Below are 142,875 nucleotides of genomic sequence, written 5' to 3' on the forward strand. Positions count from 1 at the left end.
AACAAGCAGATCCCTGTAAAACCAGCTGAAGTTGCCCTTCTCAGAATCACCAATTCCAAGAACACTAATTAACAAAATCTTTCCAGCAAGAGAAATTCCAGCAGGAATGGGAAGTAAGAAAACCATAATAAGCCACATTAGAACTCTTGCTTAGAATAAGCATTGACAGAACCTGCCTTTCTCTGTAAACTAATACATCCAGACTTTCGCAGCCCCAAAAGAACCCCCCAAAATCCCTCATTTGAGGATTTAGAGCAGAAACTGCAATTCTAGTTACAAGTGAGGACAGGCCACAAACCACCAGGAGATAACACTGCACAAGCTATCAGAACACAAAAGCGCTATATCTAGAATAAACCAGTCCGCCACAGAGGGACCAAAGTCCCTCATTTCAGCATTAATTTCAACACTGCCCTTAAATTTCTATGAAACACAAACTCTGTCTCAGAGGAAGGTTCTGTTAATCACAGACTATAAATTCAAAACCAGGCAGACAAGCACAAAGAAAACTAACGTATTTTAATTGCATAGGCCTAAGAAATGCAGTTCAACATAGAGTTAATTTTGGTGACAGGTATATTGAAACCAAAGGCTTTCTCTCTATACATGTATATAATTAATAATACATTTTTTATTTCTTAACACAAAGAATTTTACGGAATTAACAAGATGTATTACATTGAAAAGCATATCTGGCTGAATATTTGAAGTAGTAAGGAATATTTTAATTCATGGTTTAATTTTTGTTGTGACAGAGGTCGGCTTTTTTTCTTTACACTTTTCTGTTTTATATATTCAGAGTAGATAGATAGGAAATGCTATATATCAGTTTGACAAAGGATATCATTGCTAAGTTTTAGTTTAAAAAATCACAGCAATAGAAAATACAGAAACCAGATATTTAAATATAAATTGTTTTGAAAACCACTGAGCAAAATATAGAAAAGGAGGAGGTGCATTACAAAATATACATGTGTTTATTGAAACCTTTGCGATTCAATGCTCAGCTTTGGATGCCTGATGAAAAACTGAGATCAGTCAAGACAGTCCACATAGTAGTTCAAAGGCTAATTGGCATGAACAACTCTGCACTTTCCGTACTGCAGACATCCTCAAAATTGGAAAAGGATGACCTGCTCTCTTTCAGGCTAAGTACCAGCATAAGAAACAAGAAATGAGAGAAAGAATGTTATAAGAATAAATATATTTTTATAAGAAGAAAACTCTGAAGAAGAGCTACCATTGATAGTTATACAGTCAAATTTAAAGCTTTTCACAATGCATCATAAAACTAAATTTTCTTGCATATATTCCTTCATGCATTTTAGCTTCTAATTCCTTCTTATTTTAAAATAGGCCACTTTATTCTAATATCAAGTAAATGACGCCTTTTGGTATGGGGAACCTTTACTATTTCCAATGAAAAGGAATGAACAGCATTTATATTAAAAAAGTGGTTAGCATAGCTCAACAGACATTCTAAGAAATTTGCCGTGTATTATTCTGAAAGCATCTAAAATTTTCAGTCCCTGAAATCAGTTTAAGACACTAATTATGAAGTAATGCACATCAAGACTAAATTGTCCCTTATTTAGCTCACTCCTTGTTTAGAAAATGTTTCTTTTTCATTTTTGTCATTTTACACTCTAAATTCCCCAAGGGTTCCTTAAGATATTAACAAAATCATCATCATCCATGATTCCAATACTTAATCCTTCATAGTAATCTTCGAACTCAGAATAGGACACTTCACTGGGGTTGCTGCAGGACTCTCCTAATGTTTCTAGAAATGACGATTTAATTTCTTCTTCTGTAGCTTTACCTGTGAAAGTATATTTTTCCATTAAAAGCATTTCCAAGAACACTGGATATATAGCATTTCAGGCAAGAAACTTTCAAATTTTAGCCTGCAAATATTTTTTTGTTGAACAAATTCAATATTCTGATATCAGAATGAAGTCATTGGCTCACTTAATACCAGCTGCAGAAATCATCCTACTTTAATAGCACGATAGCATCAAATATCAACAGAAGTATGAAGCCACAGTCAATTTCAATGAACTATGAGATGAGGAAGATTTTTTTCTTCAAATGACTGCAAAAACTGAATAATGTATTGTCGTGGTTTAACCCCAGCCAGCAACTAAGCACCACGCAGTCGCTCGCTCACTCCCCACCCCCGGTGGGATGTGGGAGAGAATCAGAAGAGTAAAAGTGAGAAAACTCGTGGGTTGAGATAAGAACAGTTTAATAATTGAAATAAAGTAAAATAGTAGTAGTGGTAGTAATAATAATAACAACAACAACAACAACAACAACAACAACAACAATAATAATAATAATAATAATAATAATAATAATAATAATAATAATAATAATAATAATAATAATAATATACAAAGCAAGTGAAGCACAATGCAATTGCTCACCACCCATTGACTGATGCCCAGTTTGTATTTGCAACTAGTTTCTGGATCTGGTATCTCTGCTAACAAGATGACTTCAGTAGTTACAGACTTTAATTTTTTTTTTTTTTCATGTGAATTACCTGCCAATACTAGAGGATGTTTCTTTGCACAGTAACATTTTCTGATATCTACCATAGGCACACTCCCGGTTTTGCTGAAATCTAGTTTCATATAAGCCTATAAAGGGGAAAAAAAAGATACAAGCATATAAGGAAAAAGAAAAAAAAAAAGTGGAAAGATGCAAAGATCGAATATACTTAACTACCTAGCCCATATTTTTAGATCTTGTGCAATGGATTATGTCAACTTACCTGTTTTATGTAAGGCACTAGATACCAGAAAATTATTCTAGATCATGAAACTACACATTATTTTATCTCCACAGCTTTCACATCAAATGTGGTCCGCTCACCAACTCAAAAAAAAATTGTCTTCTCTTCAAAATTTCTAGCTCATCCTTAGAATCAGAAGTTAAGCTGCTTCCCTTCTGCCCCCTCCAATTACAAAGATTCCTGCATCATTCTGACAGGCCTCAACACAGCCTCTTCAGCACTGCTAACAGCAGCTTCATTTTCATTTCAGTTTACTCAAACACATACGCTTGATACATAAGGCTAGGAGAGTCAGATGCTCAATGATTAAAAGTAGGAGAGTACGTGTGATTTTTCTTGATCTTGATGTCCAGTCGCTACTGTATTGTCTGGTTTGTAATCAATGTTTCATACAGCAAACAGCTCCACATTACATTACAGACATATAACAAATGGCATTTCAAGTATAGGAAGTCTCACAAATATAACAACTCTAATTGTAGCTCTCAAAGAAGGCAAGTATTATTGCCTCTACTTCAGACACTGAGGAAAAAAAATCTGCACACAGATACAGGGATCTGCCAAAATAAGGAAACAGACTTCTGGAAGAGATAGTTTCAGGGTGCCAGATGCTTTATGCGCTGGACTGAACTGTAAGAACAGCGCAAATATGCATAAACTCAAAATAATACAGAAATTAATTCTAGAGTTCAAAATTAACTAATTCAACAATGGAACAGCATACAGTCTTCTAATTTATGTTTATTTTAATAAACTGATCTGTAACTTTAAAAAGTCAATTACCAGATGCACAAGTCAAGAAAAACAACGAAAAAAGCCAACAACAACAAAAAAACCAACAACCAGAACATGATGAATAACCAACTTCAAAGACAGACTGCAAAATATCTACACCTAGAATATCTGCAACAAAACTTACTTTTCTTACAAATGCTTTCCGATATTCATTCATTTCTCCAAATATGGCACGAGTAAATTCTCCATAGTCGACCTTATCACTCTTGGTATCATTAAGAATAAGCCATAAAGATTCAAAGTCCTGCAATTTAAAAATATTTTTCCAAAGTTCTTCACTATGTCCTAGAATGAAACAATTGCTATAATAGGAAATTATAGTATTCTCACAAAAAAATCAACTTCCAAATCAAAACTGACTCAAAGATCCATCAAAATAATACAAGCCATTATTGGTCACTGATGACGATAATTCACATTACTTGCAGTTTTGATAGCTGTGGGCTGTTTTTAAAATGTAATACATAAAACCAAGAAAAAAGATAAGTAAATAACATCATATAAATTATTTTATAATCTAAATATAATTTAAACATTGAAATATAATAATAAATATGTAAATATAATTTAAATTTGAAAAAGAAAAAATGTATTGCAATCCCACTTGCTTCTTCATGACATAAAAAGATTGCACATTTTAAAATTTATTAATTTTTTTTTATTCTTAAGAATTTCACATAGGACTGAATGCAGAAATGCCAATATACCACAACAGAAAAAAACCTTTGACAAAATAGCTATTAAACTATAGATTTAAACAAAGAAAGGAAGCAATTCCACAAAGTAAAGTAAAATAATACCTATGATTACAGTTTCAGCTACACTTACCCCTTCAGGTACTTCCAAATGGAATACTTTTAGAGCTTCTTTAAAGTCTGCCTGAGAGAGAAAACCATTTCTGTTCTTGTCTAAGTGTCGGAAGTACTTTCCTAAGCCTGTTATAACCCGAACTCCTCTTTTACTTAGTGTCTCTCTGAGTATACCTGAGGATTTAGAGAAATAAAGGACACAATGTTTACCTGAAGTTGGCCACATGCTATGGAGCTGATATAAAAGTAAACCACAACTACTTATGATACTGCTGGTTAAAATGACACATACATGCATCCAGGCTCCCTTATCTTTGATGAGAGAATGTCAGTTCAAAATGAAACTATCAGTTACTTAACATTTGGGTAGAAATCATATAGAGCAGCAGCCAACATCTAACAAAACATTTAAAGAGATCACAGAAGGAAAGGAAGAACGGATATCGCCCTTTATGTACTCAGATTATAAAACTGCTTACTTCTGCTAGAATTAATCACATACCATGATGCAACATACAAAGCAATTTAGGAACACCACTTTGGTAATACAAACATTCCATTATGGGACACACAGTTGCTCCTTCATTGTATGAACATGTTAAATACATGTGCAAACAAGAACAAATATTTGTAATTCTGCAAAATTGTTCCAAAATTATATAGAGAGAACTATTTCTATGGTAAAAATGACAACCTTATCAAAATCTCTAGGTAGCAGGTTAAGTTTAGGGATGTCTGCATTTCTCAGCATGCTCTGTTAACAGAACTCATCTGCTACTATCATATTATATCTTCAGATTACCTGTATCTACAACTATAAAGCAAAATAGGAGGGACGGTGAAAGAAGAAACTTTTTTCCAGTAAAGTTCTAATTCAGACATATGTTAAAAGATGTCTTGAAGTATATACACGTGACCTTCTTCCAAGCCACACCAGCAAACCTTAGATGTAGTCAGAGAAATCAATTTGTGTGTATTACATGACAGAAAACATGGAATAACTAGAAGATTAAAAAATATCCCTAATTTATTATTCCAACAATTTTTATAAACATAAATGTCCAAGCAGATTTTAGTGACCAAAGAGTGCCTACTTAAAACAGGTTTAGCGAATGACAGTAAATAGCTGAGATTCTACGAGCTGGAAGCTGTTTAGTTCAACCATTTTTGCTGACCACAAGTTACAAAGATAATACACAGCACTGCATAAGCATCTTTCCATAATTTTAAATGCAAAGCTATGCCTTTGTCCTAAAGTCTGTAGGTAGGAACCTGGTAAAATTTAATTACATATTCCAGAATAGACTACTCAATTATACTCACGTATTTTAATAAGCATAATATTAAAGACTATCAAAAACCAACTTAATGTATAGAAGTAATGGCCCAAAGAAGGATCTAGCACAAAATTAACTGAAGACATGAGATTGTGTTTGTACATTTTGGCAGTAAATGTTTAAATTGAATGCCAGTTTAACACAGGATCAGCGTTATGCTTCAGCATTTCTTCAGAGATTATGTTAACACAGAGATTAACATTTTATTGATTGCATTCACAATTATTCTGTACTGTCTTCACGATCTTTAGCCAGACTGTTTTTTTAAAGAAAGAGAGAGGAGAAAGTATTCTTATGATTTGATTTATTCTGGTATCAGATTCTAATAATATTCTGATAAATATCTAACTTCTGTTTAATTTCCTTTATATTATTATTGTTCTTTGCGTTGAGCTGTAAAGATAGAGATACAGAAACTAAAATTAAATGGATTCTTGTAGACACAAACCTTGAATCTTCTTGAAAACTTTGCTGTCATCAACCGCTTGCTTGGAATGCTCTTGCTTGAATTCCGTAGAAGCAGCTCTAAAATAATCAAAATTAATCTTGATTGGTGAAATTACATGTAATATTACTGAATTCAAAACAGCTGTAGAAAAAAACACATTGAACTTTATATTTAATTCTCATACTACCCTTATAAGCATAGTATCCAATTGCCTGAGTTTGAGATGGCACACACAAAAGTCTTCGCTGAACAGCTGCAGATATGCAGAAATTCCTTTCTGACAATATTCCATTAGCAGCTCCTCTACTAATTCATTAATCATGGATAATTCCTCCTGTGCATAAAATCTCCAGAAATTTATTTCAAGACAGTCCTAATCTTCAGCTTAGACCACTAGAAGGGTTTGTTTAAGCAACTACATTTAGTTACCAATAAGAAAATAACATGGAGCAGCTACAAACCCCTCTTTAGAAGAGAAATAGTAAGGGTGTAGACCAAAATCTGGATCATGATGTCTTAGCTATGATCTAGGAATTACGGTTAAATTTTGTGTTTTCTCTGGCAAGTGACTCCCTTCTGTGAAGAGCTTCCCGGAAACCCCCATCAGAAGTGATTATAGAAGTTGATAAAAGAAAAAATACTGTGGAAGAACCTACTGGAAGGAAAAAAAAGTCCAATAATTATTTTAATCAGAATAGGAAGGCAAATGCAAAAGCACTACTGTCAACTTTGAGCTGCTTGCCTACCAGTGCTTTGCCATGGGGTATTCCTCCTTCTGCTTTCTGAGGCAATAGACAGCAGAGGATTAAGTCTCTGAAGACTTTTCATCTCCACTTTGGGTACCTCCCATTATGAAGTCCCTAAAAGCTTGTCTGTAACAAACCAGCTAAACTGGAAAGTCAACAACCACCTACAGAGGACAGAGTATTATCTCTAAAACACACATAAAACACAAAAGATTCATGGCTTGTGACAGCAGGGCATAGCTGCTCCTGAAAACCTGCAACAGACCTTTTGGACTGTACGTGAGCAGGATTCTCTGTGAGTAGAGTAATGGGGGTAAGAGGACTCAATTAAAGAGTTTTGCACCAGAGAATAGAGAGTTCAATAACATCCCCATTCAGAAGAAAAAGACAGACTTCACAATCTGAAATTTAGTCACTAATGGAAAGAACACAGAGAGAGAGTGTAAAAAAGAAACAATCTGTTCCACCACAGGTAGCAGAAAATCCAAAATTATAACCTAGTGAGCAGGTCGTCGTTCTGGCGCCTTCAGAGATAACATTGGATCAACTCCAAATTTCACAGGTATAAGATTAGCAACAAATGAAAGAAAAAGCTGTTTACCAGAATGACAGGCTTCTGAGTTGTAAAATGTCTTACATAAACTATGTGAAATTAAACTACATTGTTTTTTATTTCATGGAAACCTTGCAGAGAGGGAACAATTAGCACTAAGCATCCTAAAGCTATACATTTCTTTAATGAATTACATTTGAATTTACTGTTTTATGTACTGTTAGCTCACTATGGCTCCTTTGCAAAGCTTTCAGCGTAAAGGGACCTTAAAGTGAATATTACCGTAACTGAGAACAAGCTTCATGTGTCTAAACATTTGCAGAAAGAAATATAATAGCCAGTTAAGTTGTTCTAACAAAAGTAGTCTTTAGATAGCGAATGTATTTAATTGAGATTCTGTTATTGCTGTTCCTAGTCAAGAAGGGATTGAAGCATCTGATATTTGAGGAGAGGCCAGGAGAGCTTGGACTGTTTAGCCTGGAGAAGAGAAGGCTAGAGGGATCTTAGCAGTGTGTACAAATACCCGACAGAAGGGAGTAAAGAAGATCGACCCAGGCTCTGCTGGGTGCAGCCCACTGACAGGACTAGAGGCAATGGGCACAAACTGAAACACAGGAGGTTCCCTCTGAACATCAGGAAACACTTTTGTACTGTGAGGGTGATTGAACACTGGAACAGCTTGCCCACAGAGGCTGCAGAGTCTCCATCCTTGGAGATACTAAAAAACCCAACTGGAGGCAGCCCTGAGCAACCTGCTTTAGTAAACCCTGCTCTAAGCAAGGGGGATGGACTAGAGACCCTCTTGAGGTCCCTTTCTATGATTCCATGATTTTATGAAAATTTGTACCTTGTAACATCTGCTATCAGCTAACGCTCCTCACCAAAATTTGAGTAACTGAACTTTGACTGTATTTCCAAGTACCTCCATGTTCAGGCAACACAGCAGTGCAATAAATTTTATACCAAGATTTTACTATTGCTAAGAACCAGTATACTCACAATAAAAGCCAGAAACCCCAGAGAAAGATGCTTCATTCCCTAGACACTTCTGTATAGATATTGAGATGAGAATATTACCTTCAAAATTAACGCATACTCAGAGGTTAAGCATTCACCTAACCATTTGAAAACATTCTAAGAAATTCCCATGTTTCAGACTATGGAAGAAAATAATTTACTAAAACCTATTTTGAAAGAATAGGTGCAGAAATCCTGTCCCAGTTCCTGAAGTCTTTGACATGTGGCAATACCTGGAAGAAGGAAGAATGAAGGGATAGGAAGAAATAAAAAGAAAATGAAAGAGAAAAAAACAGAGAGAGAAACCTCTAATTCTTCCCCTGACTGTGTTCAAACACTTGCATTATCAAGACTGATACAAGCTTTTAACATAAGCTTCACAAAAGATTCAATAATAATGTCGATTACAAAAAAAGGCATTTTTCCCCAAATGTAGTATTTTAGTTCATCACATAAGAAAAGTTTCAGTATATGATTTGTATATAAAACCATCTGAATTCAAACAGAGCAAATAAGACAGTTTTATAATTTAATTAATTCTTATTTTAAAATTATTCCTTATCATTCTAGAAAGTTACTGAATTACAGAACATCCACTAACATCTATTACTAATTTCTCCTAATAACAGCCTAAATACAGAATTCTTTTTAGCATAAGAAATAAGGTGTTAGCAGCTCTTATTAAAAAAATCTTTTTTGCTTAAAGAAGGAAAGGTAATTTGAAAAACAGCTGCACTTACTTTAGAAAATCCATAGCTGCTTCATCAATACTTATCACACGAAGAGTAAGAACTGAGCTCTGCTTAACACTTTCTGGAAGGTTATGATCAACAGTTCGGAAAGTTAGGTTAGCTCCCTGTTGGTAAAGCATATGACAATTTACAAATAGGTCATATATTTCGTAAAATACATTCTGCAAGACTTTCAAGAAGTATGATTGTTAAAAGCCTTGGTATGAAATGATGAAAAAGTGTAGCTAAGGTCAGTTAACCTTCTTAACTGAGCCTTTCTAGTGCTAAATAAAAACAGCTGCAGGCTCCAAGATGACATATTATCCTCTACATAGAGGTTTGTCTAGTAAGAGGGTCTGCTGTTGCCTAATCTACAGCTGAGAAACATGAGATTATAGATTGTTGTTCCCTTGGCCAGGCTCTACTTCTCAATTTTTCTTCTCCCTTCATCCTTATGGGATCCAAAACTCACTGGACGACAGAAGAGAGTCACAGGAGGTGCCACATTGATTCCATGAGAGCAAAGTTCTCTCAGACTAGAAGAAACCCTCCACAGTTATTTTCAGTAATCTAAAATCATACTTGAGATAAACAAACAACTAAAAAGTAGCCTTCCCAAAGTTCAAATAATTCCTGCAATGTTTAACTACAACGTTATTTTTTTAAATTGCTAGATTCCACTAATAAATATTGAATAAAAACATGTTATTAGTAGCCTAGAGTTCTATTACCCAGTATAATCTTTTCCCCTTCCCTCCAAGTTTGGGACTGAGGACACACCTCATGTATTCTGCAAAGTTAAAGATGCTTTTTGGTTTAGGAGAAGAGGGAAGGGGAGAGAAAGGAAAGCAGCAAATTAAAAGCAAGGAATGCTGAGAAGAATAAAAAAAAAGCAGTAGCTCTAACTGTAATATCCATGCAGGCTTCAGTTATAAAGCCTCCAAAACACATACATTAGGAAGGAGACAGAGACACTGCTATTATGCAAGTATTTCAACCATTTGGACTTTGTGAGAGATTTGTATGTCTTAATGTCAGCCCAGAAACCCAGTTTGCAGATACAGAGATTCACAGATATGACCTCATTCCAAAGAGCTATCAAACTTGGTAGCAGTATATTTTCTGGATGGCTTTAAGACACATTTTTATTCAGAACACATTTCTATCTGCAGGTTGCAAAGATACACATGAAAAAAAAAAAATCTCTAAAAAATAGCTTCAACCTCCATACCATAAAGAAAGCAATCTATTTCATCTTGGAAACTCTTATATTGTAGCCACATGTAAACAGTTAGGATTAGGCAGGTGATTAGACAAAACACTCTAAAAACCAGTGTTGTCTTCTTTTAATACTTCATTCAAACACGGGTTTTGCTCTAAACTCAAGATTTGCAGGAGGACGTGAAGAACTCAGTGAAAACACTCTGTTCTTGAAAAATTGCTCAAGTATTTGTAAACCAGGAACACTTAACCCAGTACAGAAGTACAGAAGATGCAATATGGTTTGTAGTCAGTCATCAGATTAGCTGGTAGATGAAGTTTACCATTGTTTCAAAAGCTCTCTCTAAACAGTTGGTAGTAAACACTTTCAAACTTTAGGTTAAAACCAATTAACCTGCAATTTCCTCATGTTTAAAAAAAATATTTAATCATTGTGTCGTGTCAAAAATGCCAGCAGACCATGAAAAGACTATTAATAAGTACTTTGGTATACTTCATCTTCAGCACTCTCCTTCCCGAGTTGTTCATTTTGCCTACAAAAAGATCCACACTGTCTGCAGTCTTGTGCCCTCTAGTGGGAAAACTACAAACTACAGCTTAATCTGAAGACAAAAATGGAATCTAAAATGTGGGACAGCAAAATAATCCAGACTACTGAAAATCCTTAATTCGAAAACGTTACTGAAGGGAAAGACTTTTGGTCTTCCCTGAAAGCTAGATCACAATTTTCAGCTCGAATATCTAAATATTACTTCCAAATCACCAACAAAATTGACATACGTTCAACAGAAGAATACTTACAATATAGAAGTCACTAAGGTCATAAGCTTTTCCCTTCTTTTGTCCACGTTGATGTTGATAAACTCCCTTCTGAATGAAAGGCAAGGCATTTGTTCTGTGAAATAATTAAAAACTGATATTAAAACAATTAAATTTATTTAAGTTTCTTAGATACAGCAGAAGATATTTTCTAAAACCTTTTTAAAAAGTAATTTATCCTACCTATTTTTTCCAAACTGTCGAAATTCATACACAGTAAGGGATCTGTCACATGCAAAAAAAAATCCAATCAACTCTCGACAAGCATCACGACCATTTCTAGAAGGAAAATTGAAAAGCACCTTCATGTTTTTGCATCCTTATAAATCCAGTTCAACCCAAACATAAACAACATTTCTATTTTGGAATATGCATTTTATTTTTAATGTTGCATATTGTACAATCTTTTTCTTTGAAATAGGTATTTGACTATTTTCTCTAAACCACCATGGAATTCAACTTCTGGATTTGGACACATATTTTAATGCAATATTCAATTCTCCACAACGTTAAAAACACCTTTCAAGGCTTCATGTTTTAGTATACCAATGTAATTTTCATTCATTAACTAAAGGATTACTTACACCAGGACTACTGCATTCATTATGCTATGTGGAGCTGTGGTATATGAAGCTATGTGGCTGAATCCTCAGCTATGTCTCACAATTATACAGCTCACTGCTTCAGAAAAGCATCACTTTCAGAGCTGAAGAATACGTTTATGTCACTGCTACTCAATTCAGAAGAGTTTCAAAGATGCCCTAAAACTGCAAGTTTAATACGCAAGGAGCTACAAACAAGACACAAAGCCATCCTTTCAACAGTGGTTGCCGCATACTAAGGCAAGTCTAAAATAAATTTTAATCAACTGAGGTGCAACAGCTAAGAGCACTATTTTACACAGCCCCTGTGCTAACTGTCCTGCACAGAACTACAGGTATGATGGTAATGTAATGTTACTTATGCATCTTAACACTGTACAATGGGACTGTAAAGCCACTATCCATCAGCCATGGCAAAATTTGTATTATACATGTAAATATATATATATCCACACAGCACATACTTTTTTTCTAAACATAGGGAACAGAAAGGTTCAGTGCAATTAATTATTTCAAGAAGGTAAAGGTCATCATTCATAAATTCATAGAATTGAAAAACTTCACAAAATTTGTGATTACCTCGATATAATCCTACTATCAAAGCGTAGCTTGTTAGAGAGCATGTTTTCAGTTAATCCTGATTTGGTCCTTATTCTGTGAAAATAATGCAGCATGTTCATGGTACCTATTTGCTCACAGAGAAATGTTACATAAAAACCAACTGTTTCAAAACAGCAAAAAATGTGAAATATGGTATCCTTGGCAACTGGCTGAGGAGATGATCCCTTGTAGTTGAATTAGAAAGAAACTCAGACTTGTAATGTGGAAGGTGTTCTGTAATTATGTAATATGACAGTACATTCACAGAAGGCACAGATATGAATGGGATATTTTGTTTACATACACTTATATCAAGAATTAAACCTCTACCACTCACCATACATCCACCAATCAATGTTCTTTCTTGCAAAAATACCCAGGTTGGGGCTTCTTTACCCACCTAGATATTTTATACTGGCCATATTACTAGTTCCAGAAATGGAGATTTGTCCATGTGATGGGTGTAAGAGATTGAGATTGTTTTTGTTGCCTTTTTTTTTTTTTTAAGAATACAAAGATGACATTTGTTGAGAAAGACTTTAAAGCAGGATGTTAAAATGTGTAAAAGCAGAGATGTTTGCCTGCATGTTAAGAAAGATTAACAGACAAAACTCGGACCTGCAAATTCATTTAATTTTACAGATCACAATGTCTTCTCAGGTTTTTTTAAGCCCTTGGAGTTCCTATTTCAATGCTCACAGGCCAGGAATGACACTTAAATGCCAATATGGTTAATTATTGCAGCAGAAATCAAAACATGAAAGAAAAGTATGATTATATTGTGAAGATCTACATTAGCATTTACAGATGCATATTTATGCAATTTTATACACCACAGGATAGGAATCTCTAAAAGGATATGACAAGATTGCAAGCATTCAACAGCTCAGAAAAGGCTGGCAAAACCCTGTGATGAACAGTATCAATATAAGCTTAAGAATGTTCTCCCAGGTTTTATAAATTCTATGAATCATTATACACAGAGAATCCACATAAAAAGGTCCCACTAGGCAATTGTAAGCATGGGGAGGCTACAAAAATGGCTTCACATGAAGCTGGTGGATCCAAGCCAGAAATAAAACATCTGGAAAGGCAAACAAACATTGCAGATCCCAAAATAATAAAAAATACAGCAGAAAATGTATTTCTAAAAAAATATGACCGCTAGAGAAAACTTACTTCGTTTCATGCAATGTTCTTTTTCTAAAACGCATTGGTGCTGTCCCAAGCCCCAGAGGTCCATGAGCATCCTTGTAAACATCCGCACATGTGGATTGCTCTGGGTCACTTATAACAGCTCTGACCAGAAAAAGCAGTGAGAAGCCCTGTGACTGTTAGTAAGTTTGAATTTCAGATTTTACATATTCTTACTCAGGAAAGAAAACACCCAAGAATAACATAGCAATAAAATCTTGTAGTTACCCATTAAGCTTGCATAAATTTGTGGGCTTATTTTTTTGTTTGTTTTTAAAAATTCTGAAGTGGATTACTCAAAATCGAATATATGCAATAGTATTCTGGCAGTGCATTACTATGTAGTAACTTTACACTTATATATGTTTTATTTAAAGTATATTTTATATTTGTATGTATATATGTATATATGTGTCTATAAATACACACACATATATTTTATATATGTATATATAAAATAAATCTTAGGATTACAAAGGGGTTTTTTTCCTCATTTCCACTATTTCTGTAAATATTCCATCAGTGATATTCTTTATCCAGGGCTCCCTCCAAAATCAGTGACAGCAGTTACTAGCACTGGTCAGTGACATCATCCAACAAAAACATTGGCACTTCCTCTCCCAAAGCACTGACTACACAGCCCACAGGATCTCAAAGTCCCATCAAGCAGACAAGAAATAGATGAACTGGTTTCTGAACACTTTGATATTCTCTGTATCAGTTTAACAAGTAAACAAAAGAAGAGACCCTTTAAAAATATACTAGATTCTTTTTATGTTATTGAAATGGTTCATAATCAGAAGGAAAAAATAATTTTGCAGGGCTAATATAGTTTTATAAACTTGCTCTCTGATCTATGCAGATCCATCTTTGCACACATCAGTTACACTGGTTTAACTGCAAGATTGGCTCTACTTGGGGGGGGGGGGGGGGGCGGGAATCAAAACACCTTTGTGTTTCCTTTAATAGATTTTTTTTCATGCAACAGTTTTGAACTAATCTTCCCCGATTAACATCCTGCTCTCTGATACCAATTTGTTTGGCAGTACTGGCACAGTTATATTTGGAACATAAACAGAGAGATTTTTTAAATTAAAAGTTCATCCTAATGCAGCTGCAGCATTACTGAATATTGTTTTGACACTGTCAACAGAAGGGTTCAGAGCAGGAGAAGGAATACATGGAAAAAATAAGGCAAAGCAACTGAAGGAAGTTAAGCACAGAGTGAACATCTATGACCTGAGATGCACAAACCTGTATGTTTAATCCAACATCAGTAGGATTGAAATACTTCAGCACAATCAGCGCATTTTTAAGATTATCTCTGTAATCATGTGCTTTACCTACATCTTTGTCGAGATATGACATGGGACAACCATTTCATTGAAAACTGAGGATTTCTGCACTGAACACTTCCGTATTTTTAATCCTGCTACAATGACACTTGGAATTTAACATTGTGTTTCAGTACAGTCTTGTTTCCTTCATGTAACTTTCTTGATAACTCAGCTTTTAAATAGTGCAAAGCATTAATGCACTTTTAAACAATATAGGTGATTTAAACTGCAGCTGTAAGGGAAACCAAGAAAAAATAAAATGGTGAAGCACAGCATTTCAATCTCAAAGTCTTAAGATCTGATGGGCTATAATATCAGTACAGATGACTATAGAGACTGTAAAGTAAGCACAGAATGCAACATACTGTAGAGCTACCCACAGATAATTTTTAGCAAGCGTAAGGTAACATGAAACTATATTGAACTAGCTTGCAGCATCCTATATTGTCATAACCAGTCAACTTGGATAAAGCCCTGAATTATTAAAGTATGCTTAAAAATGAGAACAAATTTATGGGAATAATAATAAGGAAAGGTGTTTTTACTATACTCATCTTTACCTGTAAGTTACTTTTTTTTCCTCTGAACATATAAAGGGATCTTTCTACATAGAAGCAAGGCTTTCTCAGAGCTAAAGGGATAGCAATGAAGTTAGGAGAGCCTTCCTGTACAACCTTGATCAACTTGATTCGTCATTGTGCCTTTTTTTCCTACCTGTCCAACATTGGTATAATACTCCTTTACTTCAGAGGGATGTTGTGTCAATATTAATAAAGGAATATTAATAAAACTAAGATTCTTAGAACAGAAAATAAATACTAAGGAAGTGTAATTTGTCACAGCGGGCACCCATATATTTTGCTGAGGTGCAAGAGGGTTATTTCTGAGAACTAATGCTATTGTAAAGCTCTTAAATTAGGTTCAAGTATAAAACTAAAAATTATTCTCAGAAAAAAATTACCTTACCCATAGCACTTTAAACTGATCTTTTAATTTGAATTAAAAAGACTTCTCATTTAAAGAATTTTTGCAAATAACACTACATAAGACTTAGAATGAGATGATCAAAACACCTCCTAGGCAAGAAAAGCCACACACTCACAGATCTAAATTCTTCTGTAGGGAAAACTGACATTTTACATTATAAATTCACTTACCTAGATAATTGATCCACCATCACTTGTTCTACTACAGCCTGTTTTCTCCTCTCAGCAGCAACATCCTCCTGCAATGAAAAACTGACTGAGAGAAAATGAAATATATAACACCAGACACTTCAAATAATAAATTACCCTTTAAGATAGCATTCAGAGGTCACAATCTTACCAATGTCAGAATTAATCTTTTTTATTCCATCTTTTTGAATAGTTTTATTTGCATATCAGAGACAAATAATATTCTCTGCTACACACTCAAATTGTCTATGCGTATTAGTTGTCAATAAATATGAGAATTCTAGTATTTCTGTTGACAGACAGCATCTCTATCTCTGTATTGTTTCCAATAAATTCTATAAGTACAGTAGAGCTTGAGGAAACTCACACTATTCCAGGTTTCATGGTTGAGACAGATTCCAATTCAGAGAATGAAACTTTACCTCCAGCAATATTTAGTCAAAAAAAATTATTTTAAGACTTAGTCTCACCACACAATTTTTATTTGCTGCATGCCACAATTTTCTGCTGAGACACGCCAATCTGAAAAACCTTTCAGGAAAGATCATCCTAAGGCCAAAGGGGATTTAACATGATCTTATTATTATTTTTATTAGAGTAACACTGAACCATAAACTTGTGCCATTCATTGTAAAGTGCTCAGGCGCTGATCATCATTTGTTTCACAGAAAGAGAAACCAAAGCACAAGAGGATGCCCCAGGACAGCATGGAGGCCACCGGCAACAACCAGGCCCCAGCATCTCTCTTCAGAAATCTGGAAGATAAAACGAACTTTTTCACTGCACTTAAATTCACCTTTTTTCCCAAAAACTTATTTTTATATATGAGAAAACAGAGATTATTGTTACTGAGAGGGTTTATGCAACCTTTTTGACAATTCTGTAGGTATTCTGAAACTGAAGAATTAAGATATTTTTCTTATTGGTTATTTTTTCCACAGAATTCTGGTGTGCAAACCATATTCTAGATAGATCAAGCCTTTCCATGGCTGAAGAAGAACCAAAAGGTGGTCCCCAGACACCAGGTAACTGGAAGGGATAATCCTTAATTCCACAGAGATTTTATGGGTATAATTCACAACCTTCAAGTAAATACTGATTGGCACTAGCAAAACAAACAAACAAACAAACAAACAAAAACCCCCACCAGCTCTGGGGTCCTCAGCACAGGAAGGGCATGGACCTGTTGGAGAGGGTCCAGAGGAGGGCCACAAAAATGATCAGAAGGATGGAACACCTCTCCTATGAGGAAGGCCTGAAAGAGCTGGGGTTGTTCAGCCTGGAGAAGAGAAGGCTGCGGGGAGACCTTATTGCAGCCTTTCAGTACTTCAAGGGGGCTTATAAGAAAGGTGGGGACAGATTTTTTGTAGGGCCAATAGCAATAGGATAAGGGGTAATGGTTTTAAACTAAAAGAGGGTAGATTCAGACTAGATTTAAGGAAAAAATGTTTTACAATGAGGGTGGTGAAACACTGGAACGGGTTGCCCAGAGAGGTGGTAGATGCCCCATCCTTGGAAACATTGAAGGACAGGCTGGATGGGGCTCTGAGCAACCTGATCTAGTTGAAGATGTCCCTGCTAATTGCAGGGGGGATGGACCAGATGGCCTTTAAAGGGCCCTTCCATCCCAAAGCATTCTGTGATTCAAACCAAAAAAACTAAAAAAAACCAAATAAACAATGTAACATCAAACCAGCTGGTGTTTATGCTGAACTGATTTTAAGCCTTAAAAGATTTCTGAATTATAGGAGGTAGGGGGCTTTTTAGTTTGCTTTCATACTTCATTTTTGCACCTATCAGAACTACAGGTGCTTTATTCCAAGTTACTTAATCTTTCCCCATTAACTGTCGCAACAGATGTAGTAAAAAGCATTATGTAAAGGAGGACACAGTGATAATACACAGCAGTGTTTGTTAAAACACAACATATTCCATGGACCCCATCTTATAGAGCCAAATCAGCTAGCATGCTGAAAACAACCTGATTTTAAAAAAAAGAAACCTTACACCTTGAATTTCAAAGAAAACCAACCTTCCTCCAAAAAAACCTTATTTTATTATATATAGCATCTATTGGCAATCACACGTGTACTATAATCTGTCTTGAATAAGGGAACTTTCATCCCAAACTACAGAAAAATTAAGAGAAATTCTACTTTAACATTAGAGTTTCTGGTAATGATTACAGTAAGAGGAAATTTTAACATTGTGTATTCTTAAGCAAATTTTTTAAACTCCTTAAAATCCAGTGCTTACAATTAAGGCAACGTATACCCAATGGAGTTAATATACATGCAGTTACTACTTCCAATTTTTTTCCATTATTCCTATCACTATCAGAAGCTTGAACCTGAGAGAACCTAAGAGATACTCCTAGAAAGAGGCAGCCAGTCTGTGCAACCATGAGTGCTAATCAATAACAAAAGTGCTTCTAAAGGTCCCCGTGCCACCTTGCTCAGATGTCTGCTGGCGTCCTTTTAAAGCATACCAGCTGCAGTGTACCAGTTGTTTTGTGGTCCTGCACTGCTCCCTTTCTCAGTGTTTTCAGCTTATTTGATTCAGCATTAAGTAGTTACTCTAATCATTCTTCAAAACTTTTTTCCATTATCTTCACTCTATAGTATAGATTTTTAAATTTATTCTAAAAATAACAAACACGAAGTCCTTCAAGTTGTTCACAAAAGTACTTTCTGAAAAGATTTTTTTATCATGAAAATGAATAGTGACCTCAGTGCAACATCCACATTCACTTTGACGAGACTAGAAATCAAGCAAATGTTCGCAATGATGCAAAATTCAGTGCATAGTGATGAGCAAACAAAATAAATTAAAATTATTATTTACTCTTACAATCTCATAAAATTTCTCATGGCTTAGTATTGCATGAGAAAGTTAGAATGCTAACTCTGTTCAACAATACCTTCAAAAACCAGTTCTGAAAGCCATCACTCTGCATATGCAAATACTGAATCATGCAATATCAAATCTCAAGGTTTTTCATCATTGTAACTAATCCTAAATTCAAGGCTTATCCTTAGATGGGCAAGACTCCTATTGTTCAGTTCTAAAAAGAGTAAAAATTATGTCTATGTAAGAAACTAAAGAAACATATTGGGTATGTCTGTATAAGAAAAGTTTTAATTCCTCTCTACGCATGCTAGTGAGGCCATGCTTGTTTTCAGTTTTCAGGGCTCCCTCCTTCCCAAGATCAATAGGGATGAGAGGAATCTGGAAAGGACCTAACAGGATCAGAGCCAAAGCAACTGAAAGGAGAGGCTAAGGGACCTTGGGTTTGTTTAGTTTGCAGAAGCAGCATCTATGAAGCATTCTGTAAACATCCTACAACCAAAGGGAAGTTACAAAGAAGACAGAACCAAACTTCTTTTGACAGTGGCCAACTGTGTAACAGGAGGCCAAGGTTACAAACTGAGCCTTGGGAGGCTTGGTATGGATAACAGGAAGAACTTTTTCACAAGGAGAGTAGCATATCACAGGAAGACATTGCCTAGAGATGCTGTAGAAGCTCCATCCTTGGAGCTTGAAGACTCAGCCAAAGCTGTGGCTGACCTGATCTAATACCCGCAGCAGAGCCCACACAGCTTACAAAGCCTGTTCTCATCACATACTCCGTTCCAGGAGTTAATGAGGGAAAACAGCCTGTTTACTCTAGAAACAAGTCAGACTAAGAGTTGAGGGAATCATGGAATCCATGGATAATGGAATACAGGCTCAAGTACAAGCTACTGACCAGAGGAAATATAACACTGAACTCAGGTTCACACAAGTCACTCAGTTAATTTTAGTTGTATGTATATATTTGTGCTTATCATTCATAATTTGCATTCTCATTTATATACATTACTACATAAAATACAAGCACTGCCGATAATATTAAACTGCTCACTGCATTGCTCAGGTCAGCTCTCCTTGAAACAAATGTTTGAACTCCCATGACCCCCAAGGGTGCAATTACATACTAGGACCAAATCATCAAAGGCTTAACTTCTGTTGAATATCTGGGAAGCCATTCTACGAGTCTAGACAGTTAACAGCATAATATCAGCCAAAATACTTACAGCTTCTGATTTCCTCATACTGTGCTGCATATTATAGGGCTTGCTTGTGTAGCATTGTTGCAGGAGAGCTTTCTCATCAAGAGCTGTAAGATCATTATGTCCATCTTCAAGCTGTGTACCCTATACAAAAATACATTATTTTCATAAATCAAATTTAATTAATTGTAAGAAAAACAAACAAACAAAACCCCACACAGCACATTTTCCTCAACAATTTATTTTAAAGTATTTTTCTTTATTTATTTTTAGTGTCTACGTCTTCCACTTCATGCTAATTAGAAAAAGTAATAAATTTTTTTAAGCCTAGCTTTCTACAGAAACTTAACTTACAAATCTTGCTCTTTAGCCTTTCCTTATAGCTTTTGAATACTTACCAGATTTCAACGATATTGAAATAATAAAAAAAAAAAATCTCAAAAATAATGTGTTCCCACAAGCTTTGTGAAATATCAGCAGCAAGTCAGATAAGGCAGACTGTTAGTACCTCTCTGAAGAAGACAAGACCTCATTCTTTCCCTGTTCTGCTCAAGAACAGCCAAAAGAAAGCGGCAGATTTGCCATTATGCACATAGCTCAAAGTTCACTGTTGCAGAGATGCTGCTTTTTGACCAAAGAAGTTAAATACAGTCTAGACAGAGAAAAGCCAAAGCATACTGCTGAACTGGGTCTAAAAGACTTGTAAATCAGTCCGAGGGTACTACAGAAATATCTCCTACATGGAGGATATAAAGAAAACTGACAAAGGAGACTCTGTTTACAGAAGTCAGGAACGAGGGAACATAGGAAAGAAATCAAAAGAGTAGGTTTTGTTAGCTATGCTCCTCTAGGAGGAGCTTGTTTTCAGAGAAGAAAAGTTACTACAAGTTCCACTAATCAGATAAAACAAATAAGTATCTTGAAACCTAAAGAAGTTTTGACTTATTAATTTAATCAGGTAGTGATAATATCTAACACAGAAAATTGTTCTGCTAGACTCTGTATTAAAATCTGTCATAAGAACTGACACACATAGCTTCTAGTGCTTAGCAAGTATCTTTCTGGAACCCAGAATCACCAGAATAAGCTAGTCCTGCTTTTTCTCTTCCAGTATACACTTGCCACCTATTTCTTCAGTTTCAGATTAACTTGGCTGCTCCTGTAAGTACCCTTTTGATGAGCTTGCAGTACAGCATATAAAGGAGTTACTTCTTGGAAAACAGATGACATGATGGTGTCAGACTGGTACATAAGAGTGGAATCATTAAAAAAAAAAAACAACAACAAACAACAACAAACAAAAACACCAAATAAAGCCAAGTAATACTACATCAAATCCCCAGAACTTACGATCTTAACTGCCACCAAATATAAAACTAAACCTAACAAAATAACAGAATTGTTTTTTTCACTCAACTCTTTTACTCACAGAATGTTTACTTATAGGTACTTGCAAGTCCTCCAAATTTTATCTGAACACTAGAAGTGTGAGTATAAGAGGAGAAAGCCCCTTTAAACAACAATATGTCTAAAATAATAACAATATGTGAAACATAACTTGTCTTATGTAAGACTTTCCCTTTTCATTCTACTGAACATTAAGCAAGTAAAATCAGTAAACTCATTGTTATTCATCGCAAACCTTTTCTCTGAAAAGCAATGAGCACAATATGTTCCCTCAACATCTGCATACTTAACTTTTCATTAAGATTCTTAAATGGTCATCTACCCTCAGCACAGTCTAGCATTTGACCAGTCCTCACAGCTGCAGATTACTTTTGTTTCCTCTTTCCTTACACCTACAGTGACGTATCTTGCTCTGTGCAACCACCCTTTTCCACCATCTCTTCCAGAACAATAGGAAAGTTGGGTTTTTTCACCCCTTTTTTTCCAGTTTCTCTCCACTGATCTTCCCTTGTTTGCATCTTAGTTTTAATTTAAAAACACAGAAGAAACCTGGCGGAATTAATACAGCTTGCAGTCCAACTTTGCAGTCCAACTGTACTGGATCTTATACAACGTCAAAGCAAAAACTACAGAAAACATCTTTCATTATTTTAATCCCATATTCCCTTCCATTTCCAGTGTTAATAGTTCTCTAAAGTACAGATTACATCTTTCACTTCTCCTTTTTTAAGTCCTATATACAGTCATAATTGAACAAAATAATAATTAATATACTTCTATATTTAAAAAATAATAAAGCTTGAATGCATTTCTATATTTGTAAATAACATTTTACCAAGATCTTCCCGCTGTCTCTCATCTTCTTAGGCTGCAAACTCTTCCTTATCAATCACACTAATCTTCATGCTCAGGCTAGAGGTGCACTATGAGGGCAAACGTTACATTGCTTTCCAGAGAATACAAGTATACTTAGATTATCAGATCACCTCAGTTTTTTGCTCTGGAACAACTGAAACAAGCTTCCTATGTTTTATTGCCTACTCAACATTAGATGCTGAAATTACACTTGTTTTTATTTCTTTACGACAAAAACATGGAAGAAATTAATTACACACACATGCGAACCTCTCCAAACACTGTAATGAAATACCAGCATACATTTGCTGTTTAAAAATGCAATTACTTCTTTGCCAGCTACCTTTATTGAAGCTTCTGGACACTGGAGGTGGTCTTTTTTCTTTTCTGCCATCCTCTGAGAATACTGCTTATATTCTTCCTTCATGTCTGCTTCATACTGGCGATACTTCAGTCTATATCTGTCTGTTGGGGATGGCAGATTTTCTGGTATTGTCTTCTGCTCCAAAACAGAATGCTAAAGCAAAGAGTAATCAATATAAAAGCCTCTGGTTGATCTATTGAATGAGAACAGCATTATTATAATTCCCATCCAGTATAACTTCTGAAACTTCTTGACGCTGTGCTTCACATTAAGAAAAAATGCAAATATGACTACATGTCCAGGCTTAATTTTCATTGAGTTCTTCATATTCTGCCTTTTTTTAATCTAAAAAGTAAACAGCCAAATAGTTTTACATCATTTTTAAAGAGAGACACCAAGATTCAGTGGTTCTGTCCTATAAGATAATGTTACAGATCACTAAAATGGGAATTCTGACATTTTATTCTGGATGGCTGAAAATGGGCTGATGGATTTTTACAATCAGAAGTTCTAATATTCTTGCATGGCAGAAGACTATTAGTACTGGGACTTTCTTTCCTAGAACAACATCAGCTGAAAAGCTTGTGAAGCCAGCTAAGTACCTTCCTAACTTTACGTCCATTTCAGTGCTCCACACAATGGAGGCTAGATCAGTAGAAACAGCAGACTGACAGAAGGCCAAGACTCCATTCTTCTTTCTCTCCCCGAGTAACTAACACCTTCAGTATTTAAGTGATATTTCTTCAACACTAACAAAACTAAGACGGCATTATCTAGCATCTCTACGTGACACATCTCATCTTGCAACACCACTGTAACAGTCCTGTTCTAGAAATCCATTTCTCAAAAACCCAGAAGATTTATGTTCTTGAAAGGGAAGCTTTTTCTTTCAAAAGAGGATCCACATCTCTTCACTGGTTAATTCCTGACTATATTTAAATTATTCTTCCAAAAGTGACCTATTTGGGGAAGATTTACTTACACAGTCTGTTATTGAAGAAGCTGGAATATATCTTGCTAAAGGAATGCTCAGTCAGGGCCCCAGAAGCAAGAAATGCAGAAATAAAGGCCGCTCAGAGGAATACATTAAAATATTTTAGAGCTGCTTGAAAATCTTCTCCACAAAAAAGAAGGAGAGGGGAGAAGTCAGGCAAAAAGAGAGAGAGAGAGCAAAAGAGGGTAAGTGAACAGGAGACACATTCCTGCACATTCAGCATGTCAGTATTTAAGACATAATGAAAGCAGAAAGGAAGCAACAAGAGATAAAGAAACGCAGAGAAGAAAGGGAGAAGGACCCTGAGAAACAGGCAAAGCCATACCTACCTTCTGTTAGCCTTCCTGCAGCTAGACAGAATTATATGTATGAACTTTATGTTAAAAAAAAAAAAAAAGGTAAAGCAAGCAGTGTAATGATGAGCATCCAGACCTAAAGAGTATGGCAACTCAAGTATGTTTGCACTGCACAATTACAATACAGTACAGAGGAAAATAACCTATATGTAGTTACACGTTTACAGTTACATCTTAAGACATGCATAAATACCTATGTTGGGCACATAGATTTTCTGAGAAGTAGTATATTCTTAATCCATTATTTAAAAAAAAAAAACAAACCACAAAACACTTAGCCATTTCAGTTTTTATTTAAATGCAATTTTTTTTTCCAAGTTGAGAAACTATTTGGTTATATAGGGAAACATACAGAATTATGATCTTGACAGATTCAACCTTGAGCTCCAGCCAGTTTGGAGTCCTGCCATACAAGTTGCTATATTACTCATTTCAAGGGGCACGAGTCATGTACAAATTAATTAATAATTGGTTTTCCCTCTAGCTATACTTCTGTTTTAAACATACTCATTAGAGTATTTCTTAGGTTTACATAAGTTAAATACTTTTGAAATAATGGATTTTTAAACAGTATATTTTCCAGTTCTTCCAAAAAGAGAGAACATATTAATAAGTTAGGATATTTCCTGCACCCTAACCAAATATAAAAACGTACTACTACTAGTAAGATTTTTACCATGATTATGTATGGTGCACAATTATGACAGAAAATAATCGTGTAGGTAGCATTCTTGAATTAGTTTAAAGCTCTAGATATCTAATCTCTCGAATATATAGGGACTACAAACAGAAGACTACTGTTTGCAGTACTTCAGCATTTTCCCTTTAATTATCACATTTGAAACACTCCAAATACTGATGAAATGACAGCAGATTAAAAATAGTCTCTCCAATAAGCTAGCTGCTGTCACACAAAAGAAGTTACAACAGACTACATTTTCAGACCATATACTATAGTACTCTGCTACTGAATTGCTAACGTTATTTTGTCAGTGTATATTTTTTCAGCTACTTTACCTCTATTTTCTTCTGACGAGATTTTCTAGACACCTGTTTAAACTAAAGGAAAAGAGAAATTAAATATGTACTAATGGTCAAATAAAAATTTGTCACATTCATTTTTTCAAATTTAATTCAGATATAAGAGTTCAAAGGAAAATTTTTCCTGTGTTCAGGGAACAACTGTAATAACTGAGTAATCAAATTAATTCTTAAACTTGTTATAGTGGATATTGGTCCTGAACAGTGCTGTACTGTACTACAAACCAGAATGTTAGCATCTGGACTACTGAATTTCCTTATAAAGCACCTAAGATTAGTGGTGATTAAGCTTCTTAGTCATCCAGGGGAAAAAAATGCTGATATATGATCAGGAAATTTTACAATAGAAGTGGCCCAACAAATTGAATGTAATTCTGAAGTTAACATCACAGTTCTGTTTTGAAGACAAGAGACTTGAGAAAAACCCTATGAAATGTCTGCATGTAACTCCAAAAGTCTCCTTTTCACCAAAAGTAACTATTCTTCCATACAAGTAATACTTACTGTTTGTAAACTTGTTTTTTTTTCTTCAATCAGATGCTAACTGACTACTATTGATCTTATCTTTATTATTTTTGTAAGTTCCACTTTGTTTAGAAATATAAACCAAAGTTACATGCTACCTCAAAAGTATTACATTTTTCAGTTGCTTTGACAAACTGTTAATAAAGCTAGCTATTAATATACTTCTTCAAAAATAAGTACAATGAAACGGATGAGAGTATCAACCAACAAAGAAGAGCTAAGGTATTTAAGAAAATACCATTTTTTAAATATTCTAGAGGTTTCTCAGGAAAAAGTACTTTGCCAAAAATATTTTGGACCAATAGCACTTTGGCATATGAGTTTAACCAAAAGAAATAAAGAGAACTTGTATAATAAAGATAAGTATGCTTTTCTAAATTACTGCTAAAGGGGCATATTTTAAAGATATTTGTAGTGACAGACTGACCTGTTGAGCCTGATGATGCTGTGCATATGGTGTTTGTAATGACGTCCTCGAATCTGAAAATGAATCTAGAGGGCATGTATGAGGATAATTTCCACTGTATGGTATGTAAGAGTTCCCATCCTAAAATTAGAGGAAAAAAAAAAAAAAAAGGACAAGCAATCGTAATTGTTTTATATTCAGAGTGATATTTTTATAAACTCCTGCAACACATGAATTCTAAAAACTATTCAGGACAGAATTAAGTTATAATTACCTCTTCATCAGAATCTTCCAGCCTCCCTAGATCTAGGCATGGCACCCTGTAGGAAGTTAAAACAATTTTAATAGCAACACGTTCTCTTATTTTTCAATTACAGTAAAAGCAAACTGCCTATTAGTTGGTATTATTATTAGCTCCTTCACAAAATTTTCCCTGCTATGAACAGTTTCACTACAACTGGAGATGGCCTACTGGGCAAATCCCTATTAGCCCCTCTTGCTTCAGCTCAGGAACTGGCCAGTGAGCTTTTCCTCTTCCCCAGTTGCAGAGTACTCTGGCAGCCAAAAAGGGCCCCTGCAAGGCCCTTCTGCACTCCCAGCATGGCCATCCTGGCTTCTCTTCACTCCCCAACAGGAGCTGCTGCAACAAGATCATCAATCAGGGATTCCTTATTCCTTATCCTGTCTTCCACAGCAGGTCTGTGGCAATATCCCTCTATAATCAGTCACCAGAGAGGCAACAGGGAAGCAACAGCTCCTTGGGATGCAAACCTTCCAAACTTTTTGGAAGCGATTAAGCAGAATGAAATATTGTAGTATAGTTGGCTTCCACTGTGCTAAAGAAATGAAAACATCTCCTAATTCATCAGAGCATCGCTGTGTCTTCTGACTTTACTCCAGGTATACTGTGGAATTATAACAAGATTACTTCTTGGAATAAGAGAGCTCCTTAATTTCCAGTCTTTTTTTATTAGAGAATGACTGACAGTACACAGAAATTGAAGTTCTTTTTGACTTCAGTATGAACAATCCAAGGCCATGGTCACACATACTTGTAAAATAACGTAGAGAGATACATTAGCTGTAAGGTATTTCAGTAAACAAAAAACCCTAAAATATCATACATGATCCTTGGAATAGCAGATGTTGCCTATCTGTCGAAGTCACTATAAGGTTTTAAATTTTATAGGCACTGTACAAAATTTCCCTTTGCTTGTAAAAACCCTTCACAACAGTTTCTCTCTAATTTTTACTGTAATTCTTGCAAAGAAGGCTAAGAATTAAAACAAAAAAAAAATGGTTTTGTCTTTTTCCAGACTACTATATTAAAAATACTCAAGAAAGACTAGGTATAAATATGAAAACCCTGAGTACAACTCTACCGTTAAGCTCAACCAAATGTAAATCAGCTTAATTCCAATGTAAATAATGCATCAAAAATTCTACTCTAAATATAAAACATAGAAAACAAACCTATGATGATAAATTTCATGGAACACCGAGTTGCATACAAATACAAATGCAAATGCATTGTGTTAATAATGCACAGTTACACAAACTGATCAGAAATAGAAGCAGACTTACTCTGGTGGGCGAGGACCGCGAGTAGCCCGTGTATCTGGTCTCCAGCCCTGGAAAGAATGACACATTATTACATACCTACAGGGATCAGGATTAAAATACACAGTTCTCTCAACTTCCCCTGGAGTATTTAAAAATCAATGTCTCAAAGTATCCATCTGACATATTTGACGGAGATGCTACTAACAAAAGGACAAAACAACAAATTTTCATTGAAAGTTGATTCTTAGAGATCATGAGACTAAAAGACTGAATATTCATCATGACAGAAAGATGTCCAGCGATTAAGAATCCAGAATCCAGATAGTATCCATGTCAGCTATTAATAATGCATTAAAAATAATCCACGTTCCTGAGACTTTGTACAATCACTGCTCACAAGGGTTTAGGTCACATGGTCCTTGTTTGTTGGGAACCCCTCAGCCAACCCTTAAACCAAAACCACAATACCGACAGTCAGCTGGCTCACATGCAGCAAGCTCAGACTCCAAAGCAGCCCTGATATTTGGTGTAACTGTATCATCTCAGCTTTATTATAGCAGCATGCGATGATGACTAGGCAGCTTGTGTACTCACACTTTATTTTGTATGGCCATATACCACACAAATCTCCAAACACAACTGAGTAAGAACATAGCAAGAAGAAAAGACTCGAGCCAAAGCTCCATTTACCCCACAATGGCTTTCTGAAAACAGCCAACAGCAGATCCGTAGGGAAGATGGTTTGACCGGGGCAAGCACATAGTAACAATTCCCCCATCTGGCCTCCCAATCTGGAAAAAAATGCGGTTCAGGGCCAGCATCTTTGTTTTCACACTCTTCAGCTCAGAGATCTCAGCATCACAGTCTGAACTGAACAGACATCCTATTTCTGTGGTGCCTGAACACCTTTAATGATTTGAGAGTAGTCACAAAACTGTAACTCTTTTCCTGCCACTCACTCTTGTAGCCTGCTCCCGAAAAAGAAGTTCACAGTTCAGCAACACTACCCTCTAGTGCCTTCAAAAAAGGGTATTCAGGGTTAGAAAAAGAAAAAAAGTTTCTCTCGAGGAAGGTCACACATAATAAACACCACCACCTTGTGGTCAAATATGTAAAAAAACGTTAAGAGTTCTAACACAATTTAGTCTTGTTCTTAAGACTAAATGTAATGTGTTGTCACAAGTATGTAATTTTTCTGTACCATTTCAACTGCGGTAAGATAAAGAACATAGCACATTCTAAATGCTAAAGTCTTAATGTAATTCCTTTTCCAGAAGTCATCGAAGAAAGCAAACAAAAATCATCCTGAAGACATTTACAGGGTGAAGCACATAGTTTCAACGTAATTTTAATCTATGTTTTATTTTTGCAAGCCACCAAGAATCAGATGGACTAGGGAGTCTAAATTTAGAAACTGAGGGGCACAAGAAAGACAAGAAAAAAAAGGGGTGAGAGATTAGAGAAAAATGGACATTTCTTTTCTTTTACAACCTACACTAAATGCCCCAAATGCTCTTGTTGTATACAGGTATTTAATTCTCAAAAGACTGGTTAAAAGGTAACATTACAAAATTGATGTGATGTCATTTACAAAAGGTTCTTTTTCATTCTAAATCAAACAAAAAAGGAAAACAGCAACTTGGCAGTCAAACTCCAAGAATTCCTCATGCAGTCATCCAACAAATAAGGAAGTTAAATGGGTGCTTGGGGGCTGAGGGAAGATTACCAATTAACTTTACATCATGGGCATAAAGTACGCCATATCTGTGAGAATCTTAGCTGTAATGAAAACAATGGCCCTCAGAATCCAAGATTGTATTTTTACTGATCAGGCTTTCAAAAGTTAGCCTGAAAGTGTCTGCTACAGTGACCTTGTAAGGGTTGCACACCTAATATCTCAAAACATAGACTATTAGGAATACCTGGAAAACAAAATTCCCCTTCATAATGAATGCAGACCACTGAGATTCATTTTACACATCAGTGTGAAATCATGCCTTTTGAAATTATGCTTTGGAAGTTGCTTTATTTTCTTGCTGTCTTGCAAAACAGAAAACATAGACGCACCTTTTACCAGTTTCACCAACAGCCTGGGACAGCACACAGAACAGGTTCAAGCCTCTGTTGCACTTAATTGCAAGCACTAGTTCCTGAGTTCTCCACGTCCTACCTAAGCACCCAGAACACATCAGTTATTTTAGGATAGCTCTTTTTATGGGAAATTCTCTCCTTCATTTGAGAAGCTAAACTATCTAAACTATCACTTTCTGACAAAAATAATTTCTTTAAAGGTTTCCTTCTCTACAGAATATATTATAACCTCAAACTAAAAACCTTCTTAAGTATGATTAAAATATTTGTAAAAACGTCAAAATAAGGAAGGAAAACAACCACAAGCCTTCCATTAACATACCTGAGATTTCTTTCCCATCGATGACAGCAGAGTCTGCCTTTGAGGAGATGCAGCAACTCCTTTAACTTCCAAATCCATGCAAATTCAATGACAGCCTTCAGAATAAACTGAAAACCAGAAAAAGCTATTAAGAAAATAATGTATTTTTTATATAAGTACTTATGTAAATAAATATTATTTAAGTTTTAAAGAGAAAAAATGTGTCTATCACCAACGATGTGGGTATTGTCTTCAGCAATCTGTGAAACATTGCTGGGTTCCCTTTTTCACTGCCTCTTAATTTCAATCTTTCCTTATTAATGCTTAACCAGATTCCTATTCAAATTTACCTCTTTGCCTTAACACCCTCTTTCCCTCATGCTTCTCTCAATACCTTCTCATACCGGCGTTACTGATTTGCTACCCGTCGATAACATCCAACGTTTTTCACTCTTCGCTTCCAGCTGCTGCCTGGCTCTCAGCTGCACCATGCCCTGGGAGGACATGTTTTCAGGAAGACGTCAGGGCCCTCCTGGCGCGCAGCCGGCCTCCGAGAGCTCCAGAGCGATGTTTTATCAGTATGCTGCCTCCTGCTCTGCTGGTTTCTCTTTCCACCCATCCAGTTTCGAACCAAAAGCCTAGCATTTATTTCCCAGAAACCAGACGCTCCATTTTCAAATCACCTTCCACAAAAGCTGACCCCGTTTGTACCTACTGAGCAGGTTTTAACTCCCGAGTACCCTTTCCTTTACCGAGCAGCAGCAGAGCTGCAGGGCCCTACTCGGCGATGGCCACACCGACAGGACAGCCTTCCAGCCGTACCCCCTTTCCCAGAGCAATTAGAATGAAGCGCCGCTGTCTTCGCAGGACCTCAAGGCTCCTACCGAAATGTAGCATCCTCCCAGTCGAAGGCGCAGGGGGACGAGAGTGTTGTTGCGTTTAACGGTTAACAGACTGAAATCACTTTATCACAAAAAGCAATGCTGTAAAAGGCGAAATAAACATTATGGGCTCAGACAGCCCCACGGAAAAGATCGGGAGAGGCGCGGGGCCCGGGTCTCACCAGAGCGCTCCCACCGCCGGGCCGCGCAGGGCTGAGGGAAGGGGCCCGCCCCCATGCGTCTCCATGGTAACCGCGCCCCGCCCCGCCCCGCGGGCCCGCTGCCAGGGCCGCCGCCGCCCGGGGGGCAGCAGCGGCTCCGCCCGCGCCTCACCTGCCCGCCGCCGGCCGCCCGCGCCCCGCCCCTGCCCCTGCCCCTGCCCCCGCCCGCCTTGCGGCCTTGCCTGACACAGCAGCGCGGAGGGGCCCATCTGAGCCAGGCTTCGCACGGGAGTTTCGCAAGACACCACCGCAACCGAGCGGGGAAGACGAGCTCCCCGTTCCTCCTGAGGCAATAGCCTGTTCGGGGTAACGCCTGCCCCGGCGCTCACCCGCCGGTCCGTCAGCGGGGGGGACGGGGCTGCTCCCCGCCACCCGGCCCCGGCGGACAGCCGGCAGGAAAGCGGGGCGCAGCCCTTGCCTGCCCCGGGCACTCAGGGACTGCACGGGTTTGTGTCCCCAGCTAACCCGTGCAGCTGAAACCACAGACTTCAAAATAGCAGCAGAAGGGCTCACGGTGAACGTTTGTAGCCCAGGGTCAGAAATACAGCAATTAGCCCAAAGCAGCTCAAAGCCTTACCGACAAAGGCTTCAAGTAGCGGCAGCATCCAAAGCCCAGCGAGCCCGAAAGCCGCAGCGGGTAAGCAGGTCACCAGCAACAGCGGCAGCAACGCGGACCTGCGCCCGCACCAGCTCTCACAGCAGAACCGGCCGTGGAGCCACAAAGAGCCAACGCCGCAGCGGCGCGGCTGGCCTGCTTCCCCTTCCTTCGTTCCTGCTGATCAAAGGCTTTGAAGTTAGTTTCCGTTCACTTGATCTCAGAGGATAGCCTCTATGCAATTACGATTTTTTTTAAACAGTTCCCACAAATGACCGGACCTACACCAGCTGTTTTTAAAAATCAAATTTTGGCCAAATACCAGTTCTGATTCATCTGTTCTGTCTTGGGGAAAAGAATCTGTCACCTCTTGAGAAACTCTGGCTTTTTGGTCAATCTGTTTTGCCAAAGTTAGGCAAAATCTCACTTATTGCAAAACTAATAATACACTGACGCTAAGGATGTATTTCTGGATGCTGCTACTTCCAAGCCTCTGTGATCCATTTTTAGAACCAAAGACGTACCATGTTTCTACACAAGAATGAACAATTCATTCTGTTTCAGTGAGCGACACAGTAAAATAGTTTTGGTCCCTTTAACTACAGTACATTTCCTCCATAAAAACAAATCCAAGTGTTATTTTCCTGTAAGAAAAAAGATGGCAGAAGAGTTCAGGCGTTATAACTGGCCTACTTAAAAGCTGTGCAATTATAAACCAGAAAATTTAACAGCATTGTACTGTCAGACCTACCTACTTCTTATGCAATTCCTGTCATTAAAGGGTGTCCATTTCATAGGCATGAGCATAAAGTGAACAAAAAATTAGTAGAAAATAAAGGTCTGGACAAAAATGATTGGGAGGAAAAAGGAAAGGAAAAAAATGCTTTTCTTAACACTGACCTAAAAAAGCCACTATTGAGTTGGCACAACGTATTGAAAAAAGAAACTCCCAAGCCCCACAGTTCTTGAATGATATGTAGCAATCCATCTGTTAATACTGCTGTAAGAAAAAGTGTATCACCAGGCCAGATTCTACAGCGTTAAAATATATATGAAGCAGGAATACTAGTACTAACGGGCACCAATCAATTATTAGGCTGCTGCTGAGTTTAACCAGGGACAGGTGGGGAAGAAATTAAGTGATCCAGTGTAATGCATTAAGGTTTAAATTGACGTACAAACCTATACATCATTCCTGAGGAGACAGCAAACTGAGACATAATTTTAAAATAGTGTCTGTGGCTAAATTTCTCTTTCCAAATAAAGAAACTTGTCCATGAATGCATCTCTAAGACTTAACCTGTACTGTTTTTCATTTCCTGCCCCTAGAGAAAAGTTTTCTGCAAAGAGCTAAACTCATCAGTGCATGCTCTTTAATGAACTCAAGAAAATCACAGTTCAAGTGGCACCATGCTTACTAGTTAGACATTCTTTATAGTCTTAATTACAAGATATACCAATATTTTAGTGAAGCATCAGATATAATTACAGTGCATTATATACAGAGTACAGAAATATTTTTATAGGAAAAAATAAATAGAAAAAATATGTAAACTTCCTGAGGGAAATTCTGCTGCCACTGAAGTCAGTTACAGAACCATCACAGATAGGAGCGCAGGCAGTATTTCACCCCTCTTTTAAAGCATATAGCAGTGCACATAAATTCATTCAAAACAGTTTAAAGTGCATACAACATTGTAAGAAAAAAATTCATAAGCTTTTGAAAGTTTTACGTATGCAGATTTCATTCATATCTATTACGTCTCCGCAATCCCATCTCTTCTGATTCAATGGCATCTTTGTGTATCATTTCTTGGTCTTCTATCACATCTGGCTCAAACTGATGTACTTCACATTCATCATATAATTCATGCTCTTCTATTTTGTAATCATTATCAACATCCTCAAGTGAATCTTCATTACTGTCATCTTCTCCGTCATCTATTTCTTTCTCTTGAGAATGTTCAGCAAATGACTGAATGAGATCTTCAAGCTTCTCATTACAAATGTGGCTGACATCTTGTAATTCACAAAAAAAAAAGTCAAAATGAAAGTCTGAATTACTAGAAAGGCTCCAAATTTCAGGGTCAGTTTAGAATATTTATTTTTTATTTGGTTTCTCTCTTTTATTAAGACTCAACTAACACAAAAATTCCCCAAATTTGTAGTGAACCATTCTTAACATTTCTCTTGGACTACTATGCACCTCTTGGAAGCCTCCAGTGGAAACTAATACACAATTTGCTGTTTAGTATATTATGCAAGCATTACCCACAGCCTCAGAAGTCCCTATCTGGGAATCCTGACTGAAGTTAGTCCAATACTAACAGACTGCTCAGGAACTCACATTCAAGAAGCCCGTTTCAACAAAGCAGAATGTGACTGTGTGGTCTATCCTAGTTCAATGTCTTTTAGCACCTATTCTTTAAAAAAAAAAAAAAAGTCACTATATATCAAAAGTTTGAAATTAGATACACCTCAAACAGGAAGAACGGTACTCCTCCAAGAATAAAATTAATTCCACACACATTACCTAAGATGCAGGAGCTGAACATTATTACAGTAAGATCTGTTTATTCTTTTAAAATATAAACTACTTAGTTATCTATCCTACTGGAAATCAAAGTACCTTTCATCTTGTTTTCTGATTTATCCAATCCACTTTCTTTCATCAGTCGTCTAATTGATTGGAGCTGGGCCATTATTTCATCTTTCTGCTCACAAGCTAAAGCATTAACACTAGAAAAAAAACATGGATGTCAACAGCTGAAAGACAACCTTGGAAGTGAGTGCTTGATAATAATGCACAAGACTGCAATAATTCCTTCAGTGGATAAATACCATAGTTAAGTTAGCAACACATTTAGGTCAAGCTTTTCTTTGAGAACTGCCCCTTGAGAAGTGGGGAGCCCATCACTTACACTTACTGAACAATCTAGTTGCTGAATTCTAACGTTGGAGCCCCAATGGCCAAGGTCGAGTAGTGACTACTGAACGAAACAATTATCCAAAGTAATTTTATTTTGAGGACAACAATGCCCAATACAGAACTTTACAGTTTAGGAGCTTTTCTCCTTTATTTCAGATTTTGTTTACTCTCTCTCCTCCCCATCACTGCTAGAAATTCTTTAGGCACATGGGTCAGTGAATTTGCTGCTTAATAGTTCCAGCACATATTAAGGTCAGAAGTACACTAAAGGAACAATCATGAAATTCTGCATGTTTTAAACTAGGTTTCATGAAGGATGTCAGTCTACACAAAATGAACTGTATGGATACTTTTATTTCCAGTAGATGGATAAGGCTCTAGCTTCTTAAAGAAAGAACATCTCTAAACCTACAAGGAGGTTATATTACTTATTCCTTTGCTTTACACTACAACAAAGAAGTTATGTTTCCCCAAAACACGCACAATCACTTAACAGGTTCCTTTCAAAACACAAAAATAAGCAGCTATACCTTAATAACTAGTTTTGTCTTCTAATGATATCAAAAGGAAGAAACTCATTCTACTACCAGAAACGTAATTCCCAGAAGGGCTTTCAAATGCTATTGAGCTTAAACATTTTTTCAGTATTGCTCTCCTTGGTTCATGTTAAAGTTTAAGTTGTTGAGCTCCAGTAACTTCATCCTAAGTCTGAGCTTTTACATTTATGTTTGGTGAACAAGACATGGGAGGCGTCTGTGAAAAGACTGCAAATGGTAGAAAAGGTGTTACCTGCAAAAGGCTACAGAAACAATAAGTAATTAAAGAAGGTTCTGAAACACTGTTCCCTACTTATACATAAGGAACATTTTAGGAACTCTTTGTTGACATTTTGGAGAATTTCAATTTACAGAAAACAATACTGAGATATTTTAGAAACACTCACCAGTTTGACAGTGGGTCCAGCTGAGTCAATAGAGAATTTAACATTTTCTCTGTCTGTGCTAGATGCTGCTCCAGTTCTAAAAGCTGATGCTCTAACAAAAACCAAAAGCAGATCATTATATCCTTTTTAAATATGCTATTAATTCTAAAGATTATTATACCCTATTTAAACTGAATACCCTATTCGACTGAAGAAAACCGAACAGGCCTTAAGTGAGAAAAACATGAGACATTAAAAGGTGGAGAATCATACTATATTACTATAGCTCTTTTAAAGGATATTACCACCTGGCGTTTCAAACAAACCTCTAACAAGTGTTTCAAATACACAGAATAACAAAGTGGTTTTTTTAAGTTCCTAACTGCACTTAAGTAAATTAAAAGACTGTTCTCATTTAGATAGACTGCATCAATGAAAATATGTAACTTTGTTCCAGCAGCAAACACGCATTTCTAGTGAACATATGCGTTCTGAATGGGTACCTTACCCGTTTCCTTTGCCTTGTCCTCTGTACTCTTCTCCTTTTTGGAGAGACTTTCTTCATGTGATTTCATCTTTAATAAAGACAATCATGTTAAAAGACTTCATCACTATTGGTATGTTAAATATAAAAATGCATTTAGAAATTTACTGAAAATAAATAGCAACCACAAAAATGTGCTCTATTAATGAAACTTTTTTTCTGCCATGCCTTTTTCCTATCTTAAACTAACACTTCTGATTTTAAGCAATGACAACATGACTGACAAGAAATGTAAAAGAAAGTAGTTGTTATTTCAGCTCCAGTTTTCAAAAATGAACAGAAGGAACCTTCTAGGTTACTGGATACAGTCTCCTACCATTAAGTAGGAGGTAAAACTTCTTTCTTAAAGTAATAAAGATGCTATTACAAAACTATTTACATTTCAATCCCACAAGCACAAGCGTAAAGAGTTATAACACCCCAATTATTGGTTTTATGATGTTTAAATCTTATTTACAACCTAATGACATTTATTTTTAAAACCAAACTGGTCAGCCTCTATGTTCATCTTGCTAAGCTGTTGTATTCTTCTCACATAGGAGATGATATGAAACTGACTATGGAAATAAAGATGCTGTCTCCTGTCCTGTTCAGGTTTAAGTTTTTTATACCCTGAAGGCAAGCAACAATGTTCCGGGTGCACTCTCAGCATTGCAAGTGCTGTAATATCCCTTACTATAAATAATACATATCAAGACTGATTAAAAAAAACCAACTGATCACGTGTTCTCCTTTGTTAATTTACTAACGGTAGAAAAAGTATCACATTTCATGGATAAAAGTCTACGTTGCAGCTGCATGACCAAATGAGAAGTCCAAATAAAAGGTCTAGACTACTCGCTGTTCTATCTAATTGCTAATCTAAGACTATTACTCTGCAGGAGTTTGTCCATCTCCTTCCCATACTCAATCTCATTCTGAAGAACGAAAAGGAAGTGAAATACTGATGAAGCTTAAGTTACAGCCTCAGGTAACAGCACTGTTTAGGTTCTCAGATTCTTATTTGAGGTCACAGGCAGGGGTAAGATTCTCACTTCTTTAAGTGTCTAAAAAAAGATAAGTCAGAAACCTTCGTAAGAAAGAATCAGATATGCTATAATTTTAACTTTGGAGCTCACATTCAAAGTCAAACTGAGGAAGATATGGCTTTTGGACAACCATATACATGGGCTCAGAACTGGGGAAAAAAAAAAACCTGTTACATTTCCTTCTAATTTCAATAATTTAATGCTTTTCTTATGGCTTACCTTAAGAAATTTGTAGGCTGCAAACACTCCCACTCCAAGAGCATACAATGGCATGAGGGTGAATGCTAACTCTCTACCATTTCCTCTTGTTCTCTCACTCTTTATCTCTTTTTCCATTGCATTTCTCATCTGCTGAACACTCTGATAAGTATTACTGTCAGAATTTCCTGGATTAAAGCGAACTTGATGAACTGTCTGAGGACTACCTTAAAAAATTAAATTGAGAGAAAGAAGACAAAGTTAGAAAGGAAATTAAGAGTCCAATTAGTTTCACAACTGGAATTAAATTGTTATCTTCTTGTGTGATCATCTTTGTTCATCACTATTCTAAGATGGTGTGGTCAGCCCTGCATCCAAATAATGTTACAAAAAAAAAAAAATTAAAAATCACTCTTTCATTAATAGAATGCCAAGTTAAATCTAGGTAGAAAAGACTCTCAAACTAAGTTTCTATGATTCTTTAAGATACAAGTTTTAAGTTTCTTCCTTCACAGCAACACTGGCAAACCCACAGCAAACCACAGAAAGGTAGATGGAACAAGAAACAACTTAAATCTTGAAATTAAAGCATACTCAGAGAAACTATTGATAATGCCGAGAAGAGCTGCAAACTAATATTTTTCCTCTGTAACAAAGGAAGGAGTTAAGTAGAAACTGAATTGTCTAGTCCCAGAAAAAAAAAGTTTTGCTGAAATACACATGTTGCTGCTTTCGTTATTTTGACAGTAAATTCAGTGTTATGTGGATATTCCCACAGGCTTAGAAGTGCTGTACCTCTGCAAATCAAATATTTAGCAGAAAAAGATAACACAGTAGCAAAGAGATGCAACCTTGGAAGTCTGAAATATTTTTGCATGTAATTTGCCTGCCAGAACAGACAGCAAATGAAAAAACAGCCAGTGTCATTGCTCAACTTAGGTTATTTGGTAGTTAAATCTGGGGTTCATGGGACATGCACATGAGAAACAGTGCTCTCAGCTAAAGAATGCAAGCAGAGGCAGAGAGCAGGTGATTGAGGGTGTGTAAAGTTTTACACTCATGTCTCAACTGACTGCCTAGACTTATACTTTCAAATCCCTTTGAACATTTAGTTTGTCATAATTTAATATGTCAGAACTGAGTATGGGTAAAACAAGATTCACATTCTATAAAAACTCCTAAACAAAAGACCGTTATGCAAATCACTCCTTGTCAATTAATACTGAAACAGTGGCATTTCAAGAATTTACAGTAACATAACTTGAGTGTGCAAGAGACGGCCACAATCAGGTAGAGAAAAAAAATTAACCTGTTACACCTCCCAGTGAAACAACTGTTTCGCTACAGCTTCTTCCAAATACAAGAGAAAAAGGAATCTAATTCTGCTAACCTAAGCTGGTACTTTGTGATAAGAGATCTCGAACAGCATTTTAGAACTGTCTAAAATGAGTTAGCCAGAAAAGTTTTCCAGACTTTCAGGGATGACCCTGACTGTAGTGACGTTTATTATCAGCTCTGCAGTCAAGTTGTGCTGGGCACTAGTTTTAAGTTTGCGCTAACTCTTTTTCCCTTACTTTCAGTTCTGTTTGTTTTTAATGTAAATGAGGAGATTTACTAAAATATCTCATAGCACAGATTAAAAGATTTCCACAGGTCATACAAATAAGAATGTGGTCAAGGGAAACAACACCTTCCTGGCAGAAAGGAGGGATGTTCAATCCTAACAGAGTCCAGCATCCCACACCAAGTTTATCCCACTGCAGAAACAGCAGAGTGACTTACCAGCGAAACAGGAGAAAAGAACCCAGGCACGTGAGAACAGCAGATCTGCCTGAAATTTATTTTATGCAGTGCTGGGCCCATACATCAGCAGAATCAGAGGCATGTGAAGTGTTGCCTTTTTTTAAGGTTTGGTTTTAAAAGAATTTGATCTATAGGAAATGACGGCTACCATGTAAATTAAAAGTAATCAAGCAAAACAGGCCACGCTAGAACTCATGAAGCACAGTAAGTTCGACATCAGCTAGGAAGAACACAGCAGCAGCTCACGCTTCACTTTTTCTGCCTCCCAGGGAAAAGTAGAGACACATAATTTGGAGGATTACAGCAACTATCTGCCTCTTGGTTTGCAATGCCTTGGAAAGCATCATCAGTGAATCACAGAGCTACCTCAAGAAAGCAGGCTTTTTGTTATTTTCCAAAACGAAAGTGGACCTTTGGACCTTGAGCTAAATCCTCAGCTGACATACACTGACATAGCTTAACATACATTTATACCACTCAAGCATTAACAAGCAGTAAGCTCTCTAGCCCATTCAGCGGTATCTTTTCTAAACAAGTATCTTGGACGCTTTCCAACACACTACCTGACAAATCTCATACGATTCTGTGCTGATGTTTACTAACAGTAACACTTGGCTTCCTTGTGGCAATTCTAACATGCGCAGTGAGGTTTTTTCCTCTCTGACACCTCACAGCTGCTCATCTGTTAGCATAACTGTGCCCCTGCAGGCGCTGCTCGTTAAACTGCCCCGATAAGATACGCTTCCAACAACAGGGTGCTACCTGCATCTAAAAGTAATTTTCTTAAGATAACACAGACGAAAATCAAACCAGTGATGAACTAGAAAAGCAGAACACAAAAGGCGGGAGGGGAGGTTAAGGGGAGGAGGTGAGGGCACACACGCCAGCTCGGAGCCCCTGACAAGGCCTTCCCCAACCCAGGCCGTGCAAAACACCCAGCACCTCCCGCCAGACGGCGGCGGGCCGAAGCACAGGCCTCTCCGTTCCCGGGGGCTGCCCTCAAGCCCGCCCGAGAGAGGGGCCGGCTCCGAGCAGCTCCCGCACGGAGCCCCCACCGCAGCGCGGCCTCGGGCACCGCCACGGCTCCTACCTCTGCGCTGCTGACGGGGATCGTAATGGCCGGGGCCGGCCTTGCCGCCCCGCGGAGACCGGCCGGCCCGGTCCCCTCCTCCCCCGAATATCCTGGGCATGACGACGAAGACGCAGAGCACCAGCACCACCGAGACCACCACCTGCTGCGCCGCCGACATCACCATGGCCGCCGCCGCCCTCCTGCCAACGAGCCGCCGCCCAGCGCGAAGGAGAGGCGCCCGCTCCCCTGCCGGCGACACAGCGCCCCCCGGCGGGCTCCTCGCTCCAGGCCGCCGCGGGGCTCGGCGGGCCGTTCCCCGGCGGAGAAGGTTCTGGAAGACGGCGGGGGCCCCTCACGCGAGGCCCCGGCGGTTGGGGCTATGAGGGCGTGGGCGGCGGTGCTGGCCTTGTGGCCGGTGGTGAGGGTTGCAGCCGGGCGGCTGCCCGCCTTACCGAGCATCACAGATAAGGCCTTCATGGAGGACTGCATGCGTCTGCACAACGACCTCCGCGCCGCAGTCCAGCCGGCCGCCAGCAACATGCGGTACGTGGTAGGGACAGGCCTGTGGGGGCACAGGTGGCTCCAGAGCCCCGCTCGGGGATGGGACAGCAGGCCAGGGGTTTCTTGGTGATCCCTGGGCAAGGCGACCGGGGTGGCATCGCTGCTTTGTATTCAAATATCATCACATTTTTTTGATAGGAAATGTTGTAGTGAGTTGAGTCAGTTGTAAGCAGGTGAGTCTAGAAACAACAGGCATGCAGTATGAGGATGCAATGACACAGGGCAGCTGAAGATGTTCACATTTCATCCCAAGGAATTTCTCTTTGGAAGAAGCAATGGTCCAGCAGCAGGACTGATCCAGAAGAGTTAGGCTCTCCATCAGAAGCAAGGGTATGAACTGCAATGCTGGGGCTGAAGATGATTTCTGGTGGCAAGGAAGAATCTTTCTTTTCAGTGCTCAGGAATAGGAAAACCAGGAAGAATTATGAATAAAGGTATGCATGTAGAAATATGGTTAGGAAAAACTAAAGGCTCTAGGGAGAAAATAATATCGGCAGCTGTGACGGATGCACTTGACCCCGTAACCAAACTAGTGGTAGTTTGATACAGGCTCCAAAGGAGGTCTAAGCCGTGAACGGGCCAAGAACTCCTTTAGTTTCAGTCTGTTCTCTGAAAACTCAAAAAGGAGCAGAGTGACACAGTGAGCATTGATGCATATGAGCTTGGAACACTGATCATGCGATTAACACAAGAATAGTGGGTGGCTTTTCCAAGACTCATTTATCAAGGAACAAAGAAAGTTGTGGGTACAAGGAGGCTCATGCATACCTTTCCCATCGCATGTAATTTGACTACAAGCAAACCACTTTATTCCATAAATATGACAGCCTAAGTGAGCCTTCTTTCAGCTCTCCCTGCTAAGCAGCTGGCTGCGTGGCGGTGATCTCCCCTTGAGATGGGACATGTCTCAAGGTTGTTCCTCAAGGCAGAGAGGCCTTTTAGCAACAGCGGATCTCTGGTAATAAACTGTTGCGGTTTAACCCCAGTTGGCAACTAAGCACCATACAGCCATTCGCTCACCTTCCCCCCTGCCCCCGATGGGATGGGGGAGAAAATCGGGGGAAAAAAGTGAAACCCATGGGTTGAGATAAAGACAGTTTAATAGGACAGCAGAGGAAGAGGAAATAATAATGATAAAAGAATACACAAAACAAGTGATGCACAATGCAACTGCTCACCACCTGCTGACCGATGCCCAGCCAGTCCCCGAGCAGCAATCACTGCCCCTCAGCCAACACCCCCTAGTTTGAGCGTGACGTCATACGGTATGGAATATCCCTTTGGCCAGTCTGGATCTGCTGTGCTCCCTCCCAGCTTCTTGTGCACCTGGCAGAGCATGGGAAGCTGAAAAGTCCTTGACTAGTGTAAGCACTGCTTAGCAACAACTAAACCATCAGTGTGTTATCAACATTATTCTCATACTAAATCCAAAACACAGCACTATACCAGCTACTAAGAAGAAAATTAACTCTATCCCAGCTGAAACCAGGACGGTGACTGATACAGTGCATAACCTTTTAGTATGGTAACTTTGATTTGTGACTTGGCAACTTTGATCTTGTCTTGGTAACTTCAATTTGTGTCTTGGTAACTTTGATTTGTGCCTTGGTAGTTTTTGAATCGTTGTTCAAATGATTGTGCTGTACAGTAATAGTGTGAACCTTGTCATCGACTTGTACAACATCGTATTAAAACCACTTTTGTTAATACCTTTGACGATGATTCTTTAAGCGATATAAATCACCCATTTGTGACAGCAGCCAGTAGAGTTATTGTAAGATCCACATAGAGACTAGGAGTGAACTGGAATGTACAAACACCACTAAACCTAGGCAATAAAACACAGGATCTTTTACACAAAACATAAAACTAGGTAGTTTAATGATAGAAGAAACTTCCTGAAAAACAATCACAACTGGAAGACAAATACCAAAGATAGTTCATGTTCAGCAATCAGAAGTTGTGTTAATGGTGACAGACTGCAAAGAAGTAAGAGGAAGCAGAATGAGTTACTGGCCAAACATTGGCATGCTTACCTCATGAAGCTGTCTTTGTAAAATGCTCCAGTGTGTCTTTAAAGCTTTACTGTACGAGGAGTAAGTATTTGTTTCCGGAGGCTCTCTTAAAAATACTTAAAATATTTATATATCTGAATCTACCATGGCTGTGCATTTTTACTGTGAATTAATTTTTATGTACCAAATAGAAATCCTCAATGACCTGTTCAACAAAAAAAAATACAAAAAAAAGTTTCATGATTAATTAACGTGACAGTAATTTCTTATCTGAAGGTAAAAGTGCATTTCAAACATCTTTTCAGTTGCTAGCAAGTGCTCTTACAAAGTTGATTTTCAACAAGGAAGGGGAAAAAATTGTCTAATGAAATTAGTTCATAATTCTGTGCTGCAACAGGAAAAGTCAATGAAAATAAAACACGAGTACTTGCCTAAATAAGGGAAAGTATTTCTTTATGAAACTCCAGCATATGATATTTATCTATACTTTACGGCCTGACTGGTTTTATCTGGTTGTTTAAGATTTGGTTGTAACTTAACATTGCACAACTATTTTACCTTTCATGTTTTGCAGACTTCGGATGCAGCTTTGGCAAGGACTGCAAGGGCATGGGCAAATAAATGCATTTTTGAACATAACGTATACTTAAGTAAGAAACATCAGTGCCATCCTAATTTCACATCTATTGGAGAGAATATTTGGGTTGGAAGTCCTCAAGCATTCTGTGTTGCTGATGCCATTAAATCGTGGTATGATGAGGTCAGATTCTGTACTTTTGCAGTGCAGAACTGTAGTAAGGTTTGCGGTCATTACAGTCAGGTAAGAGTTATCTTTGGTAAGATGTCCTGTATAGTGCCTACCAGATGAATCAGTAGGGGCTGTAAATAATACAGATTTGTATATGTGGTTTATAGTGACTGGCAGCTTACTGTCTTTTGTAATCTCAAACAATGGCCTGTACTGCCAGTTACCCCTGCACTGGTTCACCTCTTTGTCTTGTATAATCTTGTATAATAATAATCCATTCTTCTTGTCCACAATATTGACCTCACTGAAAGCCTCACTCCTCGTTTCATTTTATCAGTACTACATGAACTTTATAAAATAATCATTTCAAGTTCTCTAGCTGCAAAGCCACACAGTTCAGAATAATCACAGTAATTGCAGAATGTCTGTGGGAACTCCTTAGTAGAAATTTTAACAGAAGAAGAAAATCCAGCCAAAGTGACTTGTATTCTTTACAAATCTTGTAAAAAAGGAAGGGGAAAAAAAGAGCATATACAACAAAAAAGGCAATTTATGATATATTTCTGATTTCTCAGTGGTAATTCTGGCAAACTTAATTCTGCAGAGAAAGTAAAGCATTTCTTTGAATGCTTGTTATTTTAAATGGATTTATTCTTTCCCATGTTTAAAAAGTAAGCTTTGCAGTAGAATTAGTTTCATTTGCGACCAACCACATAATATTTCACTGATCTAAAACAGAAGATAATTTTAATGTCAAGTCAGATCTTATCTAGTAAAAGTGACTCTTTAATTTCTTACGTCAGTTTTCAAAGATGCTTAGACTGCTCTCTGAAAATTACAGATGAAAATACTGTGAAGTATACTTACAGTGAAACTGTTACCAGACACAGTGGTAGCTGTGAGGTTCTTTTTGAGTGGACTTTGGATTGTGAAATGAAAATACTTCAAGTTACCAGAATAATTTACAGAGCATTTTCTTTGTGGGACTTTTTGCACCTCTTTTTATGTCTTCTCTCACTTGTTTCTCCTCAAGTGTTAATCCTTGTTTCCTGCCCCTGGTTCTGCCTGTAACAAACTCAAAAGCAAGACTGGAGGATTTAAGTTTTGCTGTTTATAAGGCAATAAATCTTTAGAAGATTATAACTAGACAATATCTCAGGAAAGTATTTTTCATTTTTTCTCTGGCATAATGAATTATAAAAAGTTACATAACAAGGTAGTTCCTAACATCTTAAAAATTGCTGTTCAACCTTGTCTACATAGAATTCTGGAGGTTTTTTCACATTTGGAGTGATGTTTGCTTCTAAGCTTTCTTTCCCCTGATTAAGATGATTGCTTGCTTCTTTCTTGTTACACATAGTTAGGTCGTATCAAAATGTTCATGGATTTCAGGCAGGATTTCAGGCAGGATTACAGAAGAAACTAATCACTGGAAAAAACAAGCAGAGTACATGGGCTGAACACCAATGAGCATGTAAAAATATGTATTTCTTCAAAGTTGATAGGCAAAGCCCTGCATGATCCAGGAGCCATCATGGTCTTGAAGTCTCAGACACAAAATTGAAAAGGGGCAAAATTTAAAAATGGTCAGTGGATAGGCTGCGTAGACCTGCTTAGAGAACCATGGCACAGAAATCTCAAAATGGTGGAAATTTCCAAAAAACGCCTGGAACTGTTCCATAAAGCCCCCTGAAATGCTTAGTCCTTATTCGAGGATTTGGGCAACACCACATTAAACATTAAGATCCTTTTCTAAGAAAGGTTATGTCTTCTGAACATAACCACTTCTTGCAGTTATAGTTGAAGAGATGGAATTTGTGGGGATGTTCAAATAAGTTTGTCAGTCTGAGGCCTGTACTCTTTGTACTGGGGAGATACTGAGAGTAATCCACTGTCTTTAAATTTTCCAGATGTGGAATGTATGATCGTCCAGATGTTCTAGGTATATAGTTAAACATTTTTACCTGAATTCAGCACAGTTTGATTAGTCAGATGCAGAAAGTATAGGAAGAATCTCCAAGAAAAAGCAGAGGATGCTCAAACTGTGATAGTAAACTATCTTCTCTTAAATATGGCAGATAACACTGGTTAGTCTGAAAATGTGCAGTGCTTTCAGACTTAAGTTTACAGTAGTAATCAGCCAGACCACTTCTAGCACACAGGAGAAGCCCTCCTTCCTTCTGAGTTATGAATGTTGAAATTAACGAAAGGAGCTGTTGGGTAGTTGCCACTAATTTCCCTTTTGTTTCTTGGAATTTACCCCTGGATAATAAAGTCAGTGACTTATGAAGTTGTTCTGTAGAAGATTCTGGAAACTTGCAGCACAGGTCACTTCATCTTGAGAGGTGAATATTTAGAAGTTCATCTTAAAAAGCTCACCAGCAATTTTTTTAAACAAATAAACAGATAAGACGTTGCAAAATGAAAATAATACATAGGATCCCTGAAAATAACGGAAACTTTCTAGATATTAGACTAGGTAACTGTTGAGTGTAGTTCTTAATTTATTTTAAACCCATTTTTTTTTTAGGTTGTTTGGCACTATTCATATAAAATTGGCTGTGCTGTTACTCTTTGTAAGGAAGTTGCAGGAATACAAAATGCGGCAAATTTTATTTGCAACTATTCACCAGCGTAAGTTGCTAGTTTAAATGTTAAAAAAATGAAAGCAATTGTAATGACATTTAGCTGAAAGTAAATTGGGTTCTTTATTTATTGGTAGTCTTGTAAATGCAATCAGAGAAAACGATGGTCATCTAATTCAGTTACCACGAGAGCCATGAGCATTAGAACGTGTACTTGCTTGTTTTTTTAATCTGTTAACGTTACTGATAAATCTCATTCTGTGCCAGTCTTAAGCAAACAAACCCCAAACTTAGCTCATGCTCCGCTTCGTTGATTTCTTTTTGATATGAAACAGAAGAAATGAGAAAGTTGCTGCAGGCAACTGCTATCAGAGCTGGAATTACCTCTTGCAGTTTTGTCCACTTTTTTAATGCACGTTAGCTTTTTACACTGTGGTGGTTTTTTTTTTTTTTTTAATCTTTAGAAGTGATAGAAATAATAGCACAGTTGTTAGATCGGTTGCTTTTCCTTTCTGTGTAACTGAGTAAAATAAAATTACATTATCATTTCTTGCCCATTTAATAGCTGTGATTATACCAAATGTTCTTTAAGCGTTAGACAACAGCAAATGGTCAATGTAAGAAAAAGCTTACTGCAACATGTGGTTTTACGTTTAAATTGATATTCTGAAAAAACATAGGCAGCAGCCAGTGCTCTTCCTAAAGCAGGAGTTGGAAAACACAGAGACAGATAGTTTTAAAATAATATCTTTTCTCTCATAATAATGCACAGTCTATAATCGAGCACATGCATATGCAATCTGTTTGTCATTTTTAAAACATACATAGCTTGTGAGCTGGGATGACAACTGTCTTTTCCTTTTCTTCTAGCAAACCTGGGCCACTACTGGGGAGTTCAATTAGCCTGAACTAAAAATTTCCAGCTCTCTCCCTGTACCCCAAAACTGGGCTTGTACTTGAATTGTTATTTTGAAACTTGCTAGGGTATGGAAATTTGTTGTTTTCTTTTTAAAATGTGAACTAAAATATTTCCAGTTGCCAATTCAGAATAATGACTAATTCACATCAACAGTGGTCTGTAAATCCTTATCACTTGAGTCTTTTCTAATCTGTAAAAACATACCACGTTGGTTTGCTGTGCTGTTCTGCGCATCCTGGAGAGCTGGTAGCTAAGCTGAATAGCTAAGATGAGGTCTAACATGCCATTGTTCTTCTGTCCACTGCTTAACACCAAGAACGCTGATCTCTATGTCACCACAGGGACAAGTGGTGTTAGAGCAGACAGACCATCTTCTAACAGCCTTTTGCCTTCCTAAACTGTCCGGAAAAATAGGTAAACCTTAACCTTGCCACCAGCCATCTCCACACTCCAGATACTGGAACAGCCTTTTCCAGCTTGACCTTCATGACGCCTTCTTGAGGTTTGGACCCTTAGTGCTCAGTTACCCTGCTAGATGATAGCAGCTTCTTTTCAGAGTTGAGGATGCACCAATTTAAGGACCACCTTGCCAAAATTGCTTTATTCAGTGTAGCAGTTTTACAGTGTAGTCATTCTATAGACATTTTCTGAAGGTCTGCTGCTGGGACCATCCATGTCTGAGATGCCCAGAGTTTCCTTCCCCCTGTTTAAAGAGAAGCATACACTACTTTGGAACATGCCCTGTCCTGTCATTGTTCTCATACCCACAGTTAGCTGCCACGTCCTTGCTACCAGGCTCTGTTCATCATGCTGTTCTTCTCATCTCTTCTCCCTATCTTCCTCTTGGTAGATGAATCTTCATCTATTATGTCCAAGAAACCTGTGGCTCTAAGAGGAGCCTGAAGATGGTCCTTAGTATTCTGTTTGAAGGGTAGCAGAATCTTAGAAATGCCCTTGAAAGGGTCTAGTAGGATGTCAGATAGCTTACTGGACATTCTTCTCAACCATCCTAGAGAGCTTTCCTAACTAATGATTTTCTTTTATCTAGTTTTTTTCATTTACTTTTAGTTTCTTTTTGTATTTTAGCTCTTCAGTGTCTGCACCATAGGCAGAAAGTCCAAACTAGAAAAACTGAACTCTTTCTCACATCTCAGTCTCATTTCTGATAATCATGGCTAAAGGCAAGAAGTGCAAACAACCTGGTGACTCCTGAAGGAAAAACTAGCTAGATACTGTGGTGATTTATCACTTTACAAGATACTGCATCAGTTGCAACTGCCAAATTACTGTGTTGTGTGCATTATGTGAATACAGGGTGCTGTGACATTTACATGGTCAGAAAACTCCTGACATCTGACAGTTTCTGGAGCCTTCACAACACTGCTAGGTGAAGGCAAGCTATCAATCTGAATTGGATTCAGTGGATCCAGTGAAACACTGGTGTCTCAGGTTGGATGCTAGCATTGTTTTTTAGGTAGCAGGTATAGTTTGCACTCACCAGCTCCATGGAGACATACCAGAGGACCTCCATTTGAGAGTTCCAGCTTGTTCCGAAACTAATCAATATGTTCATGTATTTGTGATGCTCAAGTCATTTTGAAATCACACAGTTTCTACTTTATACTATGAAGGAAGTCTCTCTTGAGACACTTAAAAATGCCTTCCTAAGACACTAGCATGTGACAGCTCTGCTTCCTATTCCAAACACTTTCCTAATTATTTTCTTTTCATTTCATTTGTCTTTCACAGGAGCAGACAGTGATTAATTGTACATTGACTTCTAGGGAAACTAGTTTAATGCATGCAAATCAGATATCCCAGCTGAAAGTCATGAAGACTTCATGCTCAATTTTCTCTCACACATTTGGAAATTGTATATCAAAATTACCAGGAGGGCTATATTACAAGGTGGTTTGGAATACCAAATACCATCACAGATAGATTGACTATAGATGTCATTGAGAAGATTTATTCAGTTCAATTCAGACTGTTGCTCTTACTTGTGCTTCTATTTTACTGCTCTTTAGGAACTTTTGCCTTAAGTCTACTTTAGCGGAAGGGGAAACCTTTCCTGGTTTTGGAGCTGTAAGTTTCCACTTATGTTAGAGCAAAGGACTTTATAACTGCTTTCTATTGTGAGGTGGTGGTGACACGTTCCAATCTTACAGAATTAGAACGGCTGTTTTTACACTTTCAGATTAGGATTTGTAGTGGTTGAGGTTTTTCCCGACACTGTTAAAAAAAATAAGATGCTTTTAAACAGCAAGATACCTTCTTTCATATTCCTATCAGTCTGTCTTACAGGTAATATCTGTATTTTGTGAGTTTTCAGTGCTGTCAATCCAAATGCTGTCACTTCACCTTTTCACATCAAAGGAAGATTCCTTGAGGTCCTGGGTATTGGCAGGGATAGGATATCCCCATTTTCCTGTTTAGCAGATAATGGCATCCTCAGAACAAGAGGATGAAGAAGAACAGATGTGCCATGGCTTTCAACAGATGTGGAAAAACTACCTTCTTGTCCCAACTTCACTCAATTCCTCTCAGTTCTTCTGTTGTGAGGAAGAATTATAATCTGTGATACTTCTATGCTTTTGGGAATACAAATAACATCTCATTACCTTTTTGTTATTGTGCCTTTCCATCAATATGACCTTCTAGGTCTCTAGACCTCTTTAGGAAGGTAACTGACATCCAGTCCCTGATAGGTGGCTGTATCTGCCATTTTTAGGACTCAGTTTCTCCTGAAGAAGCTGTGGGAGTCACAATGTTAGAGGACCTCAGTGGCTGGTCAATAAAAGTGGTAAATGAAAATCACTGTGAGTAAATATGAAGTGATACACATGGGGGAAAAGGTGGTCACCTATAAATCCATGGAAAATGTCAGCTCAATACTCACTAGCTGTCAGAAGCAAATGAAACAGTAGTAATGAGAGCAAAACATAAACCACAATTATGTCACTTTTCATGGAGACAGCCTTTTAGTTTCTGTGGTCTAAACCAGCAAGACAACTGAAACTGAAGCCCATATGATAGTCTTCCGTGTATTTTATTTCATTTAAGTAACATAGGCTTCAGAAGCCACCTGAAGTTCCTTGTGAGAGTGACTTTTTTTTCTCTCTCCAGAAGTTAATTTGTGCCTTTTTTTTTTCATTCCTTACACCTTCTCAATGAGGCAGCACTCTAGGTGTTAACCAGTCAGTAGATAGATGGATAGATAGATAGATTTACTCATTTGTAATGACAAGATAGGGCCTCTCAGAGAAAAAGGCAAGGCCTTTCATCTCTCTGGATCTGTGGCTGAGTTCTATGAGTCTTCTCAAAGAGGATTTCACAGTGGATTATGAACTGTATGAAGTGATTGTGCAATTATCATTTACAGTGGAAGCCTTTGATACCAGGAAAGACTTGCTGAATTGCAGCTCAGGCAACATCTGTGGCTGCTTTGTATTGCATTCCTGTAATTGAAAAGTGCACAGTCACCAACTGGGTCTGCTTTCACACCCATGTGAGGCATTATGCTCTTGCCAGAGCTTCTAGAAGCAATGCTTTGTCCTTCAGTCTTTCTTATTCTGGATTCTGAGACCCTTTTTAAGATAACTGTATGGGCTACTGTTTGGAATCACCCATGCTATGAATGTATATATGGACAATCACCCCAAAGATATGTTATTTAACCTGTAACTTTTTGAGATATTTATATCTACATTATGTATATTCACAACTCTCTTTCCTGGTCTTCTCTGACAAGTTCAAAGCTTATGTTCAATTCTTGTGATCAGAAGATCCCCCTTCTCTTTTATTACTGCCTGGACTGCATGTTAGGGCATGTTGTTGCAATATGCCACTGTAGATCCTGCTGGGATAAAACTCAGGCCAACAGTATATCTGTATGCAAATGTATATAAAAGACATTTCAAAGAATAGTAGTAAGTAAGTTGCACGTAATCTTTTGGGGTGTTCTTCCTCCATCTTCTACAACAACATTATACCAAGTCTTACATCTGTATGTCTGGTGTGTAGCTCTTGTTTATAAATAAAGAATATGATATAGGGTGTAAATAGAGACTTAGAATCCTGAAAGAATTATCACAGATCTTGGTGTGAATTATCTCCTTTGAGGAAAAATCCCCACAGAGCCCGCTATAGAGGTGAGTAGAGTGACAAACAAAATTACTTATAATAGCCCACAGTCCTTTGGGGGGGACTAAATCTGCTCCTGTGTTCCCTGGATTAGGCTATAAACCATAGCATTGCTTCATCTTTTTGAATGGATGCAGCATAGACTGGATAATGTGTTTCCCATTACCTAGTAGTATACTATAGGCAGCCAGGATGATGGTATCTGCACTGTCATTCTCAGCAGTTTATATAAGGAGCCTTTCTGAGAATGTGCAGTGGTAAGTATTGCAGGCTGATCTTTATACTTAAGCACTGCTGCTCCACTTGGATGAGGTACTTAAGCATGTTAGGATCCCAGTGTCTTTACTAAGACTGCACACTTACTCTTGGACATTTGTGTTTTGTGGAATGAAGGTCTTGTTTCTCAAGGTTATAATTCAAGATTAAGTAGCTCAAAAGATGTCTTTTTTTTTTTTGCTAAATAGTTTGTTCTAAGCTATTTGGGAGTGTGTCAGCTTTAAAATTTTCCACTCTAAAATCCTCATTTTTCCTCAGTTAAAACCAAACTCCATCCAGAACATTCTGTTTTAGTAGTTCATATACCAATGTAAAATTTAAAGAAAAACCTGAGTATTTTGCCATAAGAAAAATAATAGCTTTTTAAGACTTTTCTTTCACAGGGACAGAACAATGAAAATGAAATGAAAGATTTCAAAATTATTCTGAGGTTTTTAATGAATTGTCAGCAATTCATTGTATTTTCAGTGTATTTACTTCAACAAATGATTTAAGAAATTTAACAAATCATTTAAAATTATTTATGAAACTTTTCTTTTTCCTTTGTAGTGGTAATTTTCTAAGACGACCATATATAGAAGGAAAATCATGCAGTAATTGTGCAAAAGGGGACACCTGTGAAAATAAACTGTGTAGTAAGTAAAAGCAAATGTAAAATACAGTAAGTAAAAGGAAAAAATAAACCACCTACTTGATAAAGAATATTACAAACTGTATTTTACTCCTTGATGGTGTTCTCTCACGTCCAATTCGTAAGTAATTTAAAACTATTCTTCAGGCCATTTACATTCAGGAAACAAATACATAGTTCATATATTACTGAATCTGGGCCTCAGTGATCATTATGAAGTCTCCGTTGGATTATAGACAGGTATAATTCATTATTGTAGTTAAATGTGTTATTGTTTCTATTGCACTCTGATATTCTGCTGACTTCATTAATCGTACCAAAAAAATCAGCATCTAGCTATGTACTTTTCAAAGTAGCGCTACTCTTGAGTAGTCTCATAGGCCTTCAGAGACTGCAAAGCTACTAATCAGTTGTATTTAGACTAAAATACTAAAATTGCAGTTACTGAGTCTGTTGTGACTGTTTTGTGCAGCCACAGCAAAATTACATTCAAACATCAGTATAGTTGATGCTTATACTCTCTGTAAGCAGTCACAGTAATGGGGGAAAGTCATTCTGGGTCTGTAATTCTTGTTAGAGTTGTAAAAGAAATTATTCTCAGAGGCACATTGCCTTTGTCACCTGGTTATGTCTGTGGGAAAAGGAACTCCATACTGATTTCATTCTCTAGCTATAAAGTATTTTCCCCATGGTGAATAGGATTCGTTCCTTAAACTGGGTAATTCTTTTAACTCTGTTCTTGTCAAGAAAATGAATTAGTGTCATGAATTTCTAAGTATGCATCATGTTTTGGTGGAGTGAAACATCAGGAGACAGTAGGTGATCTCTCAAGGAAGCTTTAGACCTCACAACTTCTGCCTATGGGGAAGTCACAAGCTAGAAGTTTCCTGTGGCTAAAGTTAGGACATAGGTTTTTAACTTTAATAAACGGAGAGTAAGGCTTGTGGTTTCTGTTTAACAGTTAATTGTTACCTTTCCTCAATATATATGTTAGTATAGCTTTAAAAACATTCAGCAGTCCTGTAGGTCTTAATTTTTAGATAGCAGACACCTCTGAAAAACAGATACAAGGAATACCAGGTTATACTTGATCTCAGGATTAGGCCCCACTTAGGAAACAGTCTGTCTCCCATTCTCATCCATAAAATTGTATTTAATAGCATTTACTAGTTCATGTGTATATTCTGAACATTAAACAGTATTTATTGTTTTGAGAAAGACAAAGGAGGGAGGGTTCAAACTGAAAATAAAGGGGCTGTATAGTATGTTCCTCTCCCCCATCCATGTCATTGTTATAAACAATAATAGCTTTATGGAGATGGTAATATGATGATGTATTGGTTTTAGTTTTTAACAAAACATTTTAGCCTTTGTTTTATTTATAAGGTTTATCAATGGGAATTCTCGGAGTTTTTCAAATTCTATTGACTGTAAATCTGATGAGTTTGTTTTAGCTAGCTAGTAAAAATTTAAGGAGAGAGAAATCATGGCTGGCTGGTAAAACTGTTTATTTTTTCCCCTTTTTCCAGGAAATCCAGAACGTGATAAAATTATCTGTATGTATTACAATTTTACACCGCTACTTATATTCCTCAGTTACTTTAAATATATGTACTTCCAATAAATCTTATATGCTTATTTATAGATTATTCAAGATGGCATCCCCCTTGGGAGTTCAGAATTGTATGTGATGAGGCTTGTATCACTCTTGTCGTTTTGAGAGCATCGCTGATGTTTCTTGCTTTTGTAGCTGTTTATTTTATCAAAAAACATTTTACAAACATGCATATGTCCACCTAACTGGATTTGAAATACATACTATCTTGTGAAGGTACACACTTCAATAAATTAAGCAAAAAAGTCATACTGACATGACTTTAAAGACAGCTTTCTTTGACAATAATTTTGTTGCCATTATTTTATGCTCCTTAGGGAAAGCTAGCATGCCAAAAAAAGTTAAATTATATGTGGATAAAACCCATATTGGGAAATTATTAAGCTAAAGATGGTATCTGGTAAGGTACGGAGCCTTATTTTTAAATACCAAATTTCCCAAAACTGTGACATACTCTATTCCTGGAATTCAAGGAGAAAAGTGTGTCAATTAAACAACTGTTACAATTCATACTAAGCCAATATTTGAAATGACGATTGCTTAATTTAGATGCTGAGAGAAAGCTAGCGTAATTTTACGTACTCAGTCTTGTTTCCTAGAGTGACAGAATGTTCTGAATAGAACTTATAAAGTAAGAAGATTTTATAGAAAGATGGTTCTTTAGAAGTTTTGATGTTTGTGAAGTTAGCACAACTTGAAATTTACAAGATAATGCATTTATTGTTCCTCATTCAAAATGTGAAGCTTCAGATTTATTATTATTTTGTTCCTAACTCCCTCTAAACCTTGTGCTTAATTTTAATTTTTTCCATTCCTTGTTTTAATGTGTACCATTACATACGCATAGCGTATTTCCTGTTTTGTAAGTGTTCTAAAGTTTTAATAATAAATTTTCTTCATCTTCAAACTTGCTCAAGTCCATTTAATCAACACAGATTTTACTCTTCTGTATCCAAGATGTCAAGTCTTTCATTAATATGCTTTAATTTCACTTTCTCTGAAAGACAGATCAAATTTATACAAGAATATGAAGCCCTTTTTCTTACCAGTAGAGCAAACTAGATTTTTTCCTGATTGTATCTTAGTCTTGTCCAGTGAATGCCAATATGACTGTATGGAAGTTCATTATTAGGTAATGTTTCACCATTATTGTAAAATGAACAAATAAAAAAACCCCACATAGTCAAATTATGCTATTTTCTTAATGTTCAGAACTTAAATTGCGCTTAAAGGAAGCTTCTATGAGTTCAACTTTAGGAACTAATTTGTCTTATACTTTCTGTCTCTGTGTGTGATTGACAATTTAGGTCTAAAACATTGTAATTTATTATCTAAATCTATACTGATAATTCCATTGATTATATTAAAAATACTTATTATAACAGTCTCAAAGAAAATAAGCTAGACTTTTATTGTAGATTAATTTAAAATTAGGCATGTACTAGCTATTTCTTCTGTAAGTTTTCTATCTTAAAATTACTAAAATACAGAACAGACTTTTCAAATACAAGTTTTATTATTTAAAACTTGGATTACATTCTCAGTTCTGGAAGCCTAATGTTATATACCTAAAACCATAAATAGGTGGCTCCTACATGCAAAATTGTGCGGTATTAAAGTTCCTGAGCAGCAGCTGTTCCCATGTGCTTACCTGGAAGGTGCTGATAGTCACTATCTCTGAAGATAAAATAATTATTTAGATGCTGTATTAGGGTTGAAATGCTTACTTCAGAGCTAAATTTCAGACGATTAAGTTTCCTTAGTACCCAAAATACAAAATTTGGTACTACAATAAAGCTCTTTCAAGTTTTAAAGTGTTAATATTGCATAGTTTTAAGATGCTGCCTTTTTACCAACAACCCCTCCCATTTACATTCAATTATTAAAACATAAGTTTTCCTTCTTTGAGCTGTGAGATAGCCTGGAAGAAATACATATCTAACACAGTAATCCCTGTCCCTGAGACTAACTGTCCTTCTTGTCATTTAGCAACTCCATTACAGTTAGGACTGTGACAATCAGAGTATGTCTTGGAGGTCTTGAGAAAGACCTCTGCAGTCTCCCAAAGCTTTAGAAAAACCTTGGTTCCTACTGGCCATATTTATGCCAGGCTGATAGTAGGTCTTTCATCTGAGACATAGTTTTAGTGCTTTTGCTGAGCTAAGCAGCGTGGAATTTGCAACACTGAATGATGTGCAGGTAGTGATGCCATCAGATCCTTTTTCCATAAATCAAGTAGTTTTCCATCCATTAAAATATTTTTTCATTCTGCTTTCCTGAATTTGGGATACAAGGTTTCTGACCTCTGTGCTGTTTCTTGTTGCGCCCCCACAAAATACATATAGTTTGCCCTTTTCCCCAATTTGGTATCTTTGGGACAAAATCTATGAATGGCTGAGAAGATAGTTCATTCCAGATCCCCTTTTTAAAGCATGGATATGGACTGTAATGGCTTTCTGTATCTTCCCTCAGGAGATTCCTGAGTATTATTCTGTAATATTCCAATAGTATTGTAGTGGTTCTTGAACTTTCACACTTCCATACTGCTGCCATGCACCAGCCATTTCTGGTGTTATCAGGTGAAAAGAGGCTTACAATGGACAGCAGAAAAACCTTCTTATTTTTCAAATGCCTTGAATTTAAAAAGAAAGAAACAAATGTGACAAATTATAGTAATTTAAGTTCAAGAAGTTTAAATCATGTATGAAGTGCAAGGAAGATAACCAGAGATCCTGTCCAGCTAGTCATATACTTGTACTCTATAACAAGCTTCCTGTACCTGTGTTGTTGAAATCATGCTAAATCCTTCATCCTGCACAACCTGCTGAAGCTTTGGCTTCATCAAGGAATCACAGAATGGTTGAGGTTGGAAGGGACCTCTGGAGGTCATCTGGTCTAACATCCCTGCTCAATCAGGAACAGCTAGACCTGGTTGCACAGGACCATGTCCAGACGGCTTTTGAATATCTCCAAGAATGGAGACTCCACAACCTCCCTGGGCAACCTGTACCAGCGCTCAGTCACCCTCACGGTAAAAAAGTGTTTCCTGATGTTCAGAGGGAACCTCCTGTGTTTCAGTTTGTGCCCATTGCCTCTGGTCCTGTCACTGGGCACCACTGGAAAGAGCCCGGCTCTTGTCTTCTGTACACCTTCCCTTCAGGTATTTATATGGTTCAAGAGACCGCTGTCTTCCACAGCATTATCACTGCCTATCCATCGTCCCTTCACAATCTTCAGCAGAGCTATGACCAAAGGGAAGAGCCAGCCTTCGGTGAGTGCTTCACACTTACCTTATCCTTTGGTTGAGAGGAGGGAGTGAAACAGGCTGTCCTCGAGGGGCAAAGTAGATATGATAAGGGGCCATCTTGACTGGCAGGAGGTAGGCACCACAGGGGAAAGCACCACTACCAACCTCTTGTGCTTTGATGCGTGTGACATCCCAGTACTTTGTTCAGAGAATGCAGCAAGCAATGCGTTGTGATTTTGCTCAGTTAGGCCAAGGGGCAGAGCTGCAGTAAGCAGCAATGTACAAATTCCCCTAACCAAAACTACAGTAAAACTACCTGCAGTCCAACCACATACTGGTGGCCTTCCCTGTTAATTGTGAGCCTGTTTACAGCTTCATTATTACAAAATAATTGAAAGATTTTTTTTAATTTTAATGAACAATTCCAAAATACATTATTACAAAATAATTCCTGTGGAAATCCAGTACCACCACCATTCTTTGAATTAATCTGTTTTCTGCCCTGAGGTGAAATTGTGTAATAGAAGTAGCAATGTATGTCAGAGTATTACGTTATGCACAGGTCTGGAAGGCCAAGTGATCTTGCAGCTTCCTAATCCTGTGGACAGAACAAGAAAATCCAGCAGATCCACCCCTGTTTGTTCAGCTGAACCTAGTAAGTCAAGGACAAGCAGATTCTCTCCCAACACAAATAGCCGTACTCTGTGGGGAAGCTGATTATTTGAGAACAAAATTAAATGTAATTTTACAGATTCCCAGTCATGGATTTCTGTAATAGTCTGTAATCCACCAGCCATTAGTCCTCTGACTGAATCGTACATTAGGGGAAAACTAAGAATCTTAGGTCTTATGTTTCCAGCCATTTTAAACTGAAAACAAGTGAGGTGTGAGAAAGGGAGATGTAAACATGAGGATTTTTTTCAAAACCCGTGGGCCGCACAGCTTGCTGCCCATACCCAGCTCATTGTGCTAAATTTCACGTGAGATCTGTCCAGGGACAGGCAATGCTTGTATTGTCCAGGGAAATATAATGTGATATCCAAATCCCAAAGCTTAATTTTCACCTGGTTTACACGATCCACTGATTAATGTTGGCAAAGGTTTATAACTCTCTTTTTGTGAAAAAAATGGTTGTAGATGCTTGAGGGCAGGCTGGACTTGTGCTGTGATTCTAGATAGAATCACTAGATGGAGCCAGAGTCATCTCTGCAGGGGAGTCTTTTATAACCTGGACTATCCTGGAGATGTCAAAATTTCCTACTTCATAAAAGTCTCAATTGAGTTTCCAAGCACAGAATTTCAACTGTATGCATATATAACTGCCAGCTCACTGCATTGCTAAATTAATGGTGCAGTTTTAGTGTGATGATAATTTTTGTGCAAATGTCATGCAGTTGTAATATAATCATGGTTTTACATTAAGTCTAGCTGACCAAAGGCTTTAGTTTCTCATAGATTGCATGGGCATTATTAGAAAATAAAAAGGAAGAGAAAATATACTTATTGTCTAGTTTCAAGGTAATATTCAGCTGGAGAAGGGTAGTAACTAGTGGTAAACTGAACTCAGTTGGCCTTGGTTTAGAAAAGAGGCCAGATGTCTTTCAAAGGAAGCAAAGCAGTGGACAAGCCTTCTATGTTCAGTTTAGAAGCAGGGGAGGGGGCCACTCACCATAATGATCTAAACTGTCGTAATTTGATCTAAGGATCTCTCCATTACCTGCTCCACACACACCCCATACTGCCAGTGGCACCTGGATGGTACCTTGTGGGCTTCGGGAGTGCACATGGTGGAGTGGAAGGTCCTTGTAGCCCAGAAGCTGGCAGCTGACAGGAGAGATCAACCTCTGTCCTCTGTCCTCTGGTAGGACAGAAGGTAATGGCACCCACAGGAAGAAACCTCCCTCCCAAGATCCCTTTCACCATCCCAGCCTGACCAGCAGTCACCAATGCCAGCAAGAGGCCATCCTCTTGTACATTTTAAAATGCCCCACGACAGCTGAGGGCCCTATCACCTTTGCCAATAGCCACACACAGTTTCTGGGATAAAGCATGACAGCAGAAGAGAACAGAAACTACATCTGCTAGACAAGGGACTAGCAGTGGTAGTACTAGTAGTGGTGTACCACTGTTAGTGGTACACCAGGAGGCAGAGTCAGCAGGTGGATCTAGTAAATGTAGGCGAGGTCATGACCATCACATACACGTTCTGGAGGCAGATGGAGCCACAGCCAACCACTGATAGAGGAACAGGAAAAGCGATTAGAGCTAAAAGCCAATGGCTGGGCTGCAAGTGTGGCTACTGCCTTGGACTGGGGTTGTGTCAGGGTGGCTGCTTCTCCTGCTTCCCTTTGCTTGCCATGGGAGATGAGAGTTTGAGACAACTGGTAGTGCCTCATGCATCTTTTCATCAAGGACATGACAAGATCAAAAGCGTCTTGCACCCAGCTTGCTGTGCCCACGGAGGAAGAGAAAGTGGAAGTGACCAGTCTCCTCCCACTGAACACTTCGGCTTGGTCTTTTTCAAACAAGTAATTTATTAGAGAAAAAATTGTGATCTTACTGTGAGAGTTTCAAAGCACAGGAAACTATTGTGAAAGAAAAGGAGAAGAAAAAGTAACACTTGTTCAGTTCCCTCTCTGTCCAGATCCCTCTCTGTCCAGATCTCTTGTGCCTCTAAGGGCTGTTTGTTGGTAAGGGCTGTGTTAAGCCTGTCCAACAAGAATAACTGGAGACCCCCTTTTTGTTTCTTTCCCAAAAGATCCAAAACACCAGAAGGTCCCCCCCCAACTTTGTTGCCTTCTACAGCTGCCCCTACCTTCTTGAAATCGGTCAACAAATCATGGCAGGGCTAAGAGGAGGGTGTGGAGAGTTAATAATGCATGGACATCCATGAACACATGCACACGGAGATATATTTAATTATATGCCTCCTGTTAATAGCCTAGATAAGTATAGCTGTGATGGTGTTGGAGGGCCACAGCTCCTTCGGCTTATCTGAATTAGGTGTACAGATTGGTACAAGACTCTGAAGCAAATCAAGGGTATTATTTAAGAGGGAAAAGCCATCATGAAAACAGAGAAGGCAACACCAGAATGGTAATTTCCACAAGTGTTCAGCAGGATAAGGCCTGACCTGCAAAACTGAGCAGGGAATCAGACCCATGAACGTTGTTTACAATCTACAACATATTTTCTCTGTAAACCTACCTAAATGTGAGTTACAAGACCTTAGCTCTTAAAACATATGGTTGTCCTTATACTCTTGCATACTTTTGTTACACACCAAACCAGGTTAGAAGGTCTGTTCTGCAGCAAGCTGCTGTTCAGGAACTTTTATTTTTCTTGTGGCGAGGTCAAATTTCAATATATGCATTTTCCCTAATTCTGTTTATTCCTAGAGTAATTCTGAAATGGAAGCAAGGTCCTGCAAAATAATTGTAATTTAGCTGGTATGACTAAGCTATACTGTAGGAAAATCAGCTGAACAGCAGATCTGTATTTTCTCAAAGCTACGATTTTTATGGTTGATGGAGGTTTTAGGAAAGCTGTTCTGCAGCGTCTCTTCAGATAAGACCTACAATCACAGAATGGTTTGGCAGTCAACCAGAATGGAGCACACTCAAAGAAAAGGCAGAATTAGACCTGGGGTGTTGCTCCTTGCTAATATGCATGGCAGATGCCTGTTTCATGGTTTACCCTTTGACAGCCGGCTATGATCTCAGATAGAGCTGTACCTTATGAAGCAATTTAGCTTCCTGTTACTTTGACACTTTGAAGTGCTGCCACACGCAGACAACAACCGCTGAAGAACTGCTTGCCAGTATTATCTCCACCTAAGAGATTTTTCTTTTAAAAACTTAAAAAAAAATACTGAAAGCATTGAAGAATTATGAAAATCACATTTTTCTTTGCTGCGTTGTTCTTACTGGACCTCTTCGCTTGCTGTCATGCTGATCCACAATATCCCTTGCCTGACATAGAAGATGAAAAGTTCATTGAAGACTGTGTGAGAGCTCACAACGAGTTTCGATCCAAAGTGAATCCACCGGCCAGCAATATGCTTCGCATGGTAAGGAGGCATTCGTGATCTGTTTGAAAATTAATATAGATTGTGCTGCTGATTTAGCCCAGCTTATTATTCATTTGCTTTGTGCTTTTTTTCCCCTTTCTGTCAATGATTTCTGTACTATATATGTTAGTTCTTCATAGGAAATAGAAAAGACATTCCTTTTTACAGTATTGTTCAGTTTTAATCATTTGAAGTGAATTCCTTGTTTAGGGACAGATTGCTACTCTAAACTTCAGCCAGAGCAAAGGGCTGTATTGCAAAAAAGAGCATTCAGTTCTCAGTGTTTCATTTACCTCTTTCTAAGAAAGATAGTGATCTATTTTATGGTAGTCCAGGTTTCATACAGGGAAGCTGTTTGGTACTCAAAAGCTCCTGAATAGGCAATCTGCACAGCAGGATTTGTTGAAAATCTGTCATCGACCCTTGTTTCTTCCAATCTAGAACATGTGTTGAAGAAAGGGATTTGCAGGGCATCCATTTAGATACCTGATCTTCATTTGCTGTAGTAGGGTTTGTTGAGTAGGGATGCTGATATCTGGGCTGGTAAGCAGAGCTTCCTATAAATATAATGGATATCAGAACAGGACATGGATAGGTCTCAACTTGCTTGGTGGAATACATAAGGAAAAAGGCAGGTAGATAGCTGAGGGAGGTAACCCCAGTCAGTTCATGTCATTACTCTCAGCCCTCCAGCAGTGCAGCATAGCTGGAAAGTAAGTTAAATGCGTAACTGCATGCAGTATGAATCATTTCTATGAAAGGAAGTTCGTGGTAAAGCGGTGAAATTCAGACTACTCATGATGATTGTAATTTCTTGCCATTTTAGAAAACAATGTTTAATTTAAAATGCTAGCTCACAAGAGCTAACTTAGCTGCTGAGACCAAAGATCCTGCAAACCTGGAATAAGAGCAGGACAAATATACAGAAATCTCTTGAATCAAAGGCGTTGCATTGTATTTAAAAGCTCTTGATGGATTTTTCTTGCATGATTTTTTTTCAGCCTTGAGCTCATGCAAGTTTTTATCGTCCCCAGCATTGTGTAGCAAGAGCTGCACAGCCTAACTATAAGTCGTGTGAAAGTATCTCCTTGCGTTTGATTTGGACCTGTTAATTCCTAGCTTTGTTTGATAGTCTCTGGTCTCTGCATTGGAAGGAGCAAGTAATTATTGCTTATTTACCTACTTCACAGAAGATGTCCAGCTGCCTCTGATTAAAGCTGCAGAGCACTCTCTTGCTTTATGAAAGCCCTCCATACTTGAGGATGATCATCCTTCTCCATGTTCTCTCTGCCCTTTTCAGTTCTAGTGTCCCCTTCTTAAGGTGGGGTGCTGCACACAGCATTTAACAGGACTTCTACAGTGGTGTAATTATATATATATGGTGATATTCTCCATTCCTTCTCAAGGAATTTCTAACACTTTATTTAATTTTTAGACTACTACTAAACATTGATTTACAAGGGGTAATAGCCAGCACCAGACCTGTCATTATGAACACAAAGTCAAAATTGTTTGTTTTTTTTTTCACATCCCTTAACTTACATTTCTCTGTACTGAATTTTACCTGCCATTTTATTGCCTGGTCATTCAGTGGCATGAAATCTTTCTGCAAGTCTTGCAGACTGGTTTCTCAAATTATCGCTTGTGCCACTCAGGATGGGAATGGTTCCTCCTCAGCCCAGCCGAGATGAGTGAGCCTTTTATTTGTTTTGGCCACATGCTGAGGAGGGAGAAGGGCAAAGAGGCAGAAGGGGCTGAGGAAGGGAGCAGTTGTGACTCCTTCTCTCCATCCTGGCCAGCAGAACAGAATTCTGGTCTGGTCTAGTGATAATTGTAAAGTGCAAATCCCTGGACAGCCGACAGCTCCAAGACGTGAAGTCCCTCAAGGCCTGCTAAAGCTGGGGCTTTCACCCAGTTACCTCTTCTCAGGCCTAGCAGCTTAAAGACTGCAATCCAGCTCTAAATATTTTAACAAGTCGGATACCACAGGACAGTGGATAGGTACTACGTGTCCTGCAATATCTAAGGGAAAAAGAAGAAAAAACATTTGCTGTGAGAGTAGAAATGTCAAGTCAGAGAAAGAAACTGAATGCAGGGATGGGAAGCAGGAAACGGGAAAAGAATCCTTACAAGTTTCTGTTTAAAAATGTTTTAATTCAGCTAAGTCACTGCAGTGCAGGTTATATTATGTTTCCTTCCTTTTCTACAGTCCTGGGATGCTGCTTTAGCTAAGACTGCCAAAGCATGGGCGAAGAAGTGCAAGTTTATGCACAATATCTACCTTAAAATACCAGGGAAGGTGCACCCCACCTTTACTCCTCTTGGAGAAAACATCTGGACTGGCACAGCCACTGTCTTCTCTGTGGACGCAGCTCTCCGTGACTGGTATAATGAAGTCAGGAGCTATGACTTCAACACTGATAGATGTAGTGGCATCTGTGGTCACTACACTCAGGTGAGTCTTACATACCCAATGGTTTATAATGTAATGGCTTCACAGAAAATCCAAGTACAGGCTTGGAACAGACCGCTTCGGAGCAGGAATTACAGCAGGGGTTTTCACCCCCTGGTTTATTGCTGCATGAGATTGGAAATAAATATTCCGAGCCTCAGGGATGTCCGAGTCCCATTTTCAGTAATGGTGGAAAGGGATTATCCCCCGAGAATTTCATGTTTCCAGGGGAGCCAGATAATAATTGCAAAAACATCTGTCAATCAGTCGTTTGTCTAAGCTGCCCTTTGCGTTGTCAATGTTGCTCCTGTGTCGGCTGTTTTAAACTTCCACAAGGTCCTTCCCTTTGCCTTCCTCCCTTAATGCTGTTGCTTTTTCAGTCTTTGAGCACATGCATACATATTTCCCTTTGCCCTTCAGGTTGTTTGGGCAGAGAGTTACAAAGTTGGCTGCGCAGTTCACTTCTGCAACACAGTTGAATATTTTCCAGATGTCTTCAGAGCAGCACATTTTGTTTGCAACTATGGGCCAGCGTAAGTTAATCATGGCATTTGGGGGTTAGGTTTTTTATTTTTTTAAATATCCTATAACTGACCTGGTTATCAGATGCCAACAATGGGAGCAGTTGTAACAAATTTCAGAAGAAGCTATGTCCACATGTCACCGGTCCAAGGGAAACGTCCCCCAGCCATTGAGAGCAGAAGATGCTGGACATAGTTGGAGGTGCAGAAAATCCCTTCCTAAAGAAGCAGGCAAGCAGATCCTAGCTGAGAGCACTCGCCATAACCAAGAGTGGTGGAATAAGATCTGTTTTGACTTCAGTCTCTGCAGGAAAAGTGCAGAAGGTGCAAGCTTTCTGCTTGAGGAAGATTACATCTTTCTGTGGCCCCACCCAAACTTCAAACAAGACATTTTTACTGAAGAAATAAAAGAAAGACAGTCCCCTAGTTTATCTCATACCTTGCTATTTCTGGACTTACCTTTTACAGATTTACAGATTTTTTTACCTTTTACATATTTTACAGATTTTTTAGAATACAGGTGGGTAATGAGGGACTAGAGGCAGATTGTTGTATGCTTACACTGAATAATACAGTATTGCCTGAGAAGTCTCATTAATTTCAAATGGCGAGAGTCACCAGGTAGCTGCTCCCCATGCCAGTGAGAGCTTTAATCTGATCTAAAAGGAATTTCAAACAATTGCAATGATCAGGTCTTGGATAAAAGGATTTCTCCCCCCCGCCCCATCATAGTTTTTCATGATAAATTATTCTAACAATATCTGATGAAACCATGTATGTAAATAGCTTTTCAAACGACTGAGCTAACAAAATACTGTTCTGCTTTGCAGGGGGAATTACCCAAGAAAACCATATAAAAGAGGACATCCATGCAGTGGATGCAGTAATGAGAAATGTGTAGATAAGCTCTGTGGTAAGACCAAAGAGATCAACTAAGAAAATTGCATAGAAATAAAAATGACATAATTATCAGTGGAAATATAACAGTAAGTCAGTTTGCACTAAGTACATTGTAGGTCTGCAGCCCATCACACAGCAACAGTACCAAACCCTGGTAAGAATAGTATAAGAAGGAATTAATTGAAATACTTTGCTGTTGAAGGCTCGGAGGTAGAAGCCAGGGTTTCTGATGAAGAGAAGTGTCAGTTAGACCACTTTCCGCCTTTTATCCGATCCGGATGTGAAATCTAAAACTTTAGCCTCAACAAATATTCCCTGTCTGGTTCTTCTTTCCTAGCAGAAATGGTATATTTAACTTCTGCTTTCTTGCTTGTTTAGTATGTTCTATCACATTTTCCAGAAAACTATAGTTCTGAACCAATAATAAGACCATCCCGAAAAGCACACTTATCGCTAACTTCTGCAATTTTCTGAAATATAGCCATGAGAGCTTGTTTTTCCACAGCAGTTTGCGGCTGTGGACCTTTATGTCATTACACCTAGACCCAAATTAGTCAGAAATAGTGTTTTAAATAAACAGAGACTGAAGGACATGCAACAATGTCTTAAATCAAATATGAATTTTATACAGAGGTTTAATGGGGATGGTCTCTACTGGCCAGGCTCTAGATGGCTTCAGCTGTAGAAATAATTGAACATTTGGTATTCTTATTTCCTTCTGCGATATCCTGGCAGACTCATCTTGAAGTCTCAGACTGATTCATCACAGAAAAAACAGAAACATCTCAAAGAATAGGGGGAGGGAGAGGAGGAAGAGAGCTTTTAAAAATTAAGTGCTAGATCCTACAACCCATTTTACCATATTCTCCTATAGGGCAAATCAGCAATTCCAGTAGGATGCACGTAGGTAATCCTACAAATACATCAAAGCTCTTAGTAAAGGTGTACTGCTGTGATAAATTTAGTAGTTATATTTGTCTGTCTGTAACTACTTAAATTTGGTTTGTGTATCAATTTTAAATAAATTCCAGATTTTGTTTTTATTTGCTATTCCCTCCTCCCCATGACATAAATTCTTCCTAATACAGCTGCTTCTTTTCTGCTTGTCTTTCAATTCAATAAAAATATGAGCCCCATGCCAGCTGGGAACCCTGCTCTTGTTGGCCTGCTTCCCCCTTGCAGGATGTTTTAGGCACTGACAGGTATCCTCAGTGCAATCAGCCAGGCAGCAGCAATGGCTTACCTCTTTATATTAAGAACCTCCACTCACATTTATTTCCTTTTCTGATCTCTCTACAGAAAATCCAGAACGTGAGAAGCTGATAAGTACGTATCAAATTTTTCTTAATTGCTTTCCTATAAGTATGGCTAAGTTTGATGGGTCTTAACAGCTGTTTCTTCACCGTTTTTTAGATTATGCCTACTGGTATCCAGACTGGGATACACAGCCCCAGCCACCGCGGCCCCGTCCCCCCAGGCCTCCCACGCCGCCGCACGTCCCACCTGCTGAGCATCCACATACCTCTTGTGACCAGTACTGTCTTAGTGTTTCAATTTTAAGGCCACTGGTTTTGGTACTGAGTACTGGTGCTGTTCTTCTAGTACAAAAGCGGTTTCCACACACATTTTTTAATGAGTAATGACCAATTAAGATGCTGATAGTGATCCTACCACTATATTACTCTCAGAGAATTGCACACATCATTGGCAAAAACACTCGGTCATCTCTCCATTATCCTTGTGATGTAGCATAGGAAAGGCTTCTTCACTCAAGGCAAGATATAAGTGGCTGTGCATAGAGTTAGTGTAATTTTTTGGCAGTAGCTGCAACACACCTGCAACATCTGCATGAGCCTCTTAGCTCTGGCTCGGCAGTAGATTGCTAGGGGGACCACGTAGACTATATATTACTATACATGCTAACAAGCCTCCTGGAAACCTGGAGCATCACAAAGAGGTGTGTGAAGCAGCATAGTGGATCCAAAAGAAGCAATAACTCATCCTCATTAACCTTCAATTATCCCAGACATCACTTTCCCCAGATAACTGAGATTTAACTGTATGTATTATTTTTAAGAACAGAAAAAATAAAGCTTGTCCTTTATTTAGCCTATGTATGTGTATCAGTCTCCACTAAAGTTAGTCTATTGTCAGTTGTACTATTCTGTTCTTCTCCTCTCAGAGTTAAGCTTTGTCCTCCATAGCTAGTAGAATACCAGGAAAAGTTGGTAGAGGAAGGATTAACATGGAATGTCAATAGGGAGAGCTTAATTTTAGGATGTGAGAAGGTGACAAAATCTGAAATGCAGAGTAGATGTCAGCCAGCCTGAGCTTGCAGGCAGGGGAAGGTGGGGGTAAGCAGGGAGGGAAAACAGAAGAGGGAAGATGAAATGGGCCCAGGACAGATTCTGTTTTGGAAATGGAAGATCTCAGCCTCATTAAAAAAGCCCAAACTGTTGATCAATTCAGTTCGTTTTTAGAGACATTCAGCCCCCGACTCCTATTGTTCCTATATACATTTGTTAGTAAGGGAAACAAACCCATCTTTCAAGCTAAGAGATACTGGCTGATATTAGGAATGCAAAACTGTGCTATCAATATTTAAAGCTGCTTCTTCTCATTTATCTTAGTCCTAATGTTTTGAGAACACAGTCACTCAGATTCTGAGCCACATTGCAACTCTGAAGGAGCATGGCATCCCACAGAATAAAACTGAGCCCCAAATGTTTGGGCTCTTGTAATATGCTACAAAATGTCGCCATGTAAGAAGATACATATTTAATTTCACAATTGTCAGTTCTTGTCTGCTGCCACCTTTCATATCTAGCAACAGCAAGTAGGCTGGGGACAAGTTGTTGGGAAGAGGACACAGCTGACCCAAACTGACCAAAGGGATATTCTATACCATATAACATTGTGTTCAGCAAAAAAAAAACTGGGGTAGAAGAAGAAGAAAGATGGGGGGCTGGCTTCCAGGGTAGCCACTGCTCGGACACTCTCTGGGCATCAGTCTGCCATTGGGGGTGGTGGGTGATTGTCTTTGCATCACTTGGGGTTTTTGTTTGTTTGTTCCCCACACACACACTGTGTCTTAAGCTGTCTTTATCCTGACCCATGAGTTTTCTCACTTTTCTTCTTCCTGTTTTCTCCCCCCATCCTGCTGGGGAAGGGGCAGTGAGCGAGCAGCTGTGTGGGTGCTTGGCTGCTGGCAGGGGTCAACCCACCACATTATTCTGCTCTAAAAAGTGGTCTGTAGGGGAGCTGTGAGCACAGTGTTTCTCATCCACGATTCCCTCAGAGGCCTTTTTCACCTGTAAGCAGTCTCCCCATGAATAGCTGGAGATGTGCAACCCACAGGACCTAACGTGTGCTGGTGGGGCTGCTGTTGCAGGCTCACAGTGTGACCCCGGACCACCACGCTGAACATGGTCTTGCCACCAGCCCCAACACCTACAGGACTGCATGCACAGAAGTGATAACTGGGACCTACACCCAGCTGTTCAAAGGATGCAGATTCCTAAAACAAAATCTGGAGTGGGAAGAAACCCAACTTCATTCCCACAGAGATTTCCAGATTGGGACTGTGGGAAAGTGCCTGAGCTTGATGGACAGGTGATAGTTAAGGGCAGTGTGAGTAAGAGGGTAGTGATGGTGGTGGGTTTGAGCAGGGAGTGTTGGGCACCCGAGGCAACATGCATGGGATATCAGCTCCCAACTCCTGGCTGTGAAACCCAGTGTGGGTGCTGGACACCTGGCACGAGACAGCACCGACCTTCATAGCACCCGACTCTGCTGGGGGCTTGGGTTGCAGGGAATGAATTACACATTGCTAAAGCTTGGGAGGAGAAATTGATTGCAACACATACCACAAGCGTGTGATCACAGGAGAAACCCATCAATAACTGCAGCATATTTAAATTGCAGTTCTCAGCCAAACTTACCCCTCCAATAACTCGATGTACAACCAAAGTGACTATTCATACTGTAGTAAAAGTCATAGTTCAAATCAATTATTTCTCAGAGCATTTTTGCTCAGAGTAACAGCAATGCTATTTTCATGAAAAGCAGAAAATTTATCCAAAACTTTACTGCAATCCATAGTGATTGGTATGGATGGGATGGTGGGGGCCAAAGAAAGAAAAACAAAGAAGCCCAAAGGACAGGAGAGAAGAAGCTTGCCCACCGCAATTAAAGGAGGAAGAAAAAAAGAGAGAGACAAAGCTGCCACAGCTCTGATGTGAACTTGTAGCTTAATTTCCTTATTGTCATAGCAACGCTGCTGAAATATGACTCGTTTCCTGTGACCAACGCCACATTCAATTACCATGGCTAAGTCCACCCCACAAGCTTTCCAAGCAAAACGCTGCTGGTGGAGCTAAAAGCTCGTACAGCTGAAACACTCTGCTCTTAAAGCTGGAAGACCAGAGGCTGAGAATCATGACAAGCAGATTTTCTGCTTGTGTGCTGGCTTTACTGCACTTCTGTTGTTCCTCTGACTCCTATGAACCACCGACATTGCCTGATGTTGGAGATCCAAAGTTTATTGAGCAATGTGTGCAAACCCATAACAGATTCCGGTCTGGAGTGAATCCACCAGCCAGCAACATGCTCTACATGGTAAGGGGATCTTCACAACTTATGTGCAAGTGTGTAGCATTGTGATGGTGTTTACGATTCTCAAAGATTGTTTTTGTGACCAAATGCAAAAAAAAGAAAAAACCCTCAGCCTCCTGGGGTCATAAGAGCTACTTATTTTTAAAGCAGAGAAAAATGCTCTGGTTATCAGATGACTTTATACGACTGGGTACGTGTATAGTTTTGCCTGGCTTAATTTCCTCATTTGAAACCCAAGATTTCAATCCTCAACCTAATGCTGTTGTTTTGTGCTGTGAAAAGCCTCCTCGTTCCAAGGCACCGTAGCTCAACAGCCCAGGGTGTAATTTATTTGCAGACTTAAGCACAACCTTTCATACTTGAGTTGGCAAGGGCAGAGACCGTTGCCAAACAACGTTGGAGAGCTTTCTCTGAGATTTCTTTACAAGGCTCTCACGGGCTGAGCCAACAGAGCAGATGTTCCTAGGTGCTGGGGCTGCAGGGGAAGCCAAAAAGCAACAAGTGCAGCAGGAGCAAGTGCCGGAGGCATCATGTCCCGTGCTGCAGTGCCCCGCTGCCTTCTCCCTGGCCACATCAGGGGGGCAGTGTCTGCAGCCACCATGCAAAAGACAGCCTGTCGTGATTCAAAATATACCCAAAAATGGCCACCCTTCATTTCAGATGGAAAACCCAGCAAGGAGGAAGCTGTAAATGTATGCACAAAGGTTGGGTTATGGCTGAGAAACCCATCTCTGATTTGTGAGGTGTTCAATTCCAGTAGCTTGGGAGCTGTCTCTTGCAACATCCATCACCTTTTGTGCTTTGACTGGGTAATACTTGAGATATTGTGTTTCTTCTTGGGATAATCTCCACTGATCTCTCAGATGGACCATAGAGATTGTCCTAATTCTGATCTCTTTCTGTTTGCTCCTCTTCCTTACTATCTCGCATGGTCACCACCAGAAAAGGACATAACCATGTCTGTAATTAGCAACACCCCAACCAAAAGTTCAAAAAAAAAAAAAAAAAGCGTATTTTCCATTTCTGGTTGTCAAACAACAAAAAAGAAGTGGCCATTAGGGAGGGGTAAGTGAGCAGCAAGCAAGCTTGAGTTGCAAGCCTGACAGGAAACAATTTAGTTTCTCTTCTAGATGTGTCTTTTACTTCAGCTTTCTTCAGCTAGGCATCCTGAATTTCCAGTACATATTGCTCCAGATTCTGTTTTCTAGGTTGCTTTACTGGCCCTACACTAACAAAATCTTGGTATGATGTATTAAAAGAGCAGTATTCATCTTTTTAAATTGTGCCTAATTCTTCCTTTTGAAAAACTGAAGAAGAACTGAAATCTGAAAAAAAAAAATGGCTTAAGAAACAAACAAACAAATAAAGATTATTACAAATGAGAACTAAATCATTATAAGTTTCTTTTAAAATACTGCAAAAAACCTAGTCTTAAGTATGACCTCTTCCAGGAATAATTTTGCGTGGAGAAAGCAGTACAATACATGATAAATTGTATTATGAAATTAAAAACGTTGGAATTGAAAACAGCATATTTCTTCATTTTTGAATGGCCTTTAGCACTTCAAAAATGAGGAAAAGAAGATGACTTCTCTATTTCACAGGGAACATAAAAATGAAGACTATGAACTCAGGGCATTTCCACCTTTTGGAAAAACAGTTTTTAAAAGAAAATACAGGACAGAAACTCCTTTAACTGCAAGTAACAAAGCCCAACCATCTATATTTGTAATACATTTATTACAAAATAAGAATGCTGATCTAACTTTTTTTTTACCTCACAAACGTGAGCCCTTTCCCATTCACCCAAAGCATTGCTTAGGTCTGTTCCAAGGCTCTTCACAACCAGCAGAAAGAGTCTCACCAGCTTCATCAGGGCTTCACAACAGTCTTCCTTGACTTACTGCTGCCTCGCATCACTTTTCACTTATCATGCGTTCAGTTTTCCCTCCCTAAATCAGCAAGCAACTCATCTGAGAAATAGTTCATGGGAAAAAAAATTGTAATTAATATTTTCTGAAACAGCAATGATATCTATAGGCAAACCTCTCTGTCCCGTGCATTTTTTCCCATGCAGTTTAATCCAATCTTTTAGCATAAAAGCAGTTTCATAAGCAAGTAAGGAGTATAACTATAGTTAAACTAAAAATCATTCTGAACTATCAGTTTCTGCACATTGCTTTTTCAACTGTCAGCCAGTTTAAGCATTCACACAAAAAAAGGAAAGTACATTGTCGTGGTACTTGTGGTACTGCATTTTCCAGGAGGTACAATGCTGTATTTGCTCAATCAAGTTGTGTGCACAAGAAAACGCAGCAAAAACAGACGCCACCTCCAGGGCAAATAGAAGACATTTATGTAACTAACTCAATTGCTTAAATAACCACTTTCTGTAGGACTGAACAGCAGGTGAATGAGTGATTCCACAAATATGAATTCAGCACTAACATTTGAAGCCACCAAACACAAAGATGCAAACCAAGGGGCTGAGTTTAAACTTGTGAACTGACCTGCAAGCAGCAGCCTTAATGCATGAGGCTGCACTCCAGTCTGATTGGTACAGTAAGCATACCCCCTAATCCCCAGAATTCCTGGAAATTCACTGTTTAAATTAAATTAACATTCTCTCATGGCTGGCACAGCCTGGAAATGCACATTGCGCCCCAAACACTGTATTTGACTGATGTACAGCTCTTGGTGTCCAACAGCCCAGTCAGCCAAGATCACCCACCACCCCAAAAACTTCTTCAAGTTTAATGAGTGACTACATTCAAATCAGAAATGAACCTACAAGCCAATTCACTGTGTATCTCTGTAAGTCTCAGCAGAAACAAAAACCAAATGAACATGAAGCATATATGCTACTGAGACCTAGCTTTTCCAGAAAGTTGCTCTGAATTACTGCACCAAAGTGATTTTTAGTTGTCTTTGTTTTGCAGAGTTGGGATCCAGATTTGGCAAAGACTGCGAAAGCTTGGGCAAAGAGATGCCTGTTTAAACATAATACGTACCTGAAAGATCCAGGGCAGGCTCACCCCAAATTTACCCCCGTTGGAGAAAACCTCTGGACTGGATCACTTTCTATGTTTACTGTGCAAGGAGCTATCACCTCTTGGTACAAAGAGGTCAGCGCCTACAATTATGCCACCAATAACTGCAGAGGAGTCTGTGGCCACTATACGCAGGTAGGCATTGAGTTTCTTCATCTAAACCATGAACCAGTGTTGCCATTTTGACACAGAAACTCTAGCTTTCTGTTGAAGATTCAATGAACTGTTTTCCAAGTGTTGTAGTCTTATTTTCTGTCTGTGTGCACAAGATGTTCTCCTGTCCTCATTTTAGGGAGGAAAAGAGTCACTGCATTTGTTTTTAAATATGCCAGTTGTATTTTGTTTCCAGGAGGAAAACAGGACAGCCACCAAGCAGTCAGATTTAACCAAGCAGTGTCCAAAAACCAGGCAATGCCAACGGCTGTGGGCTGCAGTGCATGGTGGGGTGAGGTCCCAGCTCTGGCAGGCAGCCTCCGCATGGCACCGCAAGCCATGCCAAGGGCTGGGGAAATACTGGCACATAAAGAGGTGTCTGCAGCTCTGCAAGCATCACGTGCGTGTTTTTCCCAGCCACAATTCCCAAAGAACTAACCATAGCTATGGGACAGCAGGACAGCTTGTAACAGTGGCTCTAGGGATTAGATTTTGACCTGAAGCTATTTAATACTTTCTGCGGAGATATACATATGCATTTAGGACTTGAAGGGATGAGCTGAAGCTGGTGGGGTATTTGAATGACATGCACAGGTTCTTGCTTGCGGAGAAAATATTTGGATGCAGGAGCCATGAGAGGTGACAGCGTGTTGCTTTTTGACCTTGCTGGTAAGGACATGGCAAGTGTCAGCATCTGGAAACTGTGGTGAAATGCACCTTACCTGGCACTGAGGCGCAGTGCTGTTTACCACATTGTTTGTAAAGGAGCAGCCCAGACGGTTGCATGGGAAAGAATGAGAAAATAAGATTATTCTCACTTGGAGTCAGCGGTGATAGTGACTGTAGCTAGAAGCTACATGTCCGCCCAGCTTTGGGAGGCACCCTTGAGTCTGCACCTTTGGGCAACCTCTTGTTTCTCTTCCTCCTTCCCAGCTCTGGAGAAGGAGTTTCCTCTGGGTACAATTACTACAGCTACCACAACCACATCCTCAGTGTGTGCCTCAGCCAGTGGCTGCCCAGGATGGGCACGGTCCTGTGATTTGGTCCTTCACTGTCCTTGGGGATGCAGTTGTCTATAGATGCCATTGGGAACAGCCTCTGCTCTGCCACTGCACTGAGAACACCCTCAGGAGCCCAAGCAGTGGGTCCTTGTGGTGGTTTAACCCCAGTCAGCCGGCAACTAAACACCACCCAGCTGCTCGCTCACTCCCTCCTGGTGGAATGGCGGAGAGGATCAGAAGGGTAAAAGTGAGAAAACTTATGGGTTGAGATAAAGACAGTTCAATAGGTAAAGCAAAAGCTGTGCGCACAAGCAAAGTAAAACAAGGAATTCATTCACTACTTCCCATCAGCAGGCAGGTGTTCAGCCATCTCCAGGAAAGTAGGGCTCCCTCACGCATAATGGTTACTTGGTAAGACAAACACCATCACTCTGAATGTCCCCCCCCTTCCTTCTTCTTTCCCCAGCTTTATATGCTGAGCATGACGTCATATGGTATGGAATAGCCCTTTGGTCAGTTGGGGTCAGCTGTCCCAGCTGTGTCCCTTCCCAGCTTCTTGTGCCCCCCAGCCTCCTCGCTGGTGTGGTGGGGTGAGAAGCAGAAAAGGCCTTGACTCTGTGTAAGCACTGCTCAGCAGTAACAAAAACATCCCTGAATTATCAACACTGTTTCCAGCACAAATCCAAATCATAGCCCCATACTGTGAAGAAAATTAACTCTGTCCCAGCCACAGCCAGCACAGTCCTCTTCCCTGAGCAGGCACCAAACAGCCACAAACAGAAAGGGCCAGGCCTCCCCTTTGAGCCGGCAGAGGCACGACTGTGTTTCTTCATCTCCTGTGCTGCCGGCATCTCTCCACATCTCTCACGTAGTCAGCCATCGCTGCTCTTGTACAACCCTCAGGCACCACTGTACTCTCGCCTCCCCTCTGCTTCTGTCACAGGGTTTTTTTTTCCAGGACTGAAGCATTTGGCTGCTCTGTAATCTTTGAGCTGGATATAGGATGCTGGATCAAACTGAACAGCTTTTAGTAGACAGAGGATCATTAGATGATGTAATGTTCTTGCCTGTAGATTATCTTAGTCATGGCTGTGATGCTAAAAGGCAGGACCACAGCCCGGACATGCTCTTTCTTCCTGCTCTTCCCGTAACACCAGTGCCTTCCAGCAATTTGCCTACACGTTCCCTCTGGATTTAGTATGGGGGCAATCAGCCCTCGTAGGAGCTGTAGCAAAGCTAATGGATTGCCATGAAGCAAAGGAGACGAACTTCACCTTCTCCTTTGCAAGAGAGGAAAGCTACCTGTTACAGCCAGTTAGTCTTTCTTTCAGTTGTTTTAATGAACACCTGGTGAATTGTGCAAAACAATAAGGCATTTTTCAGAATAAACTATGATTTTGAGAACCATCACTGCTGCTTTCCCCCATGAAGCCTGCCCAAGGACTGCTCCTCAGCCAATTTGTTGTCATGAAACAGAGGAGGGCAGGTCTTCTCCATAAGGCTTCAGATGCTGAAGCAAAGCCTTTGTCACTGGTGGACCGCTCTGTCTTTGCAGGTTGTTTGGGCTACAAGCTACAAGGTTGGCTGTGCTGTCCATTTCTGTCCCACGGTGGCGTACTCCCCCATAACCAATGCAGCACACTTCGTCTGCAACTACGGGCCAGCGTAAGGTTTTTCATTACAGATATTTCACAGGGTTTGGGGTCCTGCCCCTTCTCTCTCACAACGTGCAGCTTTATTATATCAGTCCATCCATTCATCTGTTTTGTGGGAGGAAATGGTCCCCAAAATAGAGAAGGAGGTACACCTCTGTCCAACCAGCTTTTTTTGGCTAGATGAAGGCTATGTATTGTAGCCAAAAAGCAGCGGCACTGGTAGAAAGCGTAAATTTTAAGATACTGAAATGAAAATACTAAAGTGATCATTTGAAAACTAATCCCTTGCTCCTGAGTGCCAAGATGGCCCCAGGCGGCTGGCAAGGTGCAAGCCCAAAGCCTGAAAATATTTACATGTGCCTGCAGAATTAAGCCTCTAGGTCAATGGTTTGGGTAAATATTAAAGTGTGCAATGCTTGCAGCTGCAGTCTTAGCTTTAGCATGAGAGTTTGGGGCTGAGGGCTGCTCATGAGGCTGGGGCTCCTCAAGGCAAAAGTTTATCTGGAGGTCCTTCATCTGCATTGTCACTAGGATATTTGTTGCATTTAGGATGGATGGGGCTTTACCCTTCCCCAGCTAATTAATGCCACTACAGTTTACATACAGCTTTAAATGCTTTACGTGCATACCATGTTGGGCCAAGGCCATGCCAGCCCATGAACTCAAACAAGTTTGGCATTCCTGTTGTCCATGCTTCATCCTTTAAGAATATGTACCTTGACCAGATACCTTGAAATGACACAGCTGCTGCTGTACCAAAGCAACAAAACCACTCTCCGCAGAAGCCCCACTCCCAAACGGGCTGAGGGACCATTGCCTCTGCTGGTTCTTGAACCAAAAGCCACTGATCACCCAGGGCAGCCTCTCCTTTCCCTTCTCAGCACTTGCTATGCACCCAACCATGCTAGATGGTGCAGAAACCCAGTGCACAGGCAAGCAGGCCCCCAGCGCTGCCAGGAGGTGCTCTCTGTCCCTCCAGCCGCACGCCTGGATCTCCCAAAAACATGCCAAGCCAAGCCTTCCTCCTGCCCCTTAGCCAATATCTGTATCATGCAGAGGACTGAAATCATGCTGGATTGCTTGCCCTGTGTCGGCAGGGATCCCACAGGGAAGAGGAGGGGTGCCCTCAACCCTCGACAGCACCCAGCAGAGCAGGCAGGGTGCTCTCTGGGGAGGCAAGGGGCTCTAGAGAGGGCTTTAAAGCTGGGCCCTTCCCTGCTGGGTGAGGACACTGCAAACAGGCTGTTGCATACTAAGAAGTGGGGTAATGTCATGTCCAGCTGTTGCTTTTGAGAAGCAGCAACTTAAGTTCTTTATTTATCTAATCTTTAACTGTTTTCAACTCTGCCAAGGGCCAAAGCAAGATGCATGCACAATTTCAATTCCTAAAGTGAATATACTCCAAAGGATTTTCTTCAGCTTAGACCAAGCAATGAAAGCCTCACCTTGCTGAAAGTAATGAGGTTTTACCGCAAAGTTTAGCATTGCGGAGATTGCATGCATATAAAATCCCTCTCAGTGTGTTTATGGGCAGTTTGAGGCACGCAGTAAATCTTGCTTTGTCCATGCTCCAAGCAAAGCAGAAGCACTGAGCTGCATTTGGTGCAGTATCAGAGGTGGGTGGGTAATACCGAGCCAAGAGCCAAGAGCCCAGGCGGTTTGAGAGCAGCGTTACTTTCCTTTGCAGTGGGAATTACCCCAGGCACCCATACAAAACAGGAGCAGCGTGCAGCGACTGCAATGGCGAGCAGTGTGCCAGCCAGCTGTGTCGTAAGTACAAGACAACCAGCCCTCCTCCCCAAGCACACGTAGAAATGGAAAGAGCACACAAAAGATAAAGGCAGGAGGCAGGCACAGCGCTCTCCTGTTCCTAAACATAGGCTGAAAAACTGCAGTCAGAAGCCAAGTGAGCAGTGATGCCCAAAGAGAGGGGAGGAGGGTGGAAAGAGCCTGTTTTCTGCCCCAGGAAGTGACAGGATGGGATCTGCTCTTCAGATGCTGGAGGGTATGATACGGGACATGCAGTGTCTGCAATTTAAGGTGTTATTACCTCCACCAGAAGTTACTGCTTGCAGAAATGGGAAGCACAGAGGGGATACACATCCCCTCCCGGGGGCTCCAGGTTATTACCTGGTGCATGAGCTGCAGCTTGAGCTGGTGCAGGTCCGAGTGAGCCTTGCCCTGCTGTGCCGCTGCTGGGGGGAGCGCTGCCACGGCACTGCCAAAGCTGCTCACTCCACTGAACGTCAGCCAGGCCATCTGCTTTCCCCTAAGCACTGGGAGGGAGCCAGGCCAACAAGCACACGTGCAGGTGTGAGAGGCCTTCACAAGGACGTGGTGCTCAGCCCGAGCCCTTGGCAGCCCACCCGATTCACCTGCCCTTGGCTTTGCGATGGCTGGACAGAGTCAGGTGGAGAGAAGACCTTCTGCAATTCCCGTAAGAAGGACAAGGCTCTGTGCTGTGGACATCTGCCTGGGGTGCTGAGGGAGCTGAGGGTACGGTCACACTTTTCCCCAGCAAACAAATGGAGCAGGCAGGTGGTGTTAAAACACCAGCGCTGCAGGAAGGAGAGGGATTCCCTGACTCACAGGACTGTTTAACGTTAGTTACAGGCTGAGGACCTTAAATGCAAGGCGTGGGGCAAGACCCAAAGGGATCTTGTGAAACGCACTGGGGGGAGTGAGTCCTCTCTATGCCAGCCACTGGCGGCGGCAGAAGTCCACAGGGTGTGATCAAGCACTCCTCAGCAAAGCCCCGAGAGTCGCTGCAGGGCTCTCCCAAAGTCAGCGGGTCTTTGGGTCTTTGCTTCTTCCTAGAAAGAAACACAGCTCCCATAGCTACATTTGTGAGCCCATCGTGAGGCTCACATTTCATTCCCTTTTGCTTAGACTCAAATTGTTTATAATGTGTAAGTCTGCTGACGTTCACTTCTTTTGTCTCCCCAGAAAATGCAGAGCGTGACAAAGTCATTAGTAAGTACCACCAGAATTTACTGCTTCCATTTCTTGCCCTTCATGCAGTTATACTTGAAAATAAGTAATTTGTTTTGTTCATAGGTGATTCCAGGTGGTATCCAGACTGGGACAGACCTGCATGTGACGAGTACTGCATCACTGTTATTGCTTTAAGGCCATTACTCCTTATACTGACAATTCTGGCCACCTGGTTCCTACCAAAATACTGGTCTATAGCACCCGCCAGTGAGTGACACACATGCAGAAGACCATGGGAGCGCTTAGGTCAACTCATCCCTTCCCTGCACATAAGTTACTGGCAGCACAAAGATCAGTAGAGACATTGTTTGCATCCACAGGTGATTTAGAAGCACAGAAATACCGTCTTCGTTGCAGGCAGCAGCTAGGAGAGCTGACGAGCAGCTTTCGCATTGCTCAGAGCCAGTAACTGGTTTTAAATTACCCATGTATTTTTTCAAAGTGGAGCAGTGTGAGCAGGATCTAGTGGGTACGGGAGCACGCTCCCCAGGCAACGCACTGAGGTGCAGGCAGCTGCCCAAAACACTTTCTTAGGAAGGGCTGGAGGGTGACCAGCCCCCAAGCCCACCCCAGGCCCCAGGCCCCTCTCTCGTTCCTATTGTGCTCTTTCCTTGGACACTCTTCCAGCAAGATGCAGAGAAGCCTGGAGAGGTTTTTCATTTAAATGTTTTCCTAATAATTTTTGGACCCATGTGAGCTCTGGCATTTGCACCCTGGGGCAGGCAGTGCATTTCCAAGTCTCACAGTGGTGCCACTGGTACTTCTCTTTGCTTAGAATTTGTTTTTAAACACGCATCATCTGTGCCAAGACATAGTTTCACCTGTGGTTACACATGATTATATATCACTGCAATCTTTCCTGGTTTTTTTTGTCTTTTTTTTCTGAGCAGAGGGGGTTTGACTGCTATTTCAAACAATAAATCATTTCCTGCTTCCCATGTACGGCAATCATGTATTTGCAACATGACCTAAAGCTTAACTGTTGGAGCACAAAACCCCCCCACATTTGGCTCCAACCTGCACAATGCTGAGAAACACAATGCTGGGAAAGATGGCATAAACTTCCAAATAAAATCATGCTGTGCCTGTAGTTATGCCTTTGGCTCAACAGCTGCCACGGGATGAGTCTCCTGGAAGCCGCACATCTGGAGTAGGCAGAAAGCAGCGGGGGCAGCTGCTGGGTGCAGCTGGGCATCTCGTCTACCGACCGCAGTGGCTCAGCTCGAGCGGAGGCTGGAAGGAGCAGAGCCGCACAAGCACACAGCTGGACCGTAGCGATCTGTATCTATTCGGAGGCGGGTTTAGATGCCTCTGCACCATGCCCCCCTGCAGAGCACAGACACGCACTGCTGTAAAGGAAGCTGGGAAGTTCCCCTCGTCACTTCGTTTCTGCGGTCTCTCTTCGTCTCTGCAGTACCCGGCAGTGTTTCTGCATACCCACTCTCAACCCCACTGCTGGAGTAGTTCTTAACTGAAAACACTGGAACTGGGACCCAAAGTTTCTCACGTTACTCTTCCAGGTAGTTAACTGCTTGCACTAGAATCATCTTAGCATCACAGCATTCCCCAAATAAATCATTTTTCAAAATGCAAATATGGCTGGGGATAAAATTCTGAATTTTGCCCTTGATATATACCAGAGCCTCTGTAGCCAAGACATCACTCGCAGACAGGAGATGAGCAGTTTCTTTTCCACACCCCAGTGACCAGGGTCCCAGTACCTATGCTGGTCTACTTGTGAGAGAGCCAAGCTCAGTTCTGTCTTCCCATTAGGCAGATTAGAGTGCTCAAAAAAATAATCCCCATTGCAAAAGCAAGGCCATGGGCCTATCTGTTAAAAAGAGCAGCTATTTTCCTCCTCACTTGTCTTTTTGCCACTCTCTTTTGTGCAAGACTAAAGCCTCAGGCTTCATGTACTGCAAAGTCCCACCTGAAAACAGGACAGCAAGCGGCACGCGGGCAGCAGGACTTACTCTGTGTGCGCTCTCTCGCACAGGGCTCCCACACCAGCACGGAGCCTGGCACAGCATCTGCCCCGCTGAAGCCACGCGCCAGCAGATCCTACTACTGCAAAGAGAAACGCAGGAGAGGGAAGAGCATACGCCACTGTGTCCAGGGAGCAAAAATGAGCTCAGGAGGAATTCTCCCCTGCTTAGTTTAATCTGCGCTTGGTCTCCAGGAGAGTAAACAGAACACAGAGCCCTTAAAGTTCAGAACATTCACAGCACTGTCATTTAACTATATACTTCAGCAGCTCTAAAGAAATACCATAGAAAAAGCTTCATTAAAAACTCTGTAAATCACTGGGGCTTAGGCAAAAAAAATACCCTAAACTTTATAACATGGTATCTTTCAAACAAAAAAAGCCTGAAAGTCAAAAAGTCAAAGCTAAACAAGTACTGCATCTCATTTTAAGGACATCCAAAAATCCAGATATTTAACTCCTGATGATCAAACCACTTTGAGTTGTCCACTTTTATCTTACATCATATGCCCGTGAACACCATATGATAAATGCAAAACAGTGATATATAAATACAGGTTTTGGCTACTTTTTTGCAAGTCTATAAACTCTAAAATCAGTTTAAGGAAATAATTTGCAATAGTTCAAGCTGCTCTGAAAATACCAAAAAAACTCTTTCACCCTTCCAAATCCACTTTGTTTTCTATTCTTTACTTTTTATACAAGCGTTAGAACTACATAGCCATATTCTGAAAAAACAGGTGCAAAAAGCACCAACAGTGAGCCCATGCAGCCAGTTACCATTGAGATATGGACTCTAAGCAGACAAATCCTTTGGTTTAACTTGCCTACAGGAATATGAGTAGGCTTTCTTGATTTTCTAGTTTAAGCAAATAAATGTCCAACCAACAATCCTTGAGACTTGTCAACCATAACAACTTAAAAAGATTAAACACAACGCGAAGGCTTTTCACTCCGTAACCGCAGGACAAGATTCCCTGAAGTCTGTTGAGTTTTACTGTGGATAGGGCTTTGCTGCAAAAGCTATGTAGATGCCTCAGCTGTGGGTCCTAAATTAAAAAAGCACAATGGAAATACACATAATTTAAGGCCAGGCTGCCAGCAAACTGAGCTATGTTTTCCTGCACTACAACTAAGGCAAGCAGGTAGTTAGGTGATACAGCCGGAAAACACTTTTTTGTAGGGTGCTTTCAGCTAGATCAGGTTCCTGAAATGAAATGCAAGCCTGCAAGGCCCACCTAGAGCAACCAGCCCTACACTGGATTTTAACTTTTTAAATAACAAACAGGGGAACACCTGTGCCAGTCCTCTGCAGTGAAAGGGCCCTCATCCAGTCTAGCTTAGAACCAAGGACTCTCCCTCCCCTAATACCATCATACTCCTTTCCTGGCTACAGTCGGACTCCTCCTTACTGGCTTCTAGCTCTGCAGACTCTTCTGTTGAAGCACTCACTCACGGGATCACACTGTGAGAACAGGCATTTAAACTCAAGTATTGCAGGGCCCCCTGTTGAAATTAGTCCTTTCGCTGTATGAGAGGTCTGAACTACCTGACTGGCACTGAACTTAGGTCACCCCTGTACACCGCCAGCTGCTGAACATCAGTTGGTGTTTCTAGAAAGCTTTTCATACTGCTAGTATCACTAAACGCACCAGCTCACTAGTTTTTAAGATGGGTGTTTGTGACTTATAGATCATATTCTCAGTGAAGTATCTGTTGAGGTAGCATTTTCCTCATTGATTTGTGAACAATGCAGTCCCTAAAAGGATTAAGAGTGTTTTTGCCTTAACAATTTAGTGCCAAGAAGTGATCACATACCTGAAAGGCACACTAAGGCTAATGTCGTCCCCTACCCTGAAGGGGAAGCATCTTAGCTATTTCTCAACGCGCATGTACTGGCTATTTAAGCCCATATATTCTAAATTCTTATATATGCAAAAAAGAAAATGGCTGTGTTTTCACTTACTAGTTTCAAATAAAAGATCACTAACCTAAAAGCAGCGAGTTGCAATGTTCTAGCATAATCATTTCCACTGCATGCACAGGTGATCAAAATTCCAAACCCTGGCAAAAACACTCCAACACAATCATGAAATTGGTGTGGCTCTACCACCTCCTAATCATTACGTTTGCTTCTTCCATCTCAGTTGTATGAAATAAACAACATCTGCTCTTCCAGTGAACTTTATTTCCATGTTCAGGAAACTAAAAACCTCTAGACTTCCTTTAAAAAAGGGTAAGGGCCTACAAAAAAAAAAAAAAAAAAGAAAAAAACCGGAAAAAGTAAAGAAGAAAAAAGGGAAAAAAAAGAAAATAGAAAAAAACAGAGGAACACAATTTCTTAGACTTTCTTGCAAGCAAGAAATAAATTAAGAATATATTTAAAGAAAGGTAACAAGACTTTAAACTTTCCCTGCAGTACATTCCATGTGGAAAGACACTTGCTTTGTGCCACATTCTGTCTAACAACCTCCAGGATAATGCTAATAAATGACAGTTTATGAATGGCATTCAATTAAGATTATGGTTTGTCTAATTCTCACATGAAGCTGTGAGCTTGTTTCCTCGAAAACACCACGTAGGTCGTGCAGTAGATGACTAATTAAAGGATTTAAGAACAATGTATTAAAATAGTTTATTAACACCGAGACAAGACACACAAAAGTAATCAGCTTTTACAGAAACAAAAGCATAGTATAGTAATAAATCTTGCCTGTTTTGCACAAGTTATCACCATAACTGAGGCTGCATATAGTCTGCTAGTCTTTCACACAAGAATTACCTTAAACTCCACTGAGTTCTCTGACCCTAAAGTTTAACACCCTGCATCAAACTCCTAAATGTTTCTATTCTGAAACCTTCCCTTTAGGCAGACGGATATTATCCAAATATACTCTCTTACTTTCTCAAACAACACAGCAGCACAGATTTTCTTCACCAACCTTGGCAATTTTGGACAGCTGCTTTGGGTCCACTAATTAAAGCGTACTTATGAACAGAGAACGCTCTTTCTACCTACTCTTTTCTTGTCCACATTATACTGACAGCAAGAAGTCTCAAATCTTCCAAGTGTGAAAATGTTCATTAATGTGGGAGAAAAGTGAGCATCTCAGGTGGTGAATTACTTCTTTTTCTTTTTTTTCTTTTCATCTGCTGCCATTTTTAACTTGACTTCTTCCACAGGAAGTGCTCCTAATTTCTTCTTCTTTGCATTCTTTACCTTTTCTTTGATGGCTTCAATATCAATTTTTTTCTCAGTGGAGGCTACATAGTAAAAACACAAAGACAACAGACATGAATTTTATTTTTTCTAAATTTTAACAGTCTACAAGATGACTTCATATGTAAATGCAGTAAGCTGCATCCTGTGGCATTGGTTAGGACTCATTTTATGTTCACTAATGATTTTATAAACTATTCTAATAATAATTTTTTTTGAAACTAGTATTATCCACAAACCTCTTTCAGCAGAATTCAAAGGAGAACATTCATATAAAAAAATCCTACACAACTGCATTTGAACACAGATGCCACACTCCGCACACATACAAACTATTATCACCCACTCCTCAGACCACAGATGTACTCCTCCGAAATTAATACATACGCACTTTCTTAGACATAGGCCTATTGGCATGCTTGGTCTCATATAAGAGGAGAAGAAATTAATTATTGAGTTCATATACCCGGAGAAGCTTTCCTGGTATTTTGTCTTTCTGCAACTACCTAAGGTGGTAAGATCCCAAACACATCTGTCTCATCCTTACACTCTCTCCCTGGCCATCCATTAACAGCCGCTGTTGGAAACAGGATGGGGAAGGGTGGGCTGGGGGAGCATAACACAGATCTTTCACCCCTGCATTAAGACCTTTGTAAAAGACTTCTACAAGGAGTGCCAGACTACTTAAGTTAAACACTTAACACTGAGCAACATGAATAACCTACTTTTATGTTCATCTAGGTGATGGTGTTTTCTCTTTTGGGCATGAGTTTGGATCTAACTCTCCTGTCTCACACAGTTAATTCCAACGTGTAACAGTGGGTACCAGCTGTCCTCTTTGGATCTCATTTCTTCTCTACATACAAACTATTCCTGTCATTTATTCTTGGAAGACTGAAGGATTTCAGGTCAAAACACACAGCAGCTAGAAAAGCGCAGTATTTGAGATATAGTACAGTCAATAGCGGGATTATTGAAAATTTACTGCCATCACAAAAGAAGTACTGTATCAATGCTGCAGAACACATACACTTTGAGAAACATGAACTTTTCAGTTCATAAGAAACTGTGCAGTATATAGTGCAATAATATGTAGGCAGTATATCTAATACAAAATGTACATAGTACATCTAATGCAATGAATGAATATGTAGTATAATCAATGAATCCAAGAAAACAGAAGACTTGTTTCTCTAGTGCATAAAAAACAGATCATCTGAGAACACAAGTTCTTACCCTGCATATAGTGTGGTTTCACTTTAACTTTTAGAAAAGCTATTTATCCTACCTTATACCAATATCTACTTGTGGCATAAGTTTCCAAGTATTGCTTTTGGGCTTCTTTTTCTTAACAGAAAAGCCATTCGAGTGAAAAAGTTATGGCAGCTTCACTACCAGCCTGAAAGCCAAAAATTGATGTAGCCAGAATAACCAATTGAGATGGCTGTCCTAGTATCTGCATCAGGAAAATATTCTACAGAGAATTGTCATTTTATAGGTACAGAATTATGGGCTGCATGATCTTTCTACTGTCCCTGGCAACTCCAGGCATGGATTTAACCATTAGGATTTTTTTTGCATGGCCCTTCTTATTTCCTGCAGCTGTACCTCTGCAAAATCACTCAGCCTAGGAATCAACAGCGAAACGTTTTAGAGCATGAAAAAATAAATGCTTACCTTTCTTTGTTTTCACAACTGGCTTTTCCTTTGGTGGGATAAAAGCTTTATTTCTTTCTTCTTGTCTTTTCTTGACTGCATCTGCTTGCTTTGCCTACAGTTACCAATAAAAAGGTCAAGTATCAGTAGAGCAGGGCACAAGGGACAAAAAAAAAAAAAATCCAAGTCAGCAGTCAAATGTTTTTTAACTGAACAGTGGGTTAGAACAACTTTACCTTTATCTCTTCCTCTCGCTTTCGTTTCTTCTGTCTTTCTTTCAAGAAGTATTCACCACTTGCCAATTCTTTATCAATCTGCGTAAGACAAGTACCAAGAAGCTTTAGATAATTATGCAGCATAAGCCAGATGTATAGTATCAGGCAATCAGAACTTGACAGAAAAGGCCTCCCAACCTCTTGTTAGCAAGAACAAGATTTCAAGTCATGCTATATTCCTGCATAACAAAATACAGTTTCAGCTGACCTGGCTTTCTGGCTGTGGCGGTGGGAACGGTGTGTACTCCTTCTTAGTATTTTTCTTCTTTGGCTCCTTGCGTTTTTTCAAGTTCTTCCGCTTGAACTTAGGCAAAAATCTTTCCCAACTTTGTGACCTCAGTTCAGGATCTTTTGATAATTCCCTTTTAATCATCAAAGTCTTCAGTAGTTTTAGAATGTCACAAAAAAGTTAAAAAAATAGTATTACAGCAGTAGCCAAGAGCTCCAAACTACAAATTTTACTAAACTTTCTAACAGTGAATATGCTACATGCGAACCTTCCATCTCTCACTTCAGTAAGAGCAGAGGGGTTTAATTACAAACAGCAGAATCAGAAAGATAGACATGTCTCAAAATTGGGACAGAATGCACTGGAGAAGGTGCCTCAGTTTAAATGAGCAAGTACCAAGCAAAAAATCAAAGAGAGGAAAGTTTAGACACACTTTTGCTTCGACATTTTCTCAGATACTGTTAATGATATTATGGCAATGTATCCTGGTAAAATGGAGGATATCAAAGGTTTTTTTTAAAGAAACACACTACAGAAATTCTCAAAAATAGATTATCACACAGAAACATGTAAATTAATAACATACAGCTCTCTGAGAAGAAATAGTACTTTCTTGTAAATAAAGATACACAGTGGACCATGCTAACCTTAATGTTATATATGGGATGTATATTCTTCATTGTGTCCAGAACAACTTTTCTAACCTGTATTTAATTAAAAAAAAAGAACAGAAAACTCAGCAAGTATTTCATATTATAATCAATTAAAATACCAGGTATATAAATCATGCTTCCTCTCCCTGTCCCTGCTCCCCAAAGTAGGTAGATTTAAAAAGCTAACACACATGGCTAAGTGGATGGCACAGCACTTCAGAAATATCAATAACATTGTCACATTTCTAATACGCTCCAGCATGCCCCACAAACATTACTTTCATGTTACCATGGATTTTATGGTGTCATGAGAAACCCTTGCTTTTAACAAGCATTCTTCTCCTACATAGTTACTAAAAACATATTAGATGTTCCTTAAGGTCATACATCCTTAACTCTGCAGTATTTTCACTCTTACACCTCTTACCCCAAACTACAAAAATTCTTGCTAAAAAAACCCAACAGTATTTCACAAATACTTTTTACTTCCAACACAGAAAGATCTCAGAGTCTAAACAAAATTGAGCAGCTAAGACGCTAAGATTATGGACATTCATGTAAATGTAGCCTACTAACACACAGCTGAAAAGTCAGTGAGATACTCTTCAGGTTGCCAGATTTTGCCTCTTGTCTGCCCTCGAGCTGGGCGCAGAAATATACTACACAAACTGCTCATCTGCCTCCCCTTACCTCTTTTAGTCCACTAAAGGGTCCAAGAGCTGAAACAGTGTTGCCTTGCACCATAATATAACAGTTTGTTAACAGTTCCAGGGCCTACACAAAAAAAAAGAAATGAAGTAAGCGTAAACTGAAGACCTGACAAAAACTTGGGTCTAAGAATTTTCTGGTTACTACACCTATTGGAAATACCTTCAGAGTAGATCCTTTTGGCCCAAGAAGTCGTCCTCTTCTTTTTATAAAAGTGTCTCTCTTCCTCACCAGAGAGCCTATTTTAATGATATCACATGCAACATCATCCTGAAGGATACGAACTGCCTAAAAAGAAAAGCAGCAGGCAATATCATCTGAACACAAACATATTATTCAGAAGAGTCAAGAAAATACTGCAGTATATTCTTCTCACTTCACTTTCAGATATATTTAGTTTATATAAATATTTTATTACCCTTGACTCACTTGAAAATCCCACATTTTAAAAACGTGCTTTTTTTTATAAGTATTATGGTAGAATTTGATACAAACTTCCAGGATTTACTACAGACCTGTTCAAATGGAACACTTCTTGCGAGAAGTTTTATTAAATCTCTAGCCCTGATGATTGCATATGGATCAAAAGTCTTCTTAGTGGTAGTGACAGTCATGCTTCCTTCAATTAGATCCAGTGTTGCATTCACATACTACAATATTTAAAAAGAAATAGCGAATCAATCTCTAAATAAGAGCCTCAAAATTCATCTTTGGCAGTAAGAAGTTAGCAAACAGAACACTACATACTGAATGCAGATGCATTTTCCAAATTTCCTAACGTGACTTTCAGCTTTAGGGAACTCGCGCACAGACACACACACAAAAAAGACGGAATATGTGTGTCACAAGGCCTGGAACACCACTTCCCTCATCTCCTTGAATTCAGGCACAACAAAGTTGTCAGCGTCTGGATGAGGAGACACTTGCTGCTGCAAAGAGCTTTGCTGACAACATCTGTAAAGAACTGCAAGTCTGGCTACAGAGACCTTCACTGATTTCAATGTAATAAAAAAAAAAAATGACACTACCAATTTTAAATGCAAGCACAGTAGAAATATATAGAAATACGGTATCAGAAAAGCAACTTGCACTGATTTATAAGCTTAAGCGACCCCTGTATCTTCCAAAAGACAACACATAGTATCACGATTAGTAAGCATGCATACGTGTTCACCCAAGGCTTTCTGGACGAGTGGCCAGCACTCTTTCAAGTACGCTTCTCTGTACTTAGGGAATAACGTTGCAAAACTGCTTTCTTCCAGCAGGCCTTTGGGATTATCTTCTCTTGTAAAGGCTGGCTCTTTCCATCCATCTGGTACAGTGAGAAGTTCAGATTCATCAACTGCTATGGGTATTTTAAAAAAAAAAAAAAAGTTGTTTTTTCCTCCTCTTTCATCAGTGACTATTACTTCTCCCCGTTTAACTACAAAAGATACAATAACTGAGAGCAGGGACACAATGTTTCATTTAACACTCTGCTGAACGGGTTTTTCATCTCTTCTGACCTTAAAAAAGTTACTCCTTTAAGCTATTTATTTAAAAAAAAATAAATAAAATCCACGACTGAGATATGCGTCGTGGAAGGGATACAACACAGGAACAAGACACAACGCGCTGAGGCGAGCAACCAGAGCGCTGTGAGGAGGGCCGCACCACAACAGGCCGCCCCGCAGCCGGCAGCCGCCTCTATCCCACCCCAGCGCCGCAGGCCGGGAAGCGGCCTGCCCTCCCCGCGCTGCCTCTCCGCTTACACGAAATCGCGGCCAAACTCCTCAGCCCCCGGTTGCTTTAGGGAACCGGAGGGACCGCCGGCGCCGGGATGGGCAGCAAGGCCACGAGAGGACCCTCAGCCCGAGGGCTGCCCGGCGAGCCGGCTGCCAGCCCCGCGCGGACCCTCACCCCGCCCCCACCTGTCGCCGCTTTCTTTTTGTTTTTGTTTTTTTGTTTTTCTTTTGGCTTCGCCTGGGCCTCGGCCGCCTCGGCGGAATCCGCCATGGCTGCCCGCGCGCCGCCACCGCTCACCGGCGCCGGAAGTGCCGAGCGCCGGAAGGGGCGGGGCCGGGGCGCGGTGCACGCCGGGAGCGGTAGTGCGGGCGGGCGGAGGGCCTGAGGGGAGCGGGCGGCTGAGCGGTGGCTGCTAGGGCTTTGAGAGCGGCTTTATCGCTTGTATTCAGAACAATACGCGTTTCCCAACTGGGTTGTCCTTCCCTGGGAGCAAAAAAGTGAAAATAGGAGCGGCACGAACAGGCGGGGGTGGCTGCTCTGCCTCCCAGCGAGGGGCAGTGCCGGCCTCTGCGGTGCGGGTGAATGCACTGAGGCGTCAGGTGTTGCAGGCCGCCTCTCAGATCAAAACATCTCCTTGCTGCCTGGGAACACAAAAGATTCCCACGGCTCCCCATCAGGGTTCCTTTACCTCGAGGAGTGTCTGCACCTGGGCGACGGTGGCTGCTGTGAATGCAGCGTGGTCCCTCGCCAGCCGACACGGGGCTGGTGGGTGGTTATGCTGCTGGGGACCTCGCTCGCTTCCCCCCGGGGGCTCTGCAGCCCCTTTTGGGCTCCATGCCTCTACTCTGACTACAGGCACGGGCTCCAATAACGCTGTGGTTGAAGTGAGATGCATACGCCAAGTGTCGTCTTTCCTTCTCTTTCATGCGAAACAGCTTTTCCAGTCACGCTCTTCAGCTTTGAATTTTCTATCACGATTGTGTAACGCAAAGGAAAAAAGAGCCATCATCATCAAAATGTAAACTGAAGTACATTGATAAATACTTGAAGTACTTCAGCGCTTATAACTAGAGAAAACATGTTCCTGATGAGACCTAATTATTCAGTTGTATAACATAATTTAAGGTTCTTTGGGGGATGTTCTGCATCCTCCTCCCTCGCCTTTTCTGTACCTGTAACTGAGCATTTTCTTCAGTAAGAAAGCAGGAATGTGCCTCCTTCACTCTCTTTTATGGGGACCGTTAAAAGCCAATGGAGTGAAGAACTGGAAGAGGCCTTTCAAGAGCAAGAACACCTGTGTCTCTGCGGCAGGACGGCGTTGTCCTTGGCAGGTGTTCATCAGACCTGTTCATAAGAGCCTGCACTCTGCAGCGTTTACCATCATGATGAGAAAGATACTGCTATCATCTGATCTACACATAAATAAAATATTAATTAAAAAATCAGTTTTGACCCCCAAAAACTTTTCTTTGAACCTGGCTGCTGTCATTCCTAGCCTGCTCCATCTCCCAGCCCTCCACCAGCCTCATCTCCCGCAACAAGCAGGACACCGAGATCCCTTCTCCCTGCAAGTTTGTTGTTGAGTTGTTGCATGTTTTTAGCCATTTAGTTTAAAACTTTCTGTCTGACCACGTCCTTCAAATGGGGAGGCTGCCGCGGGAGCGCTCGCGGGCCTGCGAAGGGCGGAGTGTCCCTCCGCAGGGCTGCGAGGGGCTTGGCGGGGCGCCCCGCCTCTGCTCCGAAAAGGCACATCGAGTATTCACCTTCTGCTCTGAGGGTAAAAGGGGGGAAAAAAAGCGGGAAGGGAAAAGGGGGGAAAAAAAGCGGGGTGCTGGAGGGCCCCTCCTGCCCTTCGGGGTGGTTGGTTATCCATCCCCGGTCCCGCTAGATGGCAGTGACCGCTGCGCGAAGCGGGGCATCCCAAGCCGAGCTGCCGTCCACCCTGTGCTGTCTGCTGGAGGGAGGAGATGGGGAGAGATGGAGGAGATGGGGAGAGATGGAGGCAATGGGGAACCTGCTCGCCGCTGCCTGCGCAGCCCTGCCTTGCGTGGGGAGGCTGGGGTCCTGCTCCTGACTCGCCGGGCGCTGGGCTCTGGATGCCGTATGCCGTTGACAGAAAGGTGCAGTGCCCCTGAGCGAGCATAGGAAGGCAAATTTGCTTCTCTCAGTTCTTGGGCACAGAAATCTCCTGGGGCTGCTTGCTGGGTTGGTGCCCCTCTGCGCTGCACAGCCTGCGAGCGTGGGGTGAGGGCCCAGCCCAGACGTAGACACCAGGTCATGGAATCATAGAATGTCCTGAGTTGGAAGGGACCCACAAGGATCATCGGGTCCAACTCCTGTCCCTCCATAGGACAACCCCAAAATTCACGCCGTATGTCTGAGGGCATTGTCCAAATGCCTCTTAAATATTGTCAGGCTTGGCACCGTGACTGCCTCCCTGGGGAGCCTGTTCCAGTGCTCCACCACCCTCTGGGTGAAGAACCTTTTCCTAATGTCCAACCTAAACCTCCCCTGGCATATCTTCCTGCCGTTCCCTTGGGTTCTATCATTGGTCGTCAGGGAGAAGAGATCAGCGCCTGCCCCTCCTCTTCCCCCTGTGAGGAAGCTGTAGACTGCGATGAGGTCTCCCCTCGGTCTCCTCTTCTCCAGGCTGAACAGACCAAGTGACTTCAGCCGCTCCTCATACGGCTTCCCCTCTAAACCGTTCACCATCTTCGTGGCTCTCCTCTGGACACTCTCCAGTAGCTTCGTATCCTTTTTATACTGTGGCACCCAAAACTGCACACAGCACTCAAGATGAGTACTGTGAGGTCGATGCGAAGGCAAGGCTGGGTGGCCCAGGGAGGCGTTTCCTTGGGGAGGCAGCGCATGAAGTGCACAGTGCATGTCTCGCCTGAAAACTGGCCAGGTGTTGTGGAAGCGCAGCAAAGCAGATTTAGGAAGAGTTTCAAGGAGGATAATTAAATAGGTTCAGCACTTATTTATATCCTATGCGTAGGATGCAACCCACCAAAGAATCCCAGGAGTGGGCTGTGGAAGGGGCGTGCTGGCAGCACTCAGTAGTGGGAATCAGCTTCCTGACCAGGGATGAGAGGGGAGAGGTAGAGAGGCAGCAGACCATGGAGTGGTGAGAGCGCAAAGGCAAATTACAGGCTGCGGTGAGGGAGAACAGAGAGCCCAAGGGAGAGGCACAGAGGGGGAGGCGGCATGGCCAAGGCAGTGGGTGAGGCAGAGGATCTTTGTGGCAGCAATCTGTGGTTATGAGCAGTTTTGAAGGTCAGAGGAAAGGTCTCTGGTGAGATGCACCTTCTTTTTCTCCAACGAGCAGACCTCTTGGGCAGTGCGCCTGCGCTGGGTATACATCTCACACCTGTGCTGTGGCAGAAAAAGCCCACTCGTGTGCCCGCTCCTCTCCTGCATCCCAGCCCTTGCGCTGGCTGCTGCTGCATGGGGGTCACCGAGCCCCCCAAGCCTGTGAGCCGGAGAAGGAGAAAGGTGGATGGTGTAAGGGGGCAAGAGACTGGGGCCTCGTGGTACCCAGCGTCTCCGATTCAAAGGATGGGCAACGCTCCCTGGTGCAGCGCCACACCGAAGCGTGTCTTTGCCCAATTGAGACAAGTCCAGTAAAAATAATAGAAAGCAGAAGCAGTCGTGCTAACAGGCTTGGAAGCTGTGATTCAAGAAGGTCCCTCGTGTCCCCTCCTGTCTGATTCTTTGAAGGAGACAGTAATTTCTCATCTTTCCTCTTACCTCGGGGTCTGTGGTCTGGTCGGATACAGGGAAGCCACTTCCCTAATTCCTGGTGGGGACAAGATGCTCCCACAGACCCACTCCACTCCTCCAGGCAGCCTTCTCAGGCTCCAGACAACAGCATGTTTATATCATTTTTATTAGTCACCACTCAAATGCAATAACCAGCCACCACTCGTCTGGCAGGGTTAGGAGGGTGAGGACAGCTAGCTGGGGACACAGTGGCTGCTGAGGGGACAGGGGACTGAAGGCTGGTGCCCAGGTGACTCCGACTGGGCTGTGCCATGGTGGGCATGCTGCAGCCCCGCAGGAGTGGGGTCCCCCACACGCTGGCTTGGCAGCTGAGCTCCCAGGCAGAAGGGGCAGTGTGAGTGCCAGCGTGGCAGTGAGGCACAGCTACCCGATGGCCAGCGGGATGCAGCGCCGCTGCGATTCTCTGCCCTCAGCCACCCCAGCCCCAGGGGTCTGCTCACCCTCCCAGCTCTGCTAGCACCAAGGGGCAATGTGTTTTCTGAAAGCAGCTTTTGCTGGCAGCACGTGCCATGTTCATGTTACAGCAGCCCAGTGTGGGATGGAGAGACCCAGGTGTGAAGGGCTGCTTTGAAGACCTTTGTCTGAAGAATACAGATCCCAGCCTAGCAAGACCCCTGTGCCTGCTGAACCCATTGCTGGGCTTTGGGGGGACCTGGATCAGCTCTGTGTGTATGTATACATGCAAGCGTTTTTTCCTCTTAAAATCAAAGCAAGGGAGTGAAACAGCACAGCCGCACAGCCTCCCTTACATGAATTTCAGGCTCTGTGATAAAAAGGGCAGAGCACTGCTATTAGAATGAAGGTGCCTCTTTATTATGCAGCAAAGTAATTATTTCCCAGTCAGTAGATAGGACTCCAGCCACTTGGCACTTTCTTACGTGCCATTTTCCAATCCAAAAGAGCAACTTGGGATTTTGTGATAATTCAAGCAATCAGATGAGCTCATGCACATGGCATTCATTCACTAGAAACGCCACACAGATCCCATTCAGCCTCAGCACTCGTAAATCCATGTGACACTTTTATCTATTTATAAACTTTTAACAGCAGGTTATGATTGTTATGCAAGCCATTTTCCAGGGATTAATAAGCAGCTTGTGTTGATGGCAGCGAGAAGGGCCATTAACTGCTCTGGGACAGTCATTAATCTGTAGTAAATGCTCAGCATCTGGATCATTTCTACGTAATTAAATAATCAATACTGCCTTTTGATTCAAATAACTGGAGAATTGTATTTCAAATTTATCTTGGCTTAGGGTGTTCTTAATTCTTTTAGTTTACAACAGGGCAGGAAACAGGCATCTGGGCAAGCGAGAGCTTCTCTTGGTGTGACTGGCTCCTAAATTATCAGCTATTTCATACAAAACATCTCAAGTGATCAAAATGTAGTTCAAACTGCCCACTAAAACCTATTAATTGGACTGGATGGAGAAAAAAAATCAGAAATGTGCTGTCGTTTTTCTTGTTAATACGGAGATCTTTCGTTACTGGAACAAAATTACATCTCTGAGTGACCCAACACTGAGAGGTGGCCTGGCAGGATTAAAATAATCAAACAGAAACTCCCCCTGCCCAGCCACCTCCAGAAGAGTCCCTTTTGATTCATTCCCCATCTGGCTAACATGACCTCTGTGCCCTCAGGCGGATGGGGTTGTGGTCTTCATTTCTCTTTCCCCTCTCCCCCTCCCTCTCCCTTTCTCTCTCTGGGCAGTGCTATAAGTCACTGCGCTGGTTTTGTTTTGTTCTCGTCTTTGCTGTCGAATCCAGTGATCTGCAGAGGTGCTGGTAGATGAAGGTAACGATGCCCATCGCAAACCCAGACAGGCAAGAACCACACCGCAGTGGTGCTGCTGCCTTCTCCGTGGAGAGCTGGGGAAATGCTCAAGCAGGCAGAGTTCGTCATAGGTGAGAGCAGGCAAGTGGGAGTCGAAAACATGAATTTCAAAAGAAAGAGAGAGATTTACTGTGTCGTTACAGGATCATATACTAATTCCCATCCTTTTGAGCTATCTTTTTACCAGATAACAAATCTGCATCTTACCACAAGGATATGATGGACAAATAACAACTCACCTTCACTGTTAGTGGAGTTAAAACCTACAAAAAAAGCAAACACTCAAACAGTCAGATATCTATTCATATTTTGAGGCTTGAAAGACAGGAGGAAGATTTTGCAAGAAATAGAGAGGAATATCACTGACTCAATAGCAAAGCTTTCACATGTAGCTACCAAGAAGGCACTTGTGAAGTTAGGCATGAAAAGATAAAGAAGAGGGAACAGTGGCCATCATAAATTCAGCTCAGCTAAGGGACAGCTGAGTTTGTGAGAGCAAGGGCTTCCCTTTGAAAGAGAGCAGAGAGGAGAGCATGTGCTGAACCCTACAAGGAACAAGGAGCTGGGAAATGAGAGGACTGCAAACCGTAAAAGCATCTGAAAGGGCTGGCTGGAAAAGCAAAGCAAAGATAATTTGTGGCAGAAGGAAGAACCCAGGATAAGAAGGAAGAATCAATGGGTAAAAAAGACGATAGCTTTGGGGACAGACTTGCTTGCAATAAGATTGCTCAGTTTGGGGACAAGAAAGGGATGAGAGCCAAACTGGGAAAGGAATTTAGTATCATTACGAAATCAAAGCAGCAGGTTTAGATCAAAAGGTCTTTGGAGCAGGGGATGTGCCTAATCATGTATTCATACAGCGACTGACAGAATGAGGCTTTTGTTTTGACTTGAGCCTCTGGGAGTTGTCAGAAAGCAAACACCACACCATGGCAAGCTGCGCCAGGACCTCCGAGATATACACAGGAGAATAAAAATGGGAGGTGAAGGTGAGTGCTGGTCAGGGGTAGGTGTATCGGAAGCCAGGGAGGAGGAAGGCAGAGGACTAAGGAAGGCGGTGGGAGGAAATGCCTAAATCAGAATATTGGTCCAAAGCCTCAGAGGGGAAGAGAGTCAAGCGGGGATTAGAAAGCGATCGCTCCCGTCTGCTTTAGAAAGTCTCCCACATAGCGTGGAGAGCAATCACACGTTCCCAAAGGCCCAGCAGGGACGGCTAACAGATTTCTCCAGCTGTCTCAGTATCCATCCTATTTAGGTAATGCCTAACACAGGCTGTGCCTGCCAGGGCAGAGCTGATCTAAAGGCTCTCAGCTCCCCAAAGGAGGAGGTGTCCCTTGTCACCCGTGGATCGCTGTGGCAGGAGAGCACCACGTGGGGACCGAGTGCCTGGAGGTTCAGGTCTGCGGCAGCACTGCGGGGTGCCCTCTGCCAGTGCCTCTCCGAGCCCCTCCGCAGTGCCTGGGGAGCCACAGGGAAAGGGGCTGCTCCTCTCTGAATCAGGGCAAGAGAAGTGCCCCCAAGCCCCCGTCCTCCCTGATACAGCCCTGTGCCAGGGCCATGCCAGAGCAACAGAAGGGGATCTGCTGTGCTGCTCCCTATAAATTTGCAAAGAGCAGACCCTTTCTCAAAGGTGTATGGCACCGCAGGGCTGTCGATTGAAGCTGGAATTTCCAAAAAAAGATTGTTAAAATAATTTTAAAGTCATACCTGAGCAACCAGAGTTTGAGCACGGCTTTTCTTTAGGAATTCGCAACAATGCTCGTGTGCGTTATTCTGAAAGACACAGATAAAACACTCCCTCGGTCTATTTTTCTCTTGTACTAGAATCCGGATGTTATTATGCAGATTTCCACTATAGCAATATTACGGCAGAATAAATAGCTCTGCTATACACGAAGGGGAATCCTATTACATCTTCAGTAACTCTCAATAAGCATCATCGCTATTATACCAATTGAAGAGACAGAAAACAATTTTTAATTAAAAATATTTATAGCAGGCATAATACCAACTGCCAGTTTCACTATCCAGTGAATACATTTTGCAGCTGGTACTAATTCTCTCTTATTTCCACAAGGTTAGCCAATATCAGCTGTTCATTAAGCAGAGGACATTTCAGGAGTATCCATATTATATGCTGTAACTAACTGAGAAGTTCTTCCTTTGACAGATTTTAGGAAATCAATATTGCTTTGCTATGTTATTCTGGGACTTCATAATAGAGAGGTCATTTCCCAGTGATCTGAGTGGGCTGCATCATCAGTTTTATTCAAATCAATCCTACAAACTGCTTTCCGGCAGATAAGAACATTTTAATTAGCAATATATCTTTTGTCTTCTGTCTGCAGTGGAGTAGGGGGTGGGAAATTGGTTTCAGCACACCCTTTATTTTACTGGGAGAGGAGCATAATCAGAAGGTGTCAGCAGAACCACAGGCAAATTAATTTCGAGATACAGAGCTTCGTACAGCCGACCTCACGGCTGCTTCTCGTGCTGAGTCTGGCCGGGCTGCGTGGGTGAGCTCACTGCTTCTGCTGGTTCCAGGAGCTGCAGGGGGCAAAGTCTGATAAGGGTCTCTTGGGTGAAGGGCGTGATAGCAATCAGCTGGCTCACCCTGAAACACTCTCACACTTTCTGTGCCAGAGAGCATGTAAGACCTCAGTTCTTGTCCTGGTTAGATGTATGTATCAGTAAATGTGCTTATGCGTAGCTCTAGGTGACAGCCAGCTGGCCCTAGGAGCGGTAGGAGCAGCTATACACCTGCAGCTCAGAGGAAACCAGCAGGCAGAGGATGGGGCACAGAGGAGCCCTATTCCCACATATCTCCCTTCCTCCTACCTCTCTGTGCCAGAGGACACGTGTCGGAAATCTGGAGCTGGAACAGTGTCTCCACCAGTTTTGTGCCCACAGGGAGCCCTATCCCCATAAACCCAGGGATTCAGCAGAGTCAGTTTGTCCTTGGTTCACATTGATGCGGCTCAGAGGGGAATCAGCATGCTGAAGGCTCCAGCCCATAAAATCTAATACAAAACTTCTTGTTCGCTGTATTCGCACTGGGATAGCCGGCAGCCCAGCCAGTGAGGAAATCCCCTGGTGATTTATCGAAGTAACAGCTGGGAACTGACAAACTGAATGGCTCATCATAACCTGGCTTGTGACTTGCTAAATCCCATATGGTTATTGTTTTTCACTTTAAAATATTAGCAGTGAGTTTCAAAACCCAGAATTTAGCAAGCTGTGTTTCATAATTGGAAAGATCAAACCCCATTTGAGCCTGTGAAGTCATTTACAACATGCTTATCCTTCTATCCACAATAGATTTTACAGCAATTTCCCCTGGCCCGGATCCCCAGTGGCAGCAGAGGAGCCCAGGGGACCCAGCTGGAAAGGCAAGCAATGTGAAATGGTGGAGAGGGGCATCCACGAGGGGAGCAGAGGCTCTCCCAGGAGGTGATTCAGAACAAGAGTTTAATGTAGGGAGGTGCTCTGAGTCGCACGCACGGGAGCTTGCCTCTCTCCGCTGCCTGCAGACTGACCTGTGAAGAGCAGCTGCTGTTGCTTAATTAGCCTTTGTGAATATTCTGCTTTAATCCATCTTTAAAGCTTGTGAAAGCCTAGCATGTCCATGTGCTGATCTTGCTGTAGGCAAACATTGTGCCAGTCATCAACAGCTTCAAGAAGCCGAGCTCCACCAGCTCCTTATAGGAATGTCCAAGCTGTTACATCCATTTTCTTTTATCTACAGGGAAATAAGTCTTTCAGTCACCCAAGGAGCGAACCCTTTCTTCTTGCACAGATGGCAAGAAAGGCTTCCAGAGCACTTTGGACTGAGCTTATGACAGACAATCACCGCAGCAGTCCCAGATCTAACTTTCTGAGTAGTCATGATGTCCTAGGCTAGCTCTGATTTTAGCTCTTCCCGTTGGTATTTTGTGTAGGTGCGCAGTGTGCGTTTGAGTGATGTTCTGTTTATTTCCTAATGGTAGCAAGCAAAGTTGCAGTGAAAAAAATGGTATCGGTTGACTCTCTGGAAAGGCAGTCTCTGAACAAGTGGAGCAGCAGAGCATGAAGCATTCTTTTTCCTGCTACTCATCTTTTTGGTCAGCTGTTCATGAAATGACATGTGGAAAAGAAAACTGTTATTTCCCCCAAATGTTTTATCTGGGTTTCAGTAGAGTTCATAGGTTGAATAATAGTGAATTTGCACCAGCCCTGGCAAAGGGGGCTTAGACAGTGTAGTCAGCTTTACGGTGAGCTCAAGGACCTGGGTATCCATTACCAGAGCTGCTACTAAGCTTGACAAACCGCTTTCCTTGTCTAAACTGTAAATTTTCAAGGGCAGGAACTTTCTCTAAGTATACGTTTGTACAGGAGGGCAATTTGAGATGATCTTGTGTGAGGTAGAGCTGCAACGCAGACTGCTGGCTGCTGAACATTGAGTTTGTCGTAAAGCCTTAGCCGATGTGGAAGGAAATACAACAGAGCTGGTGGGTGGCAAAGTAGCTGTTAAAACAACCATTTTGGATAAAATGTCATAGACTGAAGTTTGATTGATAAAATTTCATTTTTGCATGCCACCGGGAGGAAGAAAAGAGCCCATCTGTTCTCCAGGCATTGCACATTGTTAAGCAAACTGCTCGCAGCTTGGCAGATCAGAACATTAGAAGAAAAAAAAAAATTAAAAAAGCCAACCATAGATGAGCATGAATACAAGATAAGTCATTGAAGTTTACCCAAAAGCAACATAAAAATTATGGTTCTTGCCAGGAAGTTATGCCAGGGTATTCTCACAGGCTTGGCTCGCCAGGACAGGCGGGCAGAGAGAGAAAGCGGCGGGGAATAGGGATGCATTCTTCCGCCGCCGAGGCTGGCGAGGGCCGCTTGGCTGCTCGCTGCGGGGAGAATGCATGTGTTTGTCTTAGCAGACAAGGGGCACCATTATCACATACCTCAGCAGGGTTGTAGATGTCAACCAAATAATTGGTTTTATTTAGAATATGACGTCCAAATGGTGAATGAAGCATTTTGGGTGTCCTGGAAAGATTTTATATACAAACCAGCTGGAATCCCATTGACAGGAACAGCCTCTTCCTTTCCCTTACCCCCCTCCCCATTACTTTCAGTCTGACAGAGCTGGAAGTGGCTGAGAGGAGCTCCAAGAAGCCTGTGCCTTTGAGCAGTAAAGTCTACTGGTGCTAAACATCTGACACTTGTTCATTAAGAGAGACCCGAGCAAGCATTTCATCATTGAGATGAGTATTTAATACATGAATGGGTAGCAAGAAAACATATTTGTGGCCATTTCAAAAGGCTGTCATACAAGGAGACTCCAAGTCTGAGCAGGTTGGAAAAGCTGCAGGGCACTTTGGAAATCTCTCAAATGAACTCACACTTGTAAAGCACAAAGTTGCTGTTGCAGCTTCCAAAGAAAAGTGAGCAGTAAAGTGAGCGGGCGGGCGCGGGGCAGGCAGCGGGTGCCGGGCTCCAGCTTTCCTTTAGCACAACCGCTAGGTTATAGGGAAGGGGGAACCTTACACAGCTTCCCGTGCAGAGCATCACAGCTGCACCCACCCCAAAAAAATACAACTTTAGTCCCATCACCGCATAGCTGCATGAGTCGTGCTAGGATTTTCCAGAAACTCAGAGAAGGACAGCCCGTCCTGGCAGCTCTAGTACATCTCATGGCCAATGCAGGATAGATGCGTGTTCTTACTGTGGGAATCTACCATTTGTTCAAGGAAAATTATTAAATGTAAATATATTCAAAACAGGAACTGAGAATGAGTGAGGACCTCCAATAACTCATTTGAAACAAATGAGACAAAAAAGGGCAGAAACATTCAGTAAAGTGCTTTTTCTCTGCTTTTGGAAGATGCAGGATGCTGGCTCCTGTAACAGGAGCAGAGTGCATCTTGTGCATCCCAAGTGTCCCAAAAGAGCTGGCTGAGCAGGGAATGATTTTTCAGTAGCTTCTTAAGTACCAGGGAAACTACAGAAAATTTAAAGCAAGATAATGATGTGCTAATTGAACAGGACAAGTAGGAGGTCACTGGTTGAAAGCTATAGACTGGCTGGCTGATTTCTGTCCTAGGTGAAACTACGGAGAAGACTGATGTGCAATCAAGAAGATGTACATTTAATCACTGACACCAATGTTTTATAAGAACAAACTGGCATTATTTAACGTATCTTTCACTTTTCCAGTTTTCACGTTTGGCTGATAGAAGGCAATTGTGGACACATGACAGACTTCTAACCCATACTCTTTGTAACAGGCTAGCTGGCTGTTATCTCAAAAAATCCCCACCAACATCAACAAAAAATCCCCACTACATAATACAGGACACAGCCAGTGGATTAAGACCTTGCTGATTAACAATGAGGAACAGTCATGAAATGAACTGCCAATTTCTGACTCAATCAGTGTAGGACCAAAGCAGTGTTTTTGCTGAGCACCTGAAAGCAATTACAAGAAGACTGCAAAGTTAGTGTGTGGAAGATGCCCAGGTTGCAAAGGAAATATGCTATGATACGGCAGTCATGCGGAGTGAGCTGGGGCACTTGCTCAGCTCAAGTCACCCAAACAAGAAGTATTTTAACACAAGGCAATGCAAAGCCACACATCTAGGAAGGAGGAGTGCTGGCTGGACCCGCACAGTGGGAAATAGGACCCTAGAAAGACACAACTCTGTGTAGCATTTGGGAATTAAAAGAGAACAAGCAGTACAACTGAAGTGCTCAGAACAAAAAAATAGATATATGACAAAAAAAAGTGTGACCAAAAAAAAGATATATGTGATACACACAAAAAAGACAAGAAAATAGTGAGCAACACAGTGACACAAATGCTTATATACAACATTGGTGAGGTGATCCTGGAAACCTGTGTCAAGTTAGCAACTACATTTCTTACAGAATAAAATTACCTTGCAGATGAGACCCACCAAATAATTGGAAGACAGGAAAATTGCCAGAAGCTCTGAGAAAAATGTCATTTGCTTGTCAAAATCTGTGGAGAATGCTTCTACAGGGTTTCAGAATACCTAGTATTAAGAAGGTATTAATTCAGATACAGGTTTTGGTGGTAATATTCAAATTATCAATACATAATAATTATCAATTTTAGGTAGCAGTAATAAGAAATGCAATTTTTACACAAATACATTTTTCAGAAAGAAGAATGATTATCAAAGGATTGAGATATAAATTCTCCACTTCTTGATGGCATCAGATGAAGATTTGGTGCCTTTCTGGATGATATGCTTTAGTCTAACACAAGTTATTTAGTTCAATATATGGACATTCAAACAAAATGTAATGATCTGTTCCCTGCAGGCAACTGTGCTACATCTAAAGGTCCTTTCTTGCCTTCAGATCTGTGACCCTCCCAGTTCTTTCCCCACATTGCGCTGTACATTAAGGCTTGCGCCGTGGAAACCACAAATGCAGTAGAAAATATCCCTGTAAATCACTGTGGTTAAGCAGCACTTCTTATTTAGGATTTGAGACCATTTTCAAATCAGGAGAGTGGAAACAAAGGGAGTCACCAGGAAAGATAAGACATGCCAATAGCAAGCACTGGGATTATTAGGGCCGTGGGCACCGAGCAGGCTCATGGGGACGGAAGGACACTGCCAATCTCATGGGTCAGATGGCCCCATTTCAGCATGTGCTGGACTGAGACATCCCGCCTAAGTGGCTTCAAAGCCTTCTACTGTAGGTTTGGGCTGTGTGCTGATCCTGTTATCAGGTTTAAGAGCAGGAACTGTGGTCCTGCCAAAATTAGATAAGGGTTAAAAAAAAAAGGGCACCAGCAGACACTGCTATCAAACAGAGTGCTTGCTTGTGCTCTTACACTGTTGGAAATCATCAGCAAATTAGGTATAAAAGGAACAGGCAGGCAGCATGTTCCCAGCTGAACTGCTATAAATGTCACAGCATTTGTATTGACACCACAGGCTGCTTCATCACAAAAAAAAAAAAAAAAAAAAAAAGAAAGAAAAAAGAGGAAGATAATATTGCAAAGAGGATTGTTTTTCAAATGAGAAAAGTCAAACATACTAGCAAAATCTACCCTGCAGGAATCTAATAATCAGACTATAATTGGATGATGGTCCAAAGATGATCGGAGCTGAATGGCTAAATAGTAACTCTGCATCACTGATAAAAAATACTGAAAACATGTAAAATGTCTTATACCAAAAAGTAAATGGGAATGGGATAAAGATGTGAAAGAGTTCATTAATTTAGATCAGACAATCCTTAGAACTGGGTGAAGGATGGGCAAAAAAAAAATTATAGTGCAGGGAAAAGTACTGTATTGCTTTAGGGTTGATGCTCTTCCATTATCTTAAAGATCTCCTTATTCACTGTTAGCAAACAAGCAACACATCCCATAAAGTCACAAAACCCAGCAGTTTCTCTCTTGCTGCTTCCTCAGTATCCAAAGGAGCAGTTCAGCAGGAGCTGTAAGTGACAACTATTTCACCTCATCATTTTTAAAGGGAAAATTAAATTTTAACAGTTCTTTTTCAGTAGCTTGGCTGAAACATGGCTTTCTACAGACAGCCTTATCCAAAATATTCACAAGCACCTGCTGCTTCCCAAACCAAGGCAAAATTCTCCTGCTTTCAGTTTGTGATGTATTCAACAGTAGGGACAGGTTTGCAAAGCTCTTGGTGCCCCAGGTAAAACTCCAGGAGAGCATCGTGTTTCAGGGCAGACACTGGGCGATGCACAGAGACTCAGGTGTCATTGCAACTGTGAAATCAGAGGAATAAACACCATGGGAAATACCGGCAGGTCAGGTGAAATGGTCTCCTTGAGAGCCAGCAGTATTCTTTGATCACTTGAAAGTCTCCAGAGGACTTTGGCATCTCTTGGTCTTTTGGTGAACAAAGAAGCAGTATGGGGCTGGTTTCTGCATACAGCAGTGCAAGTCAGAAAAGGGACCCCAAGTTACTAAAGAGATTTTATGAAATCTTGGCAAGGCAACATCTGCCCATTTGACAAAGCTCTGCATGGATGTGTTAGATTCCTATGATGTTTTGAATACTGCAACGCATCATTTATTCCTTCTCATCCAGGAGGAAACTTCTCTCTTTATAATTTATGAGACTGTGTTTGGTAACAAGCAGGCTGTGACATCTCTTTGGGGAATGAGGAACCTTAGAGCAGATACCACCTCATGATTAATTCGCGTAGCACAGGAGAAGGAGCAGAAAGGACACTTTACGTACCACTTCAGTCGTCCCTTCCAGAGAGACCATGGCTCTTATCTCTGCCTCAGAGAAGTAAAGTCAGGGTATACATTGCAATGGGACAACATTTTGATGCAGGAACGTTTTCATACCTGGTCCTTAAGATAGAAGAAAAGAGCTAGGCTATGCCTGCCCACTCCTACAGGAACATTACCTCTCCTGAAGCCCAGTTTGGCCTCCCTGCCTAGCCAGCAGGTCCTGCTTCAGATTTGGGCTTCAGATTTGTTCCATTTCCATCAGAGGGCTCAAGGGCAATTGGATTTTCCTCAAAGTTTCTGTCCACCCAGATCTGTGACTTCTAGCTGTGGGAGACAGTGAGAGGCATCTTCAGAAGGCAGGGCATATGAATAGATTCATTTCAACTAAAATGGTTATAATAGGTGGCTTTAATTGCAATATAAATTAGCAGCAAGACACTTTCCTTTCAATAATTGATTTGAATCTTGTTCTGCGTTTCTTCTCTTTGATTCTTTTGCAAGGGAGAGGTAGACCTTGCTGATTACTAGCCATGAAGATGTGTTGATTTGGAGTTGTATATAGTCTTTGCACAGAATTTGGCATTTGTTTTTGCTATCCAGGAGGACACATGGTGAACATATTTAAACCATTACAGAACTTAACATACCCTGCTTACGTTCTTCATTTTGCATGACAGAGAACAGCAAATGAAAACTGAAAAAGCCAACTTGTTTTGCATCCTGCTGTTTCTGGATGGAAAGTGGGATTTAATAGAAGTGCAGAAATTTAAAACTATGGTAAATTTGTTTCATATGTATCATTTACTCTTCTCAAATTACACTTCACACTGGAAATGAATGGCTTTGTTGGTAAAAGCCTTATCCATAGTCAAGGATTTTAAGCAACTGAAGCAAAGTGAAGTGGGTATTCCTTCTATACCTGGAGAAGAGGCTGCCGCTGCCGAAAGCTGGTACATCTCCTCAGTAAAATGCTGGTTCAAGGTGGTCAGCTGTGACTTGTCTTCTTCTAGAGCTCCAGCTGTCTCAAGGACTTTGAGAGCAAACAAATATTGTTTGAATATTGCCTATCAGTGTTTATTCGGTTCATGCTATTTTAATATCCTATGGCAACCTTAAAATAGAAAATAATGATTGTGAATTAAATTTCAAATCTACACTTATTTTAAGAAAAAAAAATGGAGTTAAAAATAATATGTGAGTTTGTCAATATGTAAATTGAAAATTATATTTAATAATATTTGGTAAGAAATATGCCATATTTGTTTAAATTGTAAATCATGTATAATTTTACTTATTATCCATCCATAGTAGGCGTTACAGTGCTGTGTACCTCCACTGCATCTGCCTGAGGCCATGTAATGAAGTTCATGACCCAGCGTGCTTGGGGAACAGAGGAGGACAGGGCTTGGCCAGCAGAGGGTTGGATCCGCAGTTACAGTAATGGCAGGGACCACGTGCAGGATGCTGAATGAGTAGGATGCAGGTATTTATCACATTGTGGGGAGCAGCAGCTTTTGCAGGTGTCCAGTCTCTGGAGCTGGGCACTTCTGCAGGTGGAGTGAGGTGCTTCGGGGCAGCAAACACCCCTCCCTGTGAAGTGCTGGGGCACTTCAGGGAATATTAGCTGCATCCAAGGCTAGTACTACCCACTGAGAAGCCTGATGGCCTAGGGTTTCTCTGAATTACCATGCCAGAAGATACCCATTCATATGTTTATGAAACACAGGGCAGACTCGCAGCTTTAGTACTGAGAAATAGTATTATATTGTCGTATTATATTGTCATGACCCTTTTGGTCTTGACATTTACAGTCCCCCTTCACCAGGACTTTAGGTTATAACTGTGCTGTAGCTGCATACAGGATGATGTAAGCACCATGCCATAGCAGCATTTTGTTCTGACAGTCATTTACTCTCAGCTGTAACCACAGCTACAAGCAGGAGTTAGACCTATGCACTATGGAAGAGGATGTTTTTCTTTCAAGCAATCTCTGAGAAAACACTTGAAATGAGCCTCCACACTTTGTAGACATGGTTAATATAATCTTTAATTTCTGCTTAAAAAGCAATGGCAGCAGAAGTCATTTTCTTCTCTTGTATCAAATCCAAATACAAGAGTAAATAATAGCACATGAAGAGATGAAATCCTCATCCAGGACAGTTTATATGCATTGCTGTTCTATTTGAGAAGGTTTTTTAGGTCTCCCTACTTCTAAAGCTGTCGGTTGGCTCTACTGCCACATGCACTTAACCTTCCCCCAAACACCAACTTCAAAGCCTCAGTGCTTTGCGGGTGCCATCAGTCTTTCAGATACAAAAAAATATTGCTTTCTGCTAAAAGATGTGCTTTGTTCCTTTTGTTGGGTAAGCAGAATGTCCTGGAAACCTCAGCACTTCATTAACTGCAGAACATAGTTCACACCCAGCTTGGAAGAGAACTGCAGCAAAAAGAAAAATGGTTTTGTCTCCCTGCCCCTGACCCCATACCACCATGTAATTTTTCACAAGATCACCAAGACGTTCATGAGCATAAATCAGTATCATTCAAAAACCAAATGTCAAAGGAAACAATAAAAATCTGAGGATTTTATGAATGGGAGGGATTGTGCTGCACTGCCGTGCTTGGATCAATGCAAAGCTGGCAGGGGACACCACCGCAACACAATAAACGCTGCCATCTGTTACTCCTGAGCTCCCAGAGCATGTAAAAGGCACCAGTGAAAATCAGCCCTGGCCTGACGTGAGGTGCTCGGGCAGCTCCTTCCCGCCCGCAAGGGCAGTGGGCAAAGCTGGTGTGCAGTGGTGTTGGTGAGGCTTCGCCTCGGTGGAGCCTCCCCGGGAAAAGACACCTGGGGGGCCGGGACTGTTGTGGGGCCCCTCCATGGTGGAAAGCCTCCATGAGCTTTCCAACGCCATGGTTGTCTGATGCTCGTCCACCCCATAGCACCAGTACAGATAGTGCCTTGGTGGCATCTGGGCCCTCCTTCTCCACCTGGGAAGGTGCAACGCCCAGCACACTAGGAGGCACTTTGTGTATTTAGTGGTGGACTTGGCAGTGCTGGGTTAACAGTTGGACTGGATGATCTTAAGGGTCTTTTCCAACCTTAATGATTCTATGATTCTATGATTCTATTTTTGTATACATGAAGCCACCACCTCCCCTGCAGCAGCTCAGCCCAGGTCTGAGACTCGTTCAGGAGCGCACGCTGGGCAAGCGAGCTGCTTCCTCTCTCCCCAGCATCCCTGCGAGCACTGATCTATCTCCAAGTGCATGCGACATGTTTCCCAGGGCACTCGGGAAGCTGGCTGTGCAGGGTCCTGCCACCCCTCTATAAGCATCTCGCCCCTCCCTGTGTGGAGGATGAGGGCTGCCGGCCTGCAGTCGCCCCAGCCGTGGGAGCAAACGGCTTCTGATGTCACCCCAATCATAACTGCTCAGCTTAGGGGCATTTGCATTGCTTTGGCAGGCTCGGGCACAGTGTGCTTGGGATAGTTTATATCCAAGATACCAGCAGCTGAGGTCTTAAACACAGAGGCCCTCCAAAAGATAACAGGCTGTTGTTCTTTGCTGTGCAGAGAAATCCATGGAGCCTAATGACAGAAACAGAAGGGGAGACATCCAGACAGAAAGAAGTCTGCTCCAAAACTACCCTGCTCTTTTTAGTGCAGAGCACGACTCATGTTTGCAGGTGTATTTTTTTTCCCAACCTGGGTCCATGCAGAGAGGGGGATAAATCTCTGTAATAGCTCATCATTTCCATTTTCTTTACATTCAGATAATGTATTTCCAGATTGAAAGACTGGGTGGACAATACTGGCTACATGTGCAACACTATTGGAAACGGGACTTGTATGCTTATCTTTGAAAATCTGGCCCCTAGGGGATGTGATAATTTCATTATTTTAGCTGGTCCTTTCAAATGCCCTTCCCCCCCCAGGCGTGTGGCGGCTTAGAGCTGCGGCCGCATCCCCCACAGACACATCAGGAGCTGCTGACCATACCACCAATACACTGGGGAGCTGCGAGAGGGACCAACCGTGCCTAATTATGGACAGCAAAACACCAGTCCTGCAGCAGGGACAGGCATGCAGATGAAACTCTCAAAAGATTTAATTACGTAGAAGTGATTTCTATTTTGAAATCCCACAGGATTTCTATTTTGAAAATTAACTACTAGAAAAAATGCTTTTTCTGTCTATTTGTGTCAAAACGTTTGTGCCCCTCCTACCCTCTCCCCTAGTTTGCTTTATATTTATGGGAAACAGTGCACGCATCGTGATGCTGTATGTATTCTGAGCAGCCTTTTTGCTCAAAACCAGATTCAGTGATCATGATTAAACTGAGACGTGTCTGCGCTTCCATTGAACGTGAATAAAAAGCAGTTAGGTTCTTCCCTTTGAGCTTGTCAAACAGGACTGATTAAAAATATGCAGCTAGCTGGAAAAACACAAGATAGAAACCTGTGAAGCCAAACAGAACAGCCTCATAAGCTGATTTTTAGCTTAACTGTTTTCATCTAGCAAGAACTTCACTGGGAGGAAATAAGCCTAATCAGACAAGCAAAAAAAAACCCAGTTCACATTAAAAAACACAATTCATTTGCCAATTAGGTCTTGAAACACTATTAGCGATGACTGGCAGGTGCCTGGAACACAGCTACCTTCGCTAAGTGTTCACTTATATGGTGCTGTGGCCCAGCAGTTATTTACTGCATTAGCAGATAAACATGTTTGATCGGAGCTATTAACTAATTTAGATAATTCATGAGCAGTCATTACCCTATACGAAGGAGTGAATGGATTTATAGTGCCTTTGTTTGACTGGGGACACCACAGTTCAAAATCCCAGTGTGAAATACAGATGTTGTATACTACTGGTCATACCATGTGGGCAAACATTTTGAAATGCCTTTTTTTCCCCATCAAACTGTGGCCAAGATGATCACCGAATGGATATAGCTTCCCGTATTGAAAACTAACAGGTTTCAGGAGGATGTGCCACCTATGGGCACAAGGGAACCAAAACCCTCCAGGCATCTTGCAGGTGATGTTTTCTTTTGCAACACGGTCCCATGGGGAGATGGATCAGGTCGGGTTGGGTGAAGAGAGATGAGCCGCTGGCTGAAGCCCTCTTCACCCAACACAAGCCTGCCGGGCTGCTGTGGGCTGGCAACCAGGAGGAAGGTGATGAGTGGTGAGCTGCCTGCAGCTCCTGTCGCTGGTGGGGATGTGTCTGAGCTGGGGAGGCTGTGGAGGCGACGGCTCAGATGCCTCCTGGTGGCACAGGCTGGTGCATCCCACTGGCGACTGGCCGTGGCAAAGCCTTAGCTGTTCAGGGTAAATGTGGCCTTGCCTGGCTAGGGAAAGTCACCATGGACCAACATGTGTGGCCAGATGAAATCATGCAGCAGAGCCAGCTGCTGGATTGAGGCCTGAGTGAGGGTTGGACTGTCTTCCCTTTTCCCTTTTCCCTTTTCCCTTTTCCCTTTTTTTTCCCTTTTCTCTTTTCCCTTTCTCCTTTCCCCTTTCCCCTTTCCCCTTTCCCCTTTGCCCTTTCCCCTTTCCCCTTTTTCCTTTCCTTTTTCCTTCTCCTTCTCTTTCTCCTTCCCCTGGCCCTTCCTGCAGCAGCCAGTGATCAGCCCAGAGCCATTGCCTCCTTGAGCCACAGGGAGCCCTGCAGAGGCTGCCCCAAAAAGGGGCTTTAAAGGTCAGTGTCACTGCTTGATGCTGATATATCTAAAAGTCACTTGCAAAGGAAAATAAGATTTTTCATCCCCCTCCCAGTGCAGCAGCCATTGGATGTGGATGCCAACTCTTCCTGCGGCAGGACTCCCACGGGCACTGGGTCCTGCCACATGAGCAGGGAAGTCTGGCTCCGCGGTGGCCGTTCCTGGTGAGCCCTGGCTGCTGCTTCTCCACAGCAGACCCTGCACCGGGGACTAAGCATGCCGGCAGCTGAGGGGCACGAGGCAACAGCCAGGAGGAGGAACCACTACATTGGTCCTGAGATGGACTGTCAGAGCTCTCGGCCTGCAAGCTGCATGGCCACTGGCAGACTTTGGGGTTGGGGGAATGGCTGCAAGATGCACAAGCCCATCTGCATGACAGGATCTCTCCTGGCACTTCTGGGGAGGAGCAGAGAAGGTGAACCAGCAGCTGAGAGGAAACCATGTGTCTGTATGCACCTTCCCAAACCCCTTTCAGTCCCCTGCTTGCTAGAAAACCCAAACACTAGTGTGTTTTTGAAGTGTGTCCTCTGGGAGCAATACCAAATTGTTTTACTTGAACATGGGAGAACGAATGATGGCTTTGAGTCGTACCTGAAGCGGGTGTCCCGCTGGGTGCTCCCCTGATCCCAGCCCCTGTGAGGGAAGGGGCCGACCTCCCCTTTCCTTTCCTATTTGTCGGTGCTGAGATCCTTCAACACCTTGCGCGTGCAGTCTCTCCTAGTTTTGCCTGCCTGATTTCATGTGTTACTTTTAGCACGTAGAAAGGAATGAAGACAAGTGAAATGACTGTGTGGGGCAGGCGGTGAGAGCTTGGATCAGACAGTGGATCCTACCAAAACAGGCAGAGCAGCTTCCCAGCTACTGTGGAGGGAAGAGTGTGATGCCACCGGACCCCAGGCTGGCTGGAAGCTCTGCTGTGATCCCGAGGACCTACGTGCTTGACCTCTCACAGCGACATTGCCATGGGGTTATTCTGGTCAGGAGAGGGTGTCCACAACAGTTTGTGTCTTGGGAAGGAAAGTGTGCCATGCAGCAGCATAGAGGACAAATACCCCAGCGGCTGCCAGCTCAGGCTCCCTGAATGCCTCTTGCCCTGGTTCCTAAGGTTTCTCGGGACAATCCTGTCTCTCAGCTTTGGTAGCAGATAGCAAGTCTGGATCTCAAGCTGTAAAAGTCCACCAGAAAATATGGGCTTGCATAATTTCCCTAACCTAAAATGCTCTTTTTCTTTTTGTGCACAGCCAGAAGAGGTAGAGGAGGGGGGCAGATTTCTAAGTCACAAAATGATGATATAGATGCAAATGTGTGGCCAAAAGCCAAGGCTGGAAAGTGGCCAGAGAGCTAAATACTTGACTCAAGTGAGTGGGTGCGAGGGCTTGTGATCTGGAGCGGTCCTGGTGTGGGTTAGAGGATCACGGGGTAATTCAGGTAGGAAGGGACCTCAGCAGGACATCGCTGTAGCCCAGCCTCCTGCTCAGAGCAGGATCAGCCCATTTGCCATCTGCCTTTCCCTTTTCCTAGCTCTGCTCCTTCACAGCTGACCCTGAGGAGCAGATTGTCTCGCAGCAGACACAGCCGGGTGCCTGCAGCGGCGTATCCCAGTGGGTGCAGCTGCTTTCCTCTCCGGGCAGTGAGAACCGGTGCTAGGCTGCTGGAGGCATGTTGTGCAGGGGGTAAGGGATACCTTCAGCAACAGCCTCGAGTGCTTTGCTGTGAGCATGACCTGAAATTGCTTTGCAAAACCCCTGCAGTTTTCAACACTGAGGGTCATACAGTCTTAAAAATGGAGAATACTGTTTTATTAAACACACTGAATATGGCACAATCTAGTGTCCTTACTGATTCAAATTGAATGTATATATATTTACATACAGCATGCTGCGTGTTTGTAGAAACACTTATTTTCATAAGGCTGCCCGCAGAGGTCAGTAGGGGGACCAAGAGATCGGACAAGCAAATGGGAAGCAAAAGGCAGCCCTTTATTTGGATGTGGGGCTGACAGAAGGCTTGGCTCTGCATTAGAAATGGTGAACTGCTGCTACAGGAACCTGCTTTGTTACTAAGACACGTTACAAGTCAGCAGACAGCCACATTATTCTGACTCATCAGCTGATATTAATTAATGACTTGGGAGCACACCAAAAATTCCCATTGGCCTTCCTTCCTTGAAAGGCTGAGGTTGTCTCTCTCCCCCTCCCCTCAGCTTTAGAAAAAAAAAAAAAATCACATCAGCAAAGCTATACATTTTAAGTATGGGAAATGACCGAAACAGCTCACCACCGTATTCCTTGTAGAGCAGCACCCTGCCTGCGGTAGGGACTGGTCCCAGCTCCCCCTGAAAAAAGGCGCATAACTCCCAGAGGGCAGGATGCAAATCTAATAAGGAACATAAAAGATAACACCTATCATTTTTTTCCTATCTTTCTTATGAAAATCAGCTTTGTGTGTTGTCAAAACAGCCTGTGACAAAACAAAGGCCCATCTCTGTGGGCTGCTGCGGCTTTCTGCCAGCCAGGCCAGTAATTCTGAGCAGCGGGATTTCAGGTATATACATTCAAAATGTCCTAATTTCTCTCAAACAAAGAAATGAGGCAACTCCGCCAAACTAACAACTGCAAAAAACCCAGCATCATCCTCCTTCGAAGAGAGCAGCCATGGCCCCTCATCTGCCTGGGGTCTGGCCACCTTTGCTTATGCCACATCTGCATCCTCCCTGGGGCAAGCATTGGTTAAAACCCAGCAGCGCCTGAGAGTCAGGCTTGCAGGCTGACTCCCAACACCTGCATTTCTTTGTCCTAGCAAACAGGGCCACTGGTCTTAGCTTTTTCTGGGACCCTTTATCCTTTACTGTAATGTCCAGTTTCTCATTTAAATAATGTGCATTGATATGAAAACAATTTTTCCCAAATCCCCTGTAAATATTAATCCTTGGAGGATCGTATTCAGACAAAATGTAAATAGTTTCCTTTATGTAATTTTGTTTGGACAGAACAACTGCCACCAAGATATCATGCGGTCTCCATGGTATCATGAATAGTGCTTTCATACTTCTCTGTCACTGGGGTGTAATTAGAAGATCCTTTTTTTGTCTTGAGTCATTACTGGATAAATAAAGCCTCCTTGTGAATTACCTCAGCCTCCTTCAACACAAATGTGAACCCAGAGCAAAGCCGTGTTTCTGAATTATGTCTGTTTTTAACAGATATAACCCTCTTAGTAACAGCTTAGCCATGTCTTTACAGACACAGATGCTCAACCACATCTTTACTTTGGTTCTCATACTTCTATACTGATTTGTGAAGCACCAAGGAGCATTAAATGCACTTTCCACAATTCATAGACGACATTTTAGTGAGCAGTAGTCCTGAGGAAATAGTTCCACCTTCATTGTGTATACATCTAACTCCAAATGAAATATTAACAAGTCTTAGGAAGATACAGCTGAATAAAAGGGGCTGAAATACTTACCTCCCACGGGTAGCCTCACAGTAAATGACAGCGTCTCCAGCGGAAAGCTCAATAAGAGCAGCTTTAGTGACTTGCATGTGTGCAGAACAAAGTCCTGTGTAGAGTCATATCTCAAAAATACGTTCATTAATACTCCTATTTTTCATCTGTAGGGGTTTCTCAGAATGGACCTTCTTGGAAAGGCATTTTTGTCTTGCTGCTGCTATTCTTCTTGCTTTCACATTTCAGCAGCTGAAGCATACAGAAACCAGTTACAGGCATGGCCTGTCCCGGCATTTTCTTCTTCCCCCAAATGCAAGGGGAAAATGCATGTTTGCTTTGGACTAATGACTCATACGCATTCAACCTCGAAACAGGTCTTATCATGGCATTATGAAGATTATAAAAGCGGTCGGCGTAAAGCCGCCTGCCGTAACAGGGACACTGAAAGGGCTGCTGACTGCCCAGGACGAGCTGGAAGGCAGGCTGAGAACGAAATTACACCTCCCTAAGTTTCATATTCAGAAATATGAACAGCTCTCGTGCAGAGCTCAGAATTTAAAACTTGATGAATTACAGAATGAACACAGGCAGTTATTGACTTTATATCTTACCCCTGCTAATTCTGCTGTGTACCCTGGCTCATCCAAAGCCTAGCCTTAATTTAGTCTCAAAAACTCAAAAACGTTTAAGTTATTAGACTGGTAAATTGGCTTGCCTATGAATTTATAAGAGCATAGAACTGTCTTATTTATTTTATTTTAAGTTCCTAAAGGGTCAATCATCTCAGAGGAAAGAGCTTCTGATGAAGAACTCCCAATCATTATCTGCCTTCCTCACAGGATGGCCATGGCTTTTTCTCTTTCTCACTGCTGACCTGTAGTGGGGAGTGTTGCTTTGAAACACAGCCTTAGACATAAGGCACCTTTTATCAAAAGGGAAGAAAAAAAAAGAAACAAAAATAACAAAATGGAAGCAACAACAAAGCCACATCTGCCTCCATATGACAAGACTGAGAAACCCAGAGCGGACTCGTTACCCACGTAACAAAACCAAACTGATTCGTCTTTTTCTGGCAGAAGACTCAGTCGCAGCCCCCACGTCAGTAGGCCAAATTTGCCTCAAATTCTGATTTTAGGGTGTGCATGTTTTGAACATGTGGGGTTTTAGGCTTCTCAGAGGAGCAAAAATGCAAGTCTGAGCCAAGACTTTGGGGTAATTTCTAAAACAATCATGGAAAAAGGCTCTGAAGGTTTTTCAGTAGAATTCTTCAGTAGAATTCTTACTGGTGCCTCAAATTATTGTTATTTAAACAGAGAAGCTTTGTATTAACCGCATGTTTGTGCATGGTAAATCCAAAAACAAAGTTTGACTTTAATAATGGAGTTGATAGCACTGAAACACTGAATCTAAACCCCTGTAAATATCAAATCCTTTTGTGGGTGCCCTCAAAGTCCAGACCATAATCCATGCTCTTTGCATTGGATTTTCCCCTCTACTGCCTCCACATTGGTTGAAAAAATGACAAAGTTAGCTGTCAAACAAGTGTGCCTGTACTGTCCAAATTCATGGAGAATATGTGATCATTTGAGTTCATTGCCCCAATTCATCAGCCTGATCTGGGTTATCAATCCGTGTCTGCACATACCAGACTATTTAAAAATGGAAACTAGAAGAGCTTCTGACTGCTCCATGTCAGGAGTGGAAAAGTGAGCCATACAATTCATTCAAACAGACGTCTTAAACAAACCAAACACCTTGAACTAACCCTAATAAAAAGCTTCTTTCCTCAAATTTTACACACAGCATTTGACAAAATTATCTCCTTAAACACAGCTGCTTTTTAATTATTGTTTTAGCATATGCATATGGGCAGTTCATAATGGTGATGTAAATGCTATGTATTATGTGTCCACATGCCATAGCCTTGTAAACTCTTTGGGTAATAAATATCAACAATAATTATTAAAATATCATTGTAATAAAATAGTGACAATGATATACTACAAGCAGTGAATGGTCTAACCCAGGGATCCCTCAAAAAAGGAAATTTTAGCTCTATTAGACATGAGGCACAGACTAGGTGTGGCAAGCAGTAGAATAACAGAGTCGCTGTACCTAGGAAGGCCTGATTTAAGATATTGTTAACCTCAGATACTCACCCCACTCTCCCTTTCCCAGAAAATGAGTGTAAAATATTCATTCTGTAGCTCAGTAGCTTTTAACATTCACCTGGTGTGGACTTTACAGTGTACCACGGTTAACCTAGGTAAAACTAGGTTAGAGAAGTGCATTCCGGCAAGCACCACATTTAAACAAGATGTCACATCATGTCAAAAAATGCCACCAGTCCTTGATGCCACGTGAGTGAGCAGAGCTTCGCTGCGAGGTAGCTCTGCTGTGTGCTGTCGCGCGCCTCCGCGAGCTGCTGCATGCTTGCAGCCCTCTCGCAGCCGCAGGACCATCACAGCACACCCCTTGCAGTGCCCGCAGGACTGCTGCTCCAGGGAGCAAACCAGTATCCAACACAGCTGTTACTGTCATCCCCGCTTGCTCTCTTTAGCGCCTCTCTCTCCTGATGGCACCGCACTTTCAGCTCGTTGCAGTACCAGATACCAGTCTGGATCCTGCAGCTTTTGAAAGCTGCGTTGAACTTCCAGCACCGCAACAGTGTGGCTACTGGAAGAAAGGGAGTTAAAGGCTTTGAAAAATTAAAATCTCACACAAACTAGCAAAGAAAAATTTATTTTTTAAATTATGTGTTCCTTCCTGAATACACATCTGCAATATACAACTACAATAAAATATGGTTATAGGTGATATATGGGGCTCAACCAGTTGTTTTTTCAATCCCTCTTTGCAAGCCCTTGGTAAAAGGCCTGACTGTTCTTTTTTAAAAAGGGTGGGATTTTGGCTGAAATTCCCTCAGGAGACAGAAGCAGATTCATAATCTAATCATTTGTTTTCAAAATTGCCTGCTATGTTAAGGAGTGCTCCTATGAAGCTTTGGATATTGCAGCCCGATTGTGAAACAAGTCCTTACCCATTATCTGCCAGCAATGTTTATGCACACAGAGCTAAAGATCAGCCAAGATTTCATTACAGGAAATCGAAAACACTGGAAGATGAATGCAAAAAGCATTTGCTAGAAATTAAAGATACTGAAATGAAACCTTTTTCCCATATTTAATTAGGAACAGAATATGTTACAAGATTCAAAGGCAAAGCTAGAAGAGATGACCGAGATAATTTGGTTTGGCATTTTGCAGAACCTGGACCTCGGACTTCCGTGTTAATCCCTATTGGAACCAGAGCATCTCTCTCAGCAGGAAAAAAATGCAAGCTATGGTAGTTATTAATGAGGTTAATTTTTAGTTACTCTTTTTGTTAGACACTTGCACCTTATTTTTAATCTAAAGTGTTCCTGTCTTCAGCTCTTCTTGATGGATGTTGCTATATATTTGTTTGTTAGGCTGAAGAATTATCTGCTAATAAATATTTGTTTCCTCTGTAGATATTCACAGGCTTCATTAGCCTTGTTTTTGATAAGATAAACAGACTCCTCTCCTTGAATCTTCCTCATGTTTTCCATTTCTTTTGTCATCCTGGTAGCTCTTACTTGAATCCCCTCCAATTTTTCAATATCCTTTTTGAATTGCTGACACCAGAAATGGACTCATTTGGCCAGTGTGCTGCTGCCAGACATGGAGGTAATATATCCTACTTACTCCCACTCAATATTCCCCTGCCTTTAATCACTTGGCAGAAGGGCTGGGTTAGCATCTCGTGTTCAGCGTGGCCTCCAGCTCTTTTCCAGTCTGCCACAGTTTCCTGGGAGGAAGCACTGCCCTTTCCCCAAAAGAATGCTCTGCACCCCATCTCCTCAGGTGTCTGGATTTGAGCTTGGCTGCCTTAAGTGCATGGTTTTTAACAGCAACCAGACTATCAGGTGATGCAGGCTGCTGTGTGCCACTGCCCTGTCTGTGCCTCATTTGCCGTTTCTCCTATCTGTACATCACTGGCAACCTTCAGGAAGATGACAATGCTTTAAGACCTATTTCATGTTCCTTTGAAGCAAAGGATCGTATTTCTGTCACACGCACAAGCACAGGCTCTTTCTTCGGGGATCTTTTCTCTCCCAGTTTCTCTTCTGTCTAACTGCAGGTCCATTGCCAATGAACTATATATTATCACCAAATGGTAATAAGCAAACACACCAGGTTACATACAGATTAGGTTTAGTTCTGCAACAGGCCGATTCTAGTTAACGAGATTGCTCAATCACAAAGAAGTTTCTAGCAATCACTGCTTGGGAAGTTAAAGCATTGCCTTGCTCCTCAAAGGATGTTGACCACTTGTTGACATTTCATGGGAAAGCACTGTTACAGTCCCCCCAGTATGAGTGCAGCAAATGAGACTGTATATGCTTATTAATAACTACTTTCTTCTAGTTACTTCTTATCCTTCTGTCACTCTTCTATGAGCTTTATAATTTTGGCTTTCCAAACTACAAAGAGCAGTATAAAACTTGTAATTTGCCTCTGGATGCTGTAATTGCACTTGGATATGACTGTGTGTGCTCAGCTCACTGCAGACCTGCCAAGCATCTCCACATTGGCACCAAACTGCAATAACGTGCCAAATCCCACCAGAGATCCCCCAATCAGCCTGATATCACCCTGCACCTGACATATTGCCCGTCATGGCACTGCCCAGCCCTCCTGTCTCAGAGCCCGTGCAGCAGGCATGGCCAAAACCCAAGGCGGGACTGTCACCTCTTCCAGCCAGGACCCAGAGCCAGGCTCACCCTGTGCCACCACACAGCCATGCTGCTGTCACTCGAGCCCTGTGCTGGGTTCCCAAAAACTGGGATGCCTGGAGATTGGTGGCCTGCTGCCTCACCAGCTGGAGGCAAGAGAAGTCTTATGGAGCCAGATGAATCCCATGGGCTGCAGCTCTCAGTACAGTTAGTAAAAATAACTCAGTAACAGTGACAAGAAAAATGCAATTCGCTGTGGCATGCCAAAAGGGAGTCCCTGCTGAAGCTTGCCTGGTGCTTACAGGTAGGACACAGCACCCGCAGCATTGTGGGCAGGAGAGATGAGCTCGCAGGACCTTGCTCCCGAAGGCCCACATTAGAAATACAAGGGGAGGCTCGCTCCACACAGCCATGGCCACGAGCAATGCAGAGGGCAGCTCCATCAGCCCACCAAGCAGCTGGGCCCAGATTCAATTATTTCTTTTTCTGTTCAGCTGACTGACAGCGAGCAGAAGTGCTGTTTAGTGTTAGGGGCAATTTGTATCGTATATTTAGGCAGCAGTGGTGCATCACATCACCGCGAGCCACTGTGGTGCCTTTGCTCTCCCCTTCCTACCCTCTGGGCGCACACATGCACAGCACCTGACATCACTCGGGCAAGCTGCTGTACAGCAAGATTTTTTCCAGCTGGTGCTGGTTTAAAAGCTTTAACTGACCCTATTAACTGTCTTTGGAGAAACCCACCTTGCAACTCCGATGAGATCACGACATCCTCGATGCCTCTGGAGGCCAGACATTTCATTATGGGATGACTAATGGAGCGAAAAGCTTTTCTTCTTTGTGCATGCAGACAAAATCCAGATCCCTGGAGACCACCCTTCCTGCCCCGCCCCCACACGTCATTTTATACTGGGCTTTAAACTACTGATTCTTAGGGAAAAAAACACGTCTGGTTCAAGCTTCAGTGGAAACCAGCCCAGCGCAGCCCCCAGAGGCAATGCTGATAGGAAGCACTGGTCTGCTGGGGCACCAGCACTGAGCATGGTACAGGGACAGGCTCCAGAGGTGGACCCAAAGCTCTGCAGCCACAGCAGTGAAGCAGCCATGCCCCTGCACAGCCTAGGAAAGTAGAGCAGGAGGCAGTTGCTGGGCTATTGCTCCAACCTGGCAAAAGAAGAAGGATTTACGCAGCCTGTGTGACTCTGCACAGCCTGCCCATGGTCTTGTCCCACCCCAGCGCGGAGGGCTGCTCTGTGGGGAGCTGCATGGCACAGTACCCCTGCAGCGGTGGCCAACTGTGGGTGGTCCGGTGGTCTGTTTCACTGGCAGCACCAAGATTAAGGCCATCTCCAGCTGATCCCAAGATGAAGAGGAGACTGAAGTGGCATAAATGTAACTTACGGTATTCTCCATGCACACCTGCACCCAAGCAGGGTTTGGCTGGGCTTCAGCAGCCTACAGCTACAGCAGCCAATGGTGCTGACGTTCATCTGCAGGGGTTTTCAGAAGCCGGGATGTCTGCACCTTCCTCACATTTCTGGTCCTGCTTGGTCTGTGTCCATACAGTGACACAGAGGGGCAACAACGTTTAAGGCAAGATTCACAACTGCATGTGTCCGATCCCATGAGAAAAGAAGAAAAGAAAGGAAAAGATGAACTCAACAGAGTGCAATAGGCCTGAAGTTCCTTTCATAAAACTGGGCTGGACAAAGTACTTGAGCACACGCTGCCGGGAACAGCCCTGGTGAGGATGGAGGAGACCAGTGAGTCAGCTGAGCCCTTCTGTAACTTTCAAGCACCACCTCTTATGCTTCATACTCCCCACAGAGCTGAGCTAATAAGTACATAAGCTCTCCCAATCTTTTTGCCAGCCCTTTTTATTGCACATACAGTTCCACTTCTAATAATTTCCACTGCCATCCCTGTGAATCCAACAGCTGAATTATTAATATTTAAAGCAACTCCTATTCTTAAGTACCTGCAAAACTATATTGTAAAGCAGGTTCACTCTTATTCAAGGGATACTGATGCAATATTACAAGCCTCCTTCATCATAAGCTTGGAGATCAATGCCCGGGGAGCCCTGGACAAGAAGGGCTGCCCTGGTTAATGACAGTGTGAAGGATGCCAGGAGCCAGTAGTTATTTTTTGCCCTCACAAGGTGAATGCATTGCTCTACCCATACAGTAGTTTTTAACTGCTGGCCTGCATGTGCTAGAGAGTCAGGGACACTCCTGATAAGCCTCTGTTCAAAACCTGAAAAAGCCAGGAAGTGTTTTAATGTAATTATTCTCAACTTTAGAAAAAAACACATAGAAGAAAGCAGGCTGCTTGCTTCCATTCTCTCCTTCCATCTCTACTCAGCTCCTTTCCTTGGCTGGAAAAAGGTTTAACACCCCCTTGTCTTAGTTGGGGGAGGTTGAACAGCAGGTTGAGCCAGATGAAGGTGACTGAAATACTACTAGAGCTTCAGCAATTCTCTGTTCTTATAATTTTTTACATTCTTTCTCCTTTGCCACTGTCCTTTATTAAAAGCCTGTATTGATTTTTGTTATCTGTCCCTCTGCCTGCTCTCCCTCCGGTCGCTCAGATACTTACAGGAATTTAAATAGACTTTCAGAAATGGCGCGCTCTGTTCTGAAGGTTGTTTAAAAGGACACTGTCAAGATATTTCCTCCATTTATATTTTAAAAGCTTGCTATCTTAAAATTTGAAGATATTTTCTTTTGACGGGATTGATGTTTAGCCAAGCATAGGTCAGATTCAGATTTCACTCATTACCTGGGCTATAACTGAACTAGTATTTTTCCTTCATAGGAGAACTGCTACCTCACACTGTAACATAATAAACTCAGGTCTTCTGCAGAAAAAACTAAAAATAAAAAAAAGGATTGTAGCATTAACTTGCTGTTTTATGTAGTTACAGAAATTGGTGTTGGAGTCTCTTTTTATGATTATTCCTTTGATACCCAGATGCATGGGGAGAAAGGAAAAATCATCATCAACGTCAAGCTTTTTTTTCCTGCACTTACTTAAACAAACCCACCTTTTTCTGTGAATATTTGTTTGGAAATTGTACCATGTAACAAATCCCAACTGCAAATGACCTTCTCATTCTTCATTGCAGAGTAAGAAAATTGTTCTCAGGGAAAAAAAATAATTAAAAAATCAAGTATTGTATTTGACACAGCCATGTTGAATGATACATCTTTCTCATTTGTTTTTGTTTTGTTACCAAGGTAATCTTGCCCACAAAGAATGGTTCCTGACCAAGAGAAGCATATGGTAATGAGATAAGAGCCATCAATGGCTGCAGCAGAGTAGAAGGAAATTTAGAAGGAGATAACTAGATGAATAGGTTTTACACAACTGAATGATGTGTGGAGGAAATGAAACTGGACTGCAAAGCTTGCAGTATGTGACCCCATTATTCAAGTTTATCTACAACATACAAGACCAATTCCCCTCTTCTCCATACTCATCGTATATTTCCACAGCATCCTATTTGTTTCCTCAATGATCCAGTTGCTACTGCACATCTCAGCTTTTCTGTTGGGTCCTAAAAAAACCCCCACAAAATAATTGTAGCATAATTTCTTCTCTCTCCTGTCCTCCTTTTCCTTTCTGAATCTTTTCTCCCTACCATTTCTGCAGTGCATTCACCAACCCGGCCCAACAGCATGTAACAGAGATTTTAATACTCTGGTCATGAATGTTTTCTCCCTTGTCCTGTGCTCCTAGAGCACTGTGCTGCTGTGGGTTGAGAAGCGATGTCAGGCGCTGCTGACATGCTCTGGAAGTATTTGATCCCTTTCCTGATGCCATTCGTACAATGATGGAGTCCCAAAAGAGCTTGTGCACGCTGCAGAGCTGACCCATACCTGCACCACAATGCTGGCCACCCTCCGCGGGCTCTGGTTCAGCTGCGCAGCACAGCTACATGTCAATGATGGCGCAGGATCATGAGTGGCATGTGGACCACCGCCGTTGTCCCCAGGGTGCCGGTGAGGACTGAGGTCCCCAACGCTTCCCCTCCGTTCTTGGTTCAACACAGGAACATAGGCTTCCTCCCAAAGAGGATAAAGCAGCCAACTTGCAGGGAACTCCTGTGCCTCCCAAGATGGCAAAACAGAGAGGAAATAATTTTGTCTGAGAGTCCCTAAGTTACGTCCTCTGCCAGCCTTATGCTGGGGACATCTCTTCCACCCATCCAACTGGGCAGTTTCTTCCTTTCAGGGCGTGGGGGATCAATCACACACACTGTGCTTGATCCCATTCAAAGAAATTTAAATATCTCATTAAGGCAGCAATGGGTTTGTACACTGGTCCTACCCTCCTTTCAGCAAAGAGAAGAAAGGTGGCACAAGTATTGTAAGCATAGACTTAAGCAAAGTGTAAGATGATGGGCTTTGGAGCTAGCCTGTATTTTTCTTTGTAACTCAAAAGACCTAAACAGCAAACAAAATCTAAACACCCTAAGCTCACTGACGGTCGGCCATCAATCAGGCTCAGGAAAATCAAGGGCTCTCCTTGCAGATAGCTGACTTGGAATTGCTACCAGAGGAAAAACTGGTAACAAATGTGGTTTGAGATGTTTGTGCTTAGGCCTGTTGATTAAGAAGCTGTTATTAGTTACACACAGTCACCCCTCCAAAAACACAAAATCCTTCAAAAGTGACTGCTCTGCTGAAGCGGTGAAATGCCGTGTGCAACTATGTTGAAGGGTAGCTTCTCCAGGCAGAAACATGCCCTGGGCAGAGAAACCCCACTTTTTGCTGTAAACATGCAACTACAGCAAGCATCTGTGCTTTTGAACCAGCAGTTACCCCCTCCATCCCCTCCACCCCCTCCACCCCCAAAAGAAGTGAACTTAAAGTCCTTACTGCTCATAATCATGCAGGAATTGTCCCAAAGAACTCTGTGTTGATTTGTAGTTTTCAGACATTAAATGCTTTCCTCAGACAGAAGCAGAAAGTAGAAGAGAATCTGACCTAATACGGCTGTAAATAAACCCAGAGGTATTTTGGATGAAGCCACAATTTTGGTCTTGGCCAAGAATCATGAACATGAATTATATGGCAAGTAGTTGTGGATCCACTCAGTTGTCTATCCTAGAGAAAGAGTCATAGTCAAGTCAGTAAAAGAAACTGGTCGAGAGAAAGGAAGGAGAACCACAGCAATTTTAACTAGCACTGGTCGGCAGGTTAGTTTGCTCATGTAACGTTTCAAAGAGCAATCGAGTGTCCGTCTCTGCATTTCTCCCTCCCACTGATGGGCTATTTAAGGTTTTGTTGCTTTTATGCCTGCTACTAAATCTTATGGCACAAAGAGCACCATCAGGATGCTAACATTTGAGTACAAATAAGAGGATGGGTTTTTTTTTAAGGATTTCACTTAGACATTGAGTGGAGGATGCTTTCATACAAATACCACTTCTGCATATAGAGAACTTGTTGATACCTCCTTGCTGCTGCAGTTTGACACTGAAGCACTGTCATCACAGAGAACATCCTTGAAGTTATCCTTTTAAAGGGAACTGACTGAGAAGACTGGATAAAATCTGTTCTGCAGAGAAATCAACACGATTGTTGCAGCTCTTGCTTTCATAGAGCCCAATTATTTCCCTTTTGAGTCTAGTCCTTTTGAACTTTACTTCAGTAACAGGCCTTCATGCTTCACAGTTTGAAGTAACCACAAAGATAATCTTTAAAGTCACTTCCATGCAGCTGAGAGACACTAAATTCCCTTCTACTGGCTAGAACAACCATATTCTAAATGCTGTGAAATTACAGCTGATCCAGTGTCTCAACAGTAGTATTTTAGAACGAGCGTGTTCTTTTCTCAAGCGCCCAAGAACAATAACAAAAAACATATCATGACAAAAACATTGTTAAGGCTAAATAAAAATTTTATAGAATTTCACATATATGTTCATTTCCATATATTAGCAAGGTAAAGTCTAGCAGAGGTGGAGATGAGGGATGTTTAGGACAGTAAGATTCAAGAGAACTGGGTTGCCTTCAGGTCTTCAGTTACAGGCTTTCTGGTTAAAATGGTCTTGTACCATTAAGTGTCATTTTCCCATCTGTGAAAACAAGACAGTACTAATTCCTCTGCTTCTTCCAGTCCCAAAGAGTTTATAACCTTTATTGGGAAGACAGTCTCTTACACTATGTGCAATGCCAAGAACCAGGGGGTCTTCCAAGACTGCGAACCCACAGACACTAAGCTAATATAAATAAGAGATTATCATTGCAATGACTAACTATTGCTATTAATTCAGCTGAAAGATTACTCAGGCTAGTATAAAGCAGCTATTCTGTCGGCTGTTCTGAAGCATTTCCTGGTTTTTAGATGTTAACGGTAACAATTGTCCAAGTCTACAGTATGCTTGAGTGACACAAGTGTTATTCAGTTCAATTCTTATTAAGCAGTTGAAAGTCAGTTGAGCAAACTTTTTTGTTTTCTCATTTTTGAAAGCCGTTTGCCTGGAGTTAACTCCAAATTAAGCCAACAAGGCGTTTACAAGTGAAAAGATACCACCAAGTGTTGATAGCTTCTAATACATGATGTCTTCCAGAAATAGCTTGGAGCTTTATTTCCACCTTAGGCAGAGCTGGATGGGCCAGCCAGGATTTTAGCCAAAACCAGGGTGGGTCAGAGGCAGATGGAAAATGACAGATTACTTGAAAGGAAACAAAAGCAACATGCAAAATCTTGAGATGCCTTAGAAACATAAATGCTCACATAACCACTGCAGAGCTAGAACTGAAAAGCAGTTTCCTTGAGCAACAACAAAAAAAACCACATTTACTCCTGTGAAGAATTATAATCAAACATTTTCCTCACTTTTGCGAGACATTATCTCTTACAAGGTTTTGAATTGCAAGAATGTATAAAGTAAAAAATGAGAAAATAATATGGGGTCTTTTTCAGTATTGAAATTAAAAACAGTCAGAGCTCTTGTAAGAGGGATGACTTCCTTGTCATCCAGTCAGTTCCAGTGAAGAATGAGGAGGAAGAATTTTCTGCACCCCTTCTTTGTTCTCCAGCTCGAAGCAGTACAGGTGGATGATACACCCAGAGATGTGCACATTTATAATTTTGGATCCATTTGTCATCTTCCTGCTAGGCCATTTACTTCTTGCCTGCACCCATTTCAGTAAATGGAGGTGTGTGCAGTGGCTGACTGCTATAAGCAGAGCAGTGGGGGTCTATGGGCCAGGTTGGCACTTTGGGGACATTCCTAGTGGATGACTTCTAAGAGCATTCTGGCTATGTTTTTTCCATTAAAGGAAATGGGTTCACAGGATGGGTTTGAGTGCTAACCTACAGTCGCCTGTGCTCTCTAAGAGAAAATGAAGAGATTATCCTCATCAGTTGGCTTTTGTGAATACTCTCCTGGCATTACATTTACTGCCATGGTCACCTTTATGAAGAAGTTGGGAGAGAAGCAACCACAGCTCAGACGCTGCCTGCTGCACATTTTTAGCTGTGGATAAACCTGACACAAATGCTTCTCCGTGTGCTCAGTGAGGGGAAGGTCCTCATGGGCACGGGAGGCTGCAGAGGTGGGACCCAGCCTGCCTAGCTCTTGGCATGGCCGGCCACAGCGCCCCGCGTCAGAACATCCGTAGGCATGGGCACAGGGAGCAAGGAAGAAACCAGCCAGGTTTTCTGGTAGAAATCTGCCTGTGTTTCACCAGAAATGATGTTTCCTGGAAGACATTTTTATTTCCATGAACTGGTACGCTCTGATCTGAAAAAAAAGAAAAAAGCTTTCTCAGAGCCTTTTGTGTAGTTTTAACATCGCTGAATGGCATCTGAAATGCAGGGCTTTTAGTTCTAGTAAGCAGATATTGTTTTGGCTAGCTCAGGAGACTGTTCTGTAACTTCATCTTCGCTACTGAACTAGATGTTCCCTGAGTGGGAGGAACTGATATCTGAATTTCAAAGCAGTTAATAGTCTTACTTGCACTTCTGCAATATTTGGAAAATTGTAATTAACCAGCTTAGCTAATTTACGTTTTTAATATTTAAATGTTGCTTGTTACACAGAAGCTGATTGCTGTAGTGGCTTCATTCTGAAAGCTCATTAGAACTGCTAAAAGGTTTAAATACACACAGCTGAAGAAATACATGCATTTTTATAAGGCAGGTATTATGGCAATACTTTGAATTTCATTGGCCTGAACAAATATGCCAGCCTTCTGCAGGATTTTTTAATCAAGCTGATTTGCATTTGCTTGGAAAGGTACCTTGCTGTTTTTCTGAGCTAAATACTTAAATGACATTAGCTTGCAGGATTTTTAGTTTTATGTTTTTCACTGTCATTAACCTTCTATTATGACAGAGCTGAGAAAAATCAGACAGGGGCCCTTTTGTGTTGTGTGTGATTCAGGCAGGATGTAGATATCACATGGACAGCAGGAGCGAGACTGGCATCTGGAATTTTCTTTTAAAGCATACCCATATTATTTAAGTACATTATCTCTTTACTTAAGGATGTATGCTTCTTTTCCTAAGCTGGGATGAAAGGAATTCCTGTGGGATGAGAAGACCAAGTATTACCTTCTGATTGGAGAAGGTAATGCAGATGAAAGGATAAGAAGGGGCGACCAGAGAGGAAGGATGTGGCAGGGACATGCTGCTTGTGCTGGGTGATGTGGCGTGACCTGTCACGGGGCATGAGGACAAGACAGAAGTCTGGGACAAAACAGCCTCTTGCTATTTTCAGTCTTGTATTCCAGCCCCATCCCAGCCAAACCAGAGGGTCGGGTCACCTGGTGATGGGGCTGTTTTCCTTTTTAAACTCTTTTTACCAGCATGTATGATAAAGCTGTTAGCTACTGTGGTAATACAGTTCACATTTTCCGTCTTGTTTTCCCCGCCTCTGTCGTGTTTTACCATTTTGTGATTATTCTTCCTGCTCTGGTAGCTCCCTTTTCCCAAAATGTAACTGATTCCTGTCCATAAATGTCGCACAAATGTGCAGAGTGCCAGATTATGATTAGGAAACCATCAGTGGGCACATCTGAATGTGTAAATACCCCTTTGTCGTTAGGGCTTTTCTGTCTGTTCAGCTATTTGGGAAAAACACCCCAGAAGCCAAAAGCTATATATATATATGTGTATATATATATACACACACACGCACACACACATGCAGAATCCTCCAGTCAGCAGATCTTATAAATGAACTGGCATTACCCCACCAGCATAAACTGTGGCGTGCTTAGTTCAGCATGCTGGAGCACAGGGAAAGCCTTGCTTTTGTGGGCTCCTCACCCCTCTCCTCCTTTCCCTGGCACTGCCAGACTCCTGCTGCTGCCCCCTCATCCCTTCCCCACCTTTCCCGAAACCTGACTTTGCCTCCTGACACTTACCCTCTTCCCCTCACACCTGGAATTTCTTTGGAGGCCCCAGTGCAGAGCCCAAGCTAATGAAGCTTACGAGAGGGGGATGCATTCTGCTGATAACTGCACACCTCAGGACTCCCAGTTGCTGGTCTTGGGATCCTTCAAGTGATACAACATAGGACTGAAAGACAGAGCTCTGCTATTTACTGCATCCCCCAGTCCCACATCAAGCTGAAACAAAGGGACGGGACATGCCCTGCAGGTGCTGCATCCTTCTGCCCCTTTCCTGCCTTTTTGTCTGATATTAAAGATTTGATACTTCTTCATCTGACCTTTTTTGAGACTAGTAAACTTCATCATCTGAAACCATCAGCTTCATTTTCAGAAGAAAATCCCAGAGCAATAGAAGAGGTTACTGCAAGCTCTAAGCACAACAGAGATCCCAAAATGACGGTTCCTCTTTCCTGTTCCCAACAGAGGCAGCCAGCTGTATCATATTCCTGTCAAACAGCACCTTTAAGAGAAGGCAAAGGCAATTATTTTTTCCCTTCTCCTAATTTACTGTGAGAACCAAGTACCTGCTGAGACCAGGAAGAACTTGGGAGGAAACATCAAGCGCAGAAGCTCTGGTCAGGGGAGAATAGCGATGCTGCATGAAGCGGTGCCATAGACCCCACAAACCAGAGGTGGGAAATCCCAAACAGGATGGAAACAGCCAGGGCCCAGGCTAGCAGGCTGTCCATCTCAGGAGAGCTGTACTGAAAAGAAAACAGATTTTCAGAAGATCTTCAAGGACTGCCGTACTGCCCTCGCTTGTAAAGGGACCTAGATGAGCTCACTGTTGGGCTGAGCTGTGTCCACCCTAGGTGTGCCCACTACTGGTGTGCCTTACTGGAAGAGGGCTTGAAAATGCAGTGCTGGAAGGCAGGAAATGAGGGAGAAGGGAGGTGGAAGAAACCTGAGCCACACATTTTGCAGGCAGGTGCTCTCTTCTGGCCTGTTTAGTTGGGAACTTGGCTTTCCTCAGCTTGATATGGAGGAGACAGCCCACCAACAGACTCCCCCCTAGAGCAAGAAAGCAGTCGGCCTCTCTTACCTTCCAGTCCTCCGACAAGAAGAACAGACTCCCCAGGGGTCAAGGAGCTATACCATGACATTGCTGCTTGGCTTTCACACCTGGGAGTCTTCAGTTTCACCACTCCTTTGGATTAGGAGGGTACAAAAGCTTTCAGTCCCAACAGTGCAGCTAAAGGGCCTGTTTCTCAGGCTCCTCATACCTTCTTATTTCCTCTCCCTAGCTGAAAAGAGATGAAAAAGACAACTCTCCCTTTCCTGCAAAACTCAGGGGCGCTCAACACCACCCTGCAGCTTGTGCTCTGGTTAGCTGGGTGAAGCCGGGTTGGCCGATGGCACAAACACTGCATCCTAGCTCTGGATGGCAGCCTGCTTGTGGCAGGTGGGTTGGCTGTGACACCCAGGTCCCCCCAGGCTCCCCCAGGTCCCCAGCTCTGTGAGACCATTGCAGAGGGCCTGTTTCAGACCAGGATGCATCTGACAAGGCATTCAAAGAGAAAGTGAGTTGCTGTTCATCTATCTAAATGGCTGGTCACAGCCACTGCAATGCTGCTGCCAGGCTTCAGCAAGCCGTCTGTCACCCACATGGATTGTAAAGCTGAAACAAGGCCAGGAGAAAGTAGCTGGGATGAATTTTCTCTTTCCCAGCTGGCTCCCAAGGGTGCTGCTCAGCGCAGGAATGGAATACTCAGATCCTACTCACTGACCACGGCACTGCGCAAGCAAAGTCATGGCCGTGTGGGGACCCTCACAAGCAATTCTGCATGTGTGCACAGAAAGCAGACACACTTTCCTTCTCACAGGGCTCAAGTAGCACGTAATAACTGCTTAAACCAATGGCACTTACTCACAGTCCTAATGATCTCCTTCCTCCTCTCCTGCTCTGGTGCGAAGAAGATCAAGTTACTCACCAGGGGCTCTCAGTACTTGCCATACAGAAACCTTCTTTCCCACCAAACAGCTCTCACCACTAGCCAGAAACACACTGATACCTTCCTCCCTTTAAATTTGAGAGGAACCAGGCAGGGAGTGAAGCCTCTTGGGTGAGAGTCATTTTACTGAAATAGAAATGGGTACCAAGGGATCAGAGAGGCACAAACCTTCATAAAATAATATACACACCACAAGAAGTACTGTTGAAAAACCCGAACAGCCAACCTTGTACTTTCTGAAAGCCGAAAAGATCTAAGGAGAAAGCCTTGGCCCTGCTGAAAGAGGAAGAGGGGATTTCCATTGATCTCAAAGGTGGTAAGGTTTCAATAAAAGTTGGGGGTTTTGATGCTTACTTACCTAAGTTCAGTTTCTAAATATTCTGGATGCACTCACAGAAGTACAAGCCAAACATGAGGAAATCTATCTCTGCCCCCAGTTTGTGACAAAGCATTACAGGAAAAGGGGCCTTCATATTAAGTAATGGGAAAAGTCTAATAAAAAGGGGGATTTTCACCAAAATCTGCACAGTAGCGTGACTACAGCTTAAAGTATGTGAAAATACCAGAATGCAGTAATCAAACTCATGGAGGTCTGGGGGGAAGTCTCTTTCAGAGTCTCAGTCTCAGTAACTGAATAAAGAAGAGAATTTAAAAACAGTATTCACTGCATCTGTTCCCTGTCACATGCCCTCCACAAACATGCCTTTTACTAAATTACTGGCATAGTTAATCTATTAAGCATAACAAGAAAGAAACAGTAATAACATCATATTTTCCCTTCTAGGATACTAATTGCCTGTCATTTTTTTCTCATTATAAAGGTCATTTTATTGTTTGTCTTGATGCTATTGGGAGGGGCGGGGGGGGGGGGAATCTCAAGGCAGAGGCAAGCAAAATGCTCTGCTTTGAGTTTTGCAGAGAGGTATTGACATCTTTTACAGGAGGGAGAGTGTGTGTGTGTGTGTGTGTGTGTGTGTGTGTGTGTGTGTCTGGAGAACGTCACTGCTCACATGCAATCTGGTGCAGCCTGGCAAGCTGCAAACGCGGTGCCCACGCTTCTTCTGTGCAAATGGTGTTAATTCCTGTGGACATCCCTCACCATTAGAAGTGTGGCAGCTGATAAGCAGCAACGTTTATATGAGATAACTCCCAGTAATGCTTTCAAAATAAACTTTCGAAACCTGGACCGGTACCAAGAGCAGAGCGATTCTGTTTTTGGAGGTAGAAAAGAAAAGGTCTAACCCTTCAGAAGTAATTACTCGCATGGCTGTTGAATTACAGCATTCACTGATTTTATTGCTTTTGTGTTTCTTTTCAGAAATAGCCTATGGGTTATACATCTGAAAATACAGTCCTGCCAAACAAAGCAGGGAGAACAGTAGGAGCAGCTAGTGTCCAGCTCAGCCACCTGCCAACTGTTTTGGTAGGGGTGGTGGTATTTGTTTCTGCTGCTTTAATTTTTATCATCACCATTGACGAGTTAAGTTTGGTTAGATGAGTGGTATGGCAGGGGAAAAAAAGAGAGAAGGTGAAAGGCAGGAGAGAGGAGGGTAGGAAAGCGCAGGTTAGAGCGATGCTGAGGTTAGAGCGATGCTGAGGTAAGAGGAGGGGAGGGAGAGGCTGGCAGCCAAATCCATGCAACCCTGAGGATGCTTCCACCGAAAGCAAGGCCAGCTTGTTTGCAAGGACGTCACCGAGAGGAGGGGTTTGGAAACATAATTTATGAGTCCTGCTGCTAGAGATTCCTCTTTGTCATTTGCTCCTCAGTGCATTGCACATACCAAACGCTTCCCCCACAAAAGCAGATAAAGTGCTTTAATGCTACGGAGATCAAGATACTGCACCTCCTGCTTCAACTCTGCTGCTTGAAAAAGTAACATAGAAAGTGCTTATGCAATATTTTAATTTGTCATCTATATTTTAAAATACCATCTAAACAAATACTCATGTTTCATAAGGTAGGAGGGCTTAAAAATCAGAGGGCTTAAAAAAAATGTATGATTGCTTCTTCTTAATGTACCATACAAAATTACAGTTTCATCAGCTGTAACTACACAAGTCTAAGATATAATTTCACATCTCTAAATAATTTTTCATGTAACATGGTAGTTATAGTCAATTAATAAGTTATTCAATAAATATTTTAATTGATGTTTAATTAACCTGCTGTGGAATGCAAGGATATTTATAGCTACTGCAAAGGACACATTTCTAAACAGTAAAATAATGGTATTTTACAGAAATTGGGTACATAATAGTAGGGCAATTATACTCCTAGCTGCAATGTGCATAATTTGTGATCTTGTAGGTTAATTCTGCCGGGCTGCACTCCAGTATTCAGCAGTAGCAGGCAATGAGCAGCAGTATCTCCCTGAGACAGTGGCTCCTGCCTGCCTCTCTGCGTACTCCTTCAGCCAAGGACACATACAATGAAGTGCAGGTACACCTGAAAGGACGATCCCAAGTTGCTCAGAGGGTACAACTGTGTGAGAGCAAATGAAAACCCCAGTCATGGCACTCAGCCGAGGGCTGCAAGGGAGTTGCAGGCACAGAAGTCCAAAAATGAGATGCCAGAGCGCAGCTGCTGCCTAGGGCTGGCAGTGCCATCATCCCCGAGCCCTTGGCTTTTTTGCTTTAAAAAGGAAAGTCCCAGGAACTGCTCCTGTGCTGGGAACCACCGAGCTGGATGGTGCAGGGCAGCCTGCCTCCCTCCTGAAGCACGTGGGTTGAGCTCCCTCAGGAGCATGAAAACCTCCTCCTGCTTCCCATGCAACTGCCTGGACCTCCGTGTTGCCCTGACAGGAGGCATGGAGCCTCCTGTCCTCCCCATGAAAGCAGGCCGCCTGTGGAGGAAGGGGTGATCTGGGGCTCAGGACACAGCAGGGTTTGAGCACAGCCTGTGCCGGGGGCTCAGCAGCGGGCAGGTTGTGGGCAAGGGGCTCCCCCATGCCGGCTCAGCTGGGTAAAGAGGAGAGGGGCCAGAAAACAACAGTGTTGTAGGAAACTGGGTGGAAGCTCTTCCTTCTTTGGTATGCTGACACGTTGCTTATTTGCAGTTCTGACATCTTCTGCACTCAACATTGTGCAGAATTAGTGGTCAATGATATCAAACACTGATTAAAGAGTGCAAGGGGAAGAGGGAGAGGAGGGGAAGCTGCTCTCTTCGAAGAGGCAGAGGATTAGAGCGGAGCAAGTTCCACTGAGAAGAGTCAGTCCTCAGACAAAAGGAAAGCTCTTAGAAAGCTTGGCAATCGTTCTCCAGCATCAATATTTATTATGGAGGAGCATGCCTTGCCCTAACTCATATTATCTGGGGATGGCCAATTAAATACCGTAATAAAGACAATTCCCATTTGTTCTATATAATGAGACTGCCCATCTGTGTTGTGAACTCAGTAATAACCCCACCAAAGCTGGATGCCTGAGTGGTGAAGATCATTTCACATTGCTTGGCTTGGGGAAAATCATGAAGGACTCTCATTTTCAGAGGCAAGATTTTTCAAATATTTTATCACACTTCAGGTAAACATAAACTGGGGAACAAACCAGGTGCACAACTGTACTCATAACATCACTGTTCAATTTTTCCTCTGTATTCTCTCTGGAGATATTCATATTCGTTGTTGGACTTTAAAAGCTGTGTTTCTACCTCATTAAAATAATTCTGGCTCAATAGTGACTTGTAATGTAGCTGTCTGCAGTTCCGCACTCTTCAAGCTGCAGCTAGACATGAATTCCCAGGTGCACTGTCCGTGAACCTGAAAACCCAGAGTTATGGCCTTTTCTGATTCCACAGCCATGAAAGTGGATATAGCATGTCTTGACATCTGTTGTGTTCTGCCGCAAGGAAATAAATGAGGAAAAAAAAAAAAAAGAAAAAAAAGGAAGAAAAAAGAGAAACCTTATTGGATCCATTAATTTTGAGATTGAAACAAGAAACAAAGTCTTACTGAACATGTTGACTTCTGTCCTCTGATGGCTCCTGGACACCTGAGCGTCTGGCATTCAAATGGGACAGGTAATGAAGGAGGCAGAGTGGGTCTGCGCAATGCAAAATAGGATCAGGCTAAATTGCACAGGGTGACACAGAGCACTGTTATGATGGCAATATCCGTGCGTTGCAAACTGGGTATCAGCTGGTACCACATCCATTCAGAAGGATGCAGTACCTCCACCTCTGCTCCGCTCCTGTGATGAAACAGCCAGAGCAGAGGGGGATTCAGCACAGAAAGTGGCACAGATGCCAGTTCAATCCAAATAAAGGACTTCTTACTCCTCTGTTCCATGCAGGGCACAAACACAGCTTGGCTCCTTCCAAATAAGCCCTGCAAGGATACTGGGCAGTTGCAGAAAACAGGACTTCCCTTCCATGTGCATGAACCTCCAGGTGATATTTAGCAGCTCCTGGGTCAAACTGTCCTCAGAGGCTGGTGAGCCCTTGCGGGGTGGGGGTACTGCATGGAATGATGCCATCGGGGGGTCCCAGGAGTGCCCCTCCTCATTGCGGTGGGTGCTGCCTGCTGTGCCCTGTTGGACAAAGCAGCACCAGCGTGGCCACCAAGCCAACAGGGCACCCACCACGGGCTGCTCCACAGGAGTAGTCTGGAGGCAAAGACCAGACCAGACCAGGGCCTTAAATAATAGCCCAAAGAAGAAGAAACTCCTTTGACTCCAATGTGTTCAACATGGGGCTGAATTTCACCCATTGTCCACCATGCTTGAGATACAAACAGGCTTTTCTTGAACATCCATGATTTCTTACACCACTGAATTACAAATATGTTTATTGTGGGCAATGGTAAGAAAACAAGTCTCCATTTATAATCGAATTTCCTCCTATCCCCTCTGCTGTAACAACCTAAGGTATTCATGGGCTGGGGCATGTACAGTGTGTGCTTACATCTTTGTTCTCGCAAAGCAGCAGGGCCACACCACAGCTGATAGGACTCGTGCTATGTTGTGCCAGTAATTGTGCCAGGAAAAACCTCTCCCAGTGTCCACCAGCAACTGGAAGGACTGAGTACAACAATTACTTATCGTTTACTTCTCTGTTATAAAGTGTTTTGAACAAGAAGCTCCTCTCCTGTATTACAAGGGGGTGGAGAGGCATGATACGTATTCTTTAACAGAGGGGCTATACATACATGCGGTCAAGATAGAGATATTGAAAAATTGGGAAAGCATAAATACACTTAAGACTGAAAGAAAAAGAAAATATAATTGAGGAACAGGAAGAAGTCTGAATAGAGAGATGAAAAACAAAAGTTACTTCAATTGATGGAAGGACATGGAGATCATCAAAAGAAATGAAAAATCAAATTTAATCACATAAATGCTTTGTCCTTGTGGACAAGAAAAGGGTGCCTACTTTGCACACAGCTTTTTAGTTTTGGATTTATTAGTTTATTTTGTAATTACATTTTTAACCTACCTAGAGAATATCAAATCTGAAATTTAAAGCAATTCATCTAAGTCTTTCTGAAAAGCAGCAGGCAATACCTTAACCTTGTCTTTGTCAATTTTCTGCTGTGTGTATCTCTAATTAGATTCATAACTCACATTAATATTGTGGTACCAACTGCTCAGCAGCCACATCAATATTTCTCAAACTTTCCAGCTGAAAACTATTCATAATTCAGTGTTACATATTGATTTTTAAGACTCATGACATTTGAGCTGCTGAGAAAATGAATGGGGTTCATTTGGGGTCACATCCTTAATCCCTGCGGGCAATTGGTATCTGGCTTCTGTAGCTCCTTCCCTCAACTGAGAGATAAGCAGTGTAACTTAGTATTACCTAATTGCTACTACAGCCCAGGGAGCCAGAAAAACAGCACGTATACCTCCTTAAAGAAGTTCTTATACATGCGTGTTCTCTAAAGCCTCAGCTTGCATATGCTGCATTGGGAAAAGATAGTGGGTAGGTGGAGAAAGTTTCTGGAGGTATTATGTTTGCTGGCTGGATTGAGAAAGCTTGCTTGCTATACCCTCCTTACTCCACACCAGCTACAGTCAAGAAACGTAGAGGCAGAGCTACGGATTAATCTGAGCTCCCCTTCCTTCCTAGGGCACTCCATGCCCATCAACCAGCTCTACGTGAAAAAGCAGCAGGAGAAGGGGAGCTGCCTGCTCTCAGACGCTGTGCGCTCCACGCAGAGGGAAGCCAGCTAGGTTTGGATTTGTCACGCGGTCATACCGCCTTGCAGATTTTGGAGTTGCTGTCCAATGATGGTGGATTTCAATTTGATGCTGTGGATGGCTGCAAGGAAAAAAGATTCTTTTTAAAAAAAAACAAAAGCACTTGCAAACAAAATATACAACACTTCTGGCGAGTTATAAGAGGCTTTCATTTTGGTGGGTTCCTGGAAATAGCTCCGTAAACCAGAGTTAGGGAAAAGTGGACAACATTTCTAAGTCATGGAGCCTCCTTTCAGTTCTCTAAACCATATCTATGAGCCAAAATTTGATTTTCAGACATGGCGAGACCTGCCTAACACTGTCTAAATTTAATCTGAGTGGCAAGTAACCTGCAACTTTGAAGATCACACACTTATTTAGGTTCCTAACGTAGTTTTCCAAAGATGTCATTCTCCTTGAGTGATATGAAACAGCTCTACCGAACCTCATCTTAATAAATCGCATTTACACTCAGTGATTCAGGGCTGTTTGTCCTGAGCTTGTTCTTCCCAGGGACCAGCTGCTTCTCCAAGGCCACTGGAAAGACCTTCCTCAGCAGAAGAGTGCCAGGCAAAGCAGACTAAATATACTCCTTCCCTGAAAGGCTCTTTTCTTTAAGGTCAGACCACCTAGGGAAAGCCAAACCCTTCTACTTCTTGCTGTAGTTATCTTGGGGGGGGGAGGGAATAATTTCCTAGCACTCTTAATCTCTTACTAGGGCTTTTTCTTTAAATATTTTTGCTACCATAGTCCTAAAGACCCAAATTATGCCAGGAGTACTGTGCTAGAGGCAGTAGGTGTTAAAGGTAGTCACCTGCCTACGAGATTACAATTTTAGATTAAGCTGAGAAATAAGAGATAGGAAAAAATGACCGACACAAAGGAAGAAGCAGAGTGAGGCTGGCATGGTTTGCATGGACTGGCTGTGTACACAGTTTTAGGCATGTTTATAAGTATCTAAATAAATACTTAATAGCACATTTCTTCAGTTCAACAAGAAGGGTGAGAAATCTGATTTAATTGTGTAAATACTCAGTCAGATACTGTGTCTAGAGAAGCAAGTGGTTTCTGATGCAAGAATTCCTGCACAGTTTTGAGTAATGACTGATTTTCATGTTAGGCAAATGTGATCCTCTAGGTATTACTGTCTGGATAAGACGTGTGATTAAATTTAATGTCAAAACTTAAATGTATTCTCAAAGCTTCTGGTTAGATAGCTGCTTACATGGTGATTTATTATGCTCATAAAGGCATGACTACTACTGTTCTGCTGGTTGCTTTCAATGTTCTGGCTACAGAGAAAATGAATATTTCTGCATTGCTAAAATGTTTTATAATTCATACTTCCAGGGAGTAGCGAGCAGATAAAATAAAAAAAAAAAATAGATGTGGTAGACTCATGCTAATAAAGAACAATACAGTTTTCATGTCTTGAATTTCGTCCCGTGGTATTTACAAATTGTTCAAAGTGAGACAATGTGAGCTCCCTGTGCTGGTCTTCTGCACCCTGCTGAGAAGGCCCTGGCGGTCAGGACAAATAACCCATGCGATATTAGGAAGTCTGCATTCAGTGCCCTGTCAGATCAGCTAAGCTGACACATACACAGAATCAGTAAGCTCATTTTACCAAACTACGTCCCAGATCTTGCAAGTTTTACATGTATGAAAGAGGTGAGCAAATGCATAACTTCTAGCAAAACTGGCAACGCTGCAAAATCAGAAGGTAAGGAGGGCAGAGCTGGGAGACCTATGTTTCTGCAATAATAACTGAGCTTTCAAAGCATTTGTTATGGTGTAGAGTATAAAAAAGTTTCAAAAATAGCACAAAACATGGAATACACAAGGCAAAACTATGACAGACGGCAAGTGTATTAGGAAGTGATCTGAAGTATTCGTAATCAATGAAAAAGCTCCCTCTGCATGATGGGTTATGTCCTTGTTTTTCCTCTAGTCATGACAGTCATGACTGTCCTCAGCATATCTGGTGTGGCTGTTTGCGAACAGGAAGAGCAAGTGGGTACGTTTCTGTCTTGCAGCTTAGCATAAGGAGCTAAGATGATCTCTAGCTTTGAAAGCAAACAACATTTAAAATGTTGCCCTGGAAATACTCCTCAGGAAAGGTGCAATTTCAACCCTGTTGGACATGGCACATGTTTATGTGGTCAAAAAATTCTTCAAAAGGAAGCTTTGTGAACAACCAACAACTTCTGTAAAGGAGAGGAACCGTGCCTGTATCCAGCCATTACTCCTGACACCGTCTGAGTCGCACAAATCCCTCTCAGCAGCGAGGTGGTGCGGCGTAAGCTCTGCGCACCTGGGGAGGCTTATGCTCAAAGTCCTGCACGCAGGGAGGTGCTTTGAGTTCTGCAAGTTTTGAATTTCCTAAGTATTTGAACAAATAAAATGTTCCCTTAATATCAAATCAAAGTCAAATCAGTTGCTGCTTTTCTTTTCTAATACCAAAAGCGAAGTTCAGGGTGCTTCAGGGCTCTATGCTTATGCACATTATTAAGGTGTATTCCCTCCAGCCTCATTGTAGGTTTGAATTATTCATGAAAACATACCTTCTACATCTGTGGATATGGAAGATGACACATTTTCAAATGAAAAGTCTGCTTTGTAATGCAAACACAGTTTGTGGCAGAGAGAATGCATAAGCAGTCAGGGTGCGGGTTGGCACAGGTAACAAAATCTGTTCCAGAGACTGCAACTGGCCCGATAGAGAGATTTTGCATGGCAGGCTAGAAGGCTATTGGAAGAGAACTGAAAAACGGAAAAGGTTTAGTAGAGTTGGCCTAAACTGTGGCTGGCTCAGCACACAAGGTAAGTCATTTAATTATTACACATGAGCAGTAAAATATGAAGCAGTAGTGCAGGTATTGATCTGTGCTAGTAGAGCTTCTGTTTAGCTTCTCAAGTGGGCTGTATTTGAGATCAAGAATGTGCTGTGAAACACAGAGGATATAAAGCAAGTTGTAAACAGAGTTCATTGGGGTCTTTATCCTGCAGTCTCCTTCCCATCCCCATTGCCAAGTTCTTAACATCCCACCCAGGAGCCAGTGAGGCCACAGCTGTCCAGATGTTGAACTGTGGAAATTCTCATTTCAGGTCCCCCTGGGCTGAGGGTCACCTAGACACCAGGTCTCTGCCTTTGGAGGTGTTTGGCCACCAGCCTGCTTTGCAATGCATTAGCGCCACAGTTGTGCCCAATTAAAGATACTGTTAGGGTCAGACCTAACATTTTGGACTTCTCTAGGAACTCTGTGTACAGCAGGTTGGGATGTCCCTCCCCACAGGTGCAGGGAGTGTCAGCTCCATCCCCATCTCCCTGCTATCCTCAGGGTGTGAGAGTTTGTAGCGCGGTCTAGGTGGAGCCCACTAGTTTGGGGTGAGAGAATAAGAAATGGGAGCCAGAGCCTCCTGGGGAAGAAAGGCTGCCTGCTTGCTGGAATTATCCCCTGCGATTAGAAAGGGGTATTTAACCTCAGACACTGACTGCCAGCCATGCCAGGCTGATGTGAATTCATCTGAAAACAGTGACTTTTTGTATTTCAGTTTTACACACATATACAAGCACATATAGATACAATTACGAGCTGTGCTAAGAATAAGTTTGTACAAGGGCAAACGTAGCTTTGGCCTATGTTTGGGGGTCTGAGCTCCTCAGGCAGCTCTTCCGTAGTAACGAGTGATAGGATGAGAGGAAACGGCCTCAAGCTGCACCAGGGGACGTTTAGGTTAGATATTAGGAAAAACTTCTTCACCAAAAGGGTAGTCAGGCATTGGAACAGGCTGCCCAGGGAAGTGGTTGAGTCTCCATCCCTAGAGGTATTTAAAGAACGGATAGATGTGGTGCTCGAGGACATGGTATAGTGGTGGACTTGGCAGTGACAGGTTAACTGTTGGACTCGATGATCTTAAGGGTCTTTTCCAACCTTGATGATTCTATGATTCTATGATTCAAATGACCTCCAACCTGCAGAGCAATACAAAACCATGTGCTGTGCATGCAGAAGTCAGCATATAAAGGCTGAAGAAGTCGCAAAGCCACACTGAGATTATAGAAGTCGTAACTGCAGGAGGCTGGTGGGATGCCATGGGCATCGTTCAGCTCTGCTGTAGCTGAACATGAGCCTGAGGACATTAACTTGGCATGAAGGTCCTGGCAGAGAGAGGGGCATAGTACAACCTCATGGACACAGCACTTCACCTCCCTTAATTGCATTCACTCCACACTTCGGCCTCCTACCTCTGCCTTTCCTTTACTACATTTTAAGCAATTTGAGGCAAAAGATGCATAAATTACTGTCAACTGGACACATCTTTCAGACTGTATCCATTCAAAAACATTCTTCATTCTCTTTCAAATGCCTTCCTATATCTTATTAAACACAGCAAAGGGGGGTTGCTCTCTCACTCAGGAGCCTGCCAGTGCATGGAGAGTGAACTGTATCTTAATGTGTTATGAAATCCGTATCCCTGCAGTGGAAGGACCACTGCCTTCATAAAATGTTCATTTATCTGGCTCTGAAATCATGCTTTCCCCCAGACTTCCCAGAGCTGCCCTGCAGAGCCCCTCTGTCTTCGGTCTTCCTTAGCTCAGGCACCCCCCCTCATGAATCTCTTAGGCTCCCTGTCTCTCCTCCTCTCCCACACACACGCACGCTGAAAAAAAATAAGTTGAAAGAAGCAATGCAAAGGCACTACAGATGATTTATGTCAGGCTGGGTCCATCAGAAGAGTTCACTGGAGCAAAAAGACTCTGGATGGGGAAGAGGTCAGCCCACTATTTCAAGTGCTGTCATTGCTCCCGGGGACACATTATGGCTGGTGACACCAGTGAAGTGCACTCATGCGTGTATCATTTTATGCAACAGAACCAGAGGCAGCAAGGCCCCTAATTCCACCTAAGCTGTGATGGGATTTGGGCACCTAACCCTCTTAAATCCTTTTGTAAACGCCAGTGTAAATGTCTTTGATGCAAAGTAAGAAAAATCTCTCCTGTCAATAGATCACATCTGTACCCGTTCTTAGTCTGTGCCAATACTGTGAAACATAACACATCTAATTAACACGGAATGCCTCCTCCCTCAGACCTGGGAGTGCTGTATGCCTGTCTCTGTGTATGTCAGAGAAAGGAAGGCTGAGTGAAAGCAAGTCTTGAATTGTGTCCTATAGGTGCAAAAAGAAGTGAAGAGAGGATTTTTTTCATCAGCACTTATAAACCCACTATAAAAAAGAATACAGAACTGAGGGTGTACTAAGTCCAACACAGTAAGGTATTTGTGCTAGTGGATGCATCATCCACCTCCTCCTTTCATTATGTTTTTCTGTATATATGACACAGAGGCAATATTACTTTATACTTCTGGAATAAGTTTAAGGACCCCAAGCAATTTTACAAGTATTAGTCTGATAATGGCTCTGGATATAGGTCAATGATCAAGCAGGGAACCAATGACAGGACTGAGAAAAGATTCCTGTTTCCCCTGGAAGTAGGACTGTCCTGGAACACCACCACGAGCCTTTTCCCATGTCTCAAAAATCAGTTTTTTTCATGTTATTTTGAGCTGCTACCCCTTATTAAATCACCCTGAAATAATACAGACAGCACTGCAGTCACTTGAAGTCACAGATTTATTTTGTTCTGCTCCATCATAAGACACAACAATCATCTGGAAGAGCCAGAAAATAATCTTGATAGAACAAAGGAAGAAAAGCGAATATTTCTCTCAGTGACCTCAAAGCCAGTAGCTAGTGAACTGTGAGCCCCGAAGCAGATGAATGAGTACAGCAGCGATAGCACTCTTAGACGTGCCTGATCTGCCTGAGCTACAGCAGTCACCATTAGCAACCGCCGCGGTGAAGGCTGTATATCACCGGTGACAGAGGAAAATAGGGGAGAAACGCTTGCTGATTTAAGGTAGCTAAAGATAGTGAAATACAGAACACTATATAGATCGTATTGTTGCTATCCTTCAACTTCTTTTAATATAGGTACTCTGATTAATATTTTATAACTGCTAGAAAATAGGAGCTAATGCTTTGTGCATGCTGAAAAAGAGGGATTTCAGCTCTTCCATGGTAGTGTAAGGGCTGTGTGTTCCTAACCCTAATGGCTCTCAGCACAGCTGATCTCTGACCCCTCCCAGGACTGTCCTGCCCTTCTGGGAACAAATCCTGCATTTTGCAGAGCCAGTGTAGCAAGGGGTTTGACACAACTGGCAGGAGCTCCCAGCTGCCAACATAAATCAGACTCCTGAAGGAGAGGGGCTGCTGATTTAGCTCAACCCCTCTCCTCTGGCTTTACCTTACTTTATAAATGGTACATTTATGCCTCTGGCAACAAGCCTTGGTAGCAGTGAAGTGGCGGACTTCCTTACATACAGCAGCAAGTAACAGCCACAGTTCTAGCCAAGAAAGCTGATTTAATTATGGAGTCTGGAGAATATTTCTCCTGCATATTCTTGTCCCTTTTCCCAGATCTAGGAGAGTCTGATAAATATTCAGGCTTCTGGATGTTTATGTTGACTAACAAAAGCCATTGGCTAACTTCATGTATGCACACCCATTTTTAATTTTTCTTTTATTCTAAAAGACATAATGAGGATGCCAGAGAACAGAATATTCCCCTAAAATGAATATTCCTCTAAAATAATAACTTATATTAATGTAGAATATAAAAATATTCCTCCTTAATGACTCTAACGTAGAAAATTTTACATTTTTGCCCAACCTCAGACAAACCAGGCACATATCCTTTAATGTATACACTTATTTTTCTTTCTCAGTAGAGAACGCTGTTTAGCTTTGAGAAGAAACTGAGATATTGATAGGCTTTTAATTCAAAAGCTTTACTAAATGTGTACACTGGTCACTTTGACACATTTTGAAATAAACTCAGGACAAGACCCAGCAGAGGCCCTAGATCATCTTTTCTGGTTACTCACACATTTTTCATCATAGTACCGGATTAATTTCAACAGTGAATCTGCCTTAGCTTATTCTACTAGTCATGTAAGATTTTTTTCTGTCTTCCTATTCTTCTGAGGTTCAAGAGATTCTTCATTTTCAGGGGCCCCCGCTTTTAGTTTATGCAAATACCAGCAGCACAGGTGGTGGTAGCAGATTCTGTACTCTGCCGCCGTCACCTGGAGGAGGACATGTTCAGCTGTTCAGATAGCATGCACGTACCGCTTTACATTACCTTGGAGATCACTACTGCTATGCCACCACATCTTCAAAACCCTGTTCTATTTAGTGGAAATGACATTACCTGCATAAAACGGATTCTTAGGTTAGAGTGTTAAAGCCCTTACTTTGTTGCTTTAAAAAATACCAGACTAGGTGTCCCTTCCCTTCCCTTCCCTTCCCTTCCCTTCCCTTCCCTTCCCTTCCCTTCCCTTCCCTTCCCTTCCCTTCCCTTCCCTTCCCTTCCCTTCCCTTCCCTTCCCTTCCCTTCCCTTCCCTTCCCTTCCCTTCCCTTCCCTTCCCTTCCCTTCCCTTCCCTTCCTTCCCTTCCCTTCCCTTCCTTCCCTTCCTTCCCTTCCCTTCCCTTCCCTTCCCTTCCCTTCCTTCCCTTCCCTTCCCTTCCCTTCCCTTCCCTTCCCTTC

General features: G+C 41.6%; 6 protein-coding genes across 16 annotated transcripts; 3 read left to right on the forward strand and 3 right to left on the reverse strand.

Moving 5' to 3' along the window:
• Positions 1–618: 618 nt before the first annotated feature.
• On the reverse strand, positions 619–31,247 carry CAPS2 (calcyphosine 2). 9 transcript variants are annotated; one of them, XM_087765311.1, is made up of 20 exons: positions 31,203–31,247; positions 31,024–31,122; positions 30,161–30,267; positions 27,769–27,815; positions 26,459–26,504; positions 26,206–26,325; positions 25,230–25,271; positions 22,842–23,015; positions 20,261–20,380; positions 16,167–16,234; positions 13,658–13,777; positions 12,458–12,532; positions 11,460–11,555; positions 11,259–11,352; positions 9,246–9,361; positions 6,190–6,266; positions 4,424–4,578; positions 3,720–3,839; positions 2,549–2,645; positions 619–1,822 (listed from the first exon to the last, which is right to left on the reverse strand). In XM_087765311.1, exons 3-20 carry the CDS (start codon positions 30,236–30,238, stop codon positions 1,647–1,649), a joined length of 1,821 nt encoding a protein of 606 aa, XP_087621437.1. In that variant the 5' UTR covers positions 30,239–30,267; positions 31,024–31,122; positions 31,203–31,247; the 3' UTR covers positions 619–1,646. The 9 variants fall into 9 exon arrangements, with proteins under 9 accessions (XP_087621437.1, XP_087621438.1, XP_087621436.1 ...); XM_087765312.1 differs by having other exon boundaries at positions 31,024–31,102; positions 31,203–31,243; XM_087765310.1 differs by having other exon boundaries at positions 31,024–31,222.
• Positions 31,248–33,187: 1,940 nt separating this feature from the next.
• On the reverse strand, positions 33,188–40,544 carry CCDC107 (coiled-coil domain containing 107). Of its 2 annotated transcripts, none has more exons than XM_009463185.2 (6): positions 40,351–40,544; positions 37,479–37,684; positions 36,196–36,262; positions 35,709–35,799; positions 34,466–34,575; positions 33,188–33,855 (listed from the first exon to the last, which is right to left on the reverse strand). In XM_009463185.2, exons 1-6 carry the CDS (start codon positions 40,514–40,516, stop codon positions 33,581–33,583), a joined length of 915 nt encoding a protein of 304 aa, XP_009461460.1. In that variant the 5' UTR covers positions 40,517–40,544; the 3' UTR covers positions 33,188–33,580. The 2 variants fall into 2 exon arrangements, with proteins under 2 accessions (XP_009461460.1, XP_087623867.1); XM_087767741.1 differs by having other exon boundaries at positions 33,188–33,891.
• Positions 40,545–40,711: 167 nt separating this feature from the next.
• LOC104011034 (GLIPR1-like protein 1) lies at positions 40,712–54,010 on the forward strand. The gene is made up of 6 exons (XM_009463237.2): positions 40,712–40,882; positions 43,483–43,728; positions 46,187–46,290; positions 52,129–52,214; positions 53,740–53,766; positions 53,856–54,010. The coding sequence occupies exons 1-6, from the start codon at positions 40,712–40,714 to the stop codon at positions 54,008–54,010; spliced, it is 789 nt and encodes a 262-aa protein (XP_009461512.2).
• A 6,849-nt stretch (positions 54,011–60,859) lies between these two features.
• LOC104011033 (glioma pathogenesis-related protein 1) lies at positions 60,860–67,127 on the forward strand. The gene is made up of 6 exons (XM_009463236.2): positions 60,860–61,141; positions 63,351–63,596; positions 64,014–64,126; positions 64,945–65,027; positions 66,314–66,340; positions 66,428–67,127. The coding sequence occupies exons 1-6, from the start codon at positions 60,962–60,964 to the stop codon at positions 66,652–66,654; spliced, it is 876 nt and encodes a 291-aa protein (XP_009461511.1). The 5' UTR covers positions 60,860–60,961; the 3' UTR covers positions 66,655–67,127.
• Positions 67,128–69,348: 2,221 nt separating this feature from the next.
• Positions 69,349–82,699, forward strand: LOC104010987 (glioma pathogenesis-related protein 1). Its single transcript, XM_009463184.2, has 6 exons — positions 69,349–69,631; positions 72,568–72,813; positions 75,388–75,497; positions 77,175–77,257; positions 78,434–78,460; positions 78,545–82,699. The coding sequence occupies exons 1-6, from the start codon at positions 69,452–69,454 to the stop codon at positions 78,694–78,696; spliced, it is 798 nt and encodes a 265-aa protein (XP_009461459.1). The 5' UTR covers positions 69,349–69,451; the 3' UTR covers positions 78,697–82,699.
• A 382-nt stretch (positions 82,700–83,081) lies between these two features.
• Positions 83,082–89,246, reverse strand: KRR1 (KRR1 small subunit processome component). Of its 2 annotated transcripts, none has more exons than XM_087766862.1 (10): positions 89,117–89,246; positions 88,373–88,551; positions 87,722–87,856; positions 87,369–87,494; positions 87,189–87,272; positions 86,493–86,549; positions 85,825–85,995; positions 85,578–85,655; positions 85,363–85,456; positions 83,082–83,729 (listed from the first exon to the last, which is right to left on the reverse strand). In XM_087766862.1, exons 1-10 carry the CDS (start codon positions 89,199–89,201, stop codon positions 83,587–83,589), a joined length of 1,152 nt encoding a protein of 383 aa, XP_087622988.1. In that variant the 5' UTR covers positions 89,202–89,246; the 3' UTR covers positions 83,082–83,586. The 2 variants fall into 2 exon arrangements, with proteins under 2 accessions (XP_087622988.1, XP_087622989.1); XM_087766863.1 differs by having other exon boundaries at positions 88,373–88,548; positions 89,117–89,239.
• Between the last annotated feature and the right edge of the window lie 53,629 nt (positions 89,247–142,875).

Source organism: Nipponia nippon, unplaced genomic scaffold (assembly GCF_047370975.1).
Source record: "Nipponia nippon isolate SJK-2023a ecotype South Korea unplaced genomic scaffold, ASM4737097v1 scaffold_3, whole genome shotgun sequence".
Taxonomy (NCBI): domain Eukaryota; kingdom Metazoa; phylum Chordata; class Aves; order Pelecaniformes; family Threskiornithidae; genus Nipponia; species Nipponia nippon.

Coding starts and splice junctions, on each gene's coding strand:
- CAPS2 (XM_087765311.1), bottom strand. CDS start 30,238: ATGGATTTGGAAGTTAAAGGAGTTGCTGCATCTCCTCAAAGGCAGACT. Junction 26,505..27,768: donor CGCGGTCCTCGCCCACCAGA/GTAAGTCTGCTT, acceptor AACTTCCTACAG/GGTGCCATGCCTAGATCTAG. Junction 6,267..9,245: donor GCAGCTATGGATTTTCTAAA/GTAAGTGCAGCT, acceptor TGATTATTTTAG/AGCTGCTTCTACGGAATTCA.
- LOC104011033 (XM_009463236.2), top strand. CDS start 60,962: ATGAAAATCACATTTTTCTTTGCTGCGTTGTTCTTACTGGACCTCTTC. Junction 64,127..64,944: donor GTTTGCAACTATGGGCCAGC/GTAAGTTAATCA, acceptor TCTGCTTTGCAG/GGGGAATTACCCAAGAAAAC. Junction 65,028..66,313: donor ATGTGTAGATAAGCTCTGTG/GTAAGACCAAAG, acceptor ATCTCTCTACAG/AAAATCCAGAACGTGAGAAG.
- KRR1 (XM_087766862.1), bottom strand. CDS start 89,201: ATGGCGGATTCCGCCGAGGCGGCCGAGGCCCAGGCGAAGCCAAAAGAA. Junction 87,857..88,372: donor AGAAAGCCTTGGGTGAACAC/GTATGCATGCTT, acceptor TAAATATTGTAG/TATGTGAATGCAACACTGGA. Junction 87,495..87,721: donor GAAGTGTTCCATTTGAACAG/GTCTGTAGTAAA, acceptor TTTTCTTTTTAG/GCAGTTCGTATCCTTCAGGA.
- CCDC107 (XM_087767741.1), bottom strand. CDS start 40,516: ATGGTGATGTCGGCGGCGCAGCAGGTGGTGGTCTCGGTGGTGCTGGTG. Junction 36,263..37,478: donor CAGCCTACAAATTTCTTAAG/GTAAGCCATAAG, acceptor TCTTTATTAAAG/ATGAAATCACATGAAGAAAG. Junction 33,892..34,465: donor ATCAGAAAACAAGATGAAAG/GTACTTTGATTT, acceptor CTAGTAATTCAG/ACTTTCATTTTGACTTTTTT.
- LOC104010987 (XM_009463184.2), top strand. CDS start 69,452: ATGACAAGCAGATTTTCTGCTTGTGTGCTGGCTTTACTGCACTTCTGT. Junction 69,632..72,567: donor CCAGCAACATGCTCTACATG/GTAAGGGGATCT, acceptor TTTGTTTTGCAG/AGTTGGGATCCAGATTTGGC. Junction 75,498..77,174: donor GTCTGCAACTACGGGCCAGC/GTAAGGTTTTTC, acceptor TTTCCTTTGCAG/TGGGAATTACCCCAGGCACC.
- LOC104011034 (XM_009463237.2), top strand. CDS start 40,712: ATGAGGGCGTGGGCGGCGGTGCTGGCCTTGTGGCCGGTGGTGAGGGTT. Junction 40,883..43,482: donor CCAGCAACATGCGGTACGTG/GTAGGGACAGGC, acceptor CATGTTTTGCAG/ACTTCGGATGCAGCTTTGGC. Junction 43,729..46,186: donor TTTGCGGTCATTACAGTCAG/GTAAGAGTTATC, acceptor TTTTTTTTTTAG/GTTGTTTGGCACTATTCATA.